This window comes from Perca fluviatilis, chromosome 14 (assembly GCF_010015445.1).
Source record: "Perca fluviatilis chromosome 14, GENO_Pfluv_1.0, whole genome shotgun sequence".
Lineage (NCBI taxonomy): Eukaryota > Metazoa > Chordata > Actinopteri > Perciformes > Percidae > Perca > Perca fluviatilis.
The window spans coordinates 4,983,808-5,107,432 of record NC_053125.1 but is presented as its reverse complement, the minus strand read 5'-3'; the positions used below and the strand labels follow the sequence as shown (position 1 = coordinate 5,107,432).

The 123,625-nt window shown below is 41.4% G+C and overlaps 1 protein-coding gene and 1 pseudogene across 2 annotated transcripts; one reads left to right on the top strand and one right to left on the bottom strand.

The window, feature by feature from the left end:
* Positions 1 to 23,041: 23,041 nt before the first annotated feature.
* On the top strand, positions 23,042 to 69,315 carry sstr1b (somatostatin receptor 1b). Of its 2 annotated transcripts, none has more exons than XM_039823408.1 (2): positions 23,042 to 23,276; positions 63,445 to 69,315. In XM_039823408.1, the coding sequence occupies exon 2, from the start codon at positions 64,568 to 64,570 to the stop codon at positions 65,672 to 65,674; it is 1,107 nt and encodes a 368-aa protein (XP_039679342.1). In that variant the 5' UTR covers positions 23,042 to 23,276; positions 63,445 to 64,567; the 3' UTR covers positions 65,675 to 69,315. The 2 variants fall into 2 exon arrangements, with proteins under 2 accessions (XP_039679342.1, XP_039679341.1); XM_039823407.1 differs by having other exon boundaries at positions 23,042 to 23,332.
* A 36,357-nt stretch (positions 69,316 to 105,672) lies between these two features.
* LOC120573534 lies at positions 105,673 to 106,527 on the bottom strand (annotated as a pseudogene).
* Between the last annotated feature and the right edge of the window lie 17,098 nt (positions 106,528 to 123,625).

Here is a 123,625-nt window from a genome sequence, read left to right as displayed (position 1 = left end):
CTATGGGCCCTGTCTTGCACTCAGCGCAACTGCCTTTGTACACCGACGCATGTATCGTTCTTATTTTTCACCCGACGCACAGCGGACTTTTCCCTCCACAGCCCCACGTCGGTAAATTAGGGAATGTATTTGCGCTCCTGGGGGCGGTTCAGCGAAAAGAGGAGGCGTGTTCCGGCGCAAACGTTCCGTAGTGCTATTTTGCAGTTTCAGAAAACAATTCCGCCACTGACCAGGAAAAACCTGGTCTAAAGTCAGTGGCGCTAATCTAAAGTCACTAGCGCGTTATTCAGATGCTATTTTAGGGGCACATGCTTGGACATAATGTAGCGTGTGCACAACACTTTGCTTCCCTTATCTACAAGGACGCAGCAGTTCCCATTTTTGCAAACCATACATAATTACAAGGAAAGATATTACTGAAAATGCGCTTTAGGTGTTTGGATAGATCAGGAGACACTTTAGAGTACAGTCCTCAAAAAGTCGCAGCATTCTTTGTGGCTTGTTGTGCACGACAGGTGCAGGTGGTGCGTTTGGAGGCCCACGCTCCATGGCTGCAGCAATCCTCTCCAGACTTGAGGAGATGCGCACGAGAGGCCGCAGCAACATCGCCACCCGGTCAAGACGGGCATTTATTACTTTTCCGCATCTCGGACAGCTCCCGCTGGCGTGCGCCAAGCAAATCCGCTGTTATAATAGCAATCCGCCATGGAACAAGTGCGCCTGCTCTTAAAGGGAATGTGAGATGACGCTCTTATTGGTTTATTGCACGTTACGCCCAAACCACACCTAACTACTTCAGACCAACCCATTTTAGATTTGCGTCGGGCGCAAGAGTCATTTATCCCGCCGGTATAATAGCAACAGCGCCCGAGATCCGCCCACAAAGCTACTTGCGTTTCACGTTTGATAATTGCGTTTCAGATCGTTAAAATAGGGCCCTATATGTACCTTTAAGTTTCTGAAGCTCTGTCATTTCTCATACAATGGTCTTAAATGACCTGTAACAGCAAACAAGACTTACAGTGAGAAGAACGCTATTTTTATAAAGTTTTTATCAATGCCTCTGCCCGGGTCTGATTTTTCCCGCGTAGTCACAGAATAATTAGAAATTTGTTTTGTGTAAATTATTAATAATTGAGCAATGGGAAAATAATTGCTAATTGAAAAATTTGTCGTTAGATTAATCGAAAAATTAATTGTTAGATTAGTCGACTAATCGAAAAAATAATCGCTAGATTACTCGTTTAAAAAATAATCGTTTGGGACAGCCCTAGTACACGTTTCACCAAAACAAGTTCCTTCCAGAGGCTATTTTCCGTTTGGCACTTAGCACCACCCATGACGATTGTGATTGGTTTAAAGAAATGCCAATAAACCAGAGCACGTTTTTCTCCCATCCCGGAATGCTGTGTGGACTAGCCAGACCCTCCTGGCTTTGAGTTTCTTTAAATTAGCACTGGGGTGGCCCAAGTTGTGCACTGACTTAACGCAGGGGCGGCATTAAGTATGTTTGCCTGCAAATAATTAATTTACCATTTCTGTTTCCACTACTCATATCTACTTTGATTTACTAACATTACAATATCCTAAAGTTTCTTACATTTCTGTTTTCAATTTTTATTTCTAAAGATAAATAGACCTTTATCAACAGAGTGGCACCATGCAAATGGAATATAAAGTGTCCATACTTTACTCCTTGAAAAAGAAAATGTACCTCCATACATAGGCTATATACAAAAGAAACAACTGACACTGTATGTGTATCAAAAAGTGTTCTCACATCTTTCAGGAGCTTAAGAGTGCATTACAGCTATAGACAGAAGTCCGGTTTACTCGTAAAAACGGTTAGTTCGAACTAAATCATGTCTCTGACCGTGGATAATGGGTTGGCACCTGGGATGACCAATCAGATTTCAAGTGGTGATATTCAAGAGGCATGTGTCTTGAAATATGAACCTACATAAACTATACATGCACATATTTAAACCATTTATCTAAAAAACTCGGGGCTCAAGCCCTCCTAAATTTCATCTATAAATAATAATAATAAAAAACTTAAACATAATTTTGGTGCTTAAATATTGAGGCGGGACATGGCTGATTTTAGACCCTTTTCAGGGGAGCTCAAGCCCCCCCTAAATTTCATCTCAGCCCCCCTAAAAAATATAATAATAAAAACTTAATTAAAGTCAATTTTGGTGCTTAAAGTTAGTTGCAAACGTGTCTGTTAGTGACAGAGGACAAACAATTACAGGGTGAAAGGGCTTGAAATGTTTAATATCCTGTGTCACTGTCACTGATGCTATGCGCCTGTAACCCAGTCCAGGAAAGGGCTAACACAAACTTAGTTTTAGCCAATTGGAGGTGGTTGAGGTCAGAGATTATCGGCAGATAAAATTACTGATTTAGCAGGGGGGGGTTAACACTTTTGCATGCACTATATCCGTGTCACATTCTCATTGGGGGCTGAGCGCCCCCTAAAGATCGGTTCCTAGGATCGCCCCTGAGGCGGGATATAAACTACACCAACTCTAACAGAATACCAATAAGGTTTCCTCCTGATGGTTGCGTGTATGTGCCTATATGTGTCATGTACAAGGTGCGATTTGTGAAAAGGGGGGTGGGCATGGCAAGGTATCCAGACTAGTGCAACAGTAATTTTCGTTTTTTCCGTCCTGCTGCTCCCATCGTCAGCCAGGTAATATGTTTTTTACTAAAGCAGTATATTAAATCAGATGTATTACCTACCACCATTTAGTTTTGTGTTATTTAAGATATTTATAAAATATCTGGTCATGCCAGATGTAATTATTCCACAAATTTTTTAAACAATGCAATTACCCTTTTAAGCCACCAGGGGAGCAGTGCTCCCCCTGCCCCACAGCAAACTCATGGTTCAGACCCATGTGATAGAGAAGGAGGGCCGAGACTAAGAGCTACATGGGAAAATATGCACCAAACAAGCCACTTTGAAATGTTGCTGTTAAAGTTGGGTGAACCCCAGACAAAATTTTTTTGGGGTGACCCTCCCCTCAACAAAGAATAAAAAGACATGACCCGCCCCTGTTTTCCTCTGGTGGTCCATTCCATAAATACCGAACGGTCCCTAGTGTCAATGTATTGGCCGTGCAGTGGCTGCTTGTGCTTTTTTTTCAATCGTGTGTTGAACATGATCGAACATTGAATGCTGCCACGTCAGAGAGGCCAAAGCATCAAAAAGCTTCCCCGTACTTTTTGACAAGTGTCCTTTACAGGGCGCCAGAGCTTCTTTGCAGTTCAAGTTGGCGGCGGTGTGTACGTACAGTAAAACACAGCGCTTTCAAGCCGGGGAGCGGCATTCACTTTGCGGGCAAAAACAAAAGACTTTTAACCAGGAAACGCTCGTTTGTTCCTCGGGAGTGTTTTAACTCAAACCACTATCTTTTTCCTAAACTTAGTCAGTTGGGTGCCTAAACTTAACCGAGTCACCGCATCATGCTCTATAGGACCTGAATGGATCGTCATCTGGCAGTGCCTGTAGCCTGCTCACAGTCACCTATGGGCGGCTAAAAAACTCCTATGGCGCCATTTTGATGCTAACAAGCCATCACCTTCTGTTAGCATTCCATTGACTGCCATTCATTTTGGTTCCACTTTGACAGCGAATAACTTTACATCTGAGGCGTTTAAAGACTTTATTTGTCCATTGTTTATTTTTAAAGAAACAACAAAGCATTAACGCTCAGCGCTCACCGGAAAAGTGCTTCTAATATCCTTCACTGGTCTCCGTCCAGAGCAACGGGATCTGTTGGTCCATTTTATATATGTCAGTGGTAACTACACACACTATAACCTACACAGTCTCCGTAGCGTGAGGAATTCATAGTAATGATTACTCATTACTGTGAATTCCTCACGATGCAGCACATAAAAAATGTATCGGAGTAAAAGTATTAAACTTATCGAAAATATGTACTCAAGTAAAAGTGGAAGTAGGAGAAAAAAATAATACTCCAGTAGAATACAGATACAGCCTTGTAGTATTCAATTTTTTTCAATTTTATTTATAGTATCAAATCATAACAGAGTTATCTCGAGACACTTTACAGATAGAGTAGGTCTAGACCACACTCTATAAATTCCAAAACCCCAACAATTACAGTAATTCCCTCAAAAGCAAGCATTAGCAGTGGCTATTGCGACAGTGGCAAAGAAAAACTCTTTTTACGAAGAAACCTTGGCAGACCCAGACTCTTGGTAGGCGGTGTCTGACGGGGCCGGTTGGGGGTGTGATGAACAGTGGCAAATAATAGTCACATTAAAGATAATGGAACAGTGACTTCGAAGGTCATCGTGGAAGTTCATGTCATAGCAGGGCAAATCGTGTCATACTGAGTAGTGCAGTCTCCTATACCGGATCCTGACTACTCTGTGCATATGAACATTACAGCAGGGCGTTGTGGGATGTAACGTGGCACTGCAGAGCATGGGTGGATGTGGTGGACGCAGGAGGACACAGCAGGACGCGGCCGGGAATTGCAGAGATATGAAACTTAAGGACTCCGGGGAGTAAACTCCCCAGAGCTAGGTTAGTAACAAGCATTTCTGGGACAGGATGCATACAAAAGGAAACAAGTAGAGATGAGAGAGCAGCTCAGTGTGTCATAGGAAGGAAGGAACTTCCCTGGTAGTCTAGAATTATAATAGCATAACTAAGAGAGGCAGGTTAAAGAGAGGTGCCTGGTCGGGCTAGAACTCTCCCCAACCGGATCGGGCTTTACTGGCCTGCCTCCCTCTACTCTCGCTATATTATTGATTATATAATAAATAAAACTGATGACTACGAAGAGGAGCAGATGGGCCGGGTTAGGTGGACGCTGCAACTCCTCACTCCCTAACTATAAGCTTTATCAAAGAGGAGGGTTTTCAGTTTACTCTTAAATGTGGTGACGGTGTCTGCCCCTCGAACCCAAAGTGGGAGCTGGTTCCACAGGAGCGGAGCCTGGTAGCTGAAGGCTCTGGCCCCCAGTCTACTTTTAGAGACTCTATGAACCACAAGTAGCTCTGCATTCTCGGAGCGTAGTGCTCTACTAGGACAATAAGGTACTAAGAGCTCTTCTAGGTATGATGGTGCTTGACCATTTAGAGCTTTGTAGGTCAGGAGGAGGATTTTAAATTCGATCCTAGATTTCACAGGAAGCCAGTGCAGAGAAGCCAATACAGGAGAAATATGATCTCTTCTCTTAGTACTTAAGTACAGTAGTGAAGGAGTTCTACTTTGTTACTATACATCTCTGGATGAAGCACATTCTTCTGTGGCCAGGGGAGGTGATATAAATGTGTGGCAAGGATTTCAGTGCCAAACACACACTTCTGACAGAACGGCAAATAGTGCCTTTATTTAGAATTTCGGCATCTCCCACGGCATACACAGACATGCCACTTGCAAAAAAGTGCAGTTCCACACAGACCATCTGTGGGATGGTGAGAGCATGGCTTCGCGCTGTGCAGTGCTGAATTTTGGGACCCAGCAGTCTGCAAGAATAACGGATTCCAATTTAAGAAAATCTATACCTATGCAGGTACTCGTCAGGAAAAGCTAAAGGGTCTGATTTGTCCCGAAACACCCTCTCACGTCTGAAAGCACGTCTCAATATCCAACCCGTTCTCATTCCGAACTCGTAAAATACGGACGTCTGGGCAGTGGCTGTCAGCATCTGAAGCAATGCAAAAAGTGCCCTTCAGCGTGTTTGTAGAAAGCACCAGGGAGAACAGGAGGTATTTGTTTTAAGTATTTGACAGCATCCTATGACTGTGGGTGAGTAGTCTCGCTTTGCCAGACCTTCTTCCACAGTGCAGCTGAGGAGGGTCTGGCTAGTCCACACAGCATTTCTGGATGGAAGAAAAACATGCTCTGGTTTATTGGCATTTCTTTAAACAATCGTCATGGGCAGCACTAAGCGCTAGACAGCCTCGGGAAGGAACTTGTTTTGGTGGAACGTGTGTACGTTCAAACGTTGTTTTAGTTGTGCAACATAAAACTCTGATTGGACAGATAGTCTAGCTAGCTGTCTGGATTTACCCTGCAGTGATCTGAGGAGCAGTTAACCATAGTCCTCATAAATCACGGAAGAGGAAGGTCGAGGGTATAGACTAGTGGGCAAGCAAAGCGAGAAGAGGACAGATACAGACCACAGCTGTATACTCGTCTATGTAAAGGGAAAACATCTAGTCTTTGATAATGAAAAGATTTTGACAATGAGGATTGTGCATATGTAATCCTATGACGAATCCAATATACTATACTATATACATTATTTGGTTCTTGAACCAACATTTTTCCTGTTATCGTGCAACTTTATTGTAATAACTTGACTTTTTTGTCATAATTTTGTAATTATGAGAAGGATATATAATTATAGTTATATAATAATATATAATGTAAACATTATTATTATATAACTATAAATCACATATTGTACACATTAAATTACCGCTGTCCATATTCCAAACCTATTTTCCATACAGTATGTTTACGATTGCTTTCCTGCCTTCCAGGCAGCCTTTGCTTTTTACTCATCTCAGTGCACTACTAAAATCAGTGTGCAGAGACTTTGTTCAGATAGGTAATCTATCACAGTGACCTTTTTATTCCATGCTTATACAAGAGGGAGCAGGGACTGATTTGAAAGCTATTGGTGCATTAAAGAACACTCTGACATTGGAGCATTAAGAGTCAGCTGCTGGACAGGGACCCTTGAATGGCCAAATTCTCTGTAGCTACTGTCCTTCTCATAGACTATCAGAGCCTACATGCACCAGTGGCTTTGCATGAGTCACAGGCAACATTACTTGTTGTTCATGCACGCCCGCCGATAGGGGGGGACAAACGGGTCTGTTGTCCCGGGCCCACAGTAGGGGGGGGGCCCAGAACTAAATTATGGAAGAATTAAAAATCTTTTTTTTAAATAGGCCTATTTGTGGAAAAAAATATGTAGCATAATATTTGAATTACATAAAAGCGTTTTATTTGTTTTCTTCCTAATTGTCCTGGAAATGGTGGTCAAGAACCCCACCACCCCCAACATAAAAATGGTTTGGCCACTGATCAAAATTTGATATTGTCACTTGATTTGAAGTTCAGTACGCTCAAAATGTCCGGTCAGCACAAGTCCGGAGCTCGGAAAAGGAAAGAAAAGAGAAGAAGAAAATAGAGGCCTTAGAGATTTTCTAAACAAATATTTAAAAAAAGGTGACGGTGAAGCTGGAACTGTCAACGTAGAGCAAGGTAAGAAACAGCGCAGCCAACGTTTACGAACCTTGTAACGTAACTTAACAGGCCAGCTCTAATGTTAACGTCCATTAGATGGTATAAAAGCCTGACACAACACGTTAACTTTGACAGAAACAGTTGAGTTTGGTAGCTCCATCAGTAAGGATGAGACAGAGAGAGATCCAGCTGCAGTCAGGTGACAGAGAGAGTGATGCGGGAGGGGCCTGCTGCCCCGCAACGGAGGGACAGAGTCAGGCTACCCGTGACAGAGAAGAGAGAGAGATAGAGAGAGAGAGATGCGGGGGGGCTCGCTGCCCTGTCGGAGAGTCTGAGCAGGATGGATCAGAGACTGATTACACACTTAATTTCAGTGAGAGATGTGAGGAGAGGAAGAGCAAGGGAAAAGGAGAGATCTGGCCGCGAGGGGGGGGGCCCATCTAAGATCTCGTCCCGGGCCCAGGCAAGACTGTCAGCTGGCCTGTGTTCATGTATTGGCAAATTTCTCCACTCATCCATGAGGATGCTTTAATTCAACCCTCTGCCCCCTAGGAGGGCCACTTCAACTTTGACCTAGTTGCAGCTGACCTTTTGAAAGTGCAACCAATGAGATAACAGCATGTCGTTACCTAGCAACGGGAAATAGCTTCCTTGCCACCCTTGATGATGAATACCTGGGCTGCCCCCCCCCCCGCCCCCTGCCACCCAACTTAAAAAAATACTGGTATCGCCCCCGGCCACTATTTGTTCTAGTTAAGCATAGAGAGGTATAGTAGATGTTCTCGATCTCTCTCCTATCCATCTACCATTTTTCAGTTTGCAGGGCTGTGCACTGGTGGGAGCTATTGTATTCTCCACAGGAAGGTAAATCAGCAGAGCTTGAACCAATATGTTTCCGTGTGGTTGGTCGTGTCACGCGTGAGACGGTCGATGTCATTGATTTCTGCTACGTAAGAATTTGCTCACCCGCTGATACTGTCATAAATGCTACACTACAGAGGTTCTCTATCGTATTGAGACTATCTCTCCACCGTTACATATTCCATATGTACAGGGATGATCCCCCTGAGGTCAGGTACGTGGATACTTCTTTAAGACACACCGGCTTGCCCGGCCACGCCCTATAAAGCACCTGTGCTGGCGTGGAATCACTGATAGTTTTATCGGAACCATCTCCGAGCAGCCTACAGCTGGAGAGATAGTCTCTTCACTCAGAGAACCAAGATCACAACGTAACTGAGCGCTTTGTGACAGGACAGGACTGATGTTGACGGCTGCCAGTCTACTTCACAATAATCCTTAAAATCCTCTCATGGATTATATTGCAAGATACAATTTTAAACACATTCATTCACACTAGTCACATGAGCTGGATAAGAAAGCCTTGGCTTTCCCTTGCTAAATACAAATCTAGTAGGACACACATTGTACAGTTTGAATTTATTTCAAACCGGAGTCCTTATGTTTCATAGCTCTGCGATTCTCTGCAATTCCCGGCCGCGTCCTGCTGCGTCCACCGCATCCACCCATGCTCTGCAGTGCCACGTTACATCCCGCAACGCCCTGCTGTGATGTTCATATGCACAGAGTAGTCAGGATCCGGTATAGGAGACTGCACTACTCAGTATGACATGATTTGCCCTGCTATGACATGAACTTCCACGATGACCTTCGAAGTCACTGTTCCATTATCTTTAATTAATTGGAAAGTATGAATAAGAAGAGAAGAGAGAGCTGTGAGAAACATTCATGACAATGTAGAAATATGTAAAATATTTAGAAAAATCTCAAATGCATTGCACTGCCCTGCTAAAAAAAATGACGCTCTCTGGGGGACGCGTGTATTGTGGAAGCTGGACTCTGACCTAAGTCTCTCACATGCAACTGTTAACCAAGATACAGACCCATCGCCGGCCTCAGGCACAGTTCAGTGGTTGAGTGTGAGGTTATTGTACATGGGTTTGGAGTTGACCGGGAGCTCACCAGGGAGGTGCACCAAAGAGATTATCAAGGCTCCATACTGGGCAGTTATACACACTGCTCTGTGTTGTGGAGCACTGGACCGTTGGTCTCGGGAGCTAGACGAGCTCTCTGCCTTGTTGAGAATAGACGCGCATCTACACTCAACAAGTGATCCGAAGAGGGATGAGTTGTGTTAACGCTGCGGGTACGCGTATCGAGTATCACCCATGGTGTGTGAGCCCGAACCCAAGAGGTTGTCAGCTGTGTTGCAGATAGACAAGTTGCTCCTGGGCAGCATCTGCACCACACTTTGCGCTACGGTCTCCCGAGATATTGGCAATGGAGCCGAGAGTGACCCAAAGGGAGACCGTGCTCAACCACACAAATACTGTCTCAACCACCGCAGAGACTATAGCGCCAGTCTTGAGGAGACAGAGGAGGAGGAGAAGAAGAAGGAGAAGGAGAAGACGAAGAAACAGAAGAACATGATGTCCAAGAGCACAACAGCGCGAGAACGAACCGGATCGCCTCGTGGTGGGAGCACGGATCACGATGCTTCTGGGGTGAAGACCAGGGGAAGAAGACGAATGACAAAGGTGCGCGAGGGACCAAGCCTTATCATGTACGCGAGCAAAAGAGCGCTCGATCAAGAAGCAAAAGATCAGCGGGACTCACGCCGATCACGAGCCTGGCTTGTGGTCATGGCAGAAAGAGTGTCGGGTCAGACGTGGGTACACCACGCACAACCCAATGGTCTGCAAACACACATTCTGGAAGCTGCTCCTCTCGGGCTCAGGCCTCAGGGGAGATGAGCGAACTAGAGCCTCTACTTCTATCGGATACTGGAAGCAATTCTCGTGCCACACTCGTACATATCATATCAAGACTTTTCCCTTTGGCTACCAAGGTGGACTCCTCGGCGTGTAGCATGCCCGAGTCTGTGTCCGCGGCATGGGCCACCAAGGACCCGGAGTCTCTGGATGACACCTTGGAAGACATCGTGGAAGTTGAAATGTAAAACAGTCAGTGTTGGAAGCTGAACTGCATTACCTAAATAAGCTAAGAGTCTTATCTTATTTAGGTAATGCAGTTACAATACATTGCTAAAAAAGCTAAAATACTAAACTGTAATACCCCTTGTGTTGACTTTGGGTCAAATTGATCCGTTTTCAGTTTTTGTTTTATATCAGAAAATATGGGACGCAGAAATAAGCGCTGAAAAATTTAACAATTTAAAACGTTGGAAAAAGCAAAAACAAACAATGAAAAAAAGGCGTCAAAAACGTCGAAAAAATAAGTTTTTTTCAAGGTTGAAGGGAAGACAACACAAAGGATACTGTCAATAGTGGAATCTCAAATGAATTGACTGAAAAGGCTGAAAGAAGAAATTTGTTTTATTATCAGACATATCCATTGCATAGAACAAAAAAGCATGACCCTAAAGAACTGAGGGGTGAAATACATTGGCTGAAAAGAAGGGGACTTAAGGACATTGCATTACAAAAAGCTGCAAGAGGAAATGCATTAATCACAAGCATGTGAGCGGGACTACATCTGTTTTGGATGTATTATCATACATGTGTGATTATGGGCTGGGACAATCTGCCAGGCCATCTGCATATCGCTTTGCCAGACCACTCCACAGCACCACTGTGTAAAGCAGTGAGTGTAAAAGAGTTAAATTTATCATAAATTCTTTACATTAATAAACCTCTGTTATTTTTTTTTTATTTTATTTTGAAGCAGCCACACACACAAATGTACTGGGAGCTTTTTCTTTTTTTGGAGTGGGGGACTGCTCCGAAGATGTGGTCCAAAGCCACAAGGAAGGAGAGGAAAGAGCAAGTGATTTCCGGGGTGGTCAGGACAGAGGAGGAGAACTATCAGATCAAAGCCCTTAGCCAATGCCAGCAAGGACACTGGATGACCTGGGAAGGAGTAATAAGCAGGACTGTAGGTTGGGCCGACGTGTGGAAGATCCCCCAAGCCAGGCTGAGTTTCCTCATAAGGGCCACCTATGACACCCTCCCAAGCCCCAGCAACCTCTGTCTGTGGTATGGCTCAGAGGAGAGCTGCCAACTCTGCAATGCCCCATATCTGAGCCTGCAGCACATCCTGTCAAGCTGCAAAATAGCACTGACCCAGGGTCGGTACAGGTGGCACCATGACCGAGTCCTGCGGAAGCTGGCGGAGATCCTGGAGGTACGCAGGGCGGAAACAGTCACGGAGCACCTACCACCGACATCAAGGCAGCCGATCCACTTCGTCAGAGAGGGAGGAGGGGCCCTAACATCACGCAGCCACAGAGATCGGCCCTGGCAGGCAATTGTGAGTGGAACCTGAGAGTGGACCTCGATTGGCAGCTCAGGTTTCCAACAGAGATCACCACAACCAACCTTCGACTGGACATTATTCTCTGGTCTGCCACAGCCCAGGCAGTAATCTTGGCAGAGCTCACTGTCCTGCGGGAGGGAGGAATGGAGGCAGCCTTTGAGAGGAAAAAAGACTGATCCCTCGACCACACAGCCGAATGCAGAGAGCCTGGGTGGTCAGCTGTCAGCTACCCGGTGGAAGTCGGCTGTAGGAGGTTCGTGGGAGCATCTACCCAGCGCTTCCTGAAGAGCATGGGAGTACCGGCCCCAAACTCAGAAAGGCTCTGAAAGACCCGGCCAAGGAGGCTGAGCAAGGAAGCTCCTGGCTTTGGTTAAGAAGGAAGGACCAGGTGTGGGGAAAGCAAGGGTCCTAGGGTCAGCTGCAGAGGGCGGCAGTGAGACGTCCCTGCTGTTGCTCCACCACAGTGAGATGTTCCGGGATTAATGGAGCGAAACATCAATGAAGGGTGGCTCCCCTGGCTGATGACCGTGCAGCTACCCACAATGGCACCATCGGAGGTGCGGCGAGCAGAAATGCTCAGCAGGCAGTAACTTGCCTGTGCTACCACCTTTCACCACTAAAGTAGGCTTCTGGTCTTCTGTGCAATTCTTCTTCTTCTTCTTCTTCTTCTTCTTCTTATTATTATTATTATTATTATTATTATTATTATTATTAGTAGTAGTAGTAGTAAATTATTACTTATTATTACAAATACATAAACACACAGTATACTATATTAGTTATTGTTGAAATTATTGTCTGTAATTGTAATTTTGCCTGGGGAAAAGTGCAGTGTCATGGTATAGTAAAACAGCAGCTGGTCCTTCCAGCTGTAATCAAGCCTTGCCCTGGCTTTGATGTTTAATTAAAATTAATAAAAAATTGATAGACGTCTTTATATACTGAGATTTACTTCAGGAGCACTCTTAAGCCTTCAAAGAAGCCTTAAAAAAGTCTAAACAATACATGGTATCAATATAATGACCTCACCCTGGGCACCACAAGACATTTCGAAACGTATTGATATATCATTTGTGTGGATAAAATAAAAAAATATGTGCATATCAGCGATTCGAAAAACTGACGAGAACAAGAGTGTCCAAAGGGGTGAAAACCACTTTAAATCGGGTCACATTATTGAATGTAGTGTGTCCGAGGGTCAGCTTGTGGGTTTTGTAAGGGCCAGCATGAGGGACAAGACCTACAAAGTTGTGGTGAGTTTTGCAGGGAGGTTGGTAATGGTAGTTAACATTTTACGTTCACTTTAGCTAGGCTACTGTAGCCTTCATACTGTATAAGTCATATCAATCATTACACGATGACTACTGAAAGAACTGCTATTAACTGTACATTCACTATATAAAAATCACTATGTTTGGAGGACAAAGTGCGCAAGGCTGTCATCCGGTTGTTCAAGAGGCTCTTTCGCAGTTGTGTCTACGACTAAATTATTCAGTGGTGCGCGGTGGTTTATGGGATGAGTAGTTCCTTCGCTTGGAAATGAAAATATGTACAAAGTCTTGTACCTTTGACTTTTTTTAGATTTTCCGTTTGTTTTTTCACTCGAAATGATATGTTGTATGCTTATGAGTCATGTTGTAGCTGATTAGCCTAAGGCATGGTCTAAAACTCTTTTTAAACTGATTTTTCCAGATGTCAATGGGAGAAATTAATTGGAAATTTACTTCCGGAACCTAAGCTCTCTCAGAGGAGGGGCGGGACTGTTGAGATGTATACACAACCATTATAAATGCAGAAAAAGCCTGAAAGAAACTTTAACAGTGATAACACAAACTGTAAAAGATGTCAAAAAGCTGAATAAAACTGTAATAGCTGAAGATTTTGTGAACAGTTTAAAGTTTGAATGACGTCTGTAGTAAAGTTTGTAGAAGTAGTAGCATTTTGAAGTGGAAGAGGATTTGAAGGATTTAAAGGTTCTGTAGGTAGGATTGTGAAAATCCAGGACTTAGCCAAAGAATTTGAACATTGACAACTTCTCAGTCCCTCCCCCCCTTTCTGCTAAAGCCCAAACAGTCTCCTAAGCCCCTCCTCCCACAAGGGAGAATGAATGCGTGAGCAGTGATTTACACGCAGTTAGACACCTGCCCTGGCCATGATTGGTGCATCTGAACAGGGAGCAGTGGATTTTTGCAAATCGCGCAGGCTGTAGGTGGAGCAAGAGGAGCTGGATTTATTTTACATTACCTTCTTTATGTAGTTCTACTAGAACATTGGGTCAGTTTCAGCAAATATAAAACTAACGTTCTGTCATAAGTCTTACCTACTGCATCTTTAAAGCCTGCTCAATGTAAGATTGCTTCATTGACTTTCAATGTAAAAACAAAAAAGCTTAATATTTTTAAAAGTATAAATGGTAGAAATAAGTTGAATACATGCACACATGAGCTGAACATTTTGATATTTGAATGGTTTTTGTAGCTAAAAGTATGCAGAAGTAGTAGGCGAACGAACATCTAACGGAAAAATCAACAAAGGTATCTGATACAACTAACATTCTCTACTCAGATTTCCAGCTTTTACCTTCTGGTAGAAGATTCAGGGTATCCAAGAGCAGGCTGAACCATTATAACCATTCAATCGTGCCTACTGTATGTCCATTAAGATTCTCAATGCTAACAGGTAATGTAGGATGTTGGCTAAGAGGGTTGTGTCAGAGGGTGTGTACTATATGTGTATATTTGGTTTGCTGGGCAGTCAAAAGTGCCCCATGACTCAAAAACTCATTGGCTGTAATAGAGGTTATTTCCTAAGTAACCCTTACCCGTAATATATCTAATCTGCACACATCCTACATTATTCAGAGCCGATAAGATTAAAGGATTAGCCTGGTGTTATTTCATATTTCTGATACTGTCAACAAATATCTGCAGAGCCAAACCAACAATGTGTTAGTCCATCTCTCGTTACTTTCTGACTTCCCTACCCTGTCTGTGGCTCTCTGCTTCAAACCCATGTCCATGCTTACAGCAAGGCTGCACTCTGTTCTCTGGAGCAGACGTGGTTGTAATTATTTTTAATCCTGTTATCTCGAGAACACAAGTTAATTTATCAGTAAGTTGTTGGAAAACAGGCAGTTGATTACAGAATCATGCTCTTGAAATAACATGATTAAAAATAATTGCAATCATGGCCAGTGTCCTTGCAGTATGTGCCCTGCTTGGGCATTGTTAAGTATAATGAGATAAGAATATAATGAAAGTATTTAGAGCATATGTCAAACTCAAGGCCCGTGGGCAAAATCTGGGTCCTTGCAGATTTTGATCAGGGTTAACGCATATCAATTTAGGTTCATAATAGATTTTGGCCTACGAGATTTTTGTAACTTTTTTCCAACGTTTTAGGCACTTTTTCCAATTTTTTTGTGCTTTTTTAGACAATTTTGTCACTTTTTTTCGATGATGGCTAATGACCTGTTTTCTGACTTTTTTAGAGAGTTAAAAAGCTATATGAGACGAGATGTAATAATACAGTCAACATATTCAACTTTTCTCACTTAAATAAAAGAGAGAGAGAGAGACTAACACATTGTTGGTTTGGGTCTGCACATGGGATTTGTTACGGCTTCAGGATTTTGTCAAATCTCCTGAGCACGATAAAACATGCTCATGAGTAGGGTTGGGTATCGTTTGGGTTTTTTTTCGATACCGGTGCTAAAGCGATACTTTTAAAACGGTGCCGGTGCCGAAACGGTGCCTGAACTGGTACTTTTTAATAAAGTAAAAAAAAGAAGAAAAAAAAGAAGGGTGCTAAACAACAGTCGGCAACTTGTTTATTGCTAAGGCCATGGTCAAAATTAAAGATTTAATAATAATGTAATAACTATAACTTCTAACAATAACTTATTTCACCAGTAATTTGCTGTTGAACGACCACCACATGGGAAAAGGGTATTTCACAATAACTTTGAATGCACCACGAGGCTACCTGTTTTTGGTGAACGCACCATCTGTGTTGTTCCGACAACAGCAGCTGGTGTGCTGCAGAGCAGACTGTGTTGCGTCCTGGTGTTGGAATCCTCTACAGTGAAATACAGTCACACTTTACACTGTTTAACGTTAGCTGTCAGCATTTTAACCGTGTTTAATCCAGCTGCTAGCTAAAGGTAGGCTAATGTTACCTGCTGTCAGGTGTAGTGTAAAGTCAGGCACCGAAATGAGGCACCGAAATTTTCGTTCTTATTCGCTCTCATTACTACCGTTTACATCGGCACCAGTGCCCTACTGGCACTGCGTTTTGGTATCCAACCCTACTCACGAGCAAATTATATAATTTCACATGCGCAGATATTACTCTTCGTGCACCAATTCATCCATCGACAGTTGTACAGGCAGCTGCGAGCACAAAACAAAACATAGGGCGAGGGCATGGATGTATTAAGAGAACTGGATACAGTGTTAGGCGGGAAGCCCCGTACGTTCCAATGAGAGTGCTCAAAAGCGCATAAAGCAAACATGGAGCTCGGCTCTTCCGCATTCTTGGCCCATGACGTCACGATGGACACGCGCACTAGCAACAATTTGTTTGTGTTGTCTTAGCAACCGGTGGCAACATGCTCGTTCATGAGCTTATCTCTCGTGTCTCTTACAAGTGGCGAATTCATGAACTCGCCGTTTTCATTGTGTTTTCGTTGTTCCCGATCGTTTAAATGCTTAGCTAAATAAACGATAGATGTATTTAGCTAGACAGCCAAGGAGATTTAATCATTATGTCGTGCTACTAGCTAGCGCTAGCAGTTAGCCTGCAGTTTCGTGAACAGAGCTCATCCTTGGCTTCATCTCTCATCCACGTTACAAGCTTTACAGCATACAGCCCTCGGATGTATCATAAGAGAGAACCAAGGCGATGTAGGCATGATCTTAATAAAGCCATGCTAGCTATCCCTTATGTTAGCAACTAGCTAGCTAGCCGATAGCCCCACCAGTTTGGGAAAGGCTAATGACGTTACATCCACATAACAGGCTTTACAACATACATACATCCCTCGGATGTATCATAACTGCATAAGATAATACCATGGACGTATTAATAGAACACATGGTGAATTACAACAATTAGCTATATCCATTATTATAGCTAGCTACATGAGCTCGGGAGAACAGTCATGTGAGCGGGCGTGCGCAGTCCCGTGGGTCTGCTCGCGTCCATTATGCGCGTTCATCATTCCAAATTTAATAATTCTGGATTCGCTTCTAGTGAATGTTAAAAATGTTAAAAACGTGACGTTTTAGACAAGGACCCTTTCAGTATTTGGGCTGGTAAGTTGATATACCCCGAAACAAATTATCCGCTGAAATATAGACGTTTCTTTCGCCATGCAATGTCTATGTGAAAAGTCTTTCTGGGCCATGGGGTGCAGTACCACCGTTATCCGCTAAGCCCATGGTGGCTTTTAGAAATGGCGCTCCTCCTGGGGGCTTGGGCGAGGGAAAGAATGGCACGCGCACAGAGCAGCCACCACACGCCAACGAGTATCTGCTTTGCGAGCGCTGGAAGGCATACGCGCTCTCACAGGTAAACTCTGCTCTCCAAGTTGATTTTTGCATGCTCTAATGAAATTTTGGGGGCGGAAACCAAGGAAGCACTGGCCCTCCTATGATTGCTCACTTTCAAGGCGATCTCATCCACACAGACCTCCTTAGTCTAACTTGATTGACAGCTATCATACAGGAAGCCCAAAATTGGTGTACCGGCCGACAAAGTGTTTTTCTGTCTTTATTAACGATGTAGCGCAAGACAGCATCGTAAATAAATGAATGTATAAGCGTCTCTCATCCGTTCTGTTGTTGGGATATGCTTTTGTTGGGATACGCTTTTAAAATGTCCCTAAATCCTTGCCGATGTACGCAAGGTACTGTTATCTCTAACATTAGAGCTAGCCTCAGCTAACATGGCTATTGTTTAGCCTGGCCAGCCAGTCTGATTAATCCATAACAGAAAGTTAGAGCCAACTAACCAAATACCTATAAAAGCTTTGGCATGTTTAACTTATTAGTAGAACGTAGAACTGTAACAATTCCAACTTTTGCTGTACAATTAACTGTCTCAGAATCATTCCAATTAACAATATAATTGTCTCTTTCTGTCAAATATAAAAACATTTATTTATTACTTCTTTAATTCCAGGATACATATTTTGGTTCTATCACTGTCATGTGACCCAGATAATGTAGTGACTCAGCCTATGAAGTAAATCACGCCTCTTTATTATCATAAAACATTTTTTTCCTAACTGTAAACCCCCTTGTTGTTTTTGTTGTTATGAACATGTATAGCTTCAAATGCCACCAACTAGCATAGCTTTAGCTCAGTAGTCTGACCAATAATCACTTATATAATTACAATTTGACACATCTAAACAAAATCAACAATTACCATCAACAGGCATACCTCTTAGGACCTTAACTAATGTTAGCAATTAATTGTAGCTAAACAAAGAAACCGCGATTACGTTAAAAAAAATGGACAGTTGGATTATGTAATAATTGTTACAGGCCTAGCAGAACACAATCACACATTAACATTACATCATACACCACGTCATTAAACATATTTCTGGATTAATCAGACTGGCTGGCCAGGCTAACAACAACCATGTTAGCTAAGGCTAACGTTAGCTCTAATGTTAGCAGTATGGGTACATACATCGGCAAGGCTTTACTTACATTTCAAAAGCATCGCACATATCCCAACAACACAACGCATGCGCAGGATGCCACACACGGTCCGTTAACAGGTTTTGGTCTCTGTAGAGGCACAATAGGACCAAACTTTAAACGTGACTGCGACAGCGAAGCTCCAGGAACACACACACACACACACACACACACACACACACACACACACACACACAAGACTGATATCAATCTAAAAAAGAAAGAAAATAGGTGTATTTCCAGAAATAATTATTCCTTTATTGCGACTAATTTGACAAAATTCCCAACCAGATGTCATTCAGTACGGATAAAAAGTGGAAATCCAGGTACTGAGCCTGAACATCAGTCACCTGTCTTTGCTTCCGTTGTTCAGCCTCACTGGATCTGACTCTTCTTCTGCTGCGAACATCAGAGTCGTGACATCAGTATCACACGTTGCCTCTCTCCAGAGATTTTCTGTGGAGAATAACTGAGCGCGAAGCCCGGCTGCAGGAATTCAGTGAAGGTCAAAAACACAAGTGAGATCTGAGGATTATTCTGAACAAACATCTGTACACATGTATCATCGTCAGGTGCGTCTTTTTACTATGGGCAAGGGTTGCCATGGTAACAGCAAATGGGCTGTTGTAATCCATGACGTCTTATGTGGGATGTTTTCCAAACCTTTGTAAACTGACATACATACACACACACACACACACACACACACACACACACACACACACACACACACACACACAGACACACACACACACACACACACAACCTGTTACCGTATCAAACAAGTAATGATGCTACCTCATGACTGAGCAGACGCCATCAGACACGGGAGGTTAGCATTCAATATGAATCACTCATCAATAACATGGCTGTTATACATGCATGATATTCCTATGTATTTATGCGAGAGCAAAAGGTCATTGACAGTGGAGGTTGTAAACAAGCACAAGATGGTGTCTAAAAAAGGAATTGTTCCATCTGTTGACAGATGGTGGCTGATGTCAGATCAGTCTCTGAGGGCTTTAAGGCTCAAATATGCAACACTACTTCATAAATAAATACAATGTTCCACATTTCCAGTCTGTTTTCATGCCTGGATCTCTACTGGGATCAGGTTGGCTCTTTCATAGCAAAGATGAGGATTTTAGTTTGACAGAATAAGGTCCATTTAGTGGCTTTTCCTGGACCTTTCAATTGCATCTCATGGATCTTTATTTAACACCAGAAATTACATTCACATGCAGGCAATTTGCAACATTATGTATGTTTTGAAGGAAACATATTGCTGCATGGATTATGTTTTTTATTTACATTAATAATAATGTTTAAATAATAGGGATGGATAATATAAGAAAACAGGGTCCAGACTAGTTTAATGATAGCCAGACAGATTATTTTAAGGGGATGGAAGAATGAAGGGGTGCCGTCAATCCATGAGTGGGCTTGTGATATGTCAAGGGACGCGGTGTTTGAAAAACTGGTTTACCAGATTGGATGTCTATACTAGAAAATGGGGAAAGTAGCTGAGCTTTCTGGAGGGCTCCTGAGAAGCTTTGTGCTGGGGAGAGACATGTATGATGGGCTTATGGTGTTATACCTTGAAAAACACACTTTTTCACCAAAAAATATTAATGTTAAAGCGTAACTCTCGTCAAAATGCAACCTATGGTCTTTTTGTGAATATACCCAAGTCAAAGTTTTGTTTAAAAGCATAATTAGGACTGAAACGCCACTTCTAAGATTTACCGTATTCCCGTTTTCGGTCAGATGGCTTTTTGAATGGGAGAACTAGGGGCGCTTGACAGTTTGACACATGTGATCTACGTGCATGGCGCCACTCATTCATCAGTGTGGGTGCTCACATCGTTGTCATTATAGTTATCGTTTTTTGAGTGAACAGCCCTAACATCAGACCTATATGGTCAGCCAATGGAGAGGATGTCTGAATTTAAGTAGGCCTACCTGGGTCTATGGCTAGATAGCAAATATACATGGATATTACATATCAAACACTTGCAACGGAATGCCAAAAAAAGTCATAAATCTTTTACAAACTGTGGCTGGATGGGATTAGAGACTGGACAAACAGGCATTATTGACATGTACAGGGCAATATGAGGTCGACAATAGCTTATGGTTGTATGGTACTGTATATGCAGCTGCAGCGAAGACATCACTGCAAAAAGTGGATCAACTAAAGTGTGAAGCATCACTTTATGTATAGGAGCTATTAAGTCAACTCCCATGAATGCAGTAGGCTAATAGTATGCACGTGTGAGTTTCTCTTTTGTTAACTCCAGCAATGTCTCTCCTCGCTTCTGTATTTGCAGTGTTTTTATGTTGCATGTGTTTTTCGGGGTTTGTGTGTTTTTTACTTTGCATCTGTTCTGTATATGCAGCAAGTTTGTGTATGTTTTGGGCCATTGTAGTGCGTTTGCTCTGTTCGGCCACCGTAGTTTTACTATACAATTGCTTTGCTGGGGTCATCAGGTGGGCACCCTCCTTCCTTTGTGTTTTGTTGCTAGGCCCACAACAGTCAGTCTCAATGGTGAGAGGTGCCCCTCTGCTTTTACCCCTCCTGCTGGCCGCTGGTCATCTTACCGCCCAGTTTTTATCCTTTCTTTTCAGCTAGAGACAGTTGCTGCTTCGCTTGGCTGCCTCTGTCAGTGACTTCATGGCCTGTCAGTGGGCCTGTCCTTGGACTCCCATCCCTTTCAGCAGCCTGGTGGTTGACATGGCTACAAAACCTCTGCAGCCAATCTCCACTGGGAGCACCCCTTTTCTCAAATCCTTTTGTTCTGCCTCAATTGCTAGGTCAGAATACTTCAGGTGAGTTTTTGCCCAAGATCGACCTTCATCTTCTAATCGTGGGCTGTATCCAGTAGGCTTAATTCAAGAGAAGTCACACGATCACACGAAATCTATCTTGCCAGGCTTTGAATAATGCAATTGTTGTGACTACCAAGGGTTTGGACCAATCAGTGTCCTGTTGAAGAGCTTCTGGGAGCTACAGGCGAGGTTTAGTTGTATGTGACCACACGTATTGTAGATGCTGCTAGCATCAGTTATATAAGAACGGGAAAGTACTCTTCATTGAAAGAAGAACAAAGAATGGCACAAAAGGCCTTTCTTGATGAAAAGATGTTTTTGCTTTTTCTCCCGACTGGCTGGATCAAGAGTTTCATAGATAGATCAGATCATCCAATCACCTGCCACGTATTTTTTTTGAAAGGGCCTGCCCTTTTTCAAACAGTTTCCAACGATGGCTTCTCAGATGGTTCTATGTAACAAACCATCTGGTGCATCAGGTTAGTCTAGCCTTACCGTAGAGCATTTGTAGAGTAGAGTAAGGATAGTTATAGCCAAAGCCCCGTTCCCATGCAAGCTGATATTGCTGAGGCAGCGTGGGAGTCCAAGCCATTTCTTGATGAATGTTATAACTGTTATCTCCAGAAAACTTGTTCCCATATAATGTTTTTTTGCAAAATAATGTTTTTCTTTGCAAAATATATACTTTAATTCTGAAAACATTACAATTTATTTCTTGTAAAAATATGACTTTATCTTATAATATAATTACTTGTTGACAATTAAGACTTGATTCTCATAACATAATGACTTAATTCTGAAAATATAACAAATTATCAGAAAATTCAATCATAATGTTACAAATTCTGGTTTTAAATTACATCATCTTACAATAGAATGACTTTGTAAAATTACGATTCAGCCTCATTACACTGAGTTTATTCTTGAAATATTCAAACTTTTCCTAATAAAAGCATAACTTTATCTATGGATTACAACTTTATTCACATAATATTGACTTAACCCTATTCTCCGACTACTACAGTGTTTCTTGTACAATTAACAAATACAAATTAACTTCATGCTTGTTATATTGAGGCATTTTCTTGTAAGAATTATGCATTAATTTCATAATATTATGGCTTTTGTAAATTTGAAAACTTCATTTTCAAAATCTCAGATTTATCTATTTTTGGCCCTAATGACCCCCCATACAAGAGGCACATTTTTAGGTCAGATTGTTTACTTCCTGCACATATCAGAATGACAGGATTCAATTCTGCTTTAATTTTCTCATCTCTTGTAATTTTTATTTTCAGTAGCTTAGCTTTAATTGACGTCTTTGCAAATGTTCTGTGGTTAATTTGCTCTCCTTTTTTTAATTGTCTCCACTTTATTACAGTAAAAAGAAATTCTAGTATCCAAATCTTCTGCCATCTGTCTAAAATCGCTACTTTGCATTCTTATTCATCTTCCATCTGTCCTCTTTTCCTCCTCTAAATCACTGCAACAGCCTGTTTTCAGTCCATCATTTTCCTTTTTATCTCGCCTTGAGATGTAGTTTTCAGGGAAATGAGTGGGTTGTGTGTCCCTCAGAGAATGCATCAGGCAGAGGTGGAGATAAGACTTGAAACAGTGGAGAGATAGGAGGTAAAGGAAACAGTGTGTGTGTTTGTGTGTGTGTGAGAGAGAGAACGGAGAGAGAGAGAAAGAGAGAGAGAGAGTGCATGTCAGTGCGCAACCAAAACAAATGTATAGGAGGTAAAGGCAACAGTGTGTGTGTGTGTATGTGTGTGTGTGTGTGTGTGTGTGTGCATGTGTGAGAGAGAGAAAGAAAGAGAGAGAGAGAGAGAGAGAGAGAGAGAGAGAGAGAGAGAGAGCATGTCAGTGTGCAACCAAAACAAATGTCCTACACCACGGAGGGGGAGAGAGTGTGAGAGAGAGAGAGAGAGAGAGAGAGAGAGAGTGGGCAGAGAGTGTGTAGAGAGGCAAAGGAGAGTGTAGCGGCATTAAGCAGCTCAGAGATCAGTGGATGCTGACAGACGCACAGCTGCTGATGGGAAAAGGGGAAACAGCAAAGACAAGATTGTCACACTCCAGAAGAAAGAGAGAGAGAGAGGAGGAGAGCAGATATACTGTCCATGTTCATCCTCATCATTCCGGGGATTAGGATTGGAGGACAGCAGCCTTTCAGCAGCCACAGACGGACGGTACGTTACCAACGCACACCTGCACGAATCAAAGTTAATCATCAGATTCAGTGAAGGTCAGTGCAACCAAGACGGTGTTTATGAACAGGTCCAGTTGGAATGTTGTCTTTTTTCCTCTCAATTTTCTATGATACTATTTGAATAGAATGATTAGTGCCAATGGATGTTTTCGGAGACTGTCAATATTACCTGCAAATGCCAGCCCAAACTAATATTCAAAATGAAGATTCTAATTCAAAATGTTTGTCTTTTGCATGGGCATTTGATCCCTGATTTCATCAGTGACAGGCTCATACCAGTCTACTGTGCCTTGGTAACTGCTGTCAGAATGCGACTATAATTTTCTCAGTGGAAGTCATTAATCAGACCTGCCCAATGTAAGACTGGAGTGTTCTTTGAAGGACAGCAAATAACAGTTACTGTCTAGAGTGATTAAGTTATTAATCCCGTTTATAGTAGATATATATAGGTTTCAGGAGTGGAGGGTGAAAACATGTACTTAAAAATGTGTATGTGTATATACTAGTGCAGTATTGCTGCTTACAGTGTTCTCAAGAACCGGCCGCTCATCCAAACGAGACATTGTCCTTTCTTGGGTCCTGTCATATTTGCATATTATGCTAAGAGAATACATGTCATTTCAGTATACTAGATCAGTTGTTCTCAGCCTAGGGGTCGGGACCCCCCAAAGGGGGTCGCGGGATATTTTCTGGGGGTTGCCAGATGGTTTGGGTTATAATAAATGAAATAACATATTCTAGACTGGGGAATGGCTTTTACATTACGGTGTGAGTTAGGTACATTCCATGTGTTGTATTCAAAGCTTCAATTGTAAATCAGCAGGTCCTGGAACACATAAAAGGGGTCTAAAGGCGGGTCAGGGGGAGAGACAAAGTCACAAACGCATCAAAAGTCCACAGAGCCTGGAGCACATTGGACAAGGCTAGGTGCTAGCTGCTAAAAGTCAACTGTCATTACAACAAAGCATTATTTGTTTACATGTATTGATCTGAGCATTCAGAAAAATCCCTCAAAATCAACAGGGTGTGGCGTGTAGAAACAGCAGTTTGTCAGTCTGTTGAACAGACAGATGGACAAACAGACAGACCGACATGACAGATGGAGACTCTTTCCATTTTAGATGTATTTAAAACAATTTGAATGTATATAAATGTTACAAATGCAGGGCATATCTATATATTTATACTGTATGTATATAGATGAATCAATCTTGTAAATAACACTTCCATAATAATGGTAATATATACAAAATGAAATAGAAATTGAATGCAAATCTCTGTATTGTTAATGCACTAACACCTCTTAACACCATGTTTACTTTCCTTGGTAGAGACTTGACGCTTTTCCATGAAAGAATATATTTAGAACTAGTTGCCAGTTTAGCAGTCTAATACAACATTCCTGCAATCAATCCTTTATAAATGTAGAATGCTCAGTTGGTGCTGAAACTGGTTCTTGGTTCTTTTGGAGGATGCAGTTTGTCGTACTGTTAAACCTGATAACATTATACAGAGAGGTGTTTGTTATTTAGCCTACTATCATTGATATATGGGGTGGACAAGATAATGGAAACTGGATTTATTGCAGGACTGTTGTATTACTCTTGTAGCTGTATTACTGCACAATGTAATGCCTTCTCCTCAGGCTGCATACTGCAACCTCCACCAAAAAGGTAGGCACACTGTATGTAGCCTGAGAGACGGAACCCAGGGCAAAAAATAAAATAAAAAATCCAAGCACTCGCTGCACCACTTGCTGTTGTACCTTTGTACCTGTCAACAACGTTTTTGAGAGATTTTACTGACAATTATCACAACTGAAGCAATTGTTGTGAGATGTTCATTTGATATATAATCAAACTAGCTGATAAGAATAACAGAAAAATAAACCCACTGTGTCAAGCAAAAAATGCCAAACATCCCCCACTTCCAGCCTCTCTTTAGTGATGATTTGCTACAAGAAATATGACAGTGTCCCCTTGGACTCTCTTGCAATTTTCAATATTTTATTGCCCAAATGATTGATCAGTTAATCAAGAAAATAATTGTCAGATTAAATAAAAATCAAAAAACACCCATTAGTTGTGGCTCTAAATCAAACATATAATGGAATATCAAATAGTAATTTAGCAATTTCGATCACAACTAAATCTTGTGTCATGCAGGCCCGGATTATCCATATGGGCACTTGGGCCAGTGCCCAGCGGCACCAACCATTCACAACCAGTGGGGGGGGCACCACATGACACAAGCTTTAACAATATTTTCTGTAAATTGTTATATTATTCACTTGACATTGTTGAAAGATCATACATTACTCGTTTATGAACACTAATTTCACAATAATAATACGTTATAAATAAATCAATATTACATGACCACTATCACTCCCCCTCCTCAATCTGTCAGAGTTGAGTTTGTCCACAGGTACGCGCAAAGGTATCATTTGGGGGATGGGGGGAGGGGGGTTTAACAATAAACAAAAGTTGCCAGTTTAACCCCCCAAAAAATGTTATCATAATGATGAATGTAAAATATTAACTGTTATAAAAAATTATAAGTGGTTGACTTTCTTGATTAAATGTAAATGGCTCGCAAAGAAAAAATGTATTTCACACAAACCCCCCCACCTCTGGGTGAGACATGGTTGCGCCCAAACCTCACAGCACAGCCGATGCGCTTTGTGAATTTATTCAGTAAGCAGAGAAGTGTAAAAGACCGGTCCACAGTCTGCGCTTCTTTTCCTAGAACTTGTATTTCTTTCAGAGGACTTTGTGCAATAAATCCATATTCTTAAATCTAATATTGATAGTCTTTTGTCCATATCTTATTCATTTTAGGTCCTTTTATTATCGTTAGCTGTGATGCTAAAACAGTTTTAGCTTTCCCATGATGCTTTTGAAAGTTTTTGAACAATCAGAGGAGTTGCTTTCAGGGCCCGTGAAATAAAGTCAGAAAAATACACATTTGACTGACCTGCAATGGTGCAATATATAGTATTGATTTTTGCTTTTTGAATTAATTGATAGACATTTAGAATTGAGACATTTGAATATAGTGCTCACTGCTCATATGCCTACATGTATGTAGTTGGACAAGTTAGTAAATTACATTTGAGAAAATCCCCTTGTTTATGTCTGATATCTTTGCAAGGAGGACAGCATGAGTAAAGGGGGTGGTGGTGGTGGTGGGGGGCGGCTTTGAGGTAGAGTGCCCAGGGGCACCACATTGTCTTAATATGGGCCTGGTGTCATGCCAATGAAAATGCTAAATCATAAAATGTATTATCTTGCAATCGTTGTCAGTCTTTCCTACCAGGCATATCAACACCAGACAATTGCTTTTGAGAGGTGTGGTAGAAATGCATTACATTAAAGTGTGACTGTATTTCACTGGAAAAGGATTACAACACCGGGATGTACAACAGTCTGCAGCTAAAGACACAGAGGAGACTCGCTGCACTTTGAGAAAGCATGACGGGACATTGTGTTGTTTGTGTCCGGCTCCGTAAGCATGTGTTGCATTCAATGTTATTGTAAAATACCCTTCTGCCATCTAGTGTTTCTTTTTGTTGTTTAACAGGAAACAACAACCAAAATTATTAGCAATAAACAAGCCTTTCTTTAACCTCAATTTTTTTATTTTTGTTATTCAGGATAAAATACTATTTCAGTTGCACTTTGAGGACACATCTGCTGTTTTGCACAGTTTATATAAATTAAGGAATATTTTTCAGTAATTTCATTCTGTCACAAAAAGTCGTGAGAAAATCGTATCGTGAACTTAAAATCGTGAATTGTATCGAATCGTGAGTTGAGTGTATCGTTACATCCCTAGTCAGTAGGCTACTGTGCGTCAGCACTAAAATGCTGCTTACTGACTGCAGTTGGTTCAGGTCAGCAGGACTCAACAGCATGCTTGTCAATTAGCTTATCAATCAGCTGATCACTTGTATTGACTGACTAGAGTGGCCAAGGCACAGTTTAAACAGCACTGTACGTATTCCATAGCCTGTTCCTGTGATTCAGGGCTGTAGCCTGGATTTTACAAGTCCTCAGGTAGGAACATCAAATAAAGAAACACTAAAGCCCCATTCAAACGGGAATAGTATTACTAGGGGACTAGTCTCGCATTGCCATACCTATCTCCACAGTGCTACGGAGTAAGGTCTGGCTAAACCACAGATACGCTCTGGGTTGTTTGCACTTCTTTAAACCATTCTTTGTGCCTTTTTTCCTTAAACCAAGTGCGCCATCTAGTTGGGTCAACGAGTACAAGTAATGGTTCATGAAGCTTAACTTGAACATCCCCAATCAGTCCCAATACGTCCCAGTTAGATAGTAAATGTCGTAAACATATTCTTTGTAAATCTTTACAATCATTCCCTGAAAGAACCGAACCAAGCAGGCCTTCTTCAAAACTCGCAATATTCAGCATGTAGCTTGCTAGCTCGAAGGTTGTTGTTTCCCAAAGTGAAGGGAGTTTGAGAACAGCAACACACAGAGAGCGGAAGGATGTCAGGCTTTATCTTGGAAATGTATTTCCGTTGATCCAGACTACTAGGGGACTTACGTACTTAGTATTACTGGGGGTGATTTAAAAACTATGCTGTGTTCTGATAAAATGCAATTCATAAATGCTTATGTGATGGTAGTTGTTACTCAATGCATTACACTACATGTACTGTGTATATGTGCTATGGAGGACATCTGTTCAAGATCATGTATGTTTATGAGATGGAGGCCCCAATGTTTTTGACCTATGAGGCATAGCCCTGCTTCTCATGGTCTAGGAAAAACAAAGTTGTTATGATGTGATTTCCTGAACATCTGGAAATCATTTAGATGTTGGACTCTGTGTGCCCAAGCAATATATATATCTATATGTATCTTTACTGGTAGAGAGACAGAAACGATGGCAACATGTTGCAACACTCTCTCCTGGTGCACTGATGAAAATGTACCTAACAGAGGCAAAATCAAAACTCATATTAATTTACACAGTTGCCAGAGCCAGCTGAGTGATTGAGGATTAAAACATTGTTGATTACTGAGAAATCCAGAGAGAGTTGTGTGGAGCTGATAGTCTTAATTAGCTTTGTAGCAACTCATTTGGTAATGGCTTGAATGCAACGGATGTTCATTAATTTAAAAAAAGTTACGCACTAAAGCTTGAAATCCAATTCAATTCAATTCAATTTTATTTATAGTATCAAATCATAACATAAGTTATCTCGAGACACTTTACAGATAGAGTAGGTCTAGACCACACTCTATAATTTACAAAGCCCCAACAATTCCAACAATTCCAGTAATTCCCTCAAGAGCAAGCAGTGCGACAGTGGCGAGGAAAAACTCCCTCTTGGGAAGAAACCTCGGACAGACCCAGGCTCTTGGTAGGCGGTGTCTGACGAGCCGGTTGGGGGTGTGATGAACAGTGGCGATAGTAGTCACATTAATAATGGAACAGTGACTGGATGTAGCGGGAAGCTGCAGGGTTCAGCAGGACGCAGCATGACATTGCAGGGCACCGCTGAGCTCAGCAGGGAGTGCAGCAGGACCACGGCGACAGCTGCAACCAGGATCTTGGTGCCAACGTTCTCCAAGGAAATACGCTGGGGGAAAAAAGCATAAGGAGTAAACTCCCCAGAAGCTAGGATTAGTAACAAGCATTTCTGGGACGGGCTGCACACAAATAGTAATAGTAATAGTAATAGTAACAGTAATAGAAAGGGAGAGGAGAGAGCAGCTCAGTGTGTCAAAGGAAGGAAGTCCCCCGGCAGTCTAGAACTATAACAGCGTAACTATAACAGGTAACTAAGAGAGACAGGTCATAAGGAGAGGTAGCTTTTTCGGGCTTAGAACTCTCCCCCTGCTGGATCGGGCTTGGCTGGCCTGCCTCCCTCTACTTTGTTATGGATTATTAATCTAACAATTATGAAGAGAAGCAGTTGGGCCAGTTAGGTGAACACTGCAACTCCTCACTCCCTAACTATAAGCTTTATCAAATAGGAGAGTTTTAAGTTCATTCTTGAATGAGGTGACAGTTTCTGCCCCCCGAACCCAGATCGGGAGCTGGTTCCATAGGAGAGGAGCCTGATAACTGAAGGCTCTAGCTCCCATTCTACTTTTAGAGACTCTAGGTACCACCAGTAACTCTGCATTCTGGGAGCGCAGTGCTCTAGTGGGACAATAGGGTATTAGGAGCTCTTCTAGATATGATGGTGCTAGACCATTTAGAGCTTTGTAGGTCAAGAGAAGGACTTTAAACTCAATCCTGGATTCAACAGGAAGCCAATGCAGAGAAGCTAATACAGGAGAAATATGATCTCTTTTCTTAGTTCTTGTGAGAACACGCGCTGCAGCATTCTGGATCAGCTGGAGAGTCTTAAGAGACTTATTTGAGCAACCTGACAGTAGGGAATTGCAATAGTCCAGCCTGGAAGTAACAAATGCATGGACTAGTTTTTCAGCGTCGTTTTGAGACAGGATATTCCTAATTTTGGCAATATTACGAAGATGAAAAAAGGCTGTTCTTGAGGTTTGTTTTAGATTGGCATTAAATGATATATCCTGATCAAAGATAACTCCTAAATTTCTAACAGTGGTGCTGGAGGCCAGGGCAATACCATCCAGAGTAGCTATATCTTTAGATAATGAAGTTCGGAGGTGTTTAGGGCCCAGCACAATAACTTCAGTTTTGTTAGGGTTTAACATCAGAAAATTATAGGTCATCCAGGATTTTATATCCTTAATGCACGCTTGAAATTTAGCTAGCTGACTGGTTTCGTCTGGTTTGATTGACAAGTATAATTGGGTGTCATCCGCATAACAGTGAAAGTTAATTGAGTGTTTTCTAATAATATTGCCTAGAGGAAGCATATATAAAGGAGAATAGAATTGGTCCAAGCACTGAGCCTTGAGGAACCCCATGGCTAACTTTAGCGTACTTGGAGGATTTATCATTAACATTCACAAATTGAGATCGATCAGAGAAATAGGACCTAAACCAACTCAGAGCAATTCCTTTAATGCCAACCAAGTTTTCCAATCTCTGTAACAGGATTGAATGGTCAATAGTGTCAAATGCAGCACTAAGATCTAGTAAAACAAGAATGGAGACAAGACCTTTGTCTGCAGCAGTTAAAAGGTCGTTAGTAATTTTCACCAGTGCCGTCTCTGTGCTATGATTCTTTCTAAATCCTGATTGAAAGTCATCAAATAAACTATTGCTATGTAGAAAATCACATAACTGATTAGCAACCACCTTCTCAAGGATCTTGGATAGAAAGGGAAGGTTAGATATAGGTCTATAGTTTGCTAAGACCTCAGGATCCAGGGTGGTTTTTTTCAGAAGAGGTTTTATCACAGCTACTTTAAATGACTGTGGTACATAACCTGTTAATAGAGACATATTGATCATATCTAGTAATGAGGTGTTAACCACAGGTAATGCTTCTTTGAGTAGTCTCGTTGGGATGGGGTCTAAGAGACAGGTAGATGGCTTAGCTGAGGATATCTTTAACATTAATTGTTGAAGGTCTATAGGATAAAAGCAGTCTAAGTATATGTCGAGACTAGTCGTTATTTCTAGCGACTCTGCGTTTAAAGGTGAACCATTAGAAGTTGAGTGTAAAAGGTGATGAATTTTATCTCTAATTGTTGTAATTTTATCATTAAAGAAGCTCATGAAGTCATCACTACTCAGAGCTAGAGGAATAAATGGCTCAGTAGAGCTGTGGCTATCTGTCAGCCTGGCGACAGTGCTGAAAAGAAACCTTGGGTTGTTCTTGTTTTCTTCTATTAGTGATGAGTAATAGTCTGATCTGGCCTTTCTTAGGGCCTTCCTATAGGTTTTGAGACTTTCTTGCCAATCCAAACGAGATTCTTCCACTTTTGTGGAACGCCACTTACATTTCGAGAATTTGTTTTAATTTCCAAGTTTGGGAGTTATACCAAGGTGCTAGTTTCCTTTGCTTCATCATCTTCTTTTTCAGGGGAGCAACGGAGTCTAAGGTCGTCCGTAGGCATGTCGTAGCAACCGGGCTTCATACAAATGCATCAATTTGAGAGGGACTGAGGTTAACATACAGGTCCTCTGTTATGTTAAGGCATGACATAGAGTCGAATGCTGTTGGAATATCTTCTTTAAATTTAGCTATAGCACTGTCAGATAGGCATCTGGTGTAGGAGCTTTTATCTAATTTAATATAATCAGGTAGTAAGAATTCGAAAGTGATTAAAGAATGATCTGATAATACCGAATTCTGCAAAAATATTATTAAATCCTCAATTTCAATACCATATGCCAGCACAAGGTCGAGGGTGTGGTTAAAACTTGTGCACACTCTGACTGAAACCGATTGAATCCAGTAATGAGTTGAAAGCAGTACTAAGGCTGTCATTGTCAACGTCCACATGGATATTAAAATCACCTACAAGAAGTACTTGGTCTGATTTAAGGACTAAACATGATAAAAACTCTGAGAATTCAGATAAAAATTCAGAATACGGACCTGGAGCCCTGTAAATAACAACGAATATAATTGGCTGTAATGTCAGCAGTAGACATTCATAATGTCAATGAATGTCAGCAGTAGGCAGATTTAGTCTTGATTCGTTCATTTATTTCCACATCTTAAGTTTGCACTCACAGTACCAAGAGTATAGACATCACCTCGTTGCGTTTTGTGAATTTATGAGCAAACTTTCCTGTCCTGCCAAGTCACGGAGGATTAAAAAACATGGACTCTTCAGAAGAGGCCAATGCAACGGTACTTCTGCGTTTTCTCTTCAGATTGTTTCTGTCTAAATCTGATGGAGACTTTTTGCGTCAATAACAAACGCCATCTGAACGAGCATCGGTGTTTGACACGATGGGAGTGAGAATGTGTTGCATCTTTCAAAATTTCCCTCATCTGATTGATTTGAGCTTGCTCTTTCTGCGAATAGGTTCTTCACGGTGGGTAGCGACGAGCCTCCTGAATTTGCACCCAAATTGCTGTTGAACTTTACTTTATAATTGCCAACACAGCCTCCATTATTCTCGAACGGAAAAGAGGCAGAAAAAAGGTGCGGAAAAAACTATAAAACCTGCAACAACAAAAATAGAACCTCAAATTACTGAGATGCCACTTTTCATTATCCCATTACCTGTGTGTTTGGCAAAATATGGCATTTAATTTCCGTTGGAAATTGTTTTACTTAAAAAGGGGTGAAGTGTAAATGGTGCGACTGCTTTGGGGGGCCAGGACCCTGAGGGCTTGGACAGGCTTAGCTGTGCCAATGTTTCAGTTGGTTTGTGGCAATTTGATTAAATTCAGATTTCTTTGTTAAAATGCTAATAAATTAGACAATGAAGAATACTAAGCTTACTAAGTGCACTTACTAAAACCAAATTAGACCCTGGATGGATTATGGATCATTATTTCAGACAGGTGTATTGTTTGGTTTCTGAGGCTCTGAGGAAAACATAAATAAGCTGCCAAACTGTAGTCTGCCGTGTGCTGTGTGCACTGTAATCGATGGGTACTTGAAGGGAATTGTGTTTTGTTTATTTTGCATTTACCCTGCAGCATTAACCTACTTCTCATCCTAACAGTACAGGTTTTCTTTCGCTCTCTGGGAAATAGTTATTGGGAAGAACTATACAAATACAGTTCATTCAGATTAACTTAGGACCTACTTACATTGGAATAATTCAAAGCATTCTCAAACGAACGGGATCGAATGATATTATATGAAAAGTTAAGCACAACAAGATATCCTACGAATTTATGGCGACTGTCATGTGACAACCGGTCGCGTGAGTTTAGCAGTCTTTACAGTTAAATTAAGCCAACAAAAGGTGAATGTGAGCCGGGTACAGAGCACCGTGAGGTTACGGTCGTTGAAGTTAGGTTTAGCTGACAAAAAGTGACGACGACAGTTAAGTTTAGACACCAAAACAACTAGTTAAGAAAAAAAGATTGTGGTCTGTATTATGAGGGATTTCCCATTTTCGGGTCAATATATCCCTGCCTCTGCTGAATTATTTTTTATTCCCGGTGGAGATAAAATGTATCCCCCTTCAAAGTGATCGATGCTACTTCACCAACAGACCATATATTATATACCTAAAATAGAAGTATTTTAACTTAAAAGCACTGTAACGTGAAGTCTATAGTGCGATAAAATCAGAGTTGCTGGTTGTATTTAGCCGCTCAACGCATTCTCATGAACATTCTCTATGATATCGTACAAAAATGTATGCATACCAAAACGTATGATGTCCTACGAAATTAGCAGACTGCCGACTGGTCACGTGACGCTGTGTGGTCCGTGACGTCGGCTGGCTACGAGCTCCATGACGCCGAGCGGCAGTTGCTAGTTGTTTAAGCCGCTACATAGCTTCGTGACACTGGCTACAGACCTCCGTTGTATCAGCGGTAGTTGGTGAGTCAGTTACCCAAAAATAGGTGACTTTGAGCCGGGTACAGAGCACCGCGACCTGCCGGTAGTTTCGGCGGACATTACGGTTAAATTTAGTCGACAAAATATGAACGTTTTGCCGCGACGAAAGTTAAGATTAGGCACCAAAACGACCAGTTAAGATTAGGAAAAAGATCATGGTTTTGATTAAAACACTCTTAAGGAACACTTATTTTCTGGGTGAAAGGCTTGTCGTTAACGCACACCCATACACCCCGACCTCCTCTCTACGCGGCCGGCTGTGTTCTTATACAGCGGCCGTCAATCTAGTGAGCAATACAGCAAAAAACAACATGAAATGCTTACGAATTAGGAAATGCTTACGAAACAGTGCTTAACTTTTCGTAGCTTTTGGAACGAATGGTTCATGAGAACAAGCTGGGCCGCTACAGAGCTCCGGGACGCCGGCTACCAGCGGCAGTTGTTTAGCCTCCAATACGTGACTGTGAGCCGGCTACAGGCACCGCCAGATGGTAGTGGAGTTTAGCGAGAAAAAATGAGCGTCACGTGGTGATCACAGTTAAGTTTAGGCACCAAATGACTCGTTAAGTAACAACTTATTTATATAGCGCCTTTCATGAAACCCAAGGACATTTTACAGAATTATAGTGGCTATACTAAGGGAGGTTTGAGGCTGTGATAAACAAGTGGTGTTTCAGGAGTTTTGTATAAATGTCCAGGGATGTAGCATTTCGGATGTCTGCAGGGAGGGTGTTCCAGAGGGATGGGAATGGAGAGCAGGCCAGCGTCTGAGGACCGCAGGTTTCGGAGTGGTTTGTATGGATGGAGGAGGTCTGAGAGGTACTGTGGGGCCAGGGCATGGAGGGATTTGCAGGTGAGAAGGATGATTTTATATTTGACTTGATTGGGAGCCAGGGAAGGTGGATGAGGGTTGGGGTGATGTGCTGCCAAGTTGAGGAAAAAAATGAGACACTACCGAGGAACGAACGAGCATTTCCTGGGTAAAAGTATTTTGTTTTCGCCACAAAGTGAACGCCGCTCTCCGGCTTGAAAGCGATTATTTTTTGAGATTCATAAATAAGTGTTTGGCATGCCTGGCCGAGTGGCTCTATATCCATGGTATTGAAAGGGGGATTTAATTCTTGCATGTTTTGTTTTGCATGATCAACCCTCACATCAGCAGTTGTTAGGGGAAGGGAGTGTACGGAAGTTAATCTGTGACAAAACTATTGAGAAAGCACTACACACTGGATCCACATCTGGATTTCAATCGAAATGTCCAGATTTGAGAGCTCTGTGTGTGCAGAACAGGTTTTGCATCACTGTAATTGATATTTTAAAACTGTAAGTGGTCAGATTTGAGTGAGCAGTAGGATTTCCTTTGCTTAATTTTTTCAGACTTGTGTGATTAGATAATGTTGTCACTGAAAACACTGATGACATATATATTTTTAATTATATTTAGGCTACATTATTTTTGTCTATCTTCTACAGAACTTGATTTAGCTGCTTGATTTTTTTAGGACTAACAAGCTGCAATTTGCATTTCAGTCATGCTGCGTCTCTGCCTGTTATGTCAGCTAACATTGCCAGTTGTTGGATGGATGTTCATAATGTTCCAAAACATAATCAAACCAAACTGTGTGGGGTAATTTTTGCTTCCTCTCAAAAATCAACGAACTGCTCAAGCTCTCCAAACTTGGATTGCAGCCTAATTATGGCTTCAATCTGCTTCGTGCTCACACAATAATTTTCAGTAGTGGAATGTAACTAAGTACATTTATTCAAGTACTGTACTTAAGTACAAATTTGAGGTACTTGTACTTTACTTGAGTCTTTTCTTTTCATGCCATTTTCTACTTCTACTCCGCTACATTTCAGAGAGAAGTATTGTACTTTTTACTCTACTACATTCATCTGACAGCTTTAGTTACTAGTTACTTTACACATTAAGACTTTTGCAAAGAAAAAGCATGTAGTTTATAAAATCAGATTTTTTTATTATAAATTAGACTAACCAACAATATAATGGCCTACAAGTCCAGCAGAAATGATTAGACAATTAAACACACAACTATTTGGATAGTTTCCAGTTTCTAAAATGTGAGGATTTTTCAGCTTTGAGTACTTTTACTTTTAATCCTTTCAGTACATTTTCCTGATGATACTTACATACTTTGACTTAAGTAACATTTACTTGTAATTGAGTATTATTACAGTGTGTTAATAGTACTTTTACATAAGCAAAAGATCTAAATACTTCTTCCAACACTGGTAGTTTTGTCATCAATTAAACTCGGCAATGGTGTCCCTCACTCAGGCTTCACACTCACATTTACTATGCTCAGATATTTGGAACATTTGTGTCACAAGCCTACATCTTTGTGTCACCAGCCAGTGGTGTAAGGGGGTTATGAGGGGCCGCAGCGCACACTATTATGAGGGGCCCTTTTATGTTTGAAAGGCATGACTCCTCGCTTGGTTTACAGATTGTCTGTCTAGACAGATTCTGCGCCTAAACGCGCATATTACATGTTTAGGGTTAATCAATGCTATATTTAAACTGGCAAAGCCCTGCAAAAGCTAGATGATGCAACAAACTAAAACTAAATTGCCTTCCAATGGAATATAAAAGCATGGAATTATTATTTTAATGCATGATGAATGTGTTTCTTACTAGAAATTGCATCACTCAATATAATTAATGCTTAACCTCTTAAGATATATTGTATCCGGTTTGAAGTCATAATTACAGACTGATGGTGTTATTTTAAGGCTTCTCTGTGTTATTTGTGAAAAGTGTGGCAATGCTTAATTTTATATATATATATATCTATATCTATATATATATATATATATATATATATATATATATATATATATATATATATATATCTATATATCTATCTGTCATTTTAAGTGTATCCGGATAAAATCCAGATGAGATTTAAAAGTAAATTTTCATTTACAATAGTAAAGTGGTTTTTTTTTTTACACCTTTGTTTGTTTTCTCTGGTCCGAATCAGTTCATGAGTTTGGTTCAGTTTCATTTCACACATCACACAAACTAAAATGCATTTCTACAAACCACGCAAGAATATTCACTCCGCTTATTGGTCAGATGTGTCAAGAAAGTAACTACAGGAAGAAGGTCCTGTGTTCTGGAATAGTGCATATTTCATATTCCTCTCAATGAGAGGCAAGCGGGCAAGTAGGGGGGGTGCGAGAAGTGGGCGCAATCCCTTGTCGCGTTTGTGCACATCACATGCCTGCCCGCTGCAAGAGTTGAATTGTGTGGTACTTTTTCCTATGCGAGTGGCGCGCAGTGCAAATCATTGAACATGTGACTGATTCTTGCCGTTTGTTTTTTAAACCGTTATCAGGACAAAGACAGTGGGGCTTTTGCTTGTCACACAGCACAAGACGGGAGCTGTGTTCCCTCATTCACTCACTCGCTATTCCCTATATAGTGTTTATTAACTAGTGAACTACATAGGGAAGAAACAAACGAGATTTCGGACACTACACTGAAAACACATTATTGCGTGACTTGCGGGAGTAAATGCGGCCGTTGTTTCTGTGACGGAGCATCATGTAAACAAACCCAAACTAAAATACTTTTAATACGTTCCTGAAACAAACCGAGCACTCAGGAGAATAGTAAAAGGTTGTATATATGTTGCATGTTACATTTAAACTGGTTAGAAACAAATGTCCGCTCCATTTTTCCTTTTTAGTTTTCGCGGGTGCTTCTGCTTCTTCTTCTCCTCCGGGAAAACACAGCCACGTTGCATTGTGGTTTACAGTAGTAAAATGTAGTGTACATCGAATGTACAATCAAATTAGCAGTGCATTGTGGGTATTCATTAGTGGACTATATAGGGAATGAAATTTACCGCAGAGAATTCGTACACCACTACAAAATGGCGAACACACTATATAGTGCACTATTTCCGTGATAGGGAATGATTTCAAACACAGCTTCGATGTATCGGGTAGTGTCAGGTTTGAACTTAAATGAGGCTTTAGATTTACGGCTATGCTAATTTAGCTAACTTTAGCTATCAACAATAACAGTCTGTGGTTAGGAAAGATAGAGGGCCCTATTTTAACGATCTGAAACGCAAGTATGAAACGTAAAACGCAAGTAGCTTTGTGGGCGGATCTCGGGCGCTGTTGTTATTATCCCGGCGGGATAAATGACTCTTGCGCCCGACGCAAATCTAAAATGGGTTGGTCTGAAGTAGCTAGTTGTGGTTTGGGCGTAACGTGCAATAAACCAATCAGAGCTTCATCTCTCATTCCCTTTAAGAGCAGGCGCGCTTGTTCCATGGCGGATTGCTATTATGACGGCCGATTTGCCTGGCGCACGCCAGCGGGAACTGCCGATGCGAGATGCGGCAAAGTAATAAATGCCCGTCTTGGCCGGGTGGCAATGTTGCTGCGGCCCCTCGGGCGCATCTCCTCAAGTCTGGAGAGGATTGCTGCAGCCATGGAGCGTGGGCCTCCAAACGCACCACCTGCACCTGTTGTGCCCCTTCCTCCTCCCCCCACTCCATCTCCGTCCACCCGCTCCATCAGGAGCACATCGCGCATTACTCCCAGACCAGATCCCCCCGTAGTTCAACATCACGTCTCCTTAAGTCCTCTAATATTTCCTCATTTATGTCATCAACACATCCATGATTCATGGAAATGTTGTGTAAATCACAACAAGCCACAAAGAATGCTGTGACCTTTTGAGGACTGTACTGTAAAGTGCCTCCTGACCTATCCAAACACCTGAAGCGCATTTTCAGTAATATTTTCCCTTTATAATTATGTATAAATTATGTTTGCAAAAATGGGAACTGCTGCATCCATTAAGATGAGAGAAGTGTATGCGCGTTGTGCACACGCTACATTATGGCCAAGCATGCGCCCCTGAAATAGCATCTGAATAACGCACCACTGACTTTAGACTAGCGGCACTGACTTTAGACCAGGTTTTTCCTGGTCAGTGGCGGAATTGTTTTCTGAAACTGCAGAATAGCACCAAGTAACTTTTGCGCCGGAACACGCCTCCTCTTTTCGCTGAACCGCCCCCAGGAGCGCAAATACATTCCCTAATTTACCGACGTGCGTCTGTGGAGGGAAAAGTCCGCTGTGCGTCGGGTGCAAAATAGGAATGATACATGCGTCGGTGTACAAAGGCAATTGCGCTGAGTGCAAGATAGGGCCCAGAGACTTTATTGACGATGTTTCATTTCCGGGATTGTTTAGGCAGGAAATTCCGGCGGATGTCCCTCATTTTCGGCTGGATGTTCAGCTTTCTTTGTGTTGGCATTCTAAACTACGGTGGTATTAATGGTGACTAACTGCTCCTCAGATCTCTGCAGGGTAAATCCAGACAGCTAGCTGGACTGTCTATCCAATCTAAGTTTTCTGTTGCATGACTAAAACTTTTGAACGTACACGTTTCACCAAAACAAGTTCCTTCCCGAGGCTATTTTGCAGCGGCACCGTGGCTCCGTCCGGCGCTTAGCGCTGCCCACGTCAACTGCGATTGATTTAAAGAAATGCCAATAAACCAGATCACCCATCCCAGAATACTGTGTGGACTAGCCAGACCCTCCTCCACAGCGCTGTGCGGGAAGGTCTGGCAATGCGAGACTAGGAAAGATTAGATTGCCACTATTTGTTGTAAATTGATCTGTAATTAGGGATATATGATACCACTGCAACCGTCATTCAGTTGATACAGTAAGTGCACAGAATCCCCATGGTTACCACGCATTAGTCGCCTGGCGTTTACTCACAGAGCTTTGTCCGACTGTCTGTTCACACGAGGGGCACAATGAGACACCGCGATCCAAGCGACTACGCAGGCGAAGTGTAGCTTACCCTCTGAAAAGACCTTTAGGGTTTTGCAAGGTTTTGCTGCTTGCTTACCCACACAACTAATTACAGTTTTATTTTACTGTACCATGGATGAGTTAAGAGAATCAGACAGTGAATAGATATTTCAGATCATACCTACTGCTTACTAATGTAGGTGCACAATGGGAGGAGTACAGTGAAAGAATGTGTTATAGGAAACAATCCGATCACAGTTGTTTTGTGCTTCGTATCTTATCTCCTACTGGCTTGAACTTGAACTCGTGAGTTGATTCTGACAGCAGTAACGTGTTCGGAAAACAAAGTGACACGAAGCGCTGTTTTGTTCAAAATGTTCTTAGGGTTTAGAGAGACACACAAGAGTATCTACATTTTCTAACATTCGCTTCATTCACTTCGATGATGTGAGTAGATAGATAAGAAAAGGGCATTAAAGGAAGGAATATTGGTTCAAGGTTGGTTCACAGATAAATCTTTAGGAAGGAAAACAGTTAAACAATCTATGATACAAATTTACGAGACCGAAACAGATGAGAGAGGCTTTCTTCAGCGCATCTTGGAGAGACGGATGCATTTGCATCTTTTCAACATCTGACAAATGCTTCTCAAACCATAATTCCTAATAGTCAGTTGTCAAGACAACTTGCAGTTGACTGACAGTCTCTAAAACATTTTAATAATTTAGATTTGTCATATTATATTTACTCAAATGACTTGATTATATTCATTTAGAAAAGTTGAAGGAATATGAGTCACTTAAGAGGCACCGCTTGAGTGCCTCTGATTCCTTCAGCCGTTCTAAAGTAGGATCCCCAAAATGAATAGCACCAGAGGGACACTTTCTACAGCACTCCATGCAGACTGTATTGTGACGGGCTTAATTATACTGTCTATCTATTTTGAAGTTATATTTAGGCTCAACGTGTTATAAATGCCAGTTCAAATCCCTCCCTGCACTGCGAGGAATACAATCCTGGCGGGGAAATTTAAAATTATTTGAAAGAGAAATTTCTAAATATATATATGAAAAAATTGGCGAATTCCACAAATGATCTCAATCTAAATGAATGTGGAGTTTAAATATCCTATGTTACAGAAATACATTTTTAAAGAAATAAAAAAAAAGACTTAAAGCTATAGTGCGTAGTTTCTGTCGCCCCCACGAGGAAGTCTAAGTAATGACAACAACACTGTCATTGCATCCACATGATACAAGCCTTCCGTGTTGGCGCACCAACCCCCCCACTCCTCCGAGCAGTTGCTAACACAGAGGATTGAAAAAAAACATGATGAACTCTTCAGAAGAGGTAATTATCTTCATTCGAATTTCTACACGCGAAAGTCGCCGGACGGCACAATCTTCTGAACACAGCCATACTGAGAAATCCAGAGAGAGTTGTGTGGAGCTGATAGTCGTAATTAGCTTTGTAGCAACTCATTTGGCAATGGCTTGAATGCAAAGTTCATTAATATTAAATAGTTGCGCACTATAGCTTTAAACATTCTACATTCTTCCACACCTCCAAGATTGTTTGCATGCGTTTATCCTGTCATTATCCACCTGCTGGCAACTCATTGCAGGTTAGAACAGCTCTGTAGCTCTGCTGCATCCTGGATTGAAGTAATTTCATATTTTAACATTGTAGTAGTTCATTTTATTTATTCCTAAACCTAAAAACGACAACATATGTCTCACTTCATTCTCCATACTTCACTCCTAATTCTGATTTTCTACTGTGAAGTGTTTCTAGTTTTTCTAGTCTGCTGTCTTTGGATGATGGTTTTTATTTGGTAACATTTTCGAAAATGTGCCCACAAACGAAGCTAACAGGTTTACAGGATAATTTTAGGACCATCGATTATGAACACGAAACTCCTCATGAACCGGTGGCATTCATCAGGCAGAAACGAACGATGAAAAGTTTGCATAGTTAAAGGGTAACTTTTTTTTCAACCTGGACCCTATTTTCCCGTGTTTTTGGGTCTAAGTGACTGAGTAAGACTGCTGTCAAAAGCTGCAATGTAGCGTTACTTTTTAACGTTAATTGTGCACATTCAATTTACGGCCACTAAAAGTTCTGTATTTGCAGCTGACAGGCTCAGATTATTATTCGAAGTGTCTGACAACATTATGTAAAGGATCCCTACAGAAATAGACCTTTTTGTTAAAGTTGTTTAACATGAAACAGCCCCAAAATGGCTATTGCCAAACCCACCCGACTCTATTTAAATAAACCTGAATTTTATCATCAGAAAACTGACTTAATTTAAAGTTGTCAGAAACAAAATAAATATCAAAAGCACATCTTGGTTCGTCTTTCCACTGCTCCAACAATCACAACTCTGGTTTGGTTGAAATAAACCCTTAATTCACCCATTTAACATGTAATAAATATACTGGCTCTATACACGCTAAAAGTATTGATTATTTAAATGGAGTCTGGGGAGTTTGGTTTTACTCTTTAACAAAAAGGTCTACCTCTGTAGGGATCCTTTCCATAATGTTGTCAGACACTTTGTCAGGTTTGCTGTAGTAAAACCCAAAAGAAGATTGGGCCACGAGAGTGAGTCAAGCAGTTTATTTACAGACCAGAAATGTGCAGTGATTAGGCAATGAGTAGGCAGGTGAGGGAGGAGGGGGAAGAGTCCAGGTGGGTTCTGGTACAGAGAGGCTGGCAGACTTGAGTGTGGGTCTTGATCCGAATGACAGTGATCCAGAAGGTGTGGGTAGGCTACAGGGTCTCCAGGACCGAGATCAGAGAATGCTTTACAGAGAGATCAAAAGTCAGTTGCAGGCAAATAAATCACGTGCAAGAAATTGAGATCTAAGATGTCAGAAACAGGCTGGCATCTAACTCTATACTGGTAATGGTTTAACAGACGCAGTACTTCGATCTGGCGGGGACTAGATGTCTGGCTGTTCCAGAACCTGATGAGGTTCAGGTGGTGATTGGATTAGCGCCAGGTGTGTGGTAAACCTAGGCCAGGCACGCCCCCAAACCGACTGCCAGGGAAAGCTAAAGGGAGACGTAGGCCCCGTTTACAGGAAGGGAAGACGCACATATTTTCCTGCGGTTTGGCCTCTCATTTACACGAAACCCCGTTTTTATCACAGAAAACGATTATTTCTAAAAACTCAAAGTGGAGATTTTGGAAAACTTTGTTTGCACGTTAACTAAACTGAGACAAACGGAGGTTTAGGCAGCCGAGAGAGAGAAAGAGGACGTGATTGGTTGCTGTTGTTGCTATTGTCGGGATTCTGATTGGCTAACGTGGGCTTGAGCTTCTCGTTACACCACCACCTACAGGTCTGGCATGCTCTTGACGGCATTGACGGCATATATACACGGGTACATATAAATGAACACTTTTCTGAAAATTGAGAGGTTGAAATGTCCGCTTATGAAAATAGCCGGCCACGTGTAAACGTAGCAATACTCACAGAATAGACCAAACACACCAAGCATACTACTAGATAAAGACAAACAAAACAGACACAATCAGTCAGTGTTAGGGCCGGGGATTTGTGACACACTTAGAATAATAATCTGAGCCTGTCAGTGGCAAAAACAGCATTTTTAGTGGACGGTAATTGACGATGCGCAGTTGCCCTATAAGATTACGTTGCAGCTCAGTTCACCACTGTTGATTACAGCGGTCTCGCTCAATACTGGACAAATTTCAAAATTTTTTGTTCACATTAGTCACTCAGAATAGCCTGGGAAAACCCTGACGAACTTCTGGCAAATTTTCGATTTGCTCTACAAATCTGTCTGGCTTGATTTTAGGTCTATCCAGTTGCGCCCAGAGGCATTTGGGCGGTGTCTTTGGAAATGGACTGTGAATGAACCTTCCCCAGACCCGCTCTCAGTTACAACTGAGAAGGGTCTGGTGTCAGCAGGCTACACTCAAACAGCAATGCTTGGGAAAATAGGGTCCAGGTTGAAAAAAAAAAAAAAACATTATCAAAGTTTGGTGAAATCTATTTGAAGAACTCGTACAAACAAACATCAGATAAAAGTAAGAGAAGTTTATATATAAGAATATGAAAAAGGTCCTTGCATGAGGTCCAAAGATAAAAAAAAATGCTGAAATCAGTCTGTAATGCAGTCACAATATGTTTGTGAGAGTGAAGCCATTAAATCCTACTGACCACATCCCTATCAGATGCTCCTGAAACACCTCAGCTAAGACTTGAGTAGCTGGAAGGCAGAGCTAGAGCCTTTTCCATATTTAATCACAGGCTGCACTCTGGACTGCGAGCTACCGATATGTCATAAGAAATGAGATGAAAATAGGCCCCAGCATACAGCAGCCACCACAGTGGAGAGTGAATGGAATGCAAATGAAAGAGAGAAAGAGCTTTTCAAAGCACTCTCTCCCTCACCGTTCATTTTTCCTGCACTGTGCCAACGCTGGAGCTCTTTCCAGCCTTTACTTCAGAGACTAACACACGTTTGTAACACACGTTATAATGCTTGCCTAGCTGCTAGCGTAGCACGTCCTCATACTCTGCTTCTGACTGGCTAGTAGTCCTTACCTTGCTACTGCGCATGTTCGACTCTCATCAAAGATGGAACAGAAGTGAGATTCCTCACTCGGTAGCTAAAACAGAGAGCTTAACACACAGGGTGAAAAGAGGAGCTGCAGCAATGTGCAGTACAACAAAAATATGGTGTTTTTTGAAGATTAAACTATGTAAACCTATTCTGATATAACCTCTAAATACAATTATGAACCTGAAAATGATCATAATATGAGCACTTTAAAACACTTTTTCTTCCCATGATAGGAAAAGTGTAGCAACCAAAGCACCATAGTAGTTTAAATATGTGACGGCAAATTAAAATTGTTCCAGCTCATAACTTTCTCTCAAACCAAACATTGCCATTACTGCTTGTGTTAACCAAATGAAATAGAACATGTTAATAAGTGAGCTTTAGAGGTGTTGGTAGGTGTATTTTAGAATTTTGTCTTTATGCTATGCTAAACTAACCACATCCTGACTCCTGTGCCCTGTATCGCAAAGCAAGATCTTACTCTGGCTCTCTATAGGGCTTTTCACACTGAGGACGAAAAGAAAAACTGAAAGAAAATACAGACATTCATTGCGTTTTTTTTGCGTTCAAACCAAAGTTCAGACCAAAGATTTGCGATGTTGCAGAGAAAAGTTTCAGCGGTTTGAACCGGCCCGAAATAAATAAATAGTAAAATTTACTACCTGACCAGACTCAGGAGATCTGCACCGTTTTCTTTCCATCCACACGGTTTTATGCAGATCAAGTAATATTGAATGACGAATGCCTTGTCAAACCATAAAATTTGATTGATTTTGATGAATATCGACACAAAGTTTGGAAGTTCAATCTTATCGTATTTTCTCTTAATCGGGCAATGGCTTATGCGATAAACACTGATATATAGAAATTTTATATTAGAAATGTGTCTGCGACAATGGAATTGCTTGAAAAGTAATTTGGTGTAAGGTTGGCATAACTTGCACGGCAGCTGGATTCTCTCAATATTACATATCACACGAAAATCCATCTCGTCAGCCTTCAAGTAATGCATTTGTGACCAAACAGCAGCTTATTGAACCAGTGTCCTGTGAGAAGCTACTGACAGCTACAGGCTTGGTTTAGGGGTCTGTGATGGCTGCGACTGTTCGCTCAAAACAACAATGACGGACGTGATAGACGTGTTTTTATGGATCCCACTACAGTTCTAGGCAAGACCTGCCCTACAAAGCAGCACGATTGGTTGAGGTTTGGCATTGACCTCGAGTGGTTGAGGTTAGGATGGCCGATTGGTCAGGGGATATGACCTGAACAAATCAGGTTCAATGAAAGTGCCTGCCCTTTTCCAAACAGTTTACAATGATGGCTTCTCAGATGGTTCAACTAACAGAGTTATCACATTGACGTCGGAAGAAATCTATGAGAAAAAGAAAAAGTAATGATGTTATTGGTTGGCTTGTTATCAGCATTCGAAATGTGCAGAAATCTGAATAGCTGTGGAAGAAAGAAACCAAAACGTTTCGGATTTGGTGTGGTAGGCTCATAGATGGGCTTTATGGGATTTATTTGCATTTGCTCTCACAAGGCTTTAACACTGATTATGCTGTAAATAACACAAAGCAGGATATCAACTGGCTTGGTTACCTCTGAGCTTTCCAATGGCTGGGAGTGCGTTTACGTAAAAGAGGTGTAGTATTAATTACATGTAACAGGACAGTGAGTGAAGTGCTTAACATGACATGAGATGAAACGGTGAAAAATGCTGGAAAATAAGGTTGCTGCAAAAAATGATATTCAGCAAGGTACAATATAATTAAACAAAAATTGAATAATAAACTGTGGAAACAGATAACAATACAAATATTCATAGTAAGGTTATAAATACTACTATGGTAATAATAATATAAGCCTTTCTAAACCTGTATAACAGATTTCTTTTTGGCCACTTGGAGTCATGTTTGTGTCCACCTGATGAATGTCCTATATTCTCTTTCTTTTAGCCGTTTTTGGTCTCTAAGAGAAATAGCTGACTCTTCAGCTGCTAGATATTCCACTTTGTTCACTAGCTAGTACAGTGGCTTTTTAGAGATTATTTATCTGAAAACAGCTGCCTGCTGCGGCTGAAAATTACACTATAGGTGAGAGTGAACCAAAACTGTAAGAATACGGTGGCAGATTCCATGCAGCAATCCCATTTTTATGAAGAGGGGATGGTGAGTGGAGGATGTCATCAGACGCAGTGGTAGGCCTGGAGGTGGGGGGTTTACTCTGCCGGAGAGAAGAAAGGCAGAGAGGAATGACATAAAAATAGACGGCCAGATAACTGTGGGATAACGCTGCATTCTGTGAGCTCCTCGGTTGATTACTTGCTCTTCTAGGTGATTGTAGGCATTGCCAGTAGCTCTGATGTAGTTTCATAGTGATCTGCAGCTAGCTATTTTCTCAGATTTTGTATTGACTCTCACATAAAGTATAAACTGTTAAAGTATTTATGTTTACAAAGTTGATTGCTTTCGATTGGACAGCACTACAATTGTCTCCTTGCAACAGCTTCACGCATAAGGTATTTACTAGCTAAAACATTACTTACAGGATAAGGCTGGTGTTACTCAATCAGGAGGAAATAGTGCATTTGTTGGGGACAATTTTCAGCGGCAGATTAATCCACATTTGATGCTCTAGTGAGTATTTGGGGCAGCAGGACACTGTATATGGGATTGAGTCAACATATACTACAGCTTGTGTGTTGTATGGAGCTCTATGGCACATTGGAAGAAGATACATCAGGCTGTGATACACACACAATACGAGTTAGCAGATACATTCATTGTTGGTTTGGGACGAGAAATATATCATCAGAATCATACTTTAAATTGTTATTCTAGGAGCTTATTTAATTTACTAGTAGGAACCTAAGGAAAGACTTTGCACACACATTTAGTGATTGATATCCCAATAGAAAACATCAACCTAGACCAAAGTGTTGGACGGACAGATGAACTCATTACCGAACCAACGTTTTCATCCCGAATTGTCATGGCAATATGGCAATACTGACAACAGTAGCCTTGGTTGTATATTAATGTAAAGCAAAGGATGTATATATACATGTTTTCCCATTATCTCCCCTATTAACACACAAAAACACACACACACACACACACACACACTCTGATATATTCCTTCTACCAAGCAACACTAATGCAACTACAAAAGGATGACTGCCTATAATTAAAGCCTGCAGAAGAGAAGTGAAGGTTGGTGTGGAGCTAGCAGCGCGTCAAAGAATGAAAATACCAATTAAGACTTTGGACTCCTTGTTCTTCCTCATACATCATTTATGTTTCTGGAGGGGTAGCATTTATACTGCAGATTAGCAGCTGTTAGATCTGAACTGCAAAACAAACAGGCCCCCTGAAATAAGTGTAGTTCTCTGGTTGGCCACCAAAGGGCTCTGACTCTGTACTGACATGATATTTGGATGCCTAGACAGAGCGGGAGTGTACTTTTTGACATAGACCAGCTCTATCAAAACAGATTTAGCAAGATTTTATTGGAATTTTAGGCCTTTATTTGATAGGACGGCAAAGGGCCGCAGGTTGGAACCGAACCTGTGGCCGAGGACTGAGCATAATGTGCGCACACTCTACCAGGTTGGCTGCTATTTCCATGCATTGTCACCAGGGCCTCAAGTTAACTTTTTTGGCTACCAGCCACGGTGGCAGGTGGATTTTTACTAGGGGTGGGGAAAAAAATCTATACAACATAGTATCGCGATATCTTCCGTGGCAATACTGTATCAACACAGACGCCAAGTATCAGTCTATTATTATATATATACGTATATATGTGTTGGTCAGTTTGTCTGCCTGAAAATCCCATTTTGCAGCAATAAAACTGAAGTGAGATGAACAAACGGAATTTTATCTAAAAAAAAATGTATCTTTTTAGATAAAACAGATGTTGACAAAGTTTCCTTTTGGGGACATAATATGAAATTGGGATAAAATTGAAGTTGGCAATCACGAAGGCTTGTGTCATGTGGACGCGCCGAAGGTTTTGTTTTCATTACTTAGAATTCCTCATGGGGGAGACAGAAACTACACACTGTAGCTTTAATTGCTTCTAATTTTAAGTTTTTATTCCCGATTACAAAAGGATTTAACTTTGCATTCCCTTAGCCTTACAGACAACATTACTGCAGTTCATTTGTTATGTACTGGCGCTGTAAGTCAGCTGTCCACTTGGTATTAAACGTCTTCTTTTACTTTTACTAGGAAATGACAGACTTGGTTAAAAATGTGAAAGTAGTGGCAAAAAACTAATGAATGACTCAATTCTCATTGGCTACCCGCCAACGTGCATTTAGATTGACAGTTTCACCCGCTAATGGCAAAATTCACAAGCATTTGTCGCATTTGTGCAATTTTAGGCCCTGATTGTCATTATACCTTTGCATGATGAAGTAATTCATTTCCTGAGGAATGTTTAGAGGCATCTTTTGTCTTTTTCAAGTCGTGGTAGTCAAAGTTATTTTGCAGAGAACTGGGAAGTTGTTGACCATGGCGATCAACTTTTCCTCCATTTAGTTTGACCTGTTTGACCTAGTTGTGTGGAGTAGAAAACCACTCTGTGGATCTGCTTAACAAGGGAATTGAAATGAGCTTTTGTCATGTTGTTAGTCCTGTGTACATGACATTTGTATAAAACTGGAACTCTCTCAACCTGCCCAAATTGCACTGATGAGCGCTCTTTAAGGCCTTTCAGTAGCGGTAAGTGGCTCATTTTTCAAGGTTCATTAATGTAATCCTGTTGTGTCTCCAGTGTTTGAGGCTGCTGATGTGTCAATGGGGGGGAAGGGTGATCTCACATGCTACTGCATAGACTATAATGACTGGATACATTATGTTGTGTTAAATTGATCAGTCAATGTTTCAAAAAGTCTGCCGGGAAGAAAGCTGCAAAGAAATGTGATAAGATGACTTCCAGCTTTTACTCTCACAGCAGTAATCATTTAGCACAATAAGAGCACATTCAAGTTCACAACTCAATTTCTCTCAGGCTGAGTGGAAATATTTGGTAAAATTAGACTCTTAGGAGCCTAATCTCATGTGAAACCATGGAGATTAGCTTGCTTCATCCATGAAAAGAGAGAGAAATACATATATGTAGCGCTACCAGCATCCCATGAAACATTTGTCACTTTTTACTTTGCAAGATAGTGTTGGGCTATAACTGTATCCTGAACTAGTCAGAGCATGAGCAGTATACCATCTTGAATACTGAGTTATCCTTCATCGAGCAGGCCAGATCATTAGTCTATCACCTCAGACTATTAAAAATTAGGTCTGGCAATCAAAAGAGCATCTTAGACCATAAGAGATTGGACAGACATCCGATAGCTATCAGAAATGAAGTAAGACTATTAAGTGTACAAGTGTAGACAATCAAAGCATAGGCTGGCTCAAAAGACATTTTTAGACCAATAGAAAACAAGGGTTGGCCATCCAAAGACCATCTTAGACCACCAACGACAGGTTACAACATCAAAGGAACAGCTTAGACTAGCACACTCAAAACTAGACCATCAGCATGGACCACCACTGCAGACTATCTTGTAGGCCAGGGGTCTCCAACCTTTCTTCATCTGAGGGCTACCTTAAAATAATGAAAGTGGCCATGAGCTATTTGCATCACATCGCTTACATTTATTTACATAACACAATATCACAACATAACACACATAAGCTGAATGACGCTACTGTCTACTGAAATTGCAATAGCCAAGGTTTATGAAAAATCTTCACGTCAAAGTTCATGACTACTTTATACTTCTTTAGCCCACATAGTTAGCTACATCACTGAAAATATTCCCATCATGGTCCAAGAAATAATTACCACTTTACACGTCTATGGCCCACAAAGCTAGATACCTCACTTTTAATATTGTGGTGATTTTGTGTCTCAGTTCGTCAACCTATTGGCAAGCTTCTGGAAACCTGCTCACGAGGATACACAAGGAAAGGGCCAGCATGGACATTTTCAACACAAGGCCAGACTATCGAACAAGCATAAACCAACAAATGTCCGGCTTGACCATCAAAAGACCAGTGTAGACCATCCAAGACTAAGCCAGACACTCAAAAAGCCAGCTTAGACCAACAAAGACCATCCTAGACCATCTGGGAACATGCTTGACCGTCAAAAGATCTGCTTGGACCAACAAAAACCAGGAACTAAAAAACTAGCTTCAAATCATTAAAAGACAATTACAAAGTAATTTGAGCTGCAACCTTTTCATTGGGGACACAGGTTGAAATAATTTGGCACTAGTTTGTAATTAGTTTTTTAGTCTGTGCTCTTGTGTCTTAGACAATCACTCCCTTGAGGCAGTATGAATGTACTGTACTGCCATTGTGTCTCTCTCAGATAAGACTATTTGGCAGCTGCTTACAACAATGGATGCCTGCAAACCCTGAGTGTGCAGCAATGGAACAAGAATGGATCCCTGAAAGGCAGAATGAATAATGACCATACCTTATTATGAGCAACATAGCATACACTGATTGCTGGCGAATGTGTGGATTAATGTCCTCTGTCTATTTTTATGTAAATGAATAAAGCAGTCTTCATGCTGTTCACGGACAGACAACAGCAAATCAGTCATTTGCAGCAGCAGCACCATTCTGACCTGATCCTGTTATTAAAAGAAAACATCCATATACAACAGCCCAGAACAGAAATGTGTTTGCATGGAAGTCATTTGCTTGTAATTGATGCAGGTTTTGCTTTCACTGCAGGCAGCACTTTGATAAATTTTATGTTCAGCGAGCTTTTTATTTATAATAGCACCATCATTGAGCAATGTTGTCAATTTCTCTTCTTGTTCTGTCATACTGTTCAATGCACAAAGTAGCCTACAGATGAAATGATGTCATTAGTGTTGCAGGTATTTGGTCATATACCAAATATTTGGATGGAAATATATATATATATATATATATATATATATATATATATATATATATATATATATATATATATATAGAGAGAGAGAGAGAGAGAGAGAGAGAGAACTGATGATGGCACTTGATAAAAGGTCAGGAGATCACCAAAGTTACTGCAATTCATCCTCTGATGATCTATGTCTGTATAAAATTGACAATCCATCAAACAGTTGATATACACTCACCTAAAGGATTATTAGGAACACCTGTAAGATTTCTCGATAATACAATTTATCTAATCACCCAATCACATTGCAGCTGCTTCAATGCATTTAGGGGTGTTATCCAGGTCTAGACAATCTCCTGAACTCCAAACTGAATGTCAGAATGGGAACGAAAGGTGATCTAAGCAATTTTGAGCGTGGCATGGTTGTTGGTGCCAGACAGGCTGGTTTGAGTATTTCACAATCTGCTTAGTTACTGGGATTTTCACGCACAACCATTTCTAGGGTTTACAAAAAATGGTCTGAAAAAGGAAAAACATCCAGTATGTGGCAGTCCTGTCCTTTGTACAAGCTCACCAAAATTGGACAGTTGAAGACTAAAAATATTGCCTGGTCTGATGAGTCTCGATTTCTGTTGAGACATTCAGATGGTAGAGTCAGAATTTGGCGTAAACAGAATGAGAACATTGATCCGTCATGCCTTGTTACCACTGGGCAGGCTGCTGCTGGTGGTGTAATGAAGCTCAGCGCAAATTCTTTCAGGAAGACGTCATTAACCCAATCACTACTCATTCTTAAATCAAATCAGCTGTTCAAGAAGTGTCAGTTAAACCAATCAGACTTGGCCACGAGATTCAAGGGCCAATCACAGCCAACTCTGCTTTAAATATGTTCTCTCCTTGTGCTGTCAGCTGTCGTTTCAGGCAAAGCGCTCGACTTTGTCAGTCGGACAGATATATGGATCGCTTTTTCTCTCTGGTTGGTGTTCGCCATGTCGGATTCGGAGCCTGTTCCTGCTTCGGACCCATTTCCTGGTCTTTGCTCGTCGCCGGAGGTGATTCCCGGTTCTCCGGACGGCGTTCGCAGGAGCTTGCGGCTGGCTCCCATGCCCGGCTGTTGCTCGGATGGGTCGGAGTCTCTCTTTCGGCGGCTCCGGGATCGCGTCGTTGTACCTGCTTCGGGTTTGCCGTCTCCTGAGCTCCGCGCCCGCCACTCTTGTGGCTGCCCGCGGTCGGAAACGGACCAGGAAGGCGGATCCCTCCCTCGGCGCCCCCGCGAAGACCCGCAGCGCGGGTTCCCTCGGCCGCGCTGCTGCCCTGGATGTTCCGAGTGGGTCGTCAGACACGAGCCTCATTCTCGCATCTCTCCAGTCTCTGGCCGGCTCGATGCAGTCAATGGAAGCACGGCTGCAGGCCGTTGAACGCATTCCAGCTCCTGCTGGGTCTGCGACCGTCGGTGCTGCTCTCTCCTCCGTGGCGCTGCCAGCGCTCAGCTCCGCCCAGATGGGCCCGCTGGCCTCAGCTGAAGCTGCCTTTTCCCTGGCCACTGCTGCTTTGGCTCCGTCCTCCGGTAGGCCATACATTCCTGCTTCTGCTCATATTTCTGCCCGTCTGCGTGCTAACATTTTGCAGGGCAAGGACGTTAATTTGGTGAGCTTGATTTTGCCTTCCCCCATATGTGATCAATTTGTCATTTCCGGGGTAGGGTTCTCCGCCGTGCTTAAATCCGCGGACCCTCGGTTGTGCAAAGAGCTTTCTATTGGGCAGTTTTTGGTGGCTTTCGGCATTTTAAGAGATGTGATTTGTTCCGTGTACCCGGAACGGCGGCAGGAACTCGATTCCTACCTAGCTCTGATCGGCGATCTCAACCTGAAGTATGGGAGGAACTTTTTCTATCGCTATCACCAGGCTTTCTCCAGCAAGGCTGCGCTGCACCTCACTCGGTCCAATGTCCGGCTGGACTGGTCCGTTTTGAATGTAGAGCTTCTGGTCATGCTGGTGGGCGGTGCGCAGGTCAATTCCTGTTCCACCTGTGGAGTCGCGGGCCACGTGGCTTCTCTCTGCCCTACGCTGCTGTTCCGCCAGGACCCCGGTCCCTCCTCTCAGTCCCCTCGTTCCCCTCCCGGCGCGGCTGCGTGGGGACACCAGGTCATTATGCCTTCCCAACCTCCCATTTGCAATAACTTTAATGAAAGTGTCTGTACCTTCCCCAATTGCATATTTCTTCACATCTGCAGCTACTGCTGCGATGCCCACCCCCGGTCTGTCTGCCCTCGGCGCTCGAGTTTGCTCCGGTCTGCCCGGCGGCCGCCTCGCCATGGCTCGAAGACATTCTGACTGTTCACCCGTCCACTCCATTAAACCTGTGTGCATTGGCATATAAGCTGTCTTCGAATCATGATTCTGTGTTCGTTGATCACCTTCTTTCTGGGCTTTCCCAAGGTTTTCGGGTGGGCGTGCTTACGGCGCCGAATATTACTTTCGTGGCTAAAAATCTCCTTTCCGCTACTTCCGATCCCGACACCGTCTCTCGGTTGTTGGCGTCGGAGGTAGATAAGGGCTACGTAATTGGGCCTTTCAGTTCTCCTCCATTTTCCCTGTTTTGCGTCAATCCGATCGGCGTCGCTACTAGGAAGTATTCTGGGGAAAAGCACCTGATTTTTCATCTGTCTGCGCCGCATAACGGGCCTGTTCCCAGCATTAACAGTCTCATCCCACTAGCGCCCTTTTTTCTGCACTATGCCACCGTCGATAATGCCATCAACCTGATTAAACTGGCTGGGGTGGGCGCTTGGCTTTCCAAGGCGGACATCACTGATGATTTTAAAATCGTGCCCATCCATCCTTCCCAATGGCCTCTGTTCGGGGTTAAGTTGGATTCAAACTTCTATTTCGGTGTGCGCCTGACCTTTGGGTGCAAGAGCAGCCCTTGCATTTTTAATCACGTGTCAGAAGCGCTTTGCTGGATTCTGCTTAACAGGGTGAGGGTGCCTTCGGTGCTTCATTTGCTGGAAAATATTTTGCTTATCGACCCCCCTCACGATAGCTCAGGTTCGTCTCTGGGGAAGCTGCGGAGCTGCTTTCGTTCCCTTGGCGTTCCTTTGTCTAAAGAGAAAACTTTAGGTCCGGTCACGCGCCTGGAGTTTCTCGGCATTACCCTCGACTCCGTTGGCATGGAAGCATCTCTCCCGCTCGACAAATTACAGCGCATTCGCGAGATCGCTGCGTCTTTTTCGACTGCCGTTTCCATAACCAAACGCCAGTTACTATCCCTTTTGGGCCACCTAAACTTCGCCATGCGTGTTATCCCTCAGGGGCGTTCGTTCATATCCCGGTTACTGGATACGGCATCTTCACTTTCACAACTGCAGGATCTCGTATCCCTCGATGACGGCTGCCGTTCCGATTTACGTTTTTGGTCCCACCTTCTTAAACGTTGGAATGGTGTTTCGTTTTTCTACAATGATTTGGTGCATTCGTCCGACTCGTTACTGTTCTTCACGGACGCTGCCCCTTCCGGTGAGTTCGGTGGCTTTTTTCAGGGGCAGTGGTTCGCCGGGCACTGGCCTCCCACCTTCTCCCGGCTTGATTCGTCGGCCTTGCATGAGATTTACCCCATCACTGTAGCTTGCCGCGTATGGGGCCGTCACTTGAAGCACAAACGTATATCCGTTTTGTGCGATAATAGAGCGGTCGTCGACATCATAAATAGGGGGCGCTCTTCATGTAGCGCCATCATGCCTTTCATGAGAAGCATCACCTGGTCTGCCGTCATGCACAATTTTCTCATCACTGCCCATCATGTTCCCGGTCATTCTAATGGTGTGGCTGATGCTCTGTCTCGTTTTCATTTTCAGGCCTTTCGGCGCCTTTGCCCTACTGCCAGCCTCTTCCCTGTAACTCTGCCTTCTTTCCAGGAGGTAGCACTGTATTAAACCTATCGCCCCTTCATCGTTATCTGGAATCCTCTAAGGAATATATGAGACAGGGCTTAGCTGCGTCTACTTTGAAGACATATGATTTTGCTTGGGATACCTTCTGTTTCTTTTGTGTTTGTATTTCTGTCCCTCTTAAACCTTGTTCGTACAAGCAGCATTTGTGCATTCATTTGTTATTGTACTGACACTCGCAAATTTAAGTTGCAGTATACTCGAAGTTTGCTCACCGGCGTTCATATCCGCTGTTACGACCCGTCTTTTCCAAGCATTTTTTCTAATCGGGCCGTTAAATTGCTGCTAAAAGGCATTTCCAAAACTCATCCTTCTTCCCCTGATCCGAGGCAGCCTATCACTCTCGGTATTTTGCACGCTATGGTCTCAGTTCTCCGAGCGGGGGTGTTTTCTCCCTACGTAGACTCCTTACTGGAGTCTGTGTTTTTGCTGGCTTTTTATGCCTTTCTCAGATGCAGCGAATTTACTACCCCTTCTAAATCTTTTCACCCCGATAGTGATGTCACTTTTTCTGATTTGGCTTTTTATCCTGGTCATTATCGCTTATCTCTCAAACATTCTAAACGCGGTGGCGCTTGCTCGGTCCTCGTCGCCCGCAGTGATACTTCTTTTTGTCCCTTCAAGTCTATGCTAAACTATTTACTGTTGCGGCCTCGCACTGGCTCCTTAGCGCCTCTGTTCCTCATCCCCCGGGGGATTTCCCCTGTTGAAAGCTTGGTTTGGGCTTCATCTGAAGCTGGTCCTCCTTAGAGCTCATATGTCACCTCACCATTATTCAGGCCATTCGTTTAGGATAGGGCTGCGACGACGGCAGCTAACCAGGGCATATCTTGTGCTTCGCTGCAACTGCTGGTCAGCTTCTGCTTACTCCTCATATATTCGTCCTGACGTCGACGACCTTCTCACCAACCAAAGATCATTGAAGCCTTGATTCTGGTGAGCATGCATATAACTGGTGGTGGTTTGTATTCACGGTCTCTGTTGTTGTGTCTCATTTTACGGAGTTGTCCCACTTGTGTCACATTTATTCTTTGCATGTCGTGGTTTCTGGCCTGCATCGCCATGCCGCTCATCGTGCCGTGGTTCATAAGTCTGGTTAGGGCTTTATTTTTTAATTTGGCCAGTATTGCCATTCCAGTCACCGTGCTGTGGTTGCTAAAAACAGTTACGCTAGGGTTTTATTTGCTTTTGGCCAGTATTGCTTTCCGGCCACGTACAGAGGTTGATAAACTTAGTTGGGATTTAATATTTTGCTTGTTGCTGGCTTGAATTGCCACCCCGGCAGGTATGCCATGCTTGTCCTGCTGGTGTAAGGCGTGGAAGTGGAGTTAATTCATGTAGTTGTAAGGCTCAGAATTTCTAATCGCTTATGTTTGGGTAATTACTAGAAATGTCTTTTCAATGTTTAGTCTGTTGTTGATTAGCCTACTTATTTCTGTTGCACATTTCTTAGCTACATATTTTCATTTTTTCATATTTAACTTCATACAAGGTAGTGTTGTTATTGTTGGTGCCCAGTTACCACTTGAGTAAGTCATCAGTCTTCATCCTGCTGTTGTTCTGGTAGAGTGATTCTCCTCCATATACCAGGCCTTCACGTTGCACTGGCCTGACTTACCTCTCCGGCGGGCATGCTGTGCTTGTTTTGCTGGCTTGGGTTGCCGTACCGGCAGATATGCCAGCCTGTGTTGCGTCCTAGTGGAGGTGCCGTTATGCCAGCTGGAGTTGCCGATGCGGGCTGGTGCGGCCGATGCGGGCTTGAGTTGCCGATGCCGGCTTGAGTTGCCCGATGACCGACTTCTGAGAAGTATTTTGCCTGCTGTCTTGGGGATGGATCATTGCATTAGTTTTCTACTTCCAGATCCATGGAGATGTGTCGATGCCGGCCTGACTTGCCGCTGCCGGCTGGAGTTGCCGATGCCAGCTGGTGCGGCCGATGCCGGCCGGAGTGGCTGATGCCGGCTGGTGCGGCCGATGTCTGCTTGAGTGGCCGATGCCGGCCCGTATTGCCGCATGTCATGCCTCAGTTTTCGCCTTTCTGTGTTAATCCCTGCCTGTGCTGCGGGAATTATTTGCTTCCGTTTTGGGGGTGTATCACTTAACCGATATTTTTATTTTCAGATCCGTTGCTGCAAGAGGTAAGTATTAAGGTGTCTGTGCTAGTTCGTATGTAGCCTATACATTTATGAATGCATGTTACGTCTACATATTAAATATTTTATATCTATAATCTATAATTCCCATCACGTTTTTGGGGGTTATGTTCCTATTTCCTACCCCTTTAAGAAGATTATTAATTCGATGGAGTCCAATCTCCAAAAGACTTTGTACATTCAATATCATACAGTTGTACAATAAATATCTTTGCATATCTGCAAACGAAGTCTCTCCTGATTGAAATGGTGTGGGGAATGTTTTCTTGGCACACTTTAGGCCCCTTAGTACCAATTGGGAGTCGTTTAAATGCCACAGCCTACCTGAGCATTGTTTCTGACCACGTCCATCCTTTTCTGACTACCATGCACCCATCCTCTGATGGCTATTTCCAGCAGGATAATGCACCATGTCACAAAGCTTGAATCATTTCAAATTGGTTTCTTGAACATGACAATGAGTTCGCTGTACTAAAATGGCCCCCACAGTCACCAGATCTCAACCCAATAGAACATCTTTGGGATGTGGTGGAGCGGGAGCTTTGTGCCCTGGATGTGATTCCCACAAATCTCCATCAACTGCAAGATGCTATCCTATCAATATGGGCCAACATTTCTAAAGAATGCTTCCAGCACCTTGTTGAATCAATACCATGAACAATTAAGGCAGTTCTGAAAGCGAAAGGGGATCAAACGCGATATTTGTAGGGTGTTCCTAATAATCCTTTAGGTGAGTGTATTTCATAGTGGAAGCATGGCTGAAAACAACTCGCACAAACGTTATAGGAAATATTGGACAATTACATCTTTTTGCAAACCCAGACTTAATGACCAGCATCCACAAACATACAAACAGCCCTTCTCAGCCTACTTGCAGGGGCCAAGAAACTTGGAAGTATGTTCAAAAGACAAATAGGCAAAAAGTGCCACAAGGTCGCAGTCTTTTTAGCGGTCGTGGTTGTTACATTTAGCCGACAAAAGGTGACTGTCAACCAGGTACAGAGCTCTGCAAGTGCACAGGCTTTTACAACCGTAAACATGGCAGCCTCTAGCAACTCTGCTGCACTGTGGAGTAATGTCTGTCTAACAGCTAACATTGACATTGTGGGCCATTGGGTTCAGCATTTTCACCCTGGCAACCTGTGAACTTCAATGCTGGGGAGGAGGATCCGGGGGAGATGACTCTCTCCAGTATTTTGAATTTGAACTGCAGTAACAATTTTAAACGCTAGCTGTCTGTATTCCATATTGGACCTTTAACCCTTGTGTGGTCCTTCGGGTCCCAGTGACCCGAAGGACAACACAAGGATTATGTACTTCCCTTTACTTTGTTGAGAATTGCTCTCTAAACCCTGTTTCTTGTAAAGTAAGTAAGTAAAGTTTATTTCTAGAACACATTTAAACACAGTTTAAGCTGACCAAAATGCTGTACAAACAAGAACTAAGGTGCTGTATTAACCCTTATTTAGAGAGCAATTCCCAACAAAGTAAACGGAAGTACATAATCCTTGTGTTGTCCTTTGGGTCACTGGGACCCGAAGGACAACACAAGGGTTAAGAGCAACTATAAGCTTTGTAGGTCAAATACCTAAGCACTCTACGCAAACCTGGGATACAAACAGTTTTAGGGACATTTTTTTATGCATGTACAGGGGATTTTGGCAAATAAGTGTTCTATGAATTACATTCATATACAACTATTTTACAATAACATTTTTGGAAAATATGTATGCAATTAGGAATATAAAAATGTCAAATCTTGACAAATGTTCAAAGTTTGTTTTTAAGATTTGTTGCATTTTGTAGCTTTATTAGAGAGATGACAGGGGATGAGGGAAGAGAGAGATGGTAAACAACATGTAATAAAGGTCCCCAGCCAGCCCATATAATGACAAAATAGTAGCATGACATAGCATCTGCGACGTCATCCATTAGTTTGTGAACTGCCGTTTTGAAGCTTCAAGTTTGGCGATACAGGTGTCGCCATCTTGGTCTTTTGCAACCAGATGTGACGATTTGTGATGAAAGGGTGGAGCTGGGGAGGATGATGCTGCCAAGCCAGTGTTGTTTATGGTTACAATGGTGCTGCACTATGCTAAACAATAAGGGGTACTGCCGCCATTCATCTGCATGTATGGCAGTAAAGAAAATCAGCAAACTTTCCCTTAAGTTACCAGCTAGCGCTAGCGGTAGCCAGCTAGCTTGGTTGGCATAATGCTGAACAAGAATTTTTTTTTTTATAAATCAAGTGAGAAGTGGGGTTATTTTCTTATAGACTTTTATAGAGTTTTTTGGAGCCAGTAAAGTCGCCTCCTGCTGGCCAGCCATAATCAAGGTATAATGCAATTGACAGTTGGCACTCTTAACCACTGGGCCAGCAGGTGCCAAAATGTTCTTGCAATGCAAGCTGGACTAAATGCCTCAATATGCTTCAAATTAAACTAGTTTGTACAACCTATCATCTGACCCTCTCTAAAAGTGTTAATAACTGCTTGCAATATGCCACACCAGAAGGATGAATTGGGGATAGTAAGCATTTCCTTTCAACACCAGTGTCCTGGGCTTACGTTCCATTGCCAAATTTTTCACCAGTGCTGATTTATTCTTTATTTATGCATGACGACAACTTTTCTGTGCCACGCAGGGATATTGTGCTGAATAGTTGCATGTGAACATAATTTGTAGTGGAGTAGGAGACGATGATTCAACCCTACAAAGCCGTCAAAGTCCAGATTAGCAGTCATGGGTGGCAAACAGTCCTGGTGATTCTGCTGAGTGTATGTGAACAGAGCAGCAGATAGCATATACGGGGCAATCAGTGAAATGTTTCAGGGTGAGAGGGGAATTCACATGTCAGCAGTTACAACGGATAACACCTTCTCTGATTCTAATGGGATACCATGTGTTGGCTGCAATTTCGATGTAGCCTTTCACTAAGGTCTGGATAGTGTGGACTGGCAAGCCACCGTCTCTCCTTGCCTGCTTTCATTCTTGTCATGTATTACCATATGTAGATATTAACATACTGTACAACAAGATGATGAGACAGCATGTTGGAATAATTTCTTATGTGTGAATCATGTGCTATGATATGCTGTTGGTAGACAACCACAAACCTCTTTCACTCTGTGAATCACACTCTGAAGACCTGAAAGGATGTCCCACGCCTTAGGACAATTCAGTGCTTGGGAATCGGCAATATTATGCATCATTGTGAAATGCCCTTCGTACTCCCACTTATGTAGAAGATTGCCAATTGGAATTCCTTTCTGCTATCAAGAATTGCACTGCAGTGAAACACTCAATATGGAGGGTGAGGGTGAACAGTCAGTTAGGTTTTGAATTGTGACACTTACCCAATTATTAGATTTTACCCATTTTCAAATCATTATTTAATACATTTCACAAAATTCTGCAACCACACAGATGAGGGTGTAGGGTTAGAAACAAAAGGGGAAAAACAGCATGGGATACCAGCTTCCTTGCCTTATACACAACCCATTTTTATGAAGGCAGCAAACATTGAAATCTGCCAGATTGGAGAGAACCAAAAGTCAGAGCTTTGCATTTCTTTAAAGTAGTGGTTCTCAAAGTGGGTGAGAACCCCTAGGGGTCCCCAACAAAAAGGGGAATAATTTATCTTCAATATAATTTCATCCATAAGTAACACAATGACAGATTGTATGACTATTTTGCTCATGTGTTTCATTCACTTTTTGTAATAAAACATCTAAAAGTAACAATTGTATCAGATGGGGGTCCGTGATCTAATTTATGTCAGTTTAGGGTTCCTTGATGTAAAAAAAGTTTGAGAACCACTGCTTTAAGGAGTGTATAATAGGACTTGGCTTAATTTTTATTAATTTGTTCGATTCAAATTGATCTTTATTTACATACAGGACATGGTCAAACCATATACCCCAACCCGCTCACTTCGCTCTGCATCAGCCAAACTGCTTGCTGCCCCCCTACTGCGAGGGAGAACTAATCACTCAACCAAATCCCGACTGTTCACTGTCCTGGCTCCTAAATGGTGGACCGAGCTCCCCATCGACATCAGGATGGCTGAAAGCCTACACATCTTCCGCCGAAGGCTAAAAACACATCTCTTCCGACTACACCTCGGATAAAAAATAAATAAAAAAGTAAAAAATTCTTTTGAACCTGCACTTTTATACGTTTCTTTGTAGCTTTGCTTATTTAAAGCTAATGTACTTGCACTTACTACTTGTTGTCTAGAGTTTGGACCTTCTCAGTTGAATGCACTTAATTGTAAGTCGCTTTGGATAAAAGCGTCAGCTAAATGACATGTAATGTAATGTAAATGATACAATATTGATTCATAAAATCCTAAGATCAAGCTCCCAAGATGCTCTGTTTTAAAGCTAGAGTGAAGATATTGGTAGCACATGAAACTAGATGATCTAAGGAATCCACAATGCTGAAGAATCCTCCAATATTAGGCAGAATGGACCTTTTTCACAGCAGACATTTTTGACTTGTCATAGTAGGAAAAGCACAGCTGAAATTGATAACCTTAACGATGGCTCAATTCCATCAAGTGTCCCAGTAAGCTATTTCAGTGAGTCAGCATGCCCAATACCAGGACCTCTCCTAAGTGGAATGCAGCCATCATTAATGGTTTGGAATACACCTGTGCTTTTTCTACTATGACATGTCAACATGTCTGGCGTGAAAAAGGTCGAGTTGACAAGGGAAAACTGCCATGGAAATGGCTGTAAAACAATGAAAGTTTATTGAGTGTCACAGACACTCAAAACTGTTCTTCCAAATATCACAACATGAGCCATTAGGGTTAATGTAACAAACTAGGTCTTTATTTCTATCACCATTGTACCAACTGTTTAAAAAATGACCCCCTCGCTCATGTCGTTGCGCTTTCGTGATTTAACTTATTTATATAGCACATTTCCGCAACAAGGCAATTCCAACCGCTTTACATCAAACATTAAAGAGCAATTAAAAACAATTACGAATATTCTAAAATAGAATAAGACAGGTATGAAATACAAGAATAAAACTTACAGGGCAGTGTAAGAAACTAATATTTACTTTTTTTAAAAGGCAGCATCAAACAGAAACGTCTTCAGCCTGCGCTCTACCCTTTTATTAACACGAGTTTACAGACACGTCTGCTGACTGTGTATCACCTGTGACATAGCCAATAAACGAGAGACTCACCCACCAAACGATTCAGTTTCACACTGTTCCAAGAAACAGGTCGTTCAATACGGAAACCGTAGCAAAATGGTGCACACCATTTTGAGATTGAACGTGCTCCAAGATTTCTGCCATTGTCTGTTGTTTTTGACATTGCCGATTAAAGCTGAGTCTTTTAGTCAATCCTCTTTGTCTGCAAAAACAACTACCCCAGTTTTGTCTTTGTTTAATTTAAGAAAGTTAAACTGATATATTTGCTAAGTCATGTTAAAGTAATTGTTCCTAGCAACTAAAAATGACACTTATAGTAAGTTTACGGGGTTAGGGTTAGGGGTTAGTTTCTCATGAGTCATAATTTTACCTTCTTTCTAAAATTGATGCAGTTTGTTTTTTTATGTGTAGTAGTTCAAATTCCTGGCAATGTTTTTTAAACACCCTCAAGTCAACAACACTAGCGCTAGTCTAGTGAGCATGAGTTCCACTAACCCTACAAAGGTGGTTTGAAAGATACTACGGGGCATAGTTGTTAAACATCATGCACCAGACTGAGTTATAGTTGCACAGCTTGAACCCTCAAGGGTTATTAGTTGTTGAAACGGCTGTTTGTCAAAATGTGCTCTACACAAGCCTGACTAACTTGTTCTAAGAGATCTGCAATTTCACTTTCCCTTTACTCGTGTCAGCTTAAGTTTGCTGTTCAATGAGATTAAGACAAAGGAAGCTATCAGTTGTATCACAACCAAGAAATCTAACAGTCAAAGAGATATCAATCAAGCCCAATCTTCAGATCCACACAGTCCTGGGAGAAGATCTACACTCTAAAACTGTTCCTCTCAATTATTACTCATGGGCTATTTGTTATCAGTATTGCTGCAAAAAGCCTGTATGGGAATATGACTTCCCAAGACTAAAAGATTTTGAGTCTGTGATGTGTGCAATACATACCGACACAGACCTAAATGTCTTCATGGTAATACATTCCTGGTAAATGCAGTGACTCAGATAACTAACGCTGTATAAGGTATGACTCATCTTGTGCTTGGTGTCTTTCAGAGGCAAACTTAATGACAGTTCTTTGTTTTCTTACAGGTTTTCATAATTCAGGTCACAGAAAATGGGAGCACAATGTGTCCTGAAGGGAAGCTTCAGTAGGAACCTTGTGATTTCTCCACACTCTGCAATGACTGTGAGACTCAACAAGACAACATAAGTGCAGGAGCCAAGCAACACAACACAAGTGGACACTCAATGTGATTTTACTCTCCAGGACACCGCATTGCAATCAACAGATTTGAGTGTTTTGTATCTATGCTTACGTTGTGTCCAAGTGGTTGTAGCTTGGTTTTGATCAGAACTCTGCACTTACTACAACCTGGAACAGATGGGCAATAAGATGTTTACTCATGAAAGAAAATGGAATACTACATGATTGCCCACCAAGAATCCTGTGAATCAGGGTGTAAAGTAGATACCTTGAGAAGTCCTGCATACCCCGTATTTCTTGTGTAGCTAAGAGGAAAAGAAGAATATAGGTTGTCTGGACTTTACAATGAAAATTTTCTAGGGTGACAGTGGCAAAGAAGTTCCTTTTTGAAATATGAACAGGATCCTTTTTTTCTGTGAATTGTTATAGAAACCAAAAAGAAAATAGAACGCACAAGTCCTGACACTTACTTTTAGTCAGCTGTTGTTCTGCTAGCTCAAGGAATGTCTCATTATCTCACTATATTAGATAAATGAGTACTAATACAGAACTCGCTATTAGGATTTGAACCCTTCTTGATTTTAACAAAATAACAAAACAATGATAAGTTAGTATTTGAAAAACTACAGCCCCTAAGAAGTCTTTTCAGAGTGTCAGCACAAGTATGACGTGTTTTAGATATCTACGCCATTCAGTACACCCTGTCCACTCTCGTAGCGGCAGCCACTTGAAAAGCTTGGGCTTGTGGGCTGAGGTGTTCTTGAAAGGTTGCTAAAATAGAATTATTGAATGAATAATAAAGTATTACCATCCCTGCCTAGACAAATGTAGTGGGCCGCACAACCTACTGTTGATCAAGGTTATGTTTTAGGCCTGGCTCGTTGGCAATCTGTGGTATTACAAATCCAAGAAGCCCAAAAGCTTGACTTTAGCTCTCTGTAACTTCATTAGCTAGCACCATTATCATTTAAACTTAAAGTTAGCATCAAATACCCACCAAAACTGACCATGGATTTCAATGGGAGCCGGGACTATGGGTCCTACCCAACAGGGCTGCCCTATAACACAAGCACGGACTACGAGTACTACTACCCAGAGCTTTACGCTAGTAGAATCATCCTCCCATCTATCTATGCTCTTGTCTGCTGTATAGGTCTTATTGGCAATGCCATGGTCATCTACGTCATTCTGAAATATGCCAAAATGAAAACAGCCACAAACATTTACATCCTCAATTTGGCAATTGCTGACGAGTTGTTCATGTTAAGTGTTCCTTTTCTGGCCACATCAGCTGCCATCCGCCATTGGCCCTTTGGGTCGCTGATGTGTAGGTTGGTGCTGAGTGTGGATGGTATCAATATGTTTACATCAATCTTCTGCTTGACTGTGCTGAGTGTGGACCGTTACGTAGCAGTGGTCCACCCTATCAAGGCTGCCCGGTACCGCAGGCCCACTGTAGCCAAAGTAGTCAATGTGTGTGTATGGGGGCTGTCACTTTTAGTTATCCTGCCCATCATTATCTTCGCAGACACTGTCCGGGCGCCAGACGGTGCTGTGGACTGTAATTTCTTGTGGCCTGAATCGGCGTGGTCAGAGGCATTTGTGGTCTACACATTTCTGTTGGGGTTTCTGCTGCCGGTTGGAGCCATCTGCTTATGTTACTGTTTAATGGTGGCCAGGATGCGAGCAGTGGGGCTAAAAGCAGGCTGGCTTCAACGACGGCGCTCAGAGAAGAAGATCACCCGCATGGTGCTGCTAGTTGTGGCCGTGTTCGTTCTCTGCTGGATGCCCTTCTATATCATCCAGCTGGTCAGCGTTTTCCACCGGCCCCCAGACCCCATGGTGACTCAGCTTTTTGTCATCCTCAGCTACGCTAACAGCGGTGCCAATCCTATCCTGTACGGCTTTGTGTCTGACAATTTCCGGCGGTCATTCCAGCGCATTGTGTGTTTCCGGTGGCTGGAGTCTGGGCTGGATGCGGAACAGGTAGATTACTGTGCTGTAGCTTTGAAGAGACAAGCAACATGTAACCCTCTGGATTTTCCCAAGGACTGTATGGCTTCTGATATGGTGTTTCGCAATGGGACATATACCTCCCGTACAACCACAATGTAGTGGTAGAGTTTTATTGTCTTAAGGTTTATAATGGGGAGATTGATATCCTTTTCATTCATACATTATAAAAACTTAAACTACATATCATAATTTTTTTGTAACATCCCCTGGAGTACACAGATGTGCCATACAGAAATGGACTTGACAAAGTGTAAACTCCTTAATAAGAATTTTGTGATACGGAACACAAATTTGAGAAAGCCAGAAGAACAACTAATGGATAAGCAGAAAATGTAAAGTTCAGAAGCTGATCTGACTGGCTGACATGTTAAGAGAAAAACTGAAAAAGATGTATTTAACTGTAAGAATCCCACAAATGTTCTGTATGTGGGCAAGGATGTAAAGCACCGATGAATGTAAGCACAAAATGGTTATGCTTATTGACATGTTGATTCTTACTTTAGGTTATAGCCAGCCATAAGTATAAGAGGCTGCTTGGATACCCCGCAAACAAATTACAAATGTGAAATACCATGGTTGTTTGTCAAAATGTAACTGTTTATTTACAGATACACCCCCAAAAAATCATCCAATGACACCCCCAAAATGCCCAAATTCTACAGTTCACAGATGTGTTTTAACAATTTAGATTACCTTCAGATTAATTTGGCAAAAACGCTGTAAAAAAAACTTTTATTCTCAAATGAACACACGGTAAAGTCAGAGCAACAACAGAGTCATGTCATACTCACCACTCTGCTGTCAGTTATGACGACCTGTCACATTCACATAGTTACACCAATACAACCACAGTCTGATCTGCTGGCCACTGAGCAGCTCCACTGGAGCAGCTGAGGTTAAGGGCAAGGGCACCTCAGTGGTGGTGATGAGGGAGGCGCTGCTCTTTCACTTTCCCCACCCAGATTTTATCCTACTGGTCTGGGGATTGAACTGCGCATCTCTAACCTCTAGGCCACAGCTGCCCCAAATATATTATATAAATATTATATTACAAATATATTGTACATATTGTTTTTATTCAGTTATTTCCAATTACTTCTATTTTGCTGTGTTTTTTACAGTCAATGAAACTCAACACGGCTGATTAAAAACTGCAGATGTTTCAAAATAAAAGCCTGTACTATTAATGCCAACATGCCATTCTGATCATACACTTTGTTAACCTTTTTATCACAGTGTCCTCCCTACAATTTAACCTTTTTTTAATATAGGTTTACTTTACAATATTTTACACAATCTTCTCAAGTCCTCTTGGACTGCACTAAACCAATGTTGTTTAAATTTCACCATGTTTAAATATCTCTTTCAAACTTGTAAATGTAATTGATTTTATCTTATCAATCTTATATGTAGATGTTCTGCGGATTTGTTCAACACAAAGTTCAAACCAAAATTGTTGACAAATTGATATTTCTGAGAAAAGACAACACAAGTTTAATTTCATAGTATACTAGTGTGCGAGTTTTACTTTTCAGTAACACAGATTGATTTATTAATGTAAAAAAAACAAAAAAACACTTTGGGTGTAGTACAGTGCGTTGCCTGTGTGGGGCTTGTGTTGGCCCTGGATTTCCCCCAGATAGGAGAAAGGTTAAATTAAATGTGTGTCACTTTCTCCAGGCTTTAAAATGATGTTTGATTTTTTTTTTCTGTGTACATTTATGTATTTGATGTATCTATATGTGTTAATTGTTTGTTGGTGGACCTGTTTGAAGTTTGTCTTTGCAAACTGGGCAAGAGCTGTTCTGCTTCAGTTGAACAACATGACAGAAATGGCTGAAAAAAAGATGTACTGTATATGTTGAGTTCATGTTTCTAAATTTCAAACGCTCACAAAATGATCTTTTCACCCGTGATTTCACTTTGTTGTTTTATGTTTAACAGTGGCTCTCTAAAATGTGAAAAATGTATTTTATAATGAAATGTTAATTTTACTTTTAAATCTGATAACAATTACTACAAAGTGTGTGGGATCAAAAACTCACTGAAGAATTTTTGATCACTTGTACTCACTGTATTACCAATGTTTCTATCCTCAGACCTTCATCAGGTATAATTTATATAGACAAACAGCTCCGGTACCACATATACTTCATTTTCGGTTATGCTAGTGACATTTCAGAGCCATGGTCGGAGCCATGTATTCTAACTTGCACAAACCTCAGTCAGATAAATGACCAATGAGTCACGCTAGGGATATTCAATCTGTCTGCTCACACCGGCTGCAATCAGGAGTGGAGCGCCTGTGCGCTGCAGCCAACATTCCGGCTTCTATATTTCTTCAGCGAGTGAATGTGTGAAGCTAGGTAGGTAATCAAACAGGAACACCAGATACTTGATGATGACGATGGTCCTTTTGTTAACAAGGGGAATGGGATGGCATCCCCCTTAAAACGCCTTCTGTGTTTATTGTGACCATGTCGACAAAGGTCACCTACACTCGTTGACTTTATAATATATATATATAATATAATATATATATATAGCCCCTGAGACACTGTGGATTGTATGTATATGTATTTTCATTTTTTATTTTTTTTTACCAGTAATGTAGTAAAGATCCATATTTTCTTTGATTTTGGCACTTTCTTTCTTCCTTTCCTCTCCTTTGTTCATCACTAGGCTCGTTTAAGATGAGCCAGGCCTGTGCAGAATACATCACAGGTGATCGCCGCCCAATGCATGCCGGTTAGATTGTGTCCGACTTGCTCTGACATCATGCACACATAGGCAACGATAACCTCACGAGATCGAGGCAGCTGCAGTTTTTAGAGCCAGGCTCTGCAGTTGCTCTCCGCCGACTGCGAGACCCATGGCATGATGGGAAATGCCTGGCTCTCAGCTGATCTAACAGCTGATTGGTTCATAAGTGACTCACACGCTATGATGTTTCACATACACTTTTTGTTGTTGTTTAATTGGAGAGGTTAAGATCGATATTTGTCTTATTTGAAGGCTTATTCTGTTAACAGAATACATTAACTAAAGTTAAGATTACAGATCGTCTACAGTCTATTGTATATTAACATCAGCGACAGATTGCCTGCAGATCATTTTAACACGCTACTCTGTCAGAATCTAATCAATCGGAGACTGAGCACGAACTGATATGGGTCTGATAACATTTTAATAAATCCTAATCTGACCTAACAGGATGTGAGTGTTTCTGTGACTTCTTGTACAGACTGAAGGCTGCTTCAAACGGCTATATGCTCTCCGACTCGGCCGCCCCTTTTTGTCAACGTCCCCAGCTGCTGCTGCCTGCTCCCATCCTCTTTACAAGCGAGGCACAGCTCATCTTGAACGAGCCCATTGATTGGTTCTTGCTTCCACCCTTTCTCACTCTTAATTACCTCATTAAGTTCACCTGGTGACCCCATATCAAAAGACTGCACTCCATCTCATTCATTAGCTGTGTTGTAAACCGTTCCCTATCATGGAAATAGATGTTTTCAGTGAGTGTCTGAAATCTCGTTTGGTCGGTCCCTACATAATTGACTATTTAATAAACACTACATAGGGAATAGTGAGTGGGTGAATGAGGGAACGGTTTCCAACACAGCTACTCTCTGTTAACCTAGCATGGGGCGGCAGTTCTGAATCACCAGCCCATGTGTGATTTTGTACTCTTTCATTTGGAACAATTTTAAGTTTTGGAAAATAAATCTTTGTTGAGTGGACTGAAGTTTCCTGGCTTACTTGTGCCTTCTAACTGATGCCTACGATAAACCCTCCTAACTAACAAGAAATATTCAAATTGAGATTCAGAATCTCTTTTACAAAGGAGTCCTGGCAAGGACAGTGACAATAAAAAGTGTCACATAAAAGAATAAACAACAGACTTTAATCACATCAATTACATCAAACAATGACTTATCAATGATCAGTAACAGGACATGTGCATTCAGTGGTCAAGTAGTCCTTATGGTCTTCCATGTTTATATCAGATCAGAGGTTATCAGCAGCAGCTCCCTGGTATCCAAACAAAGTAATGAGCTCTTTTTATTATGAACTTAAAACTGCACTGAGATCTTCTAATTGTTATTTAATATTTGTTAATTATTCTAATTAACAGACATAGTACCTCTACCAATGTTAAAGACTACATAGGTACCTATCATGATAGAAAAGTACAATTTACAAATACAATGTCAAAGGATGAACCAGGAAAAATCAACATGTTAATATTTAAAAGATGATAAGATCCATCTTATCTAAAAGTTGAAGGGGGGCTAAATCAAGACATTAAGAGGGACTTTTCTTATCAGAATACAGCATAGAAAACCTGCTTAGAAATATAGGAAATATTGGATAGGATAGAACAACACAATGTGATTCTGCTAAATAAAACATCACATTCATTATTAATTTCCCTTGTTTTGGAATGGAACTTTTGCTCTATTTATTTGCTCGTCCAGTGAGAGAGACTGATGGGAAATGACACAAAGTTTAAGCTATTTTAAAACCCTAAAATATGTGATGGCTTTTGAGAAGCTATCTGGGCTGGAGTCCATTTGATTTTTTTAAGTTTTAGTCTGGTCAGAGTTCTTCTAGCGGTGGGGGAAAAGCTGTGTTTGAGTCTGTGGCGCTTCCCAGAGGGTAGCAAGTCAAACAGATGTTATCCTGGGTGAGTACAGTCTCTGGTGATGGTTGAGGCTCCGTTGAGGTAGCGAGTGTTAGCAATGTCTTCCAGGGAGTGGAAAGAACAGACGTTGATTTTTTTGTGCTGTATTTATTACCCTCTGCAGAGCCTTTTTGTCTGCTGCTATACAGCCGGCGTACCAGACTATAATGCAGTACACCAGGATACTCTTCTATCATTATAACATTTATAGGGTAACTTTGTTTTTTTTCAACCTAGACCCTATTTTTTATGTTTTTGTTTCTAAGTGACTGATGGGAACAAAAATCTTTGGAAATTGGTCCAGTATTAATCGAGACCGCGATACAAGCTGGATGTAGCATTAAGGGCAATTGCGAACCGAACCTTCAATTTACGTCCACTAAAAGTGCTGTTTTTGCCACTGAAGTGTCGGACAACATAATGGAAAGGATCCCTAGAGAGATTTTTTTTGTTTAAAATATAACAATCGCTACCAATCCCACCAGACTCCATTTAAATAAACCATATTTTTCTCATTGTAAAACACTAAATTCAAAGTTGACAGACACAAAATAAAACTAGCAAAAGCCATCTTAGTTCATCTTTCCATTGTTCCAACAATCACCACTCTGGTTTGGTTGAAATAAACACATAATTCATCCATTTATATGTGGAAAATATGATGAGTCTGGTGAGTTCAGCGATAGCGATTTCGTAGCTGTTTCTGGTTAAACAAAAAGGATCTTACTTTTTAACAAAAAGGTCTGTCTCTGTAGGGATCCTTCCCATAATGTTGTCAGAAACCTAGAAGAATAATCTGAGCTTCTCAGTGGCAGAAACAGTACTTTTAGTGGACGGAAATTGATGATGCGTATTTGCCCTGTAGTGTTACATTGCAGCCCGGTTTGCGGCTGCCGGTTACAGTGTTCTCGCTCAATACTGGAAAAATTTCAAAGATGTATTGGTGTCTAAGTGACTAATGTAAAAACATTAGTCACTTAGACACCAATACATGGGAAAATAGGGTTCAGGTTGAAGACAAATATGACATTTCCTTTAAAGTGCCCATATTATGAAAGAAAATCACTTTGTCTGGGATTTAGGGTGTTATTTTGTTTCTCTGGTGCTTCCACATGCATACAAACTTGGAAAAAAAACATCCATGCTGTTTTGAGTGAGATACAGGTTTCTGAATGTGTCCTGCCTTCAGTCTCCGGGTGAGCTGTTCAAAATCTGCATGGCTTTCTACGTCAGAAGCCGAGACGAGGTGGCTAACCGTAGCTAGCTCGTTCTCAATGGCAAAACACTGCTACAACACGCACAAGTTCACCATAATATACAAAAGAACTACTTACATGTCCCTGTTCTGCAAGTATTCCACGCAAAGTTGGAAGTGTGCCGTCGTTTAGAAGAAGTCTCCCGGCTAATCCTGCCTTGTACTAACTGAAGTTGTAGAAACAAACAGCTAGATGATATGTGATCCTTACCTAGCGCATGTGCGTCTCCCAACAAAGATGGGATAGAAGTGCGATGCCTCACCCTGTAGCTAAAACAGAGACCTGAACACACAGGGTGAAAAGAGTATCTGCAGCAATGTGCAGTACAACAAAAATATGGTGTTTTTTGAAAATTAAACCATGTAAACCTATTCTGGTACAACCTCAAAATACAATTATGAACCTGAAATGAGCATAATATGGCCACTTTAAGCTAAGGTATTGACTTTGGCATAATATTAGTGCATACATAACCTTAATAGTAATGTTGTTAGAATGAGCTTTTTCCAGCTTTGTCTCCTGGCTAAAGTTAAGCCTTTCCTGAACAGGCACAATCTAGAAAATGTGATTCATGCTTTTATTAGTTCAAGATTGGATTACTGTAATTCTCTTTATGTTGGTCTGAATCAAACCTCCATCTCATGTCTTCAATTTGTGCAAAATGCTGCTTCTCGCTTTTTAACAAATACATCTAGACGTGCACATATTACTCCCGTTCTCCACACTCTACACTGGCTCCCTGTGCGTTTTAGAATAGATTTTAAGATTTTATTGTTTGCTTTCAAGGCTTTAAATGGTCTGGCCCCGGAGTATTTGTCTGAAATTTTAACTTTGCGGGAGCACAACCGGTCATTGCGTTCTTCAAATCAGTGAGTTTTAGAAGTGCCAAGGACAAGGTATAAACATTGGGGTGATCAGGCTTTTGCAGTTGCTGACCCGAGACTCTGGAACAAGTTACCACCTGATATTCGCACTACCACAGATATAGCTCTTTTTAGGTCCAAACTCAAAACTTATCTGTTTCGTCTGGCCTTTAATACGTAGCAGTGGTGTGACAATTTCATTCTTTTGTTTCTTTGTAACTTTTTCTGATTTTACTGTTTTATATGTTCATTCTTTCTATTGTATGATATGCGTTTCTGATGCTAAGCAATTTGGATACCTGCTGGTTGTAAAGTGCTATAAATAAATTTTGATTTTGATTAATAACTCCATTATTTACCAATTGGTCACACTCACACTAAAAGTAGTCCTCCTGCTTAAAGTCAGAGCAGGAAGCTTCATTCAGCACTCGCTGCAGCAGCCTGTTTTCAACACAGTGGCAAAGAGAGGGAGGAGCGGCTTCCGCTCTAATGCCCGTGCACAGGTATTTGCTGATGCATTCGGAGTTCAAAATGGTTTAACTTTGTCAACCTGCCGCCGCGGCTCGCTGCGGGAACCATGGCAACCACAGAAAACCACAGCAAGAGAACCATACGGGAGCTGATTTTACTGTATCTGAGTTCTCTGGATGGATCACCTCCTCACCAGCAGAGAAGAGACATCAATGAATATTTGGCATCTGGGAGGCTTCCAGTAAAGAGCCTGAAGTTCTTACTCCAGGCACGTTTGCAGTGTTCCAGGTTCTGACAGGCTGACAAATCAAATTCATGATTTTATATGAAATTCCAGCAGCAGGCTGGAGGCTGGTATCTCAGGAGACACACACATATGCACACACACTGTATTATCCAGTCCAGTTTTCTGTAGTTGACATGAATCAATCAAGAGGCACGTTGCAGCTTGAAATATTTTCCGAGAGCTTACATCACTACTAGGCTTCAGTCCATTATGATAATGGCCCATGTGTTACACTGCAGTCAAGCCTCTAATGTACGGTACAAAGTAACAAAGCAGCTTTTAGAGATTTAGAAATGAAGCACATATTTTGAACCCCGTGTTGTGTTTCCAAAGAGACACCTAATACATCAGACATTTCACAAAGCCCCTTCAGGCTCGTGTCTTGGTTTTACATGTTTTATGTTAAAATGTTTTATGCCACTTAATTTTCTAAATGGCGTGCTAAAAAGGTGCCACACAGAGAGGTGGGACCATGGTAATCCCGGTCTAATGCCTTCACTTTAATCAATTAAGCCCTCAGGTCCCTGCTATTCCTCCAACTATTTGCTTTATCAATGTTCTGGTGTCAAAATTGTTTTTCTTGAAAAAAAATTTAATGGATCTTTAGAGACCCCAGGTCTATTCCCCCTAACATAATAGCATGGTGCACACTAGGAAACAGTAATGTAATGAGTAATGCAACATAGCAGAATAGCTCTGCAGTAAGAACAGAACCTGTACCACAGGTTCATATTTTTGAGTATGCTATAACATGACGTGAAGGTCTTTGGCAATGTGAACCTGCTGTGGCAAAAGCGGATTGATTGATTGATTGATTGATTGATTGATTAATTGATTATAAAACCATAACAGCAGTCAATAATAAACATACAATTGTGGATGTTCAAAGCTCTCTCTTTCCGGATGTTGGAGGTCAGCAGGGAAGCATATTTGCCTTTCCTACGATGGCGAAGACCCACCCTACTCTGCCATAGAGTAGATAGGAACAGTCCAGGGATATATTGATAAAATGAAGCTACCTTATATAATGAAGCTACCTACGATTATGGTTAGAAGTCCAAACAGAAGTAACCGAGTCCACTGGTTACAGGAATGAGGCAGAGACAAGGGTGCAGGCAGGCAGACAGGTACCAATTCAAAGTGTATCGGACAGGTACTTCAGAGAGTTGCACAATAACACAAACTGTCCTGCCTGCTTAATTGTCTCCTCAATTGAGTCATCAAGGTCTCCCGAACCTTCTTCACGTACATGAAATGAGATGTGCTCCTCCTGAGTTTTTCCTTAACAGGTAGCTTTTGGGTGTGAAAGGCTCCGTAAGTATTTAGTGAGGTGGGTGAGGGGCGAAGTTGTGATGTTTCAACACCACTCTGAAAATGTTTTACTTTTTAATGTTTTTAATTCTTATTTTCCCATACTTACCCTTACTAATTTTTGATATGTGTAAGATGTAGCCTATAACCCAGTACAATATAAACATTAAATATAAATGCCTACATTGAGAGATATCAATGAGTTTGAAAAAATAACGCTTTTGGATTTGTCTATGAAAGCTGTGCAAAATGTAGCTCGACATTGTGTTGGCACAATTTTGAAATGTGCAATTGAAAATCTTTTAGAAGCAAAGCTTTCTGTAATCCATACAACAAACTCTCCCCGGCACTCCGCAGTCCAACTCTCACACTTGCGTTCCATACTGCTGTCTTACGGCAAAAAGTCAACTTCAGAATCAGAACAAGACCCTCTTTCAATCTTTCAATGTGAGCCTGTCACTGGCCAAAAGAAGCACTTTCAGTGGACATGTCTCTATTGCTCCATAGGATTGCATTGCAGCTAGGATTACAGCGTTCTCGCCCAATACTGGACCAATACAAAAAAAAATAATCACATTCCAAAGACGGAAATTCCCCTTTAAAGCCTGAAACATATTCTACATAAACACAAATGACAACACATGGCACACTCCAGGTTTTACACCACACATTAAATGGCGATTAAGCCACACAGAGAAACACGTGGCACGCGTAAAATCAACTTTGTGTAACCTGAAGAGGTAGTTACCAACCCTATCACAAGAGAAAGACATTAATATTGGATGATTATGCATGATCCATGTCTATAATGCAACAAGAAGAATGCATAGCCAAGATTCATTTTCAAGATTGTAATGTTACCTGACCCAGCCATGCACAATGTATTGTTGAATTTATGTTACCGTTGACTTTGTGTAAAACATAAGGCCAGTGTGCATACAACATCTTGTCCTTAATTTTTTTTTTTTGGCAAAAATCCTTGATTATGCGGAACGTTTTCTTAAAAAATGTGATGGAATATTTATGCAATTTTATGCGATGCAATTGTGGGAACTTGCAAAAACTGCGGTTTGATGAAAAAGAGAAAAAAAAGTGATTCCCCAACAACCTGCTTTTCGATGATGTTCATGTCACGCAACATTTTTCAACCTATTAAGATATGTGACTTTTTTGCAACGAAAATGTTATAAATAATATTTTGCGCAGAAATCGGCAATTTATGCAGCAAAAGTGCGGCGTATTTGAAAAAATGCGGCCCCCCATATAAACTATTGTTTATTGTTTCAAGTTCTGATACTTTTACTGTAAGTGGAATTATTTAAGTAGTCGTTTAGGATTAGCAACAGAGCACAAGAATCCACGTCTGCTCACCGCCATCACCGAAAGTCCCCAGTTAGTAACTTTTATAAAAAATAACTTGCAAATGCCATTAGGAGCAAGAGAACATGTTTTTTTTTTTCACCAATTATCTGTGTGCTGTGCTGTCAGGATATAGTGACAGTTTCAGCAAATATGACAAAGTTACTGCTAAAGCTAGCGAACCTTCAAGTCTTGATCAGAATTCAGAATGCTTTACATCACTCCATCAACCAAAATAAATACACAACTATTGAACATTTTAGTCGTGAATGCATGTCAACAGACGTTATGACCAAACAGAAGTCATAACTAAAGAGTTTCTCTTTAATTTAGCTTTCTTTTGTGCAAGATACAGTTGTTCCTCACTTCTCTGAAATTCTAATTTTATTCAGCAGATATGCCACATTCTCTTTAAAGCAGCAGCACAGCAGACAGAAACATGCCTCATGTCACCTCTGGGAAAGTATCCTGTCAAGCTAAGTGACAAAAGAACACGAACAGAACAGGAGGCATCTCTGGCACATAAATGATGTAGTGAATGGAGAATACACTGCCACTGCAAAGCTCAGAATTCCAATCCACAGCCCCAGCAGAGCCATAAAGAGTTCGATTTAGAATTATACTGGGATGGCTGATGGCCTATTAACCATGTGCAAATGCACATAATCTGCACAAACCTTTACATGGCTGTAATTAACCTGCACTTGTACCACATGTAGGTTATTAAAAAAGGCATGTTGCCATTCTAGTTGAGATCTATCATTTAGTTTCCAAACATGAGAACAATAGAGGCCACCAGCTGGCAACAGATAAAATGTGTGGTTTTAGTGGTACTGAGTAACATGAAATTGATATAATTAATGCATCATATGAATAATCCTGGCATGTTCCGTTATTTACTTTTACTCTACAGTTTAAAGGTCAGTGGCTGATATAATAGTTCTAGCATGATGTTTTAAATATGCTTGGCTTAACAGGCGACTGTGTGGGGAAAACAATACAAATGCCCAAATTGTTTGGCAATGAAAGGGAATTGCATGAATTTGTGTAGCTGATTGGCTTTTCCACACTGTAATATGATTGGCTGTTTGCCATGAACTGTTGTCGTCATTTGCCTGTAGCTAAAAAAATACTGGGGTCACAATGAACGATGTGGATTACCTTCCACAGCACAAATTTTAACATCTTGGTACCCACCAACCACTGTGTATACTGTAGTTTCACACCAAAACACTGGTAAGAATAATCAGATTTTTACACAGATTGGATGGTAATTGGTCAGGAACAGGCTTTCAGGACCTCAAGCTTCTTTACATCTTATATTTATTATGGTGTTTGGTATGAATCAGAAAGTAATGTTTTTATTTTATCAGGCTGTGTTGGAGAGCAGGTACAGCATATCGGTGTGGTTTGGTAATCTCTCTGCTCAGCTAAAGTCTAAACTCGCTCAACTGGCATACCATGAAGGTGATGGGGAGGACTGGAAACCTGATTGAACCAGGCCAGCTGTTAACACCACTAGGTAGCAGTGGCCCGGTCAGCCAGGCCTGGAATGCTGTAGCTGGTGGTGTGGTGGTAGAAGTCAGCAGGATGATGACAGGCAAAAGTCAGCCAGATGATTGCAGACAGGAAAGTGTTTAGAATGCTTGGGAGGGGGTCCAAAGTATGGAGGAAATATTTATTCATAATTCAAATTGAAAGTCCGAAGAGAAAACAAAGCGAGATCAAATTTAAAAATTATTATTTTACTACTCTAGTAGGAAAAATCATGCCTTATGGCGTGATTAAATTTAAAAAAGAAAAAGGAAACTGAAAAGCAACGTTGAAATGTAAAATGATAATTAGAAAATGTAAAGTTCAATGTAAAAAGTCAAATTTAAAATGCAAAGCTTAAATATAAATGCTTAAACTGAAATCTTTGAAATCTTTTATTGAATGACAAAAACATCAAATATGAAACTCAAAATGTGAAAAGCTTAAATAGAAATACTTGAATTAAAATCTCAAATAGAATAGAATTGCCTTTTGACATTTTAAGATTCCCCATTTCTATTTAACATTAAGGCTTTTGATTTTGAAGTGACACTTGTCAATTCAAATGAGGAGGCGTGGCCCAACGGCTGGTGGGAGGGTTCAGAGACTTCCAGCTGACAGCGGGGTCTCTGGCTTCACTGGCCGGCCGGCGAGTAGGCACTGTCGGCTGCAACCAGCTGGCTTGTCAAGTAAGACTAGAGGTACTCAAGTCCACTAAATTCACTTCTGAGACTTTTTTATGCGAGAAATCAACTATGTAGAGTTTGAAAATGGGACGTTTTACAAGAATAGATGGCCAATTGCACATTTGCTCTGCTATATTGTCAGACTCTCCAATCTGACATGAGAGACCCCACTGTCAGCTGGAAGTCTCTCGGGTGACCAGACGTCCCGAAATCCAAGCAATTCCCCCGAATCCGAGTCGAGCAGTCATTGTTTGTTTTGTTTGTTTCATAATGTAAAAATAAATCATTTTGGTGTGGAGTTTTGAGATTTATGTCACCCAAAAAGAAAAGGTCTTCGCCATGATTTAAAGTAACAGAGTTGCAGCAGACCTACATTTAGGTGTGGATCATAAAAACATTTTTTTTTTAAACAAGTCTCCCGAAGAGAAACGGGTATCTCTCTCTCCCCCGCCTCTGCCTGCTGCGCTGTGGCCGTGTGTGTGTGTGTTTGACTCCGAAAATGCAGTGAACCACAGGTTCCCGTTAATCTTATGATGGACATGTGTTGTGATATTTAAACAAATGATCCCTCAAAGGCAAAATAAAAGCCTCTTATTTACGAGAGCGGTCTGAGAGACCTCCAGCTTACAGCGGGGTCTCCAAGCATGACTGGTCAAACAACGAGGTAGCAGCCCCGGCAGGCGCCAGCTGACTGCCACGTCACTTCATGGAGCTTTTCAACTTCAAAAACTTTGAAGCAAATTGTCAATTCGGCAATGATTTGCGCAAGACAGCCTATATTCGAAATCTAAACACTACATTTGTCACCTAAAATGTTCTCAGAAGTGAATTTAGTGGTGAAATAGCAGACGAAAATTGTCGGACTTGAGTACTTCCAGTCTAACGTGACAAACCAGGTGGTTGCAGCCGACAGTGCCTACTCGCCGGCCGGCCAGTGAAGCCAGAGACCCCGCTGTCAGCTCGAAGTCTCTCAACCCTCCCACCAGCCGTTGGGCCACGCCTCCTCATTTGAATTGACAAGTGTCACTTCAAAATCATAAGCCTTAATGTTAAATAGAAATGGGGAATCTTAAAATGTCAAAAGGCAATTACCAAATGTAAAATTCAAAAGATAAAAATTCAAAAGATAAACATTCAAATTGAAAATCATGAAGTGCAAAATTATTTCTTTTTTTCTATTGGAGATTTTAATTTATTTCCATTTCACATTTTGAGTTTCATAATTGATTTTTTTGTCATTCAATAAAAGATTTCAAAGATTTCAGTTAAAGCATTTATATTTAAGCTTTGCATTTCAAATTTGGCTTTTTACATTGCATTTTCAAATATTTTCAATTTCAACATTGCTTTTTCAGTTTCCTTTTTAAAATTTGATTATGGCATGATTTTTCCTAGTAGCGTATTAAAATAATAATATTTTGAATTTTATCTCGCTTCGTTTTCTCTTTGGACTTTAAATTTGAATTATGAATAAATATTTCCTCCATACCAAAGAGGGAGGGAGGGACACTTCCAAAAGGTTAAAAACAGGTCCCTGTGGCCAGAGCCACTCCACAATTGGTTAAAAAAACATGCACTTAAGTTTTAAAAGGTTAAAACATTTTGAACAGGAGCTAAACTAAAACATCCCAAAACTGTGACAAAAGATAAAAAAGGAGTAAAAAGGCTATGTACCTGACAGTGAAAATTCCCTGACTTTTCGCAACGTTGTTGCTTCCTCAGAGAGAGATGAGGAAATGTAAGAGCTCTGGATATTTGACTGAAACTAAACACTTACCATTAGGGGAAGGGGAAGGGTTTGGAAAGGATTATGGTGACAGTTAAGCAATTATTTGCATGTAACGATTCAATATCCCCAATCCCTACTTTCTGCCACAGTACATAGAGGGCACATTCCTTTCTGAATTGGCATAAATCATAAGGTGTGAGATAATCCATTTTAAATTATATTCCTGGGAAGCCCAGCCTGGTTCTTCTGTATATTTGATGCCAAATGTATGTCCATTTGGTGGAGTCCCTTCCTCTTGGTCAAAAAATATCAAATGCCTTGTAAAGGCATCCACCTCTGCATCTCAAACAAACTACAAACTTGTGAATGTTCAGACTGGAAGGCTGCCTAGAACTCCTGCTGTCATAACCTCCTCTTGGCTGTATCCCCTCGCATTCCTAATCCCTCTAAGTACTCTGTTTTTGTAGTCTAAACAAGATGGGTACTGCAAATGGGGATAATAGCACTCAAGTTTCGCCTCAAAAGGATGATGATGCACTCAGACACATGAAAGATGCCAAAAACACTCAAGAGTGAAAGATGAAAAAAAAAATAAAAAATAAAAGAGTTCAAACCCGACTTACTTTCTGACCTCCCAGAGAGCATTATCAACTGCATAGCCATCAGCACCATGCATGGCTGCTAAAATGTATGACGAGTGTTCCTGACTGAATTGCTAATGCTAATGTTAGATTGTCCCTTTCACTCTTTCAGTAACTTGGAAAAAATTGTTGAACGCACCCCCCCGCCCCCATTTAAGATGGTGTAAAGTTGTGGGTGGGTGTGTTACTGTTTAGATTCTTTATTCTTTACAAAGACTTCTATATTACGCAATCACCACTAGCTCTCCCGAAAGCTATTTAGCTGTTAAGAGGAGTTTACTTTTCAGTAAACCAATCAGAATTGGCCACGAAATTCATGATCCAATCACAGCATGACATTCTGCTTTAATTGTCTTCTCTCCTTGTTACCAGCTGTCTTTTCAGGCATACGTGCAACCCTTCCACCTCCGGGCATCGGCAATCATTGTAACCTGAGTCCCTTTCTGGCAGACAGGTCCTTCGTTCAGTCTCTGGGTTCCCTCTCCGCCATCACCAGTGTCTAGGCTCCATCTGGGGGAATATGTTGGCTTCTCTACCCCTTTTAAATATATTAAATGATGGAGTCTAATCCCCAAAGACTCTGTACATTTCATATTATGCTTATTTTCAATAAATATTTGCATATCTGCAACAAAGTCTCTAGAGAACTATCGATGGTGAGAGTTTAAGTTTCACAACTTCCCTGAAAATGTGATTGTGAGTCACATGAATTATAACAAGCAACTTTTCCTACATTGCAGTGCCCGGTATTGTCAGAGATGTACAGTGGAAGAACAACAGGATGCTGTGTACTTGGAACCTCCATGTTGAAAATTGAAACAGGAGGTAAGGAATACCATAAAACATTTACTTTAACAAAATATTCCTGACCATAAGATTATTGAACTTGCTTTTTTTGCTTTTCAGGTGTAAAACGTTCTTCGCCACCACCACTACTGTGACCCAAGTGGACCATCCCTGGAGTTCACCAAGAACAGACCAAAGCTCAGGAGCAGACGCTGCAAAATTGTCTCAAAAGTTTAAAAAAGGTTGGCAGCATTTGCTTCTGTGTTTTTGATCATATCGTATCAACACTTGTGTGGACAAAAGTTGTAATTGGGCTTAAAACGTTTAAATGCTTAAATACTTGAAAGACAGACTGACATGAGGCACGATGACAACAAACTGTGTCAGGAATGCACACACTTTATAGATTTTTGTTGGATCAATGCAGGCATCCTGCTCCAAGAAAATGAGCAAGGAAATTGTCCCAAAGAGGTAAGTTTAATTGTTTGCACCCATTATACTGGATTACACTGCAGATATGTGAGCAATGGATCAGGTAAGGTTATTATTTATTTATACATTTGTTTTGTTTTTTCCTCAGTCATGCCATTTTGACGATGAATCGGATGCAGTCAAAAGACTGCTGGGCAGCCAAGGAAGACTTTTAAAAGTAATCAGTAAGATGTACAAAGACAAAACTGCCACCTTGGAGCTGACCGAGTTGACAAAAGCAAAAATTACTCTTTATTCCTATTTTTCTCTGCCAACAGCCGTTTGATGTGTTGATACACAAGGGTGTGGCCAATGCTTCTGAAGTCAAAGAAGAGCGAGGGGGGTCAGACAAAGGGAGAAAGATTTTTAATATCCACCATGGTGATGCAGATCTGCAATGCCTCCAATGATCTTAACCGGCTGCAAACAATACTTCATGCCATCATGACTTCTCTGCCCAATGTGTACTTTGGTACCACTAATAATGGTACATAACGGTAAATGAATCATCATGGATTGATGCATAACTTCATGCATGAAAAAGCATGAATTCATTCATGTAGTACTTCAAGAATTATCAGTAATGTTCAAGGATTAATAGTATCTCAATCATGACTTAATGCATAAGGTATTTGTATCATCATGATTTCTGATTTGTTGATGGTTTTCACGTCTTCACTCGTAGGTCTGTAGCTAAAGTGGCAGGCTAAAGAAACTAAATTGTAGTGTTGTAATCATGACTTACAATTACTATTAATTCTTCATCATGTTTGTGGCCTGTCAAATAAAGTGCCTTATCTTAAGAGACCGAAGAGAAGGGCCTGCAGAGCTGGCGCTCAGGTCAAGATGAGGCGACCTGGGCGCCTGGTTAGCTCACCTGGTAGAGCAGGTGCCCATATATAGAGGTTTACTCCATGACGCAGCGGCTGCGGGTTCGACTCTACTGCATGTCATTTCCCCTCTCTCTCTCCTTTCAAGTCTAAGCTGTCCTATACAAATAAAGGCCTAAAATGCCCCAAAAAAAAAAGATGAAAAAAAGATGAGGCGATCCCGGTGGTTGCGGCCGGTTTCCCTCCAGGATGCGGGTGGAAATGCTCCCCAGCTGCAGCGCCCTTGGCTGTTTCTACCCGTTGGATGAGAACCTCTCCTGTCCCAGCGACATGCTGATGGGAACGTGGACATGCCGCTGGTTACCGTGCTATCTGACCAGCGACTGACCGCTCGCTGCAGCTGGGGATCACGTGACCGTGTCAGTTGTTTACGGTCAGTTCCGTCACAATCAGCTGTTGAAGAAGCCAGTCTGCCATCATCATTCCAGTTTGCCTTGCTCAATGCTTGTTCCATTTCTAACAAAACTTTTATTCTTAACAAGCTTTTTACCAGTGAGAATAATGATTTTATGTTCCTTATGGAAACGTGGCAAAGGGAAAATTAGTTTGTTCACTTAAATGAGCTCTGTCCTGTTGGCTGCTCTTTTACTGCGACGCCCCAAATGGCACGCCATGGTGGTGGGCTTGCTGGTGCATCGTGACAGATTCTTATGTAGAGTGATAAACTCTGAAAGCTTTTCCTCTTTTGAATCACAGGTGCTCAAAGTAGGTTCTTTGAACGCTTTTTACAGTGTGTTAATTTACCGTCCTCCTGGCCTGGCAGGTGTCTTTCTTACTGATTTCACTGACTTTTTATCGTTTATCATCAAACTAGTGAAGGTCTTAATTATTGGGGACTTCAACCTGCATATTGATGATTCTACATGTAACACAGCTGCTGATCTCCTTTCTATCACAGACTCTTAATTTTACTCAGCGTGTTACTGGACCCACGCACATTTAGGGTCACACCCTGGACCTTGTCTTCTGTCTTGATCTATATATAGTAAATACACGTGTTGAAGATGTTCATGTGAGTCATCATAGCTGTGACATTACCATTCCTCTAGATCCTCTACCCCTGAGAATTAGGGCCCAAAGGCAGATTATTAATCATGATGCTGCTGTCTTGTTCAACCCATGTTCACTGATGGAATGCAGTAATGCAGATGTGTTTATACAGTCTTTTAATAGTCAGTGTTTAGTGATTTTAGATAAAGTAGCACCAGTTAAAACAAGCATTGTCTCCCATAAAAAAACATAAAAGTTTGTAGAAATTGTAGAAAACGTCTTTGGAAATCTTCTAAACTTGAGATTCATAGGCTTCACCTTAACTGCCAGCCCAGTCTCATGGCAGTTCGTGTAAATGTACACGTTATTCTTAATCTATTGAACGTGTTCACGGAAACGTTTGGTGGATGGGTAAAACACAGGGCTTTCAATTCAATTCAATTCAATTCAATTTTATTTATAGTATCAAATCATAACATAAGTTATCTCGAGACACTTTACAGATAGAGTAGGTCTAGACCACACTCTATAATTTACAAAGCCCCAACAATTCCAACAATTCCAGTAATTCCCTCAAGAGCAAGCAGTGCGACAGTGGCGAGGAAAAACTCCCTCTTGGGAAGAAACCTCGGACAGACCCAGGCTCTTGGTAGGCGGTGTCTGACGAGCCGGTTGGGGGTGTTCACACCGGAGACCCGGGATCGCGTCCCGCGTGTGGCAGTACCTTTGTCCCGCGCGTTGCAGTTCCTTTTTCGGCGTGTCCCGCGTGTGACGGTTCCTTTCCCAGTTATTTTTTTTTCCTAACCCCAACCGTGTCGTTATTGTGGCGTTTCATTTCCCGTGTCCTGCGAGTGGCGGCCGTGCCGTTGTTTTGGCCAGCGTGTGGCGCATCGTTTCCCTGATCGCGAGTGGCGGCCGTGCCGTTGTTTTGGCCGGCGTGTGGCGCCTCATGAGGCCGCCTCCAGGCGTCCTTTCCCCGGGCGCCTCCCGGCCGGCGTGTGGCACCTCATGAGGCCGTCTCCAGGCGTCCTTTCCCCGGGCGCCTCCCGGCCGGCGTGTGGCACCTCACGAGGCCGCCTCCAGGCGTCCTTTCCCTGGGCGCCTCCCGGCCGGCGTGTGGCACCTCATGAGGCCGCCTCCCGGCCTCCCGGCCGGCGTGTGGCACCTCATGAGGCCGCCTCCCGGCGTCCTTTCCCCGGGCGCCTCGGTCGAGAAAAACGTGTATATTTACACGAGAAAAACGTTTCCGTGAACACGTTCAATAGATTAAGAATAACGTGTACATTTACACGAACTGCCGTGAGACTGGGTTGTAACTGCAGGTACACACTGCTGCCGACTTGAGCTGCAAAGAAGCTCTGGCCGCCCTGTCAAGGACACTTGTCAAAAAGTATGGGGACTCTTTGGCCGCTCTGACGTGACAGCAAACGCACAAGCACCCACTGCACGGCCAGCTTCCATTGAAAATTAATGATTTCCGGTAACTTTAGATGCTCAAGTCGGCGGCGATGCTGAGAAATGCAAGAACTTGCTTCTTTTCTCAGCTTATATCCTTGAATAAGCACAATCCCAGAATCTTATTTGACACCATTAATGCAATAGTCTCTCCTTCTGGCCCTCAAGCAACTGTGTCATCTAAATCAGACTGTAATTAATTCTTCCACTTCTGTGTAAAGATCAAAGATGTTAGGGCAAACATCTCACTGCCTGTGACTTGTCTCCTGCTCATTCTTGGTCCACTTTTAAACCTGTGACATTACATGATATCACCTGTCTGCTACACACATTGAAACCCTCATCTTGTCCTATGGATGTTGTCCCTACTGTGCTTTTAGTGCAAGCTTTTGACTCCATTGGCCCCTGTATTGTTGAGATGCTTAATACTTCACTTTTAACTGGTGTCATTCCTAGTTTTTTTTAAACATGCTGTTAAAGCCTGTACATAAGAAGCCCAGTTTGGATCCACTACAACCTAAAAGCTACAGGCCAATATCCAAACGTCCATTCATGTCAAAGATTCTAGAAAAAGTTGTAGCTGAGCAACTCACCCTTTTCCTAGAGAATCACGAGTTGTTTGACAAATTCCAGTCTGGTTTACGTAAAAAGCATTCTACGGAAACTGCACTACTTAAAGTTTCTAGTGATAGTATGATGTCAGTTGACTCTAAGGAATATACAGTTTTGGTCCTATTGGAACTTTCATCTGCTTTTGACACTATTGATCATAATATTATGATAAATAGACTTCGTGATCTGGTTGGGATGTCATGATCAGTTTTCTACCTTTCTGGTAGAAATTTTAGTGTTTATGTGAATCAGATCATGTCTGAAATTGCAGAGTTGTCATGTGGTGTACCTCATGGTTCTCTCTTGGTACCTATTCTGTTCCTCTTGTACATATTTCCTCTAGGACAGATAATTAGTCAATTTAGCGACGTATCTTACCATCTGTATGCGGATGATATTCAACTGTACTGCTCGTTTAAGGAAACTGAGTTCTATAAACTGTCTTCTTTAATCAACTACAAACAGTGGTTATGTGACAACGTTTTGCTTCTAAACTCAGATAAAACAGAAACACTAATTATCGCCCCTGAAAGTAGAATCCCTCAAATAAAGCCTCCCTACATCTCTGACTTGATAAAGCTTCATACACCCACTATTAGTGGTACTCATGTTAAAACTAGATGGGATCGATCATTCCAAGCAGTGGCTCCTAGGCTGGTGAATGTCTTGCCTCCCTTTATAAGTTGTGTGAATTCTGTCGAATCTTTTAAAAAGCAATTGAAGACTCTGCTATTCAAGTAGGCTTTTAGTTAGTCAAGGGTTTTTTATGGTTGTTTATTGTTTTCTATTTGTATTTAAATGTTCTTGTATTTTATTACATTTTATTGTGAAGCACTTTGTGATTTTTATCTGTGAAAGGTGCTATACAAATACACTTTACTTATTTAATTGATAAATAAGATGTGATTAATGGTGGCATATGCAGCAATACTCTGTGACCCCTCAAATAAAAAAAAACGTGAAGAAATTTCTGGTGTTCAGACACTTTGAAGTTCATAAATAAAATTCATAAATATCCTACTTGGGTGAGCATTGTTCTCAGCCATTACTGTTTAAGTGGCTTATGTTGGTGAATAAAGCAACTATAGAAATGCATCTGCAGTATACTATAGTGTGTCAATGTAGTGACCTTAGTATCATTTTGCCAACCCACTCTTTTAATTCTTAATACATTTAATTTATGCCACCATTAATCATATCCTATTTATCAATGCTAAAGATGGAGCAGGTCAGAACTTTATTTGAAGGGCCACAAACACGAAGTAATGTTTAGTTAACAATGATTACAACACTACAATTCTTCAGAATATATGATCACTGCTGTGACTGGTCAGTTTTTTTTGAAGAAGACATCATTAATAAATAAATGGAAATTAGCCCTTGGGCTACAACTTTTACTGTTATACATGTTCATCAAATGTGCATTGTCCTGAAATAAAATAAAAAAATTAAAACAAATAAAATAAATCAGAAATCATGATGATTCAAATACCTTGATTGATGCACTAATAACGTATTGTTCCTGCATTGAGTCATGCATGAGATACTATTAATCCTTGGACATTACTGATAGTTCATGAAGTACTACATGAATGAATACATGCTTTTTCATGCATGAAGTCATGCATGAATTCATGATAACGAATAAAAAAGGCCAGCCCATGTCCATCGATGCCCATTCAGCTGTGGGTGACTGCCAGACTTTTGGCAGAATGATCAACCATAAAGCCCAGGTTGTATATTGTTTTCCTCGCAACCAGAGACATCCAGGTTGCGAGGAGCTACCGATCCATTATGGAGTAGAGGGCTCAGACCTTTCTTGGCTCTGATTTTGCTATCTGCCAAGAAACCTGCTAGCAAGGCCAGACTCTCACTTTGGTGAAGATCCCAGACCTGGGGCTTCATTTATAAAACTGTGCGGCGGATTTGTGTCAAAAGTGGCGTACGGATGAAACATAACACCAATAACACACCGCACGCTGAAGTGCCACCAATAGCTGTGAAGTGCCGTGAAGCGGAGCCATTTTTATTTCGGCGGCTATTGTAATACAATCTGTCTGCAATCAGGCGCAGAGTGGCCGCGCTTGCCTTTAGAAATCACAATTGACTCTAAATGTGGCGAAGCTTTGTCGGCTTCATGTCACGCCCATAGTTGCCCTTAAATAGTCAGTAAAACGCCCCCGATTAATATTCATTCATACAGACATCATGAGATGAGAGAAAAAAGAAAGATGTAGGTTTTGAACAATATGCACAAAATCAGTTAGCAGTTAGCCAGCTAGCAAACTCTTTAGAAGGTTGGTATCATCTTTCCTAAGCCCTTCAGTGATATACCCAAGTAAGGTTAAGTTAGGAATGTGAATGTTGTACTGATACTAAAACCCAGGTTGTTTTTAATTGTTTTTATTTTATTGTTACTTCCCTCCAGAAGTTCTGAATAAAAAGAGAAAACTAGAAACGATTAGCATGGTCAACCAGGATCTCTCCACACTCCCTCCAGCACAGCTGCGTGTCAGTTTGTTTAGACCTCTGTTTGAGAGTGATACAAAAGCCAATCATGTTTTTCCGGCAGAAGTCCCTCCAGGCCTGGGAGTTGGTAAAGGTCAAGTGTGCTTCCCAGGCATTAAGCCACATCTTCAGCTGTTTCAGTGTCCAGCTCTTTTCCCATCGTTGTTTCACACAATCTGTATAGTCCTTATTCAACGATATGAAGCCGTGGTGTAACTTGCTTATAAGACCTTTTTGCTTCCTGAGTCAAAAGCATCATTAAATGTGAATGACAATAGGTGGCTCACTTGGATCAGTACCTTTTACAAATATCCATAATATATTTATATAAAAACCTTTAAGCTTACTTCGTTTAACAATCAAGTGATAACAGAATAGGCCCATTGTCTCATGTCTTGACCCATTGCCCAAAACAATGCTCCCGTTAGGCATTTTATCTATCTAGTAATCTAAGCAATTGAAACTCTTTGTAGTTGGAAGCGATGAATCACTTCTACCCATAGTGTGAACCTTTTACTTGACGGCCTCCTGTTTGTGCATTGCGTGTGTATGCACCTGCGCGCAGATTTTCACTGTAGATTGAAACTGTAGAAAGAGTGGTCTGACTCTACTTTACACACAGACACAAGATCAATATGAATATTCTCATATATCCTTAGGAAGTAAGCAAATACGTGTATTTCCCAAACGTGTTACTTAGTTACCTACTAAGTGTCTGAATGTCCATTAGATTTGTTACTTTCTGTTCTAAACTTTTTTTTAATTTGAAGAAAAGAAAGTGCCGTTGTGCATACTTGCGACACAAAATGCAAATTTGCCTGCAAAATGCCTACACAGGATCAGAGTTCCTTCTTTTATAAGATAATAACAGACTGTTGTGTTTATTGGACAGTTTGTACTGGTGAAGAAATAAAATGTCCCTGAGGTTCAAAGCTAAAGGTCAATTTTGATGTTATTGTTATATATGGAACTCCGGATACAACTTAGCTGGAGCTAGGGGAATGCTAAAAATACACTAGTGGTGAGAAGTTCTTTACCCCATATCACAATTTTTCCGATGCCAACTGTTCTTGTGTCATAAATCTAATCAACCATGGGAAGTTCTGTGCTTTGCCCGGCCAGATTTACCCCAATCACATCCACGCTGCTTTTGTTAGACACAAGAACGAAGAACTTTGTGGAGTGGAAAAAAAAAAACGTGGTGAATTATCCAGAAGGTAATTTAGTAAAATGAAGATCAAGTTGTATAGCAGGATCACAGGGTTGCTGTTTAAAATGGATCTGACAAAAATTTTCCTTTAAATAATTATGTGTCATTAAGGGTAATGAATGCAAACAGAACCATCCAAGAAGCTATCATTGGAAACTGAAGTTTGTGGTTTCACGAAGCGAAGCGAGTTTGTGAACGGCAACACACAGCGAAAGGCGAAGGACATCCGGTGTGTGGCTCATGCAATTATCCTGGAAATGTCCTCTTTTTTTAATATATATATATATATTTTGTGGCATTTTTGGGCTTTTATTTTGACAGGACAGCATAGACATGAAAGGGGAGAGAGAGGGAGAATGACATGCAGCAAAGGGCTGCAGGACAGAACTGAACCTGCGTACTCTGCGTCGAGGACTGAGCCTCTGTATATAGGCGCACGTTCTATTTATTTATTTTATTTTATTTTATTTGCACTTGCATGTTTTAAGTTTGGTTGCTGTGCTTTTGTGTAGTGTTTTAACAGTGTGTAGTATTTCCTCCAATGGCCGAGAGACGCGGTGTGGAACGGTAAGGGGGATGATGGTTGGGGGAGCAGCCCTAAGCCTGTCTGTGGTCCAAGGTGAGGACCAGGTGTGTGTGGATCTCCCCCTGAAGCGTAGCTATGGGCGCACTGTGATCGTGGCGTCATGAGTCACAGCCCCCTCAACCAGACATCTCTCCATTTGTGCATGTATAAGACCTGAGCACGTATGTGTATTTCAGGCCTGTGTGTAGTGTGTTCTAACAACACAGAGAATCAATAAAAAATATAAAATAAATAATATTAAATAAATTACACCATGGCGGCAAGCAAGGGTGTAGCAGACACGGGGTACACTTTGCATGTCGGTGCCCTCCGTCCCCCACGCTTACAACATGTCTGAGTTGATTTGAACGCACCATAAGTAGGCAAGTGTGCACGTTCGTCAGGTTGCATCAGTTGATCGATACTCGTTTAGATATAGGCAATAATAAAAAATATATACAAAAGAATAAAGGAGGAAAACTCAAACTATGCAATCATTAAGAGCAGTGTATATGATGGAATAGTGGTATTAGAATGTGCTAAAGGCCACCAAATTAAGGCTATTGGCCAAAATGTTCTCCAATGGGGCATGCCCCCGGACTCCCCCTCCTACACTACGCTACTTGCAATCCGCGATTTGGAGAGACAAATGGGAGAGGATCTTTTCAATAAAAAATAAATAAATAAAAAATCATCTTCCTAAAATTACAGCTACGCCCCTGGTGGCAAGTGACCACAGACATAACGGTGCTTCCCTGGCTCCGCAGCAACCTCTTCTGCATTCACTGAGGAACTTTTACCTTAAGTGAGCTGTGTGAGGTCTATCTTCTGTTAGTGACAGGGAATGGTTATACTGGGACAGAAAGGCTGAGCGGACTGGTTTGAGAAGGAACGAGAAGAGAAGTTGAACCTGGAGCAGACTTAGGACTTTGAGATGCTCGCGTTCAGACAGGAGGGTACAACGACTCTCTCCAGAGGAGAACGTCCACGTTGCTAGGATCTTTTGTTATCTTTTTATATTCTTTATTTTATTCTTTATTATTTCTAGTATATGTCTTGTATTTTCTGTAAGTGTGTGAGTGAGTGTGTGTTTGTATGTCCTTGTAACTTGCTGCTGTAACAGTAATTTCCCAGTATGGGATTAATAGTGTCCATCCATCCATCCATCCATCCATCCATCCATCCATCCATCTAGGCCTACCTACCTACATCTATCTAGGCCTATCTATCTACCTATCCATCATCCATCCATCCATGCCTACCTACCTACATCCATCTCTCTAGGCCTACCTACCTACCTACGTACGTACATCCATCTATCTAGGCCTACCTCTCTACCTATCCATCATCCATCCATCTAGGCCTACCTACCTACCTACCTACCTACCTACCTACCTACCTACATCTATCTAGGCCTAACTATCTACTTATCAATCATCGATCCATCCATCCATCCATCCATCCATCCAAAAACATAGTGTTTGTGTGTTTGTGTGCGTGCACTACAGATCTGTGCAGTCTCTCCTTTGCTGTAATAAGTGTTTGTGGCTGCAGCTGCTGTGCTGTTCATACTGTTCTGACAACTTGACATTAAACCTAGACAACATAACCTGTCATAAATGTCATAGCAGGCATAATTAACAAAGAAACGTTTAGCTTTATGAGTTAACATCCCATTGAACTGTCATAGAAGTGGTTTGGTTTTGACATTGGCTGTCATGAGACCGTTATAATTGCGTCAAGATTGTTTTCCTTGCCCTCAAGTAAAGTGAAACAATGTGGACATGTCATGTAGATGTCATGAAGTTTGATCACACTGTCAAATTCTCAGTATGAGGATAAAGTTACTGTTTAAGTATCTCAGAAAATGTTCGTAAAAACCTGATCTGTTCTCTGGAATTTATGCTTTTGACTACTTGGGAGTGCAGAAATCATCCTTAAAAAGGATAAAATTGGACAAGAGTGGCAATAATATAGGACTCGATTCCATTCAGACCCTTTGTCTTGTCAAAAACATTTTTCTGCGGAGATTTACATTGTATGTTGGATCCTACCTTGAATAAATCTCAAACTAAAAGGCCACAGCTCTAAATCTTCAAAAGGTCCTTCATGGGTTATATACAGAATATGGCCTCTCACGTATGATGGCCTTTTCACATCTTAACAGTTTCAAGGGGATTTTATCTTGTTTAAACAATTTTAATTTTTAACTAGTTACTTTTCATGCATTAAAATTATTATTTTAGCATATACTCTGTCCTTCCTTTAGGTTACCATGCATTGCTCTCCCTTGTAGAAAAGAACCTAGGCCTACCAATTAAAGTGTTTTAAAAGATTTTAAGAGTTCCTAATCTCCCAAACTAGGTGGCGTTGTCGGTCAACATTTAAAGTAATCTGCCACCCAAGTGGGGAGCAGTTAAATTTTATTCAAATCATAACAAGAGTTATCTCAAAAGACACTTAGGGGCCGTCCACACGGAAACGTTTTTTTGTGCAAACGCACATGTTATGCATCGTTTGGGCCGACCGTCCAGATGAATCCTGCAAACGCACTGCCTGAAAACTCACTTTTTTGAAAACAGGTCTCAGGGTGAAAAAATCCGAAAACGGCTCTCGTTTGGCTTCGTATGGATGGTAAATACGGATCCGTATCGATGAGGTCATCGCCACACCCCTCTTTTACACCCTCTCCCACGGCCGCTGACGCAAACAACTGCGGTGAAGCTAAGCGAGCATGTCCCATCTCCATGGTCAAACCAGCTCACTTCATCTAAATACTCTGCTCCCTGACCCTTCCCTCTGGATTCTACACAAGATATATTGCTAACGTTATGTAGCCAACGTTAAACATCGCTAAAGTAGCTGACCGCTCCAGCAGCGAAGTAACGTTAACGTTAGCTGCTATGGCTATCTGTTTATAAAGTGGAAGTAGACAATTTATCAACTAGCTAGCTAATCTGTCTGCTTATCAACTCCTTGAACGGATTATAATAACTTTTACCACGGCTTATTGTAGAAAGGCTACTGCCAGAAAACGTATAGATTATTAAAAAGACATCATTCATGGATCATTGTTTGACTGCCGATGTTAGAGCTAGCGAACGTTAGCGCGCTAACGTTAGCTCGCTGCTAGCGCGCTGCAATCATGCAAAATAAAAAGCAATCCAACAGCACATTATACAACGTAAACAAAGACCCATTTTCTTGCGGCAGCCTTTATAAAATGAGCAGTGGTGAAAGTTATTATAGTCCACGGATGTATTAAGAGAAAATGATAATCTAGCTAGTCATGTTATGATGGGAAGTGAAGTGTATACTCTTCTTCTCCGTTTTTTGGTGAATTTCTGTAGCAGAAACAGCGCTGCCTATAGGCCTGGCATATGAAGTAGCGTATTGAGTCATTTACAAGTGGATTCGTTTGGACGCAACTATTCTTGAAACGAATCCAGGGAAGACGGGTAAAAAAAAAGATCGTTTTGGTACGTGTGGACGGGGCCTTAGAGTACAGATAGAGTATGTCACGCCCCCACCTGCCATGACTTCCGCATGGTGACAGTCTGGGGTCCGTTTCAGGAAGAAGGTTTAACAAACTGAGTCTTACCCTGAGATCGGAAACTGAGTTTTCGGTTTTCAGCCGATATGAGTTGGTTCAATCAACTCAGTAGGTTCACGCATGTGCACCACCACAATAAAAAGGCAGCATGAATGGAGCCATGATACTAGGATTCACCATGGTAACAACCACAAACAAACTGATTGGCGGAAATACTCCTGCGCACATACAGCGAGTTCAAACATATCATCAGAGTAAATGCGTCAGTTCAGTGTATATCATATTTAATCATAAGTATAGCCCAGAGGTGTCAAGTAACGAAGTACAAATACTTCGTTACCTTACTTAAGTAGAAATTTACTTACTGGAGTAATTATTTTACAGCAGACTTTTTATTTCTACTCCTTACATTTTCACGCAATTATCTCTACTTTCTACTCCTTACATTTTAAAAATAGCCTCGTTACTCCTATTTCAGCTTGTTTTCATTCCGACTTGTCATCGTTAAAAAAAAGAAACACACAAAAAAAAAAAAAACCTATCCAGATAAATCGCGCCATCCGGAGAGAGTGAATGTGATTGTGGTTGGATGAGAAGTATAAATATATACCATTCCGACACCCTGTTGGTTTGTACACGATCCATCGCACCTGCACAGACCCGGTGCTAATACGGCACCGGTGTCTTAATCACTGTTATGTACCGGACCGAATAGCAACGCGGATTTCGGTGCCTTATTTAGGTGCTACTTAAATGACTGCGCTTCTTGATGCTCTGAAAACGGATGTTAGAGGGAACTGAAACCTCGCCGCAAAGGACGCTAGTTAACACTACACTCGACAGCAGGTTAGGTTAGCCTACAGTTAGCTAGCAGCTGGACTAAACACGGTTAAAATGCTGATAGCTAAACTGTGTAAAAGTGTAACACCAGACTGTAGCTGCCGTTGTCTGAAAAACACAGATGTGTCACCTTTTTCAACTGACAACTGGAACGGAAAACCCAGAGTTTCCCTCATCTCAGGTTAAACAAACTCAGAGTTCTCACTAAACCTGAGGCCCGTTCCAGAAAGCAGGTTTAGTAAAAACTCTGAGTTGGTTAACCCTGAGATGAGGGAAACTCTGGGTTTTCCGTTCCAGGAAGAGAGGTAACTTAACCTCAGAGTCAGTTATGGTAACTGAGCCTGTGAACCTAACCTGCTCGAGTTTGTCTCAGTCTCCTCTTTCTGACACCAGCCCAGCCTGCTGACACAGCCCTCTTTCATTTCCTCATTCATTCAGTCTCGATCAGGCGTATTTTAGCGCAGTTTGTCTGCATGTCTGCAGTCTGAATGTTTTTTCTAAAAACATGGCATTTCCTTGTGTCGACGATCCCGTTGACGAAGAAGCTGCTTTACTACACAGGGTGTTATATGTCAGGAGATGATATTGAACCTAGACATTTTAATTTTCAGATAACTTCCTATTTGAGCAGTATCGTTTCGTTATGCAGCCTAGGCTACATAACCTCATATCACTAACGTGATTGACCCAGCTGATTATTTGTGACACATTAATTGTTTTGCAAACAGCAGTTTTTTTACAACATTGGGGATGCAGAGCATATTAGCAAAGCCACTGTAGATATTGTAAGCGCCGTCAGAAGAGTGCATGTAAGAGACATTCAAAAGGAGTTCCACAGTAGGCCATTATTGTAGGTAAACCCTTGAAATAAAAAGATTATTAATTATAATTCTGTTAAAGCTGGTGCTGCAGCCTCAGAATGGGATTAGTAGGCGTAGTACTTTTTCGCCCACAGTATTGCAGCTAAATAAAATAGATTATAGGTTCAATACCATTTCACCAGTAATATTAGGCTATACATATGATTAAATATGATACACACTATATTGGAATATACGCATTTACTCTAGTAGCAATTTTCTCCCACGCAAATTCTCTCTTTTGCAGCAGCCGCGGTGTTGCTTTTTTAACTCGCTGTATGTGCGCATGAGTATTTTATTGTGGTTGTGAACCTACTCTGAGTTGATTGAACCAACTCATATCAGCTGTTCTGAAACCGAAAACTCAGAGTTTCCCATCTCAGGGTAAATCAACTCAGAGATCAGGGTTAGACTCAGTTTGTTAAACCTCCTTCCTGAAATAGGGCGCTGGCACCAATCCCAATCAGAGCACCTGCTACTCAACCTGCTCCATCAACTCACTTCAAATACCAGCCTGACTTTCGTCTCCCTGCCGGATTGTTGCTTACCACTGAGTATACGTCGTCACCATCCATCCATTTTCGTCCGCTTATCCGGTATCGGGTCGCGGGGGTAGCAGCTCCAGCAGGGGACCCCAAACTTCCCTTTCCCGAGCCACATTAACCAGCTCCGACTGGGGGATTCCGAGGCATTCCCAGGCCAGGTTGGAGATATAATCCCTCCACCTAGTCCTGGGTCTTCCCCGAGGCCTCCTCCCAGCTGGACGTGCCTGGAACACCTCCCTAGGGAGGCGGCCAGGGGGCATCCTTACCAGATGCCCGAACCACAGCTTATCGACGCTCGGCGAAGGAGCAGCGGCTCTACGAGCTCCTCACGGATGACTGAGCTTCTCACCCTATCTCTAAGGGAACGCGCCAGCCACCCTCCTGAGGAAAGACCCATTTCGGGCCGCTTGTACCCTGGATCTTGTTGTTTTTCGGTCATGACCCAGCCTTCATGACCATAGGTGAGGGTAGGAACGAAAACTGACCGGTAGATTGAGAGCTTTGCCTTCTGGCTCAGCTCTCTTTTCGTCTAACGGTGCGATAAATGGAATGTAATACCGCACCCGCTCGCCCGATTCTCCGACCAATCTCCGCTCATTTTTCCCCTCACTCGCGAACAAGACAACCACGTACGCACTCCACTTGGGGTAAGGACTCTTTCCCTACCTGGAGAAGGCACTCCATCGGTTTTCCTGCTGAGAAACATGGCCTCCGATTTAGAGGTGCTGATCCTCATCCCAACCGCTTCACACTCGGCTGCGAACCGATCCAGTGAGTGCTGAAGGTCACAGGCCGATGATGCCATGAGGACCACATCATCTGCAAAAACGGCGATGAGATCCCCAGCCCACCGGAACTGCAACCCCCGACTACATACCGATATCCTGTCCATAAATACTACAAACAGGATTGGTGACAAAGCGCAGCCCTGGCGGAGGCCAACCCTCACCTGAAACAAGTCCGACTTACTGCCCGAGAACCCGGACAGAGCTCTCGCTTTGATCGTACAGAGATTGGATGGCCCTGAGAAGGGACCCACTCACCCCATACTCCCGCAGCACCTCCCACAGTATCTCCCGGGGGACCCGGTCATACGCCTTCTCCAGATCCACAAAACACATGTAGACTGGTTGGGCATACTCCCAGGCTCCCTCCAGGATCCTTGCAAGAGTAAAGATCTGGTCCGTTGTTCCACGACCAGGACGGAATCCGCATTGTTCCTCCTCAACCTGAGGTTCGACTATCGACTGACGTCATCACCATCTTTCAATATTTGTATTTAGTCTAGTTTCTTGTCTTTGTATTTACCTGTCTTCTCCATTTCCTGACTTCCGTTACTAACTGGAAGATCTCTGGCCTAGAAATAACCCACCTTCAGAATCCTCTGCTGCCAATAACCACGCCACGCACTGGAACATCAATTCTGCAGCCGCATTGAGGAACACAGCCCAGCCATCTTCGGACCCAGCACCCCCTCTGCCAGCCCAGCCTTCTTCGGACCCAGCACCCCCACTGCCAGCCCACACTCACAGCTTCAATAAAAGAAGATTCTTTACCACCTAATCCAGTCTGCACCTGTGTTCTGTCCCCCATTCCTGACAGAGTAGGTCTAGACCACACTCTATAAGTTACAAAGACCCAACAATTCCAGTAATTCCCCCAAGATTAAGCATTTAGTGCGACAGTGGTGAGGAAAACTCCCTTTTAGGAAGAAACCTCGGACAGACCCAGGCTCTTGGTAGGCGGTGTCTGACTGTGCCGGTTGGGGGTGTGATGAACAGTGGCAATGATAGTCACAATAAAGATAATGGAACTATGACTAGAAATAGTAATTCATGGCGTAGCAGGGCATTACAGGGTGTAGCAGGGCACTGCAGGCACAGCAGGACATAGCAGGGTGTAGCAGGGCAATAAAAGCAATAAAATCAGTTTAAATGATATGAATGCAAAACTACAAAACGACAAAAAGACAATATACAACTAGACAGAGACACGAAACAACTACAAAAGATAGAAAATGACCAAAGAGACAGAAAAAGATAACAAAAAAGCAAAATTCAATTAATTAAATTCAAGGGTTCAATTTTAGGATCGATGCCCTTTAGCCTATATATAAAAGACCATAGTGAATCAAGCAAAGGGGCAGGTTTACAAATGTACACAGACAACACATGTCTGTATGCCAATGGTAAAACCGCTAAGGCAGTTGCAGAACAACTCGATACACCTGGATGCAATAGCCCGATGGCTTGAAAATTCATGCCTGACAATTTTCATTGGAAAACTGCGTACATCAACCAAATTGGGGTGGTACGGATGGATGTGCCTTGTATGTTTATCTGCTTTATGTATTTTAAGTGGCAATGTTTAAGGTTTGCCCTTCTAGGGACAGGCATTGGAAACCAGCAATAGCTTTAAATGCTGTGATGCTGTACATTGGAGATTTGTTTCACTGTGTCGTAACATCTGTCCCTATTCAAATAAACATGAAATTAAAAAATAAATATATTATGACTAGGGTTGTCAAACGATAATTTTTTTTAAATCGTGATTAATCGCTGAATTTCTATAGTTAATCGCATGCTTTATCACATGATTAAAATTCTATTTTGCATTTCAGAACTGTTGAAGTATATATTAACAATGGAACGCAATTCTTACCAGTGTATCTTGATTGGGAATCAAATGAATGCAAAGAAAGTGACTTTATGAACTTTGTGATTTGTATTTGTTTATTATTTATTTACTGTAAACAAAAGAAAAATGTGTGAATCTCGTCAAACATTTGAATCTAGAGTCAATATTAGGGTTACATATTGTTTGGTTTGGATACCGGTGCTAAAGCAGTGCTTTTAAAATGGTACCCGTGCCTTAACGGTGCCTGAACAGATACTTTTTAAGAAAGTAAAAAAAAAGAAGGGTACTAAACAACATTTGGCGACATTAAAGAAAGGCTTGTTTATTGCTAAGGCCATATGGTCAAAATTAAATGATTTAATAATGTAATAACTAACTTATTTTACTAGTAAATAGCTGTAAAGTAAAATTAAAATATTAAAATATTTATTAAAATTTCTGTTCACCTGTTAGCTAGATTGCATGTTTGATCTTAATAAAGCATCAAAAGAGAGAAGTTGTCTCCGTCCGTGAGACACACCTGGGGCAAAGTTGGAAACCAGAATGGTCAGCTTTAAATACAGTCCTAATCTAGTCCTCATTAACAAGTTTCAAATAATTTCACTGGAGTTACCGTTATTTTTCGCGTCATCAATACCGAATTCAATCTAATTGATAATATACTTGACGCACCACTACAAGACGACTCGACAGATTCGGCGGCATTCATTTTCGGCAAATCATTGCAGCATGATGGTGGTAACGTTAGCACTAGTAGTATGGATGGCGACATGAGAGATCCCAGAGATTCAGCAGACAAGCAGCAAGCCATTCTCAATCATCCTTGGCCTTATCTGAGAGAGAGAGAAGAATGACTCCTGGCCAATGTGCTGCGTAGCTCTTAAAGTATGGGCAACTTCTTAATTAATGTCTGTTTAGTAATTCATATTTAATCCTTTATTTTCTTTCCAGAAGCCATATTTGAGCACACACACATACATGTAGATTCCTTTAAATGTTAAGGGGAAGATTAAAAACAGAGAAACTGGATCTGTGAATTCTCACAGAATCCCAACCAAATTCATATCTTGCTAGCCTTTTTCCATGTCCACTGAAGTTTCTCAGCTTGCACTCTAGTAACATTTGTGTGGTCCAGGTAGCTTTGCATAAAAAATGGTTGTCATTCGCAAGGATACTTTTACTTTTATACTTTAAGTACATTTCCAAGCCTGTACTTTGTTACTTTTACTTGAGTAAAGAAGTTAAATCAGTACTTCTACTTTTACCAGAGTATTTTTTAACACAAGTATCTGTACTTCTACTTGAGTACGAGAAGTGAGTACTTTTGCCATCTCTGACGTTAGCTGATGTTGAGTGTGTTGTTAACTAGTGTCACATGCAGCCATATTTCTGTTGCCTGTATTGTCTGTATTGTCTTCAAAGCATCAGAGAGAAGCGCAGGCATATCAGCGGCACCGGAATGTGGCACCAAAATCCACATTGCTATTCCTGCAGCAGCAGGATGTGTTATGAGGAAGTATGGCAAAGTGCGGCAAAGTGTCAAAATAGTAGCCTGTTATGCATGACTCGAAGCAGAGTGAAGTGAAAATAAATAAAAAAAATGGCGGCATGCAATTAAAAAAAATGTACGCGTTATGCAATTCAATTTCAATTCAATTTTATTTATAGTATCAAATCATAACACGAGTTATCTCGAGACACTTTACAGATAGAGTAGGTCGAGACCACACTCTATAATTTAAAAAGCCCCAACAATTGCAGTAATTCCCTCAAGAGCAAGCAGTGCGACCAGTGCTCGACCCTTAATCGCATCACGATTAACGCGTTAATGCTGACAGCCCTAATTATGACTTATACTATTGTGTTTGCTTTGTCTCTGTATATACAGTATGTTTGTCTCTATATATACACAATATGTTTGTCTCTGTAAATACAGTATGTGTGCTTGTATGTATGCATGTGTTAATAGTTTCTGTGGGAGTGTGGGGGGAAGAGGGAACGGGGGATATGGGGACATTCCATGTATGGTTTGCTGATTGTTGTACACTCTCCCCCTCAAAAAGAAAAAAAAACATAAAATAAAATAAACATTCCTTGGCTTTTTGGTAAAATTTGCCCGAAGAAAAACCAAAACTGGAGTTTGGTACTGCTTTTACTGCAGATAATCTGCATTATATTTTCACAATGGGCATAGTCTCACATTGCCAGACCTATCTCCACAGTGCTGCAGAGTAAGGTCTGGCTACTCCAAACGTACATTCCTCGGCTGAATCTCATGTCTCTTATTTGATATCTTCTCGCTCGAACTGGAGGTTGTGCTGGCTCTTCTTCATGAAGGCTGTCTCAAAGCTCTTATTCCTGCCCCAAGGAGCTAGGATGGAGGAGGGATCTCTGAGGAGCTATGAGCAAGGATATGAGAGCAGCCTTCCCAGAAGCTGTGCAGCTAAAAGCCAATGTCAACTCCGCCCATACAGCTGACAAATTTGAAATGCAATGGCGGAGAGAAGCAGCTGCACAAGTTTGAAGTGCCAGTTTTGCTTTGAAATATAACGTGACGTTAATGCAACATGTGTTTAGATGCATTTCATCCACAACACATTTTAATTATGTCAGGACCCCTGTTAGGTTTCTGACGTTGTCACAGTAACACTTCACGTAAATTGACACATTTTATATCTAGCTGCTCTTTTTAAGAACCAAATGCAATCATCACCAAAGTTGTTCCTCTCCAAATCAAATTTGTCACAACTCCTAATTACATGTTCATCATTTTCAATTACATTACATACATCACATTTAGCTGACATTTATATGCACCTATTCATTAAAGTAAAACTTTGTGTAGTCATTTTGCGTTTGTGTAATGAGTCTCTTTGATAGCGTTTTGTGTTGCTTTGTGGTCGTTTTTCTGTCTCTGGTTATTTTGTGTGAGTTTTAAATGTAATTTTGCATTTTTGTGATAATAATCATTTTCTATCTTTGTAACCACAAAGAGTTTTGTGTCTCTGTCTAGTTGTTTAACGTCTTTTTGTGGTTGCTTTGCATTCAAATAATTTAAACTAATAATTAGCATTAAAGGCTCCCCCCCCCCCATATTGATGACAGTCATTAAATAGAATTGACTTTAGTCCTGTATGTCCAAATCTCAATCTTGAGAAAAATCACTTCCTCTCTTCTGCATTTTCCTTTGAAAACCTTCACAGTAATTGTTCTCTATGCTGTAATAGTGTCTCCCGTTTGTATGTGTGTCCCACTCCTCACATCTTCTCTTGTAATCTGAAGGTTCAGCACACTACTTCATATAAAGTGAGAGTGTAATCAGACCAACAAGCACTAGCTGTCTCAATTGACACACCTGGCACTGCTCTCATTAGGTAGAACCCACACCTCTCTCTCCCCTGCAGCTGAATTCAATTCAATTTTATTTATAGTATCAAATCATAACACAAGTTATCTCGAGACACTTTACAGATAGAGTAGGTCTAGACCACACTCTATAATTTACAAAGCCCCAACAATTACAGTAATTCCCTCAAGAGCAAGCAGTGCGACAGTGGCGAGGAAAAACTCCCTCTTGGGAAGAAACCTGGGACAGACCCAGGCTCTTGGTAGGCGGTGTCTGACGGGCCGGTTGGGGGTGTGATGAACAGTGGCAATAATAGTCACATTAATAATCGAACAGTGACTTGCAACCAAGATCTTGGTTCCAACATTCTCCAAGGAAATACGCTGGGTAAATAAACATAAGGACTCCGGGGAGTAAACTCCCCAGAAGCTAGGATTAATAACAAGCATTTCTGGGACGGGATGCACACAAATGGTAATAGAAAGGGAGAGGAGAGAGCAGCTCAGTGTTATAAGGAAGGAAGTCCCCCCGGCAGTCTAGAACTATAACAGTGTAACTAAGAGAGACAGGTCATAAGGAGAGGTGGCCTGTTCGGGCTTGAAACTCTCCCCTGCCGGATCAGGCTGTGCTGGCCTGCCTCCCTCTACTTTTGTTATATTATTAATCTAACGACTATGAAGAGAAGCATGTGGGCCTGGTTAGGCGGACGCTGCAACTCCTCACTCCCTAACTAAGTTTCTGCCCCCGGAAACCCAGATTGGGAGCTGGTTCCATAGGAGAGGAGCATTGGCTAACTTTAGCATACTTGGATGATTTATCATTAACATTAACAAATTGAGATCGATCAGAGAAATAGGACTTAAACCAGCTTAGAGCGATTCCTTTAATGCCAACTAAATGCTCCAATCTCTGTAACAGGATTGTATGGTCAATAGTCTCAAATGCAGCACTAAGATCTAGTAAAACAAGAATGGAGACTAGGGCTGAACGATTTTTGAAAATAATCTAATTGCGATTTTTTCCCCAAATATTGCGATTGCGATTCGATATTCGATTATTTTATTAAGCTCTGTCTTCTGTATTATTCAACAAAGACAAACAATAAATCATTGTATAGTATGAACAACACACAATTACACACTAGACAGTTAAATAAGTAAAAACACATATATACATATATATACACACATATATATACACATATATATATACATATACATATATATACATATACATATATATACATATACACATATATATATATATATACACACACACACACACACACACACACACATATACATACATACACACACACGCACACATATACATACATACATACACACACACACACACACACACACACAACACACATATACGGTATATACACATATATTTTTTTACAGTGCACAGAGAGGAGCTGCCTCCAGCCCCTCCCCCTCGTGAAGTTGCTTGCCGACAGTCCCGACACCGTCAACACTGCGCTAGCTCAGAGAGGCTATCGTTACGTTAGTTGCTGGTGGTCTTGCCGTGGGATTAACTGTACTAATAAAACCGTTGAAACACCGCGGCCACGCTGCTGTGAAAGCTCCCCGAACCGTCATTTATCAGTCTGATTGTTACCCCTCTCAGTGGCAGCTCCTCCACCCATATCTTTATAACGGAGCTAACCGCTAACCGGAGCTAACCGCTAATCAGAGCTAGCTCGTTTGCCAACCGAGCCTTCAGTTTTGCGTGCCTGTATCCATTAACTGCATGTATGGACTCGAGCCCGAACAAAACCCTTCATTTTATTAAAATGGCTGTTAAAGTTTGAATGAAAGAGATCAGCTCAAGGTACAGTGTAGTGTTAGCGTGCTAAGTTGATGCCAATGCTTTCTCTGCGTAGTGCAGACTGATTTGCTCTCGCGAGTCATCAAATCGAGACCAAATCGCAGCCTTTGCGATTAGGAAATCGCGTTTTAACATATCGCGATATTATCGCAAATGCAATTAATCGTTCAGCCCTAATGGAGACAAGTCCTTTGTCTGCAGCAGTTAGAAGGTCGTTAGTAATTTTCACCAGTGCCGTCTCTGTGCTATGATTCTTTCTAAATCTTGATTGAAAGTCATCAAATAAACTATTGCTATGTAGAAAATCACATAACTGATTAACAACTACCTTCTCAAGGATCTTGGATAGAAAGGGAAGGTTAGATATAGGTCTATAATTTGCTAAGACCTCAGGATCGAGAGTGGGTTTTTTCAGAAGAGGTTTTATCAGCTATTTTAAATGACTGCGGTACATAACCTGTTAATAAGGACATATTGATCATATCTAGTAATGAAGTATTAACCACGGGTAACGCTTCTTTGAGTAGTCTCGTTGGGATGGGGTCTAAGAGACAGGTAGATGGCTTAGCTGAGGATATCTTTAACATTAATTGTTGAAGGTCTATAGGATAAAAGCAGTCTAAGTATATGTCGGGAATAGTCGTTCTTTCTAGTGGTCCTGCGTTTAAAGGTGAACCATTAGAAGTTGAGGGCAAAAGGTGATGGATTTTATCTCTAATTGTTATAATTTTATCATTAAAGAAGCTCATGAAGTCATCACTACTCAGAGCTAGAGGAATAGATGACTCAGTAGAGCTGTGACTCTCTGTCAGCCTGGCTACAGTGCTGAAAAGAAACCTTGGGTTGTTCTTATTTTCTTCTATTAATGATGAGTAATAGTCTGATCTGGCCTTTCTTAGGGCCTTCCTATAGGTTTTGAGACTTTCTTGCCAATCCAAACGAGATTCTTCCACTTTGGTGGAACGCCATTTACTTTCGAGGTTTCGCGAGATTTGTTTTAATTTGCGAGTTTGGGAGTTATACCAAGGTGCTAATTTCCTTTGCTTCATCATCTTCTTTTTGAGGGGAGCAACAGAGTCTAAAGTCGTCCGTAGGCATGTCGTAGCACCGTCTACAAATGTATCAATTTGGGAGGGACTAAGGTTAACATAAAGGTCCTCCGTTATGTTAAGGCATGACATAGAGTCAAATGCTGTTGGAATATCTTCCTTAAATTTAGCTATAGCACTGTCAGATAGGCATCTAGTGTAGAAGCTTTTATCTAATTTAGTATGGTCAGGTAGTAAGAATTCGAAAGTAATTAAAGAATGATCTGATAATACCGAATTCTGTGGAAATATTATTAAATCCTCAATTTCAATACCATATGCCAGCACAAGGTCGAGGGTGTGGTTAAAACAGTGTGATGCCTTGTGCACACTCTGACTGAAACCGATTGAATCTAATAATGAGTTGAAAGCAGTACTAAGGCAGTCATTGTCAATGTCCACATGGATATTAAAATCACCTACAATAAGTACTTTGTCTGATTTAAGGACTAAACATGATAAAAACTCTGAGAATTCAGATAAATATTCAGAAATACGGACCTGGAGCCCTGTAAATAACAACGAATATAATTGGCTGTAATGTTTTCCATTTTGGATGTTGAAGATTAAGAACAAGGCTTTCAAACGAGTTATAATTTAGTTTAGGTTTAGGATTAATTACCAGGCTTGAATCAAAGATGGCTGAAACTCCCCCTCCTCGGCCTGAGCCTCTAGGAATTTGAGTATTAATATGACTGGAAGGTGTGGCTTCATTTAGACTAACATATTCTTCATGGCCCAGCCAGGTTTCAGTAAGACAAAATAAATCAATTTATTATCTGATATCAAGTCATTTACCAATACTGCTTTAGAAGACAGAGATCTAATATTTAATAGTCCACATCTAATTTTCCTATTTTGTTCTATCGTTGCAGTCATTTTAATTCCAATTAGGTTGTTAAGTATAGCGCATCTTTTGTTTACCTTTGATTTAACCGATCTGAGCCGGGGGACAGACACCGTGCTTATTAGACTATGAGTGGGCGACTGCTCCAACGGAAGCACAGAGGGGTACGTAGCACTGCACCTCTGATTACTAATATCAAACTTTGGTTGTCATGGTTTATGACCGATAATAGACTCGGTCAGATCTTTTGATATGAGAGCGTCTCCGTCCCAGGTGGGATGAATGCCATCTCTCCTAATGAGACCAGGCTTTCCCCAGAATGCCCTCCAGTTATTCACATAGCCCACATCATTAGCTGGGCACCACCCCGACAACCAGCGGTGGAAGGATGACGTACGGCTGTACATTTCATCATTGGTCAGGTTTGGCAGGGGTCCAGAGAAAACTACTGCGTCTGACATTGTCTTTGCATATGCACAAAGTGACTCAACATTAATTTTAGTGATCTCCGATTTACGATCATTACCACCTACGTGAAGTATGATGTTACTGTATTTACGGTTCTTTTTAGCCAGCAGCTTTAGATGGGATTTTATATCGCCCGCTCTAGCCCCGGGGACACATGTGACCGCAGCCGCTGGGGCCGCCGGCTTCACATATCGCAGTATAGAGCTCCCAATAACCAGAATTGGCTTCTCACGCGGGTGTATCACTGAGTAGGGAGAAACTGTTAGAGAGGCGAAGATGCTCCGGTTTAGAGCGACCGTCATCATGTGCACTCCCTGGTTTAGATCTAACGCTACGCTTCCCTCGGACAGTCACCCACTCGCACGGCTGCTCGGGGTCTGCCGGGGGACAGCTAGCAGAAGCTGCAGAAGCTACAGTATGTTGGCCCGCTTCAGCTACGTGGCGCTGGCTAGCTACGGAAGCATATGAATCTGATTCCATGATGCAGAGCCGTGCCTCAAACTCACTAAGCCTTGCCTCCAGAGCAGCGAATATACTACATTACATATATCATTATCACTAAAGGAGGCAGAGGAATAGCTAAACATTTGACACACAGAGCAAGACAGAGCAGGAGTGGAATCAACCATTGCTAATGGCTAAGCTAAAGTAGCTAACAGCGTTTTAACAACTGTAAGATCAGCGAGGCAGTCGCTGTAAGGGAAGCGAAGTATAAGTGCTTGAGTAGAACAATTGTAATTCAAATGCAATCCAGGCAAAAAGCCGCTAATTTAGACAATAAAGCAGAGTTGAGTAAGTTTTTGCTGGAGCAGCAAGCTAGCGTTTGTAACACGGGAACACCGGAAGTGACAATACGCTTACCGTACACGTCAGCACGACAGAGTCCACAGTCAACAGAAGAATGCAAACCATGGCCCCTCCACATACATTTAAATAATTTAATAATGGAACATTATGCCTTGTTCAAACAGTCGAATTAAGGTTAGAGACTCAAAGACTTAAACATCACTAAATAAAAAAATATATAAATAAATGGTCTTAAAAAGTCTTTAGAAAATCTAAAATTTCAAAAATCAAAACGTTAGGCCTTAAAAAGGTTTACATTTGCTATAAGTATTGTGTTCTCAGGGTGGGAATCACCGGAGGCCTCATGATACGATATTATCACGATTTTTAAACTAAAAATCGCATTGCATTTAAAAAATTAAAATGCAATATTCTGTGATATTTTGCAATTTATTGGCTTTTTTTTCTCCAAATTTCAAATGATGTCCCCAAAAGGAAACTTTGTCAACATCTGTTTTATCTAAAAAGATGAATTTCTGTTTGTTCATCTCACTTCAATTTTATTTCTGCAAAATGGGATTGTCAAGCAGACAAACTGACCAACAGATACTGTAAATAATAATAGATCGGTACTTGGCGTCTGTGTAACGATACAGTATTGCCACGGAAAATATTGCGATACTGTGCTGTATGGATATTTTCCCACACCCGTGTTGTGTTCTTGTTCATTTTTTTTTACTGGTCTTCATTTTCCTACATCCATGTAATGCTACCTCAAATGCATATTGAAATGCTTCAGCTTAGCTTGTGATGTAAAAATAGAAAGGGAGAAGTTGTCAATACTGGGGGGGGGGGGTTATCCTTTATTGCTAAATCTTGATTATGCCTACCATACATTAAAAGATGCTGAAAAAACTTTTAAAAGACTAGACAGACACCGTCTCTAATCTTAAAACAATCTGTCATAATGTCACTAAATTGCCCGGCGTAAGGATATTTTTGGCCAGAAAAGCCCAAATTTGTAATCCCAATCAAGTTTTTGGCCCTAATCCCAATCTGAGTCCTTTAATTGTGGGTGTCTACTGATATATATATCAACAGAATGTAAACATGTAAAATGTTCCCCCAATAAATCAATATCATATATAAATCAATATTATCAATAAAGTATATATATATATATATATATATATATATATATATATATATATATATATATATACTCACACATAGGCCAGGACATACACACATATGCACAAACAGGACCTTAAACATGCAATAATGGAGAGATGCCAGAGTCAGGGGGCTGCCCATTAAAGCACACAGTCACTCTAATGGAAGAGACGAAAGAGCAAGACAAAATGATTAGTAGAGCAGACTTTTTATTGAAACAGCCACACAGAATGATTGACTGAGGAGAACTCACATGCGCTGACACGACTGTCCTGAGGTCTGTGAAAGTTGGCCTCCCGGGTAGGCGCATGTCCAGCCAGACCGACTGCACACATCAGACAGGCCCCTTGCCAGATGTAAAAAAAAAAAAAAAAAGATTGTTGGGAGAAGAATACTCCTCCCAAACAGCCAGCCACCTCTCCATCCACTAAAATCTTGCCGCTCCAGAAAAACCTGTGCTAGGGTTGCACGATATTGACAAAATGTGATGTTGAAATATCCATTATAAATATTGCGATATCGATATTAATTTTGATATTTTTAAACATAGGTAAAGTTACAAAAGTTATGGGAAAACAAATTAAACAAGTTTTCTTACAACACAAGGTTTATTTTAACTGACAGTCATATTGGACTGGTCCAACATGAATAAATAAATAAGGACCATGTCTACAGAACAGGACCGGTTTTACTGGTTGTATAGTATAAAAACAATAAATAAAGAGAACAGGACACAACTTTTCTTTCTCTTCTCTGATTCATTCCGTTTTGTTGTCTCTATTAATTTCTTCACTTACACTGTCACTCTGTCCAAATATGCACACACATGGTACGCTCCATAGGGTTTGTCACGTAGTGGACCTGTGCACTCATGTGCACTAACATGTGCAAGTGGCACGGTAACTGGCCAATGAAACAGGATCATAATAGCAGGCTGTAAATCAAACACAACTAAGCCACACAGCCAACGGACGGGACGAAGCGCTCCACAAAATAAACAAAATACTGCATTCTTATTGCGACACTTTCGATATAATATTGCGATAATGATATTGAGTCGATATATCTTGCACCCCTAGATATAATATTGCGCAACATGATATTGTGATAACGATATTGAGTCGATAAATCTTGCACCCCTTACATGCGCAGCGCCAAATGTTTGTTGGTTTTGTTTTCATTCACCTGCCAAACACAGAAAACATATCCACACTGCTGTCAGATGATGGTCAAATAAAATGCTGTATAAAAAAAACTGTAATTCGGTCCAGTCATACTTTCCTGAATCACAAAACCCTCTTCCGTTCCCACCCTCCTTTGCTGCCAGGACCTCCTTCACCCTCACGTACACCCCTGGCTGGTGGCCGTAAGAGCAAGTTCAGCTGAAAAAAGGACAAGACAAAAGAGTGAACCGTTTCAGCACCTTGGACAGAGACAAACACATGGCTGTGATAGAGGAAGAAGAAGCAGAGAGAGACGGATCACACTTACTCAGTATCTCAGAGATTTTTATTTTGGCCATGTCCTGGCAGGTTTTTCATGTCTCCCTTAGTCTATATCCTTGAAGTTCCACTTCCGGGATTGCTCCAGTGCTGCAGGAAATTCCGCCGGATGCTTTTCGGCGATGTCCCTTTACTTGGAATTCTAACCTCCGGTGGATTTCTGAGGATTATGGTTAACTGCTCCATAGATCTCTTCAGGGTAAATCCAGACAGCTAGCTAGACTATCTGTCCAATCTGAGATTTCTCTCGCACAACTATTTTACAGCGGCTCTGTGCGGAGCTTAGCGCCGCCCATGACGATTGTGATTGGTTTAAAGAAATGCCAATAATCCAGAGCACGTTTTTCTCCTATACCGGAATGCTGTGTGGACTAGTTAGACCCCCTCTGCTCCGCAGCATGTGGATGGTCTGGCAAAAGCGAGACTATTTCTCCCTTGACACCACCCTGTCCAATTTCTTCCTTTTTAACTCCATGTAAAATTCAGGGCCTGTTTCAGACGTAAGCTACGTTGTGTTACACCAGACCTTAATCGAGACACTCCCTGTGTGTTTTCTGTTTGTGTTTCCTCAACAGACACCAGAGAAAAGCCCTCAGGACGGGGAAATATGCAAAGTTAATGGTGATGCCGACGTCTCTAGAACCCCGAATGCAACTCAATAAGAAAATTTAAGAAAGGGCGAAAAGGGTTGTGTTCCGGGCGGGGAACAAGTAGTGTTCTCTACACAAGGACAAAATCCAAAATAATAACAAATTCCAAAATGGCAGGGAGAACAAACACAGGGAACAAGCAGGAACACTTGGCATTAGAAGATGACACGACAAAGACTGAACACAACAGAGGATATTATACACTGGGGCAAACGAGCAGGGAGGGAGCAAACAGGTGACAAATATTAGGGACAAATTAGACTCAAACAGGAAACATAGCTAAACCTTTTTTTAATTAAATGTTTTTTTACTTACAGGGTTTTTCCTGCATAGAAGAATTTTTTAACACCCCCCCCCAATTATATATTTTTTAAGCAGTTTTGTTGATTGGGGTTTCATTCACTCAAGTATGATAGACATTTTTATTTATCATATTGTCAGAAATGACAGGCAAATGCATATAGATTTCTATCAAATAATGTAATGCAGACTCATTGCCTCTAATGTACACAGAGCGATCATGCTTACTGTTGTGTATAGCCCCCCCCTGCCCCCACCCCCCAAAGGCCCATTCTGAGTCAGCCCTGGATTAGTGAGGTTATGCAGCAGGGCGCTTGAATAAGAATTGTGATAATTACTGTTGTTTCGCTGTTTTAATGTGCTACATGTGGTCCTATTTTGGCTACTGTTGTCTGCATCTGCATACAGAGACAGAAAACCAACACACATACAGCCTCCGGGCGGGAATACATTATACATCTTGGTCTGAACGTGTTGGAAACACTGTGATGCAATTTTTCCCAGAGTGTTTCTGGAGGCAACCAAACCGTGCTAAGGATGTGTCATTGAATAACATTTTTCAGAGTACAGCTTTGAACACATCCTGTACAGTACATACAGAGAAAACATGCCGGGACTACATGTACTGCAGATGCTGCCTGGTTTTCAACCCCGATGGCATTGCCTTCCATTTTCAATTCTAATTAAGCACGAGTTTATCGATTCCATTAAGTCAGGCCGTCAAACACTCTCCTGGTCATAAACAGGGTTGTGTCAACAGAACCCAGCGGACATTTAATTGTATCTCCAGCAGACAGAGATCAAGTATCAGTAATAAGAAATGGGAGGGGGGGGTGGCTGGAGGGGACGGCCATTATCAGCAGGTGTGTGGCTGGGGTGAACGAGTAGCTGACAGCATGACGGATCATCATGTTACACTGCCACAACTATGCATAGGATTATGCCGCCCCGCCCCTCTGGCAATCCTCCTACATATGTAGATACAAGACTCAGACTGAAAGAGACACAAAACCAGGGCCGGGGCTAGAAGGGGGAGCACAGGGTGATTTCCATTCGATCAGAGTACTGTCACCTGGCTGCCTGTTCTGCCAGTCTTCCCAGGCCCCAATTAATGTTTCCATGACAACTATCAAAAATTCTGATACCATGGATCGAGCACTGGAATTTTTTTAATTTTTTTTTAAAGAGAGACTGAGCCTGTAGGAAATGTGCATTCTATTCGGACCTACAATTTTTTCAAAATGAAAACGAGTGATGCTAATAATGAACGTGATATTTTATTTAGCTGTATTACATTGTGTTGTTCTATCCTATCCAATATTTCCTATATTTCTAAGCATGTTATGACTTTTCTCCTTTTCTATGGTAGATTTGTAATGACTGGTTTTCTGGCTAAACAAAGAGTTGTTGTTTTTTGTTGACGTCTCAATGCATATCCATTAAAGCTCTTAACGTGGATTCAAAATTTGCTCATTTAAACAACACCAACTTCCGAGACAAAGAACCCCGTTGTTCAGTCGTTATTATCTCTTAACGCTGTGAGACAGGATGAATGGCAACGTTTTGATTTAATATGTACTGTACATGCTGTTTGTTCTTGATGCACTGATCAAAACTCCCAAAGAGCAGACGACTGTTGGTATTTTAAAGCGCTGCATATGGGTACATACAACAATAAAGTAAAATAGAAAAAACAGAGGAATCATAAAACCATTAAATAAATTTGGAAATATATGTGTATGCATACATACTGTATATACATACACATACATATAGGCATATACACGTAAACATACATATATGCATATACACACACATAAATTTACATGTACATATACACATTATAATATGATAAACAAATAGCAAAGAAATTGGCTGTATATCTAGCAATAACACTACTATCTTAAAAAATTGCATCACCAATTTTTTGTTTGGTTATAAAATTAAATTCAGCATTCATTCTCTCTAAACTGAAAAATATCTGCTATTCTTCTTACCCTCCTCTAACCATTTTCTTTATGAGTGAACAAAGGCTATTTTTGCTCTACCTGCATGAATTTATAATTTACTTCTAACCCGTGGCCTTCCATCCAGATGCGTTTTGGTCCATCACATTAAATAATTTGGGCACCTCTATTCTAAAGCTTCAAGCAATGAGAAATGTAATGTGGGAGAATTGTATTCATAGATATTGCCCAGCACAAACTGATTACCTGCTATCTCAATAATAGGGTGACCAGACATCCTCGGTTTCCGGGGACAGTCCCCGGTTTCGGTGACCTGTCCCCGGCTGGAGCTGTCCCCTAAAATGTCCCCGGTTTTCCAAACATCATTGACCAAACGCTAGGGCCGCCTTAACCTAATGTTAGGCCCCGGGGCTGAGAGGTTTTGTAGGCCCCCCATCCCCTCGATTTATAGAGTCTCATTTAAAAAAAGTGTAATATCTAGGTAATCTACATCACAAAATGCATTAGTTTCTTTCGAAACATACAACAGTGAGTTTTCCCTCTTTGAGCCAGAAAACACCATAATATTGTTATTAACATATCACTGAGCTCACTTGAGCATAAACACAAGACACTTTATTTAACAACCACACACAGCAACTAATGGTGATAATAAAACCAAAATGTGTGAAAGTATGATTTCTAACTAAATTATGAAAAGTAGGAGCCTCTTCTCTGGCCTCAGCGGGCCCTGTGAACCAATCACATGCAGCATGGATAGCAACGTGGCCTAACGCCAGGTACCAAAAAGATAAAACTGAGCAACATTTATAGAAGGTTTGCAGTATAAATGTGCATTTCTCTTAAAACAATGCACAACCACAACAATTTAAAACCTGCACAAGCTATAAATACAGCACTTTCTTACCTTTTTAGAAGTGCTTTCGTCTGGTCTTTTTTGAAGAAAAGGCCATAATTATGTCCTTAAAATCCAAATCACGAAGGATGTCATGCTCAATCAGTGTGAGATGACAGACTTGGTCTTGCTGCATGCTTGATCGCAGTCTATCTCTGCTGTTTATATTGGCGTTCCGATGCCAATACGTCAGCATCTATATCTATTATTTTGACAGGACTCCGGTCCCATTTCCGCCCAATAAGCCCGCACTTTTGTGTCAATATCATTTCCCCAGCGGCCCGGGTCACAGTTATATGGGTCATCTGACTCGTCTACCCCTAACTGGTTTGCGGCCTGGTCCTCTCTCTGGGGCTCGTGTGCTCCCCCCTCCTCCTCCCCTCCATTGCTGCGGGCGGTCCCCTGCTCCTCTCCAGCTACATCCACCTGCGTGGCCTGCGCCTCCTCCGCTCCCTCCGGTGTGTGGGATAGCGATCTTCCTCCGGTGCTGGGTCCATCTTCAGTAGCAGCTGGTTTAAAAAATCCGGTGAGCTTTGGGATGCTCTTTAGTAGATCTTTTTCGCGCAACTCCTTCTTAATATGTTTTTTTTCTTTTCTGGAACACTCTCAAACGTCCATTTTCCACTTAATGTCACTCAATCATAGAGGGACACACCCCAAAACTAACTAGAGACATTCTGATAGGTAAGCCCACGGGCCATAGGCTATGGGGCCACATGGGTCACTCCTAATTTGGATCAATCAGCAGCCATGTAACGTGCGATTATAGTGATTGACAGAAAACCTGACAAGTTACAAAACAATATGACCTTTTCAGCTCATCATGAACCTGAACATGGGAGGCCCCTGGGCTTCAGCCCAGGTAAGCCTGTGCATTAAAGCAGCCTTGCCAAATGTGCACCCTACACGTGCAGGCTCAAGACAGCCAGAGCGTGCGCTGCTCAGAGCTCAGAGATGTTGTATAATGCCCTTATTTTACAATGCTAAAATTACTGTTTATTTACATGGAGTCTGGTCGGTTTAACAAACGCAATTTCGCTGACTTTGTGTTTAAAAAAAGGATCTTACTCTTTAACAGAAAGGTTGACCTAATTAGAAATCCTTTCCATAATGTTGTCAGGCACTTAGAATATTAATCTGAGCCTGTCAGTGGCAAAATCACTTTTATGAACGTAAATACAAGCTTGACAGTTGCCCTATTAACTTTAACATTAACATTGTAGCTTGTTTCGCTGCTGCCGACTGCAGCGATCTCGTTTAATACTGGACCAATGTCAGAGGAAAATATTTCCTCAATAGTTTTAATTTTATCCGATACTCAATGAGCTGTTGCAGAAACAAGCCCAGCGTGAAGCAATAAAGAAAAAGCGGTCAGATAAATGTAGTGCAGTAAACATTACAACATTTTCTTCTGAGCTGTAGTGGAGTACAAGTATGAAGTAGCAGCAGGGGCGATTCTAGAATCAGATATTTAAGGGGGCTCGTGTTACATGGCAGAGAATAATAGGAGCCAATCGCAGAGAGAGGCAGGCAGGCTGGAGAAAGTTGGCGGTGAGGATTTATTTGACCATACACAAAAATCAACCAAGGGAGTCCTGAGAGCTGCAGCAGGCAAAAAAACAATCCCAGGAGGTAGTAACAAGGAATCCAAAAAACAAAGGAAGGACAAAAACAGGTAACTACAGAAAACACAGAAACTGACTTGAGCTGACACTGGAAGACATGACAAGAATCAACACAAACACACACGAACTGAGAGGGCAAGGACACAAAGACTAAATACCCTGGGTAACGAGGTAACAAGAGGCAGGTCACACAGGGGCTGGGAAACAGGTGAGAAACATCAGACAATCACAGGGGCGGGGAAAACATAGGAAGTAAAACTAGACAAGACAGCACAGAAAACAGACTATCACAATAAAACAGGAAACGGAACATAATACAAAACAAGACTGAAAATTACTCAATCACAAGGAGTCAAAACCCACAGTACAGAAACAATCCATAGGGAAATACAGGAAACAGAAGTATACAAATAGGCAACAGAAACTAATACAAAGACAGAAAAGTGCACAATCACAATAAGACAAAACATAGGACCAAAATACCAGACTGAAATAGAACAAAATACAAAGCAAAATACTGAAACCATAACAGTACCCCCTCTTCAAGGGACGGATCCCAGACGTCCAGAAAAACAGAACAAAAAACAACCCAGGGAGGGCGGAGAGGGACGAACCAAAAGTCAAAGTCTGAACAAGTCCACAAAAAGCAAAACGACCCAAGGAGGGTGGAGAGGGTCCACGGGAGGCAGAGAGTCAACGTTGCAAAAAGTGAGGTCCGTGGACTCGGGGAACGAGGGAGTGAGGGCGGTGGTCACTGGGGAATTGAGGACCGTGGGCACTGGGGATCTAGGGACAGTGGGCACTGGAGAACTGGGGAGAGAGGGCACTCAGGAACTGGAGAGAGAGGGCACTTGAGAACTGGACTCAGGGATCAGGGAACTGGGGGCAGCAGCGAAGACGGAACTCCTCTGGCAGCCGAACAGGACGTCGAGGGCTCTCAGGCGGCCAGCGGCGAAGGCGAAATGCTTCTTCAAGTTGAGTTTGGTGCCTCCTACCATGCTTTAATTGACAATCTGCTTATCCTCACATCTCATTGAAATTCAGGAGGTATAGCAGGTGCAACATGGCCAGATTAACCTGCTAATGGGCCCCGGACAACAGTGAGCTGCAGGGCCTCTATTAACCCCCACCCCATTTATCCCATTATCCATGCAGTATGAATCATGAAGTAAAAATTAGCAAAAAAGTTGAAAAAGCATGCCTTGTGGATGTCTGATGGCTCTTCAGCGTGTTTCTCAAACAAACTCAACTCAACTTGTCAGGATTGAAGCATCAACTAAGCTTTGTTTGTATTTGTGTTTATATGTATATAATATAATATAATCACATAACTTGAATAGAATAAAAACCTAGACAATGGAAACAATCGACAAATTACCAAAAGTAAAAATTAATAACCTAATAAGTAAGGCTAAAAGTGCAGGAATCATGTTTTTAGTATAGAGTTTTATTTTTTCTCTGATGATGAACTATCACGCCACCGATAGGGGGACAAACGGGGCTGTTGTCCCGGGCCCAGAGTAGGGGGCCCAGAACTGGGGCCCTCATTAAATTATGGAATAATTGAAAAAGATTTTTAAATAGGCCTATTTGTGGAAAGAAATATGTAATATTTGAGTTACATAAAAGCTTTTTATTTGTTTTCTTCCTAATTATCCTTGAAATAGTGGTCAAGAACCCCCAACACAAAAATGGTTTGGCCACTTATCAAAAGTTGATGTTGTTTTCAGTAGATTTGAAGTTCAGTACACTCACAATGTCCGGTCAGCACAAGTCCGGAGCTCGGAAAAGGAAAGAAAAGAAAAGAAGAAAATAGAGGCCTTGGAGATTTTCTAAACAAATATTTAAAAAAAAAAGGTGGTGACGGTGAAGCTGGAACTGTCAAACGTAAGCAAGGTAAGAAACAGCGCGCCAACGCGTTCTGAGCCATGTAACGTAAGCTAACAGGCCAGCTCTCATGTTAACGTCCATTAGCTTGTATAAAAGCCTGAGACAACACGTTCTCTTGACAGAAAGTTTGGTACAGTCTTTGCTAAGAGGATGAGACAGAGAGGAGAGAGATCCAGCTGCTGTCAGGTGACAGAGAGTGTATGGTGGAGGGGCCCCCGTCAGGGAGGGAAAGAGAAGAGAGAGAGAGAGAGAGAAAAAAAAAAAAGACAGATGGATAGAAAAAAAGAGAGAGAGAGAGAGAGAAATAATAATAATAATATATAGATAGATAGATAGATAGATAGATAGATAGTAGTAGATGGAGGTGGTCGAGGAAGTCTGGAGAAGGTTTAGAGGATAGGATAGAGATTTAATAGTGGTAAATAGATGAGAGGAAGAAATAGAGTGAAAACAGGAGATGAAAGAAAAAAAAAAGAAAGGAGAGGAACAGGAGATGATCAGGAAAAAAGCGGAGGAGATGAAGAGCAAGAAAAGGAAGATCATGGGGCGTCTAAGTTATCATGTCCGGCGCTTTCGGCGCAAAGAACTATTTTGCAGCTGGTGAGATTAAAATGTATTAATATTTGATTCAGGGCTTCAGAACTAACGTGCAATAGTTTGAGTTGTAGCTCCGTAATGGTGGCGGAGAAAGATGCGAGCGAAGCCATTCGGTCCATTGTGACACACACTGCCGAATATCCAGAAGTTAAAGCCCAAGCAAGAACAGTCTTTGCTGAGTTTTGTTGGTGGCCGTGATGTTGCGGCCCTCCTCCCCACGGGGTTCGGGAAATGTTTGATTTTCCAGCTCGCTCAGTTAGTGGTGAAGGAGTTAGCTAAGGCGAACACTAGCGATGCTAAGCCGACGTCATGACCAAACGTTAGCGATTGGTTATGGTAGATCAGGAGTGCCTCTGGGCAGATCCAGTAGTTTTAAACTTCAACAGAGTACCCACCTTCAAGGAAGTTAACACTTGTCAATGGATAGTGGCCAGACTCTCTGTACAAATGAAATGGACCAGAGTCTGGTAGGACCAGGCTACCATTCAAGTTTCTTTTTGCACTGTTTTTGCATCTTATCTTATTTTGCTTGAACCGTGCCCTTAATCCTATATAATTTTAGTTACAAATTCATACAATGCTATTGACCTCCAACCTTAACAGAGGACATTATACACATAAGCACAAAAGGTCATACAGGTCATAATAAATCTTTGAACAAACATCCAGCCGTCTTTTTTTCCGGTGAAGAAATAATACTTCATCAGAAGGTCAGATATTTCAAAAAGTACAAAGCCACTCTTGAATTCCCTAATAAAAAAAAACTAATGTTGGGCCAACTATGACTCATTACTTATTCAACAAATGCATTTCCATTGCTACTTATTGCATTTTTCATCAGCAAGAGTTCCGTTTCAAGAGACTATGAAAACATGTTAGCAGCCCAGGAGGTTATACTAGCTTCTGTCATTTCCATTTGATTTGCAAATGGAGCCAGAAGGCGAAAGAGACGGTAGACAGAGTGGATCCCAGCACCTTCCCTCCTCCCCTCTCTCTTTCTCTATCTTCCGTCTTCTCCGGTTGGGAACAAAGCAGTCTGAGTGAAGGGGGTAGTTCTGGACGTAAACTCCACACATCTGGTTTTAATATCTCCCTTTTCCGGTCTGTCTGCCCCTCTGTTGTCATTTGACCAAGGATTGATTGCAGCTCCAGCCCTGCAGTGCAGAAGATGGACACACACACCACATTTTATCATATCTTCCAGGTGGCAAAAGACATTTAAATGCTGTTTAAATGTGTTGGATTTTTTTGCACTATTATTCTAAGTTTGTAAGTGTTCAGAGTAAACCGACCCAGTCCAGGTCTTGGGCCCACATTTTCTCGGTCACCTAAGGTTCAGGTCTCTGTGCTAAATGCTCATTAGACTGGACAGGTACTTAAAGAGGACCTGAGTAAGAGGCTGATGAACAAAAACACAAAACATGACTAATGTCTATGTGAGTTCATGTGACTGTGACTTTAAGAGACAGCCAAGGGTGAACACCCACAACCGAATGAGTCATTGCTGCAGGGTCAGTTAACTCAATTCACAAACTATTTAAAACATACTTTCCTACAAATCCCTAGTCCTGTCAGCTATGTATTTCATGTGCATATTTCTGTTTAAATAAGCAATAGATGTTAAAAGTCCAGAATATTTGTTTTGAGTGACCGTCCCATTTTACCTGAATGCATAAGGTGAAATGGGACGCAAAATTAAGCTAGATGATAAAGTGAGTCCATGTCAGCCATAGTTCAGAATAAATTGATAAATTGATTTAACCATTTAAAAAAAACATAAAATAAAAGTTTTTCAATTGAAAATGTTTTTCAGTTAGCCTAAGATAAATAGTTTGGTGTCCATCAGTGACTGTCCCATTTTAAATTACCAGCAGTCCCGTTTTACGAACATGTCATCGGCGTAAGATAGGGCTTCTTGATGTGTTTGAAGGTCCAACGTGTTTAAAGTATTTTACTTGGCAACATATTTCCTAAGTTAAGTTGCGAAGTTCTAAAAGTTACACTTAAAGTAGTCTTCAGAATTTTAGGGTTTTTTCTTGGTAATCTACCAAAAAGCGTCCCAAATCACCTTACTTCACTCTTACCCATTTCCACCTCGGGGCAGAATTAGCAACTGGGCACAGTGGACAACTGCCCTGAGGCCACAGACATCCACAAGGCATGCTTTTTCAACTTTTTTGCTAATTTTTACTTCATGATTCATACTGCATGGATAATGGGATAAATGGGGTGGGGGTTAATAGGGGCCCTGCAGCTCACTGTTGTCCGGGGCCCCTTAGCAGGTTAATCTGGCCATGTTGCACCTGCTATACCTCCTGAATCTCAATGAGATGTGGGAACGTATGTTGCAAGTAAAAACAGAAATCCAAGGATAAGCTCAAAGATTGTCAGTAACGTAGGAGGCACCAAACTCAACTTGAATTTTCTTCTTTTTAAAGCTTCTTGGAGGAAAAAGTGGACTTCATCCGTTTCCTAAATCCTACAGAAATATCCCATGGTTGAGCTGAATCAAAATATGTAAGAAAATAAAGATAAAAGATGGCTCAACTTCATGGCTCCAAAATAACTAACCTGACCCAAAACCGGACCCAGGACAAACAAATCACCACCAGTTTTACACCTGCAGTTACATCACACAATTAGTATTTCATTTCTAAAGTGGCTTATTTAACAAGGTATTATGCATGTAAAATATAACCATGAAATGCATTACAGATCATGTTATATTATTCAGCAAAACGTCATGAAAAATGGCATATCATGGCTGACGTTTCCATTTCTATCCATTAAGGAAGTAAATTAACAACCCGGTCTCACTCGAAAGCGTACAAATAACACGGGTTTACAACCGTGCAATATGTACGCCAAAGTAAAATTCTTCGTGCATTACATACGCGGAGCGCTCCAATTGAAGTAAGGGAGACCGGTGCGTTTTATATGCACGCAGCTCGCGTCGCCACGTTATTATCGCGAGAACAGCGTCACACACAAAAAGATAAATATGGTTGGGTTTAGAAAAATAATGCAGGGAAAGGCTTTAGTAACACAAGAAAGTCACAAAAACACTAATAAACGGTTGGGTTTAGGGAAGAAACATTGGGGAAGGCTTAACAGAAAAAAACACTACAAAGTCGCAAAAACGCGCCACATAAACACGCTAATAAACGGCCTAACAAAAAAAAAAAAACACATGCTGAAAATCGCCAAACACGGGACGCGAACATACTCCTGAGTGAAAGTCTTGTGTTTCACCCATCCAACCTCCTTACACGGTCCCACGTCTCTTTATACTATAAACACAGCGGTTTCCATTACTGTAATTGGAGCGCTCCACGTATCTACTGTACGCACAATTTTACTTTAGCGTACACATTGCACGTATTTTCACAGGTGTAAACCCGTGTTATTTGTACGCTTTTGAGTGAGAGTGGGCTGAAATTAAAGAGGTTGTTATGAGTATGTCTCGCACTGCCAGACCTGATTGCAAGATTGCCTGATCTCCACAGTGCTGTGAATAAGTTCTGGCTACATCACACATACAATCTAGGATAGAAGAAACAAAACCCTCTATGTTGTTTGCATTTATTTAAACCAATCACAATTGTCTTGGCCTGCGCTAAGCTATTAATTTAAAATGGCTGGATACATGGTTAAACGCAATTTTCTCTTACCAGTGTATCGCCATGTGAGTTAGATAGGAAATGCCGTAAACATTACACAATCTTTTTTGAAAATGTCAGGTTATGCGCAAGCATGGACCCAAAATGCAGAGGGTTGAGACGAGGATGCAGTGTGAAGGTTTTTGATGGTTCATTTAAATCAAAAAGCATTTCTTTAAACCAATCACAATCATCTTGGCCAGCCTCGGATAGGAACTTGTTTTGGTGGAACATGTGCACGTTCAAAAGGTTGTTTTAATCTTGCAACAGAAAACTCAGATTGGACAGATAGTCTAGCTAGCTGTCTGGATTTACCCTGCAGAGATCTGAGGAGCAGTTAACTATAGTCCTCAGAAATCCACCGCGGTTTAAAATGGCAACACAAAGGAAGCCCAAGAAACGGATATCCTGCCCAAATGATTGAAATCCAGTGGAATTTTCGTCAGCAATGGAGCAATCCCGGAAGTGGAACATTGTGGATATAGACTACGAGCGTAGTAACGAGCGACAGGTGACAAGAGGGCTGATGAACACATCAGGGCGGGGCAGACAATCACAAAGGCAGGAAAACACACAAGACAGAAAGTCAAACAAGACATGACACAGGAGAAACAGACACTACAAAGTAAAACAGGAAACTGAAGCATGAAAACATGCAGAAGGATGGAACTAGGAAAACAAAACAGAACACAGAAAGAACACAGGTAAAACATAACCGTGAAAAAAATACAGTAACACAAAGGGAATGAATTGCCAAAATAAAACAGGAAAAACCACAACTGAAAACCACAACCATGACAGTAAATCTTTACAATCATTCGTCGAACCAAGCAGGCTTGCGTTGTTGCACAATGAAGATTTTCTTCAAAACTTGCCATTTTCACCGTTTAGCTTGCTAGCTTGAAGTTTGTTGTTGTTTCCCATAGCGAATGCAGTTTCAACACGGCAACACACAGCGTCAGGCAGTTATCCTGGAAATGTACTTGGAACTTGGGTCCAAAATATTGCGCCAGTCCTGCCCCTAAGCACTTACAGACCTTCCACTGTGTTTACTTACCAAAGGAATAAATTGATGTTATGTGGTCAGGGATCAAAGGATGACTCAGTGAATATCAAAGCAGTGTGTGGAGAATAAAATATCAACTGGTGATTGACTTGGCTGTAATTACATTATATGCTTTAGTTGAAATTGTAAAATTGTAAAAAAAAAAACACAAAAAAAACACACTTGGCTGGTGGAGTGATGTGGGGGGTATATGTCTGCAAATGATTATATTTTCAAAAGAGCCTCGCATTGTGTTATTTTGGAAAAGGAATGTCATGTCAATTTTATTTATATAGCGTCAAATCATAACAGAAGTCATCTCAAGACACTTTTCATATAGAGCAGGTCTTTAATTTACAGAGTCCCAACATTCCCCCATGAGCATATAGGGCAAGGAAAAACTCCCCTCTAACCAGACAGCTCTATGGCTATCTGCCTCGACCTGTTTGGTTAGAAGAAAGAGAGACAAAGAAAGAGGAGAGCGATACAGAGAGAGAGAGGGAGGGGAGGTTGAGGGAGAGAGAGTCATATAGCAGCAATATATAGCAGTTATAATAGCAGTCCTTAAAAATGTATTCACAATACAACAAATAAAACGTGCAAAATGGTGAATAACTAGTGAACAGGGCGTAGAAGCAGGGAGCAGGTATCTAAGGGGTGGCGAGCGGGGATCTGAGCGAGGACAGTGGTTAACAAAGACGAGGCTGAGAGTGGCAGGTCTAAAGGGAACATAAAACAAAAAAGGTCAGTCAAGCAGGAAAAAAGGAGAGAAAAAGAATAGTTACCATGGCAGTTTCAACGAACAAACTGGCATGCAGTGGAAAAAATACCAGGGACACCTTCAGCCGCATCAAATTGTAGCAAAACGTTTATTGAAAATAAAACGGGGGATCGAGCAGGACCAACCATGTTCCAGGTGCCACCATAATCCATGGACTCCAGGGAAGAAGGCCGTTTTGAGCATGTGCCTGTTCGGTAGGGTAGATAGCAATCAGTGTTTGGCGGATGATCACTTTTTGGCACATAGGTTGCGAAGACATGCTTGTGCTCTTCATTGGTAGCAGAGCCAGTCTGCAATCAATGAGCCACCTGCGGATGACTGTCCCCATTTTACCTGAATGCATTAGGTAAAATGAGACGAAAACAAATAAGCCAAAATGAAACATAATTCTAAAGTGAAACCAGCATGTTTCTCATATGTTAGAGTTCTTGAAGTTTGTTTTATGTGGGCATTAAAGGTCACATCCTGATCAAAGATAACTGAGATTTCTTAATATAGGGGTCAGCAACCTTTATTATCAAAAGAGCATTTTTTGGCCCACATACATTATTATTTGAGCCTTATAATGAAGTATATAAAATCTAAATTAGTCTATCAACATTACTAATAGGTCTCAATGAGCATTCATTACATTATTATGGTGATTTTTGTTGCCTTTTTTTACGGCATTGTCTTTGCAAAAAGGGGCATATCTTTAATTTTCTCACCGTCTGAATGGCTGTCCTTGCCTTTCTAACTTAACTAGCAGCAGTGAAGTTTGAAGATTTGATCCAATTCTTAAAAGTACATTTGCTCTGCTCTGCTTTCTGCAGCAGTTCCAAAATTGCTCTCTTTCTCTCATCCCTAGCTGGATACAT

What these genes read in the sequence shown, in the direction of transcription:
- sstr1b (XM_039823408.1), top strand. Translation starts at nt 64,568, where the DNA reads ATGGATTTCAATGGGAGCCGGGACTATGGGTCCTACCCAACAGGGCTG.